General features: G+C 52.2%; 38 protein-coding genes across 38 annotated transcripts in view; 13 read left to right on the top strand and 25 right to left on the bottom strand.

Annotated features, from left to right (window-relative positions):
* The window catches only part of CTAM01_11844 (uncharacterized protein), a gene marked incomplete at both ends in the record, with an annotated part of 867 nt that extends 276 nt beyond the window's left edge, over window positions 1–591 (top strand). The window contains one exon of the mRNA XM_060527853.1: window positions 1–591. This exon is cut by the window's left edge and continues 276 nt beyond it. Within this exon, the coding sequence (XP_060377523.1) occupies window positions 1–591 (591 nt within the window).
* Window positions 592–1,032: 441 nt separating this feature from the next.
* CTAM01_11843 (DNA polymerase phi) lies at window positions 1,033–4,290 on the bottom strand (the record flags this gene model as incomplete). The annotated part of the gene is made up of 3 exons (XM_060527852.1): window positions 1,033–2,629; window positions 2,688–3,087; window positions 3,144–4,290. The coding sequence occupies 3 exons, from the start codon at window positions 4,288–4,290 to the stop codon at window positions 1,033–1,035; spliced, it is 3,144 nt and encodes a 1,047-aa protein (XP_060377522.1).
* A 3,804-nt stretch (window positions 4,291–8,094) lies between these two features.
* Window positions 8,095–9,128, bottom strand: CTAM01_11842 (uncharacterized protein; the record flags this gene model as incomplete). Its single annotated transcript, XM_060527851.1, has 3 exons — window positions 8,095–8,100; window positions 8,473–8,904; window positions 9,003–9,128. 3 exons carry the CDS (start codon window positions 9,126–9,128, stop codon window positions 8,095–8,097), a joined length of 564 nt encoding a protein of 187 aa, XP_060377521.1.
* An 893-nt stretch (window positions 9,129–10,021) lies between these two features.
* CTAM01_11841 (uncharacterized protein) lies at window positions 10,022–10,690 on the bottom strand (the record flags this gene model as incomplete). The annotated part of the gene is made up of 1 exon (XM_060527850.1): window positions 10,022–10,690. One exon carries the CDS (start codon window positions 10,688–10,690, stop codon window positions 10,022–10,024), a length of 669 nt encoding a protein of 222 aa, XP_060377520.1.
* Window positions 10,691–15,686: 4,996 nt separating this feature from the next.
* Window positions 15,687–16,826, bottom strand: CTAM01_11840 (uncharacterized protein; the record flags this gene model as incomplete). Its single annotated transcript, XM_060527849.1, has 4 exons — window positions 15,687–16,129; window positions 16,232–16,267; window positions 16,349–16,393; window positions 16,700–16,826. 4 exons carry the CDS (start codon window positions 16,824–16,826, stop codon window positions 15,687–15,689), a joined length of 651 nt encoding a protein of 216 aa, XP_060377519.1.
* Window positions 16,827–23,488: 6,662 nt separating this feature from the next.
* Window positions 23,489–25,365, top strand: CTAM01_11839 (rhodanese-like domain-containing protein; the record flags this gene model as incomplete). The annotated part of the gene is made up of 4 exons (XM_060527848.1): window positions 23,489–23,727; window positions 23,792–23,859; window positions 23,928–24,147; window positions 24,207–25,365. The coding sequence occupies 4 exons, from the start codon at window positions 23,489–23,491 to the stop codon at window positions 25,363–25,365; spliced, it is 1,686 nt and encodes a 561-aa protein (XP_060377518.1).
* Window positions 25,366–25,789: 424 nt separating this feature from the next.
* Window positions 25,790–26,158, top strand: CTAM01_11838 (uncharacterized protein; the record flags this gene model as incomplete). Its single annotated transcript, XM_060527847.1, has 1 exon — window positions 25,790–26,158. The coding sequence occupies one exon, from the start codon at window positions 25,790–25,792 to the stop codon at window positions 26,156–26,158; it is 369 nt and encodes a 122-aa protein (XP_060377517.1).
* A 59-nt stretch (window positions 26,159–26,217) lies between these two features.
* On the bottom strand, window positions 26,218–26,493 carry CTAM01_11837 (uncharacterized protein; the record flags this gene model as incomplete). The annotated part of the gene is made up of 1 exon (XM_060527846.1): window positions 26,218–26,493. The coding sequence occupies one exon, from the start codon at window positions 26,491–26,493 to the stop codon at window positions 26,218–26,220; it is 276 nt and encodes a 91-aa protein (XP_060377516.1).
* A 3,824-nt stretch (window positions 26,494–30,317) lies between these two features.
* Window positions 30,318–32,023, bottom strand: CTAM01_11836 (uncharacterized protein; the record flags this gene model as incomplete). The annotated part of the gene is made up of 2 exons (XM_060527845.1): window positions 30,318–31,944; window positions 32,007–32,023. The coding sequence occupies 2 exons, from the start codon at window positions 32,021–32,023 to the stop codon at window positions 30,318–30,320; spliced, it is 1,644 nt and encodes a 547-aa protein (XP_060377515.1).
* A 341-nt stretch (window positions 32,024–32,364) lies between these two features.
* Window positions 32,365–40,318, top strand: CTAM01_11835 (down-regulated in metastasis; the record flags this gene model as incomplete). Its single annotated transcript, XM_060527844.1, has 2 exons — window positions 32,365–33,743; window positions 33,796–40,318. 2 exons carry the CDS (start codon window positions 32,365–32,367, stop codon window positions 40,316–40,318), a joined length of 7,902 nt encoding a protein of 2,633 aa, XP_060377514.1.
* A 304-nt stretch (window positions 40,319–40,622) lies between these two features.
* On the bottom strand, window positions 40,623–41,186 carry CTAM01_11834 (DNL zinc finger; the record flags this gene model as incomplete). Its single annotated transcript, XM_060527843.1, has 1 exon — window positions 40,623–41,186. The coding sequence occupies one exon, from the start codon at window positions 41,184–41,186 to the stop codon at window positions 40,623–40,625; it is 564 nt and encodes a 187-aa protein (XP_060377513.1).
* An 816-nt stretch (window positions 41,187–42,002) lies between these two features.
* Window positions 42,003–44,840, top strand: CTAM01_11833 (Cullin family protein; the record flags this gene model as incomplete). Its single annotated transcript, XM_060527842.1, has 3 exons — window positions 42,003–42,077; window positions 42,341–44,610; window positions 44,666–44,840. The coding sequence occupies 3 exons, from the start codon at window positions 42,003–42,005 to the stop codon at window positions 44,838–44,840; spliced, it is 2,520 nt and encodes an 839-aa protein (XP_060377512.1).
* A 3,015-nt stretch (window positions 44,841–47,855) lies between these two features.
* On the bottom strand, window positions 47,856–48,941 carry CTAM01_11832 (uncharacterized protein; the record flags this gene model as incomplete). The annotated part of the gene is made up of 2 exons (XM_060527841.1): window positions 47,856–48,669; window positions 48,859–48,941. The coding sequence occupies 2 exons, from the start codon at window positions 48,939–48,941 to the stop codon at window positions 47,856–47,858; spliced, it is 897 nt and encodes a 298-aa protein (XP_060377511.1).
* A 6,345-nt stretch (window positions 48,942–55,286) lies between these two features.
* CTAM01_11831 (prenylated Rab acceptor 1) lies at window positions 55,287–57,133 on the top strand (the record flags this gene model as incomplete). The annotated part of the gene is made up of 2 exons (XM_060527840.1): window positions 55,287–55,811; window positions 55,889–57,133. The coding sequence occupies 2 exons, from the start codon at window positions 55,287–55,289 to the stop codon at window positions 57,131–57,133; spliced, it is 1,770 nt and encodes a 589-aa protein (XP_060377510.1).
* A 435-nt stretch (window positions 57,134–57,568) lies between these two features.
* CTAM01_11830 (uncharacterized protein) lies at window positions 57,569–58,408 on the bottom strand (the record flags this gene model as incomplete). Its single annotated transcript, XM_060527839.1, has 2 exons — window positions 57,569–58,017; window positions 58,138–58,408. The coding sequence occupies 2 exons, from the start codon at window positions 58,406–58,408 to the stop codon at window positions 57,569–57,571; spliced, it is 720 nt and encodes a 239-aa protein (XP_060377509.1).
* Window positions 58,409–61,530: 3,122 nt separating this feature from the next.
* On the bottom strand, window positions 61,531–64,386 carry CTAM01_11829 (uncharacterized protein; the record flags this gene model as incomplete). The annotated part of the gene is made up of 4 exons (XM_060527838.1): window positions 61,531–62,495; window positions 62,552–62,687; window positions 62,742–64,131; window positions 64,199–64,386. 4 exons carry the CDS (start codon window positions 64,384–64,386, stop codon window positions 61,531–61,533), a joined length of 2,679 nt encoding a protein of 892 aa, XP_060377508.1.
* Window positions 64,387–66,207: 1,821 nt separating this feature from the next.
* On the top strand, window positions 66,208–67,191 carry CTAM01_11828 (TTL domain-containing protein; the record flags this gene model as incomplete). Its single annotated transcript, XM_060527837.1, has 2 exons — window positions 66,208–66,243; window positions 66,304–67,191. The coding sequence occupies 2 exons, from the start codon at window positions 66,208–66,210 to the stop codon at window positions 67,189–67,191; spliced, it is 924 nt and encodes a 307-aa protein (XP_060377507.1).
* Window positions 67,192–67,412: 221 nt separating this feature from the next.
* On the bottom strand, window positions 67,413–68,536 carry CTAM01_11827 (uncharacterized protein; the record flags this gene model as incomplete). The annotated part of the gene is made up of 3 exons (XM_060527836.1): window positions 67,413–67,641; window positions 67,755–67,948; window positions 68,054–68,536. 3 exons carry the CDS (start codon window positions 68,534–68,536, stop codon window positions 67,413–67,415), a joined length of 906 nt encoding a protein of 301 aa, XP_060377506.1.
* A 1,165-nt stretch (window positions 68,537–69,701) lies between these two features.
* Window positions 69,702–74,463, top strand: CTAM01_11826 (uncharacterized protein; the record flags this gene model as incomplete). Its single annotated transcript, XM_060527835.1, has 6 exons — window positions 69,702–69,813; window positions 69,907–70,094; window positions 70,758–70,795; window positions 70,931–71,304; window positions 71,591–74,251; window positions 74,330–74,463. 6 exons carry the CDS (start codon window positions 69,702–69,704, stop codon window positions 74,461–74,463), a joined length of 3,507 nt encoding a protein of 1,168 aa, XP_060377505.1.
* Window positions 74,464–75,204: 741 nt separating this feature from the next.
* CTAM01_11825 (uncharacterized protein) lies at window positions 75,205–80,435 on the bottom strand (the record flags this gene model as incomplete). The annotated part of the gene is made up of 4 exons (XM_060527834.1): window positions 75,205–75,558; window positions 75,611–79,843; window positions 79,909–80,280; window positions 80,349–80,435. The coding sequence occupies 4 exons, from the start codon at window positions 80,433–80,435 to the stop codon at window positions 75,205–75,207; spliced, it is 5,046 nt and encodes a 1,681-aa protein (XP_060377504.1).
* Window positions 80,436–80,443: 8 nt separating this feature from the next.
* Window positions 80,444–80,806, bottom strand: CTAM01_11824 (uncharacterized protein; the record flags this gene model as incomplete). The annotated part of the gene is made up of 2 exons (XM_060527833.1): window positions 80,444–80,624; window positions 80,688–80,806. Coding segments are annotated over 2 exons (300 nt in total), but the record flags the coding sequence as incomplete, so codon positions are not given.
* Window positions 80,807–81,675: 869 nt separating this feature from the next.
* On the bottom strand, window positions 81,676–82,855 carry CTAM01_11823 (uncharacterized protein; the record flags this gene model as incomplete). Its single annotated transcript, XM_060527832.1, has 4 exons — window positions 81,676–81,707; window positions 81,851–82,021; window positions 82,132–82,449; window positions 82,738–82,855. The coding sequence occupies 4 exons, from the start codon at window positions 82,853–82,855 to the stop codon at window positions 81,676–81,678; spliced, it is 639 nt and encodes a 212-aa protein (XP_060377502.1).
* A 580-nt stretch (window positions 82,856–83,435) lies between these two features.
* Window positions 83,436–84,304, bottom strand: CTAM01_11822 (uncharacterized protein; the record flags this gene model as incomplete). The annotated part of the gene is made up of 2 exons (XM_060527831.1): window positions 83,436–83,873; window positions 83,933–84,304. The coding sequence occupies 2 exons, from the start codon at window positions 84,302–84,304 to the stop codon at window positions 83,436–83,438; spliced, it is 810 nt and encodes a 269-aa protein (XP_060377501.1).
* Window positions 84,305–84,376: 72 nt separating this feature from the next.
* Window positions 84,377–84,907, bottom strand: CTAM01_11821 (uncharacterized protein; the record flags this gene model as incomplete). Its single annotated transcript, XM_060527830.1, has 1 exon — window positions 84,377–84,907. The coding sequence occupies one exon, from the start codon at window positions 84,905–84,907 to the stop codon at window positions 84,377–84,379; it is 531 nt and encodes a 176-aa protein (XP_060377500.1).
* A 376-nt stretch (window positions 84,908–85,283) lies between these two features.
* CTAM01_11820 (uncharacterized protein) lies at window positions 85,284–85,628 on the top strand (the record flags this gene model as incomplete). Its single annotated transcript, XM_060527829.1, has 1 exon — window positions 85,284–85,628. A coding segment is annotated over one exon (345 nt), but the record flags the coding sequence as incomplete, so codon positions are not given.
* Window positions 85,629–85,716: 88 nt separating this feature from the next.
* CTAM01_11819 (uncharacterized protein) lies at window positions 85,717–86,232 on the bottom strand (the record flags this gene model as incomplete). The annotated part of the gene is made up of 2 exons (XM_060527828.1): window positions 85,717–85,789; window positions 85,931–86,232. The coding sequence occupies 2 exons, from the start codon at window positions 86,230–86,232 to the stop codon at window positions 85,717–85,719; spliced, it is 375 nt and encodes a 124-aa protein (XP_060377498.1).
* A 3,981-nt stretch (window positions 86,233–90,213) lies between these two features.
* On the top strand, window positions 90,214–92,153 carry CTAM01_11818 (major facilitator superfamily transporter; the record flags this gene model as incomplete). The annotated part of the gene is made up of 3 exons (XM_060527827.1): window positions 90,214–90,274; window positions 90,431–90,790; window positions 90,889–92,153. 3 exons carry the CDS (start codon window positions 90,214–90,216, stop codon window positions 92,151–92,153), a joined length of 1,686 nt encoding a protein of 561 aa, XP_060377497.1.
* Window positions 92,154–94,073: 1,920 nt separating this feature from the next.
* Window positions 94,074–95,713, bottom strand: CTAM01_11817 (uncharacterized protein; the record flags this gene model as incomplete). Its single annotated transcript, XM_060527826.1, has 8 exons — window positions 94,074–94,641; window positions 94,725–94,834; window positions 94,907–95,066; window positions 95,148–95,170; window positions 95,230–95,300; window positions 95,357–95,393; window positions 95,460–95,485; window positions 95,563–95,713. 8 exons carry the CDS (start codon window positions 95,711–95,713, stop codon window positions 94,074–94,076), a joined length of 1,146 nt encoding a protein of 381 aa, XP_060377496.1.
* Window positions 95,714–97,871: 2,158 nt separating this feature from the next.
* CTAM01_11816 (FAD binding domain-containing protein) lies at window positions 97,872–99,804 on the top strand (the record flags this gene model as incomplete). Its single annotated transcript, XM_060527825.1, has 2 exons — window positions 97,872–98,164; window positions 98,355–99,804. 2 exons carry the CDS (start codon window positions 97,872–97,874, stop codon window positions 99,802–99,804), a joined length of 1,743 nt encoding a protein of 580 aa, XP_060377495.1.
* A 2,677-nt stretch (window positions 99,805–102,481) lies between these two features.
* Window positions 102,482–103,615, bottom strand: CTAM01_11815 (uncharacterized protein; the record flags this gene model as incomplete). The annotated part of the gene is made up of 1 exon (XM_060527824.1): window positions 102,482–103,615. One exon carries the CDS (start codon window positions 103,613–103,615, stop codon window positions 102,482–102,484), a length of 1,134 nt encoding a protein of 377 aa, XP_060377494.1.
* A 784-nt stretch (window positions 103,616–104,399) lies between these two features.
* Window positions 104,400–106,846, bottom strand: CTAM01_11814 (uncharacterized protein; the record flags this gene model as incomplete). Its single annotated transcript, XM_060527823.1, has 2 exons — window positions 104,400–105,143; window positions 105,197–106,846. The coding sequence occupies 2 exons, from the start codon at window positions 106,844–106,846 to the stop codon at window positions 104,400–104,402; spliced, it is 2,394 nt and encodes a 797-aa protein (XP_060377493.1).
* A 5,863-nt stretch (window positions 106,847–112,709) lies between these two features.
* On the top strand, window positions 112,710–118,230 carry CTAM01_11813 (WSC domain-containing protein; the record flags this gene model as incomplete). Its single annotated transcript, XM_060527822.1, has 3 exons — window positions 112,710–112,794; window positions 113,106–113,227; window positions 113,356–118,230. The coding sequence occupies 3 exons, from the start codon at window positions 112,710–112,712 to the stop codon at window positions 118,228–118,230; spliced, it is 5,082 nt and encodes a 1,693-aa protein (XP_060377492.1).
* A 301-nt stretch (window positions 118,231–118,531) lies between these two features.
* On the bottom strand, window positions 118,532–120,474 carry CTAM01_11812 (peptidase family M20/M25/M40; the record flags this gene model as incomplete). Its single annotated transcript, XM_060527821.1, has 3 exons — window positions 118,532–118,686; window positions 118,757–119,997; window positions 120,131–120,474. The coding sequence occupies 3 exons, from the start codon at window positions 120,472–120,474 to the stop codon at window positions 118,532–118,534; spliced, it is 1,740 nt and encodes a 579-aa protein (XP_060377491.1).
* Window positions 120,475–123,924: 3,450 nt separating this feature from the next.
* CTAM01_11811 (uncharacterized protein) lies at window positions 123,925–124,823 on the bottom strand (the record flags this gene model as incomplete). Its single annotated transcript, XM_060527820.1, has 2 exons — window positions 123,925–123,972; window positions 124,089–124,823. 2 exons carry the CDS (start codon window positions 124,821–124,823, stop codon window positions 123,925–123,927), a joined length of 783 nt encoding a protein of 260 aa, XP_060377490.1.
* A 606-nt stretch (window positions 124,824–125,429) lies between these two features.
* Window positions 125,430–125,816, bottom strand: CTAM01_11810 (uncharacterized protein; the record flags this gene model as incomplete). Its single annotated transcript, XM_060527819.1, has 1 exon — window positions 125,430–125,816. The coding sequence occupies one exon, from the start codon at window positions 125,814–125,816 to the stop codon at window positions 125,430–125,432; it is 387 nt and encodes a 128-aa protein (XP_060377489.1).
* A 797-nt stretch (window positions 125,817–126,613) lies between these two features.
* On the top strand, window positions 126,614–126,982 carry CTAM01_11809 (uncharacterized protein; the record flags this gene model as incomplete). Its single annotated transcript, XM_060527818.1, has 1 exon — window positions 126,614–126,982. A coding segment is annotated over one exon (369 nt), but the record flags the coding sequence as incomplete, so codon positions are not given.
* Window positions 126,983–128,562: 1,580 nt separating this feature from the next.
* Window positions 128,563–129,519, bottom strand: CTAM01_11808 (dihydrodipicolinate synthase; the record flags this gene model as incomplete). The annotated part of the gene is made up of 2 exons (XM_060527817.1): window positions 128,563–129,107; window positions 129,186–129,519. The coding sequence occupies 2 exons, from the start codon at window positions 129,517–129,519 to the stop codon at window positions 128,563–128,565; spliced, it is 879 nt and encodes a 292-aa protein (XP_060377487.1).
* A 4,218-nt stretch (window positions 129,520–133,737) lies between these two features.
* Window positions 133,738–133,929, bottom strand: CTAM01_11807 (uncharacterized protein; the record flags this gene model as incomplete). Its single annotated transcript, XM_060527816.1, has 1 exon — window positions 133,738–133,929. One exon carries the CDS (start codon window positions 133,927–133,929, stop codon window positions 133,738–133,740), a length of 192 nt encoding a protein of 63 aa, XP_060377486.1.
* Window positions 133,930–133,956: the final 27 nt, after the last annotated feature.

Below are 133,956 nucleotides of genomic sequence, written 5' to 3'. Positions count from 1 at the left end.
AGAGAGGTCGAGGCCGCAACAGGTGCTCTTAGAGCCCGCAACCCGGATCCAGCCTCGGCCTCACCCAGTCAGGGCTTGCCTTCTAGTAGTCATGATGGGAACCAGTCTAGATGGTCTCATTCTACAGACTCCCTTGCCCATGAGGGCCCGCCCAATGACCTTTCTTTCTGGGACCGAGAGACCGAATCCGAAGCAGGCAGCCCGCCACCCGAGCCAACCAGCCAGAGCATCTATTCTAGTGGTGAGTCGACGCATGGAGAAATTTCTGGGAACCTAGGTGGTGATGATACAAGGGAGCCTCCCCAGGTTGACTGGGTCACTTTCGGCTTATTGGTGAGCAGGGACGATGGTACTCTTGCCAGGCTGCGCAGAGATGAGAACCCCGACTTCCACCTGCCTACCCCTGCTACGTTGAGCCGTAGAGCTACCTGGCATGAGGATGAGATTGGAACGGCTCGAGCTGTTGAAGTGTATGAATTTGGCCCAGGTGATGCCACAATTGTCCAAGTTGGTGCAAGCTCAGGGGCTGGTGAAAATCCTATTAGGAACGACCCCAAGCGCCAGGGTGGAGTTTGGGATGTCAAGTTTTGAAGAGTTTCCTTTTGGTATATGGCATGATACTGTCTGCTGGGCTTACTCTGGGTCGAGTTTGTAAGATCAAAAAACAAAAAAATCATTGGTTGGTTGGTGTTCTCCTATTTAAAGGAGCTGGGTGAGTAGGGATCAAATTGACATGTAGAAGATAAGTTGAAAAGGCAAGCCAATTCAAGGTGAGTAGAGAGTATCAAGAAGCGAGAAAATAGAGTACAATGCTCTGTGAAATCTGTGTGAATTGTGGAAGTCGGGCTCTATGTATTAAATATACTCAAGACCGTGAGCCCAGAATCTTCCCTGTGCCTCGTGAGGCCAATGCTTTTTTCGACATGACACAAATCCAGATCTTTGTTCCCATCCCATACCCATGCGCCAGAAACAAAAGCTTTTGTATCAGATAAAAATCTACTAGACCCCATCTGAGTCTTTCTCCCTCATCTATGTACTCTTTCCAGCACCGCCGGCCGCCTTCTTCTTCAGAGCCTCCTGGTTCCTGCACCACTCGTCCCAGGCCTTCTTCATTTCCAGCTGCGTCGCCGTTGCCTCCTCCACATCCCCAACAATGGCATCAACGGCAGCCCGGTCTCCCTTGCCAGCGTGGAACACGCCAGAAGCAGCGATCAGGCAGGCAGGCACAGCGGCCTTTGCGTGAGACTTTGTCTCGCCGGCCTTGAGCTCAGCATAGACGCCCTTCAGGACCTCGACCGCCTCCTCAAGGTCCAACTTGCTGTCCTCCGTCGACTTGCCGCCACCACCGGACCTCGCCTTGCGCGCGCGCTTCTGGTAGTCCTTGACCAGCTCAAAAGCCCGGTCAGAGAGCGTCTTAATGGTCGACGTGCGGACGAGCTGCAGCAGCGGCTGCAAGATCGCCAGCGTCGTCGGGCTACCCGCCTCGTTGCGCACAAAGATCTCGAGCAGGTCCAGCACGCGCCTCTTAAAGTTGACGACGGACTCCTTGGCGGCCTTGCGCTCCTTCTTCTTGCTCGGCGCCGCCTTTTGACGCTGCTTGAAGACCTCGGCCAGCTTGCCGTCCAGCTCCAGCATGTCATCGTCGCCCATGTCCGAGTCGTTGTCCGATGACTCTGCGTCTTCGTCCTTGTCGAGGCGGTGGCTGTTGAGAATTTGGCCGAGAGCGTCGTCGAGGTCTGCGAGGTTCTGTGCTTCCTCGTCGTCTGCCTCTTCGTCCGATCCAGATTCTCCTTCGTCATCGTCGTTCTCCTCATCATCGCCGGCGTCAAGAGCATCGAATTCGACGTTGGAGTCCACCTCAGCGTCAGAACCGGCCTCATCGTCGGACTCGTCTTCCTCGTCCTCTTCCATGTCTTCAAGATCCATATCATCGGCGTCAACGTCAAAGAGCGACTGCTGACCCTTGGCGCTCTCGTCGGCGGAAAGGACGTCCAGCAATAGCTCCAGCGCCTTGGGAGAAACTCTGCTAGTAAAGTAGCCAAACACGCGCTGCGAAATTTCGCGTAGAAGCGACGACTGCTGAGAGACGAGTGAAAGTAAGATCTCGACCAAGAACTCAGCAGCACCCTCCTCGTCCGTCTGCAGGCGAGTCTGGTACTCCTTGAGATCGCTCAAAAGCTGGAACGCATCCGGCTCCTCGTTGTAGAGCTGGAAGATGGCAATGGCGTGAAGCAGCGCCAAGCCCTGTGAAATCTTGACCTCGTCCGTCGAGCTCTCGCTAGCGGAGGCACTCTTTTTCATGAGTTTCTCCAACCGCTTCCGTGCTGCGTGAACCTCCTTCTTCATCTCTCCCTCCATACGAATGTAGTCTGGGTTGATCGACTGCACTGCCGTGCACAGGTAGTTGGCGTCCTCAGCTTTGCGAGAGAGCTTTGCAAAGGCTGACTGAAGTCGGCTCCTGCTCAGCTCCGTTACTAGCGAGTTTGCGTTCTCCGGGATCCATATGGGCTTGGCATAGGCGAGAGATGTCAGCTCCTGAAGCGCAGGTTCCGGTGCCGAGGTAGTCAGGCGGAAGATGTATTCAATGTAAACGCGGAGGTCGAGCTTAACCGAGTTAATATCCTTTCTGTGTGAAAGTCAGCATCAAGCACAAGTCATTCTGCAAGGAAGGGGATTCGACGCACGATGTCGTAGAAGTCTTCATGACAGGTCCGCTAAGAACCTGGATGACATCCTCGCCAGTATCGGCTTTCACATGCTGAAGAATCTTGTCTACCGTCTTGCTCTTGGTCATGACATCGAATCGATACAGTCCGTTGTTGTTAATCAGGTTGTCGAGAATGATGCCAGTGGCCTCAGGATGCGCCGCAGAAGTCTCCTCAACGACCTTCAGAGTCTTCAAAGCTGCCCGGTGAAGGAAGCGATCTTCCTGGGATGCCTGGTTGATGAGGCATGTCATCAGGTTCCTGCTGAAGAGCACGTCGAGGAGGTCGTCGATATCGGCGTAGCTCTGGAGCATCTTCTGGAAAACCAGGAAGCCCCTGAACTTTTGTCCCTCAGTGGCGGTCTTGGCGAAGAAGTTGTCTGCAATGCCTCGATTAGCTCGGCGCGTGGAAAAGCTGCAACCTTTCGATACTCACCATCAACAACTCGCTTCCAGAAAGATCTGAACTCATCGACACCTGCAGGACCCTTGCGCAGGAAGTGCCGCACAATCAGGTCCCATACGAAGTGCAGTTGCGGCGTCCAGTTGGCCTGCTTGTTCTTGACATAGTTGCCCCTCCTCGATTGCTGTTGTTGTTGCTGCTGCTGCTTCTGCTGCTTCTCCACGTCATCCTGCCCGCTCTCCTTCAGGATACCCGCCAGCTCGCCCAGGTTTCTCGAAGAAAGGGGGTGGTGGTGCTTCGCCTTGTCGCCGGTAGTCAGCTCAGGGCACTGTTCAAATGCGACAAGCCAGATGCCGACACCCTCGGGGGTCTTGGCCCAGCCGAGCTCGACCAGCTGCTGCAGCACCATCTCGACGCGGGGACGGTCCAGCTGCGCCAAGGCCTGCGCAACGACCCATCCGCACTGCGGCCGCAGCCAAATCTTCTTGCCGCCCAGCTTGACGAGCAGTCTGAGAATCTCGTTCCACCTGTCGGGGCCTTCCTCTTCGAGAAACAGGATCCTCGCGCGCACGAAGCACTCGAGCCCGAACAGCTGTCCAAAGTACAGGTCTCGCTCCTCCTGCCCTGAGATGTTTCCTCCGAAACGCGTCCTCTCCATCAACATCTCCAGCACTTTATCAAACGTCAGACCAGGATACTTGTCGCGGCACAAGTTCCTGGGCGGGCCGAGGAGCTGGCTGAGGATCTCGGTCAAGACGACGCTGTAGCCCAACCTCGACGCCGCTCTGCCGCTGGCAAGACCACGGAACAGTCGCCAATCGAGATGTCTGGTCAGACACGCCTCCGTTACGCCCTCGTCGTCGAGAAGGCTAGAGATGATGGCGCCAGCGGCCTCGAGGCGGTCCGTCTCGTTCTCGCTGCTGAGGAGGTCGTACAGCTTCGCTTCGCGAACACGGTCCTTGCCGGTCGAGTTCTCGACAAAGAGCTTCTTCTCCAGCAGGATCTTGGGCAGCCTAGTGCCATTGGAGCCTGTGGCGGCGTCGGCGACATCGTTCGAGTCCGGGGAGTTGCTACCGTCGGCCGAGGCGTCGTGGAAGGATTTTGGGCGCTTGTTGGACTCGGCGGCCTTGAGGGCCTCTCTCTCGGCGCGCTTGCGCTTTGCGCTCGCCGTCTTGGTCATTGTGTAGGATGTTTCCGTTCAATCGCAGACCAGTTCGTTGAGAAAGTGATATATTAAATTATCATGGAAATTGGCGATGTTTTCTTTTTTTCTTAGGGCGTTCTCATGTCGCAGAGCGCATTCTGTGATCGCTGCCAGGATCTCATCCAAAAAGTTTGGAGCGTAAAAAGTTCTGCCAGACGTTACCGCCCGGCAAAAAAAAACGGCTTTGACTTCACCTCACCCACGCCCCGCCGATGGTGGGGGTCCCTGCAGGTTTCCACTGTTACCCGCGAGGGGTCCACAACTCAATCCTGTGCCAGAAATTGGATGTCACAGTGAGGCGGTGACATTACCTTAATGTTGAGGTAGCTTTGAGAGAGAATTTCTCTCTTCTCATAATACACCCTCCTTCTGCTACTCTCTTAGTTTCCATCGCTTTGTCTGGCATTATGTTGAACCGTAGTGTGCACATCTTGTACTTCGCGGTTTCGGACGTGAAGCTCGCTCATCGACAGCTTCATCAACCGCTCCAGAGTGTTTGTTTGGCCGGCTATTCATTCACAAACATCTGAAACTCGACTTACCACTACACTTCTAATGAGAATTTCAACTTGTTTCACGGTCTGTTCGTGTGTGTTGTTCAGTTTCTGTTCCAAGATTGGTTGTGTCATACAATGGTCGTCACCAGGTCTCAGGCTGAACCTGGTCCTGAAGGAGGACAGAGGAGTGAAGTGACTTTCAGATGATTGAAAGAAAAATATTATATATCAAATGATATATCATCCATACCTTTGTATTCCGCTAGTGCAACCTGACCGAGTCATCGACGTCGCATCGAGATTCACGGCAGACGTAATAAACGGAGAGCACGTCCAGAAGCATATTTATCCATCGATCGAGATACAGAATAAGTATATGCACCATATTCTTGGAAGAAAGAATCAATGATGAAAACAAGAGCACTGACACGATGATTCGCTATAGGACTTCTGGGCTTAGAATGGCTCACAATGACTGTAGGTGGGCGGGTGTTAGGTGAGCGTATATTCCATTCAAGTATTCTAGGTTGGGACCTGAATCACCGAAGAGAATTGCTCAAAGCCTTCATAGACAATCGAACTGCAAAATTTTCATCTCGGCATTCCAATGAAACACCAATTTGACGACTTGAGAAAGATGCCCGGTAATCAGGCCAGGGGCTCTGGGTTTCCCGTAGTAGAGGCTATCTTCGCGAGGGTGACTGCATTGAGGCCGGCGGGACCATCCCGAGAAGACGGAACATGAGATATCCACACATCATCGCAAGTGAAAACTAGAGTTTTGTTCCCAATTTAAACTGTCTCACATTCAAGGCACTTCAAAGAGGGCCCGAGGCTTGATGACTGATTACGTCAAGGGAGAATAGAAGGTGGTCGTGATGCTCCCGGACATCAACGATGTACATGTTAGCAGCATTTCAAAGGCCAGACTCGCGATTGAGGAGTCATCCTCAGAAATTCCTCACATTATTCCCAAGAACATCGTAAATATATATCTATAAAGCCTGGCAGACTTGTACTTCTCATACCGTCGTGTGACGAAGTCAGAAGAAGCATGTTACAGCTCAACTATCCTGAGGTCTGACTGGACAGCGGGTCGCGCATAAAACACCTTCCTGGATGTTTGAACAGCATGATTCGTCTGTTTGACCCCGGTCTCTTCTACTATCGGCATACTGTCGAATAGACCCAGGAGTTCGTCGCCGGCTACGCCTTTCTCTTCTTCTTCATCCTCAACTTTCATGCTCATTGAAAAGGGACTCTGGGTTTGCTTTCTCATGTCCTGTGTAGTTAGACATTCACGGCATGTTCCCTCAATTCGCCGTCTCCAGAATAGGTTCCATGCTGATGCTCCTGGGGACAAGAATCTTTCGCAGCCATGTTGCCGGCTTCTACAGCGGTCCGAGATGTTCATGCGCCTCGACTACATCATTCCAAGTCTGCATGAATTTCCTCACTCTCCAAACACCCTCCTCGGACCAATGTATGCCTTATCTAGCCTCGGTCTCTCCAAACTATATCCCGATTCTTCCATACATGCTTTTGGTAAGATACTTGATGTACAATGGAGAGCTTTCCCTCCGTATGACTCAGCACAAGCGCACCTGGAATCATAGGGACACTGAACGCGAAGTCACGAAAAGGAGTGGGCAAAGAAACTCGTCCCTATAGGACACCAGCCGAAAGGTCACGCGATACCCATAACGTCTCCCAAGAAACACTGGACTCCTCTTGACGGACTTCTCCTGTACCCCTCAACCGCGTTTCCCACAACTCACTAGGTGACAGGATCGGAAGGAGAAGAGACCCAGGCACACCTTTCACTTCTCCTTGCCGGGACAGGCAACGAGATTTTGCCACACTCACAGCCATTTTGCTCCTGGTGATGAGTGCCAATGGTAACCGGAGTGCCAGCGATGATGCTTGTGTTCTACAGTATTCAACAACAGGCTGATGAGCTAGAGGTCCTGTCGCAAAATCGTCATTTCCTCCAACCTCTCGTGCCGTCGGCCGGTGACCGGAGTTCGGGAGTATTGCTAAATCTGTTCTAGGATTCTTGTGGTCTTTTCGGTTTTCATAAGAACTTGAAAGATATTTAAACCGAACATTTCTAGATCTCTTTTAACAGCGTCCACCAGCTTTTGTGATATATTCCACACGGAATAAACAGCACTTGCAGGGCAGTACTCTCTTACAATGCACTCTCCCTATATTATACAGGCCTTGGCTACCACATAGAGCAAACTCTGGCTACACTTCCACACGTGAGACAGATCTGACATTTTATAGAGGGAACTTCGGCCCATTCGTAACACAGAGTCTCACGGGACGCCAATGATATTACAGGCATTCACAATACCGGAGTCGTCTCGCTCCTCCTCCAAAACCAGTCCGGACAGATACCTTAAACCCGCCCAGTCTACGACAGCTGGATTCAACGGCAGCAGATAGTAATATAGCTATCGACACCGGTACCAAGGCTGTAGAGGTTCAGCCAGGCCCATGTTTGCTACAAGATCCAACCGCAGTTGAAGTAATTCAGATCTCCCACCAACCAACCGCAATCCCAAATCATGCAAGCCAGGCAAAGAACCCCCAACGCTGATCCAAAGTCACCTTCCCTACCTAAGCACTACCGTTTCCCCTAAACCTCTGACCTGTAGTCTCACGATATAGCACCGCACTTGACCACACGAATTCAGGGGCCGGGATGGCAACAGAATCAACGGCTTCAGGGGCAAAGGGCAACGGGAACAATACTGAGAAACAACAACCACCCAATCGTAGTCTAGTTTGAAACTGCTGATCAGCCTCCAGTAACGGGAACTAGGCACCATCTTCTAGAACAATCGATCCCCTATCCAGGACAAGTATACAGACATCACGGCGCCAAAACCAAAGCTTCACCCCTCTACGAACACACCTCACCAACATAGTCTACGTACACCAGGCTGAAGTCGGCCGCCGGGCTCTGTCTCCGTCTTCTCAGACCCTCCTCAGAGTGCGCCAGCCGCCCACGCTGAAGATGCTATTCCTTAGATCGCTTGCTAGATACTTACTGATGCTGATCCAAGATGGTGCTACCAACAAGCCGCCTCAAAACCACGCCGAAAGAGACTCTCGCCCTCCCGTTGCCATCGTGCCATCTTCCACTCGCTCCCGCTTAGTTCAGGGGGGAAGCAACGTTTGGCTAAACCCATCAGGTCGTCGTCCATCCATCGTCCAGCCTGCCGCCATTCCAAAGAGCCGCCCCGTCACGCCGCCACCTTTTTTGTTCTTTGTCTCAACCCTCGTGGGGGGGAATGTTAGGATGTTTTAGCTCGGAGGGCGCCATGCCCGTTTTATATCGACTACCCTTCCCGTCCACAGCAGCATTACCTACTTACCTACTCATATGCCTTACCAAGAGGACTAGTCGGGAGAAAAAAAAGGCCTCCCGACTTGAAGCCAAACGAACACGCCACAAACGCATGTTAGTCGAGCGGCGCCGTCACCGAAGAAAAAGAGTCCGTCCCTGCGGGACCGCAAGCCACCCCAGATCCGACTGTCAGACGTTCGACGGAACTACTCAACAAGTCGAGACGAACAAAGAAAATATGAAAAAAGGGTCTTGTACCACGCTCAGCGTCCCTGAGAAGTAGGGGTCTGCCCACCTACATACCGCATCAACCGCAATGGCAAAACGGCCACCGGGGAGGAATGTTGCGGACATTAGGTCGCCGCCGCCATCAGAAACAACTTTGCACCAACGCGGACTCTGAACGGCGGCTCGGCCGGCCGGTCGGTTCATATCGGCGCGGGCGTGGCGGTCTCGCCCGACCTGTTTCGCTGCTTGTGTAGCCTGACAAACCTGGGCAGTGGGAGGATGGGAGGGGGAAGAAGAGGATGTTTGAGGTCTCGGGGATGTGGGGGAGGGGAAGAAGAAGACAGCCAAGGGCCCAAAGGCTCCAGAGGCGGCGAGAGAGACAAGCGAGCACGCAAAAAAGACCCTGATGTTCCTGTAGCCGTCGCGGGAACCGTGAACAAGCCCATCGGACAATTGTTCGCCTCTGGAGGCGCGACGTGGGTGGCTCGAGGCTAGGGTAGCATTCGCCTAGCAATGCGCGCGGAATCACTGTGACTGGCGAGTTTCGGATGCCTTGTTGGTTTGGGACGTGTGAACATCGTTCAAGGCATTGCGTTGGCTCACACTCTCAGACGCAAGAACGGCGGTGGAGAGCCTATTCCGGAAGCTCGTTCATCCCGACTTGATTCTGTGGTGTTGGCCCAGCTGTTGCCGTTGCTAGCAGACTGCTGCTCCTCCTCCTGCTGCGACATGGGCTGGGGAATGGAAGAGTCAGGTCAGACCCGTCGGTCAGACGGGCAACAGAGCATACGGGCCCGGCTCACCGGGTGATATCGTTCGTTTCAGACATCGGTGCGGGTTGCCCTGCTTCTCCAAGGCATAGGTCGGTTGTGTCGGTAGCTGCTATGGCCGGACAATTAATGAGAAACTATCAATCCCCAGTCCGCATGCATGGCGACTTGTTTCGACCCAACTTTGGATCTTCGTATCGCATTAGCCGAGAGCTGAGGAATCGTTCATCAACCAAGTGGGTGAGGTCTTGGGAGCTTGGGTGCTTGGGAGCTGTTTGCCCGTGGTTGCTGCGCCCCGAAATAGAGCTCCCCTTGATAGCGAAAGCGGGGAACCCAGTCCCAGAATCCCATGCTCTCCAAGCAAGTCCAAAGTCAGTCTCAGCCCAGCAACATCCAGTGGTTCCGGGGTCGACGATTGAGACTGTAAGATAGAGAGGTTCGAAAGAGGGGTGAAGGAAGCATGAAAGAGGAGCTCTATCCATAGAGTAAACCCCCCTGCGCTGACACCAAGATCCTTCGCCAGCCTTGTCATCATCATGGTATCGTCAGCAGTCGCGAAGCGGCGCCTCTCTTGTATTGACCCTCACAACCCGGGGGTCATCTTGACGGATTCCCGGCTTCAATGATGTGATGTTATCCGCAATTCGTAGCCGCAGAAAGAATGAACGAAAATCGGAGTTCGTCCGTACACGACGAGCCATGCCGAGGGATGCCGACTCCACTGAGCCCCCAAACCTGAGCTGAAGCTCCGCTCGGACGTTCCTGGTTCCTGTCCCATCAGCACGTCCCATTCGAGAATCTCTCCCCCCTCGTCGGTTTCTTCCCTCCCTCCCCCACTACCACAGCACCAAACGTCAACCTTGAACCAGGTTCGCCCAACCGGACCGTCCAACCAGCTGCCAAACCGGGATGACGGCGGCTAGAGACGTCACTGCTGGAGACACCATCCTTGTCGACATCACGTGAACCAACACATGACTTCGCGTTGAAGCTAGGATCCAGAAACAGGGTCTGCAGGGGCCCATTGTTGACATGAATCGCGAAACCGCAGTTTGTAAACAAAGTGCCCGCCAACGAGAAGAGAGAGCGAGGAAAATTCCCCTCACTTGAGTATGGAGAGTGGCTTGCTTCCCACCCGCGGTGCAACGCGCCCGCGCCGTCTGCACCCGCTTTCGTGCTTCACCATAGCCGTACCAACGATGACGAGACAAAGAAAGAGCTCCATAACGGCCTAAACGGCACCGTTTGTCCATTGGACTGGGTCCAAGGCTAGAGACGATCCTCAAACGTTCAGCCAGAGACGAAAAACGATGTGAGCAGGATTTGAGCGACGACTCTCTGCTTCTCCACGTTATCCGTGGTGGGCCGCGTAAAAGGTGTTTGATCGTGGTCTTGGAGGGGTCAAGGGGCAAAAGAGGGGAAGTAGTGATGGCTCTCTCTGTGTGCGCAAGTAAAGCTGAGGAACGGGAGAGGGGAAGAGGAGGGGCACGGAGACCCGAGGGAGAGGGAGGGGACAACGCCATCGCGGATTCTGTCACGCGGCACTGACTGATGTGTCTATACCGGGCGTACGACAAGGCTTGCAAACCTTCTATCAATGTCAAATTCAAGCTGAAAGTTTGGCTCTGACAGCTCCCGAGTGCATTGGGACGCCTCATTGGATTGTTTCCGATGCCTGTCTTCCCTATCATGCAGGTAATCTTCAATAGCGCGAGACGGCCTCATCAATCCAAGGCATCACGGCCTGGTAGCGCCGAAGGCCAAGTCTTGTGCGCGCGAATAAACAAACAAGGCGAGCCATCCAATCCTGTTTCTCGGTGGCATCTGTCGCTCTCTCTCGCCTCCGAGTCGAGTCCCCTCTCGTTTCGGTCAAGCTTGACCGACATGTTGTCGTACGTGTGAGCCATCTCTCTAGTGATTGGCACTGTTTCCGGTTGTTGATGGGTACGGGGTCGCTGTCGATGCGGCCCTGGCACTGGATCCAGTATACCCATGGTCGTGATGCTTCGAATTGTGCAAATGCTCCAGAAAAGAACGATGTGACCGCATGAGAATGACGGCCCGGCTAAGCAGGATCTCGATACACGACGGCGAGACGAGCGCTCTGCCTTGGGGGAGGGGCCGCAGGCCGGGGGGTGTTCTTGAATCTTGACGATCACTGCCAGGCTTGACCCCGAGAGGATGACGTCTGTTTTAGAGCCGGACTAGACCGGCCGCAGGTGATCGGGACGGGAGGTGCGTGATCGATGCTTTTTTACATCGAGATGGCCGATGGGGGGGGGGGGGGGTTCTCACATCGCCCTCTACGTCGCCGCCCATATTTGTACGAAGTTCGGATACGCAAGCTTGACTTGTTAGCCTCAAAGTCATGGATGATGGCCAGACCTTGTTTTTCTCGATGTGTAAATGCCGGGTGAGACCATGTCTTGAGGCATGGGAAGATGCCTGAAGACCATGTTTTTGTTGTGCCCATTTCTTCTCGAATTTCCTTCTCGCGTCTGATGAGTCAAATCGCGATCGGGCTATATGCGTATGTATTATCGCAACCCAATCAGTAGTTGTGCGGCGTGCCTCCAACCAGCTTATGTCAGTAATTCTCCGACCGCATTGATGGAGGAGTGGCGTGGTGGTGTTGGGGTTTCGGTCGCTTCTTGGTCCTGGCCCGGGATCGGGCGATGCTGGATACCGAGTATTCGGATGATTCATCCGCATTTTGCTGTTTGAGCATCCTCATCTTACACTCTCAAGGCTTTCAGGAGTTGGTCCCGCTGACCTGTTCGTGTTGAACCCTTGTTGGCGTGAAGCTCGTGCGATTGATAGAGCAACGCGAAAGGAGACTCATCTTGTAGCACCGAGGATGTTCTCCATGGCGCCAGGCATAACGCCGTAGCTCCGACTTTCGTCACAAGGTTTGAGGCGCCCTTCTGAATAGTTCCAAGGCGGCGGCCCGTCATCAGATCAGACAAGCTCGACATGGCAATTTGCGTCAGCCACACTCACTGTCAGTGATCATTTACATTCCTCCACCCGCCTTCACCGACGGCCAAGTGCACTTGCCTGTGCACCCGCTTGGACTTGAAGCTGTCGACTCGCAATCACGATCCCAACGCCAGTCGCTAGTGCGCCAATGGCAGCCGGTGGCTTGGAATCGGGAGGATGAGTGGGCTGTGCGTAGCCTCTCGCTCGTAGTGTACCCGTCCGGTAAAGTGTCGCGGGGTTCCAGGGCTCGGTGAATAGGGATGCGACCCATAGACGATTTTTTTTTCTCTAACCAAGCAACCGTAGATTAGGAGCGGAACAAGACAGGGTAGGCCGGTCAATATCAACAGGGTTGACGATGGCATCGGCCCTTTAAGCGAAGTCAAGAGCTTTATGAACGTTTCGTCCATTCTTGAAATCGTGAGCCTCATCCATTGTTGCGCAACCCCTGGCGGGATGGAATTCTTCAATCCTATTTCGAGACGCCCAGGTGATCAACATGGTCATGCTCACGGTCAAGGTTGGCCCAAGGCCGAAAGCCGGCTTGTCGATCGAGCTGATTTTTTGAAGACGAGCTTTCCAAGAACAGTCCAAAGTAAACAAAAGGTCCCCTACAGAGTAAGACGGCGGGCGTCTCGAGGGAGCCGGGGATGCTGCATGGTGGTCACCAACGAGAGGGGTTCTTCTTTGGCCCAAACCTCTGTGCACACGGAAATATGACAAACATGCCTTTGGCCGGGCCTTGTAAGTGGAGCTCTGGAGCTTCAAACCAGGATCCTGCCGTTGCTGATGTTGTCATGTCGTCCCAGAGGAAAACGAGAGGCACGAGAGCCTGTCTCGCCTGTATCGAGAGCTTCTTCAACCCCACTTCGTGAGTCGTGAGTGCGTAACTCGTCCTGCATGAAGCTGGAGCATCTCACCGTCGACAGCCGCGGTCGCCGGGGGAGCTTCGACCCTGTGGAAGCTAGGGCGGGCCGGCCAACACGGCGGAGCATCAGAAACATGGCTGTAATACTCTGGAAACCTGGACTGCATGCAGTAGCTGCAGCAGCTTGATGCAGCCCGGCCATCTGTCCGCAATGCAAAGTGCAGCTCTGCATCCGAGGTATCCATCTTCATCGACTATCCATCCAAACGTATCCGTGGGTACTGCACAGTTTCTGCATCGAGCTCGCATACGCGCATCAGCTATGCAGCACATCTGCAGCCCGCCGCGCGGTAGTGTGCTCTGTAGGCGGGGGAGCATATGGGACTGGCGCCCGAATCTTTGCTCGTCCCGATTCCCCTGTTGCTTCTGTTGCCCCGTCGAACAAGTCTACGAGACGCAGAAGGATCCAAACTGACTGTGTCCTTGGAGACAAACACCGGCCGCTTCTGCGACCATGTCGCAACTCGGATAACCACCATGCGACCTTCATCTCCCCAGCCGCCGGCTTCGGATCGGCCTGACCACTGAGCGAGATACACGTACCGACGTGCGATAAAACCAATGTCTCTATCGCTGTTCCTCGATGCACGGTGCTCATTGTGGAGATGAAAGACTGAGCGTGCCGCTTCACCGCCAGCCGGTCTTAGACAGACTTTGACTGGCATCTGGCATCTGGCAGCCTTCAACACCCGTGCCCTGAACTCAAGTGTCGCGCCGTCAAATCCGCATCATTCAAATGCTTGACCAGCGCCGCTGATGTTGGCGTCGCCATTGATCGCAGGGCAAGCTGCCATTCGCCCGTCTGTTCGCCAGCCAGTCAAGCCAGGTAAGCCAAGACCCAGGCCTAGACCAGCTGGATGGATCACTATCAGGGAGTCGACATGGACAACCGGGGCAAGACTCGAACTCTGTTGCTCTGTCAGAACGGTCGTTGTCAGTCGTCATCTCGGTGCATCGCCTGGTCCGGGTTTGGTGTCTGCTAATATTCCGAGCTTCAGCCCCAGCCCCAGCCCCAGACCCAGCTCCAGGCCGAGCTTGAAGCTTCAGCAGAGCTCTAACAAAGCTCTCTTTCTGTGTGTCTCTTTTCTTCCCAAGCTCCCGAGCTATTACCACGCACCAAGCTCCATCTGTGCTTACAGTGTATCCACTTGCCTTCCGAAACAAGATGCCCTGTAAGCCAGCTGTGCCAGCGCCGCAAGAATAGTGTCTCAGCGCCCACTAGACCCTGTGTTTCTCCTAGTGACTGATAGCGAGCCAATTGCAACGCCAAATCGGTGTGAACAAGAGGCTCTGGCAGGTCCAAACTGTTTATTCGAGGACCGCGGTCGGTTTGAAGTTTGGGTTGCACGGGACGATGTGGCAGTGATAAGCAATCCTGAGGTTCCCAGGTAGGTAACGAGAGCGGAGTCTAGCCCAGCACGCATACATACGAATCGCACGAGACAGAAGCCGGGGCCAGGACCGGGGTCACGTACTGGGCCGATGGGCGGGGGAAAGCGAGGGACTGCCCTAGGCTTGGCTGAGAGAGTTGAGAACTTGAGGCAGAGCGGCCGAGAGCTCTGGCCAGTCGCGATGGCGGAGATGGAGGTGAAGCCCTGCGAGCTGCCGATGCCCCCTTGTCGGACCCTAGTCAAAGCCCAGCTGATCCCAGCCGATCCCACGTCTTCAGCCCAGGGCCGGCCCCGTTGGTTGCTGTGGGGAGAAGATGACGATGGGGGTTTTACCGGGTCATTAATGTATGGAGCACTTCTTTTTTTTCCTTCGAATTTTCTTCCTGTCTTCGGAACCTCCTTTTGGTCGTTGCCGGATCATTGCTGAGATCCGCTTTGTGGAGGCAGGGTCTTTCGAGCAAGTGCTGAAAAAAAATCTTTGCAGACATGCTCAGCTATGTTGATGGGTTTAGTGTAAAGTCTCACGACGCGACTCCGTACACTAGCCTATGTGCCAGATCTGCCATTTCTCGGCTCTTGTCGTACGGTGCGGTAGAGACCGAATAACTCGGCAGGGCCGGTTTTCCTCAGGCTCGGGCCCCGTTCGCTGGCCGGACAGCTGGGCCGTCTAGATTCGCTCGGAGTGCATCAGGATTTCGAGATGGAGGATACGAGCAAGGTCACCGCAGATGCTCGACACCCAAATCTACGTCATTGCTGGGCTTGTGATTCCTGCAGCCCTGACGTTTTGACCTTCTGTGCATGTCACTGATGCGGGCCATTGGGAGGCCATCTCGAGGTCACCAAGGAATGCTGTTGTCTTGTGTATCTGTAGGAAGAGGAATGTAGACTGGGTCCGAAAAGGGTATCACAGCCAAGGATCTACGTCCCGAATTAGCGAACAATTGTACAGTATCATCCCCATTGATGGCTTGTTTGTCGACGGGATAAGCCTGTGAATAATTAGCGGCCAACAAGCCACTCACGAGTTTTTTCGTACTCCGTACCAGAGAAAGGGGGAAAAAGTCTGACATGGCCCATAGTCACCACGCCATTTTATTCCAACCTTGTCTCAAGCAAGACCCTTCTCGCAGGCTACGACCCGGCAACCGAAGAATGCAGCAAGGAGTCGTTTAGGGCCCTGAAGTCTCACTTCAGATGTTTGCTGACGCCCCGGAAATGTCATCGCCTGTGTCGGCCGCAGCGGATGTGCCCTGCCTGCAGCGGCAACATCAATAGGTCTGGATTCGGGCATACTGTGTATGCCTCCGGGGGCGTGGTTGCTTGGGAGCACCAGGTCCGAGTAGCAAGCTTGGTGTGCCGTGTGGCCTGAACGGTGAACCCAAGCTGAAGGGATGACGAGACGGGCGAGATTCGGGAGATCATGGGCGTGGGAGCCCTGTCCAAAGCCGCCAGGCGTTTCCGTTTCTGCCGCTGCTGTGAGGTAGCCTTGCCAACCCTGTGTCCAACATGAGGATGGAGGTCGTGGTCCGGGGTCTTCTGGCGAATGAGGATGGAAGCATCACGATTAAGGTGCAGGAAGCGGATGACACAATAGGCAAGGCGGCGCCTGATGTAATTGCTGGCTCCAGACCCTGATTGCTGGTAGGCTAAGCAGCCGGTTGCTCAGAGCAGGGGATAAAAGTCAGTGAGTTGGCAGACAGGCGACAGACGGGAGAGACAAGCCGCTACTGTCTTGTCTCTGAATGCTGTGTTTGTAGCCGTACCTATGTGAAAGAGTACATGCTCGCACGTCCAGTGCACTGCCGAAGTATTAGGAGGTGCTCTGTAGCAAGACACACCCTGGACAGGGGACAGCTGAGTAGGGCGATACGCCAACTCACCGCTCATTTCCAGGCTCGCGATGGTCACTGGCGGTGGTGTTGGTGCTGAAGTGCGGCGTTGTCAGCGGTGCTGAACTTGATCTGATGGTTTCCCGCGCCGGGCGATGATGTAAGTCGACGGCCTAGGCCCACTTCTGCCAAGTGAGGTTTGCTAGTGCTAGGCAGAGAGGCATTTTGGAGGTGACAGTGTGCAGCTGGCAGGTCGGCTGGCACCTCAAGCAACCTCGTGGACAGTAGAAGCTGACTCTGTCGATTCGGTTCGAGGTTCGTGTGAAGGGCGCTTAGAAGTTGGCTTCTCGGATAGCCTAGCGCCAGCCTTCAGCCACACGGGGGCCATCGTCAACTAGATACCGTAGTTCACAGCCGGGGCGACGGTGAAATCAGTCTTTAGTTGATGGAAGGGGGGAGGGGTAAAAGGATGACTGCGGCCGTTGGGGGCAAAAAGGGACGAGCGGACGATGGCTTGCAATGGACGCATGTCGTTGCCATATGGATGGATCACGGGAGGCGCGTGTAGGTGGTCCTTTGCACGTAGTGTTTCCCTGTGCGCGTCGTTTGGATCTCGGATTACAGTTCAATGGACCGGTGGTTGACTCGTATCTAGAGAATCCTCAGTGATTTCCGTTGGAGCTGTGCCATATTCGATGTGCTGTTGTCGTCAGGGTACTCGAGTCGGACTGGCATTGGGATTGCGTCTGGCTTGTTGCACTAAGCCAAGAAGATAGTCGAAAGTTGATACCGCTTTTCGCTGGGCCCGGCGCTTCTTCGCAAGTGGTGCTTTCTGCCCGAAGGAAGGGAGAGCCAAATTAATCGCAATTGTCCAACAAGTGGACCAAGTAGTAGACGGAACGCTTGCGGGCAATAAGTCGAAGCAGAGGTGCGGCATAGAGATGCTTTGTTGGAAAGCTGAGCTGAATTGTATGAATGTTTGAGCTTGCACAGCACTAAGAGGAACAGCACAAAGCACAAAGAGCACAAAGGAACAAAAACGTTTAATTCATTCAACGGGGTCGAAACCGCCCTTGCCTTAGGTTGGTTGTTCCTGGCTAATAATTGAATGGAAGTGGAAGGAAAAGACTTCCTTCCATTGGACACTTTGTGCCTTCCAAATTAGAGTCGAGCCTTACACCTCAGGTTTGACCATTGTGAGGCAGGAAGGACTCAAGGAATACCTTAGGTAGGTAGTGTGTAGAGTACCTTAGGTAAGTACACTAGGCAAGGTACTCAGTGCCTGCCAATATCACTTACAGAAGGTGGAGAGGCCTGGAGACTTCCTCCCATGGCTGAGGCGTGGGAGAAGGAAGGGACCTACCGTACGGATACGCATGGAAGGTACCTCACCTCTCGTCACTCCGCACTTTCCTCATAGGCCCCGCAGGTTGTAGCATCTGGGTCGGCGCCGGGTCCGCTGCACGGTTTTTTCTTCTCTTCAATTTTCTCTCTCCCTGCAGACGGATCACCGGGCTACGAGACCCTTCCACTGGGCAACCCGTTCTTTTCCTTCTCTTCCGCCTCACTACCATGGGAAACAGCGGGGATCAGAAAGGGTTTTCTCGACGCTTGGTATCCGTATCATGTAAGACCATCACTACGGTCCGGGTTACGGATACCTTTAGCCTCAAGATGCTGCAGCAACCGCAAGTCCGCAACGGGTCGACGGGTCCAACATCCAACGTGACACTGGTTTGATGGCGAGTTTACTGGATCCCGTTCCGAAAGCTGCCCAGCGACCAGCTCCGGGTGCTCCAGTCCACGGCTGCACCGCACACCACAGACCACCCCGCGGGCCTCTGTTGAGGGACTCGGGGACTCAGGGACGGTATGCTATGTTGCCCACAGACCAAGTTGCGGACAGAACATCAAAATCTCTTCTCGGGGAGTTTCCAATCTAACGCCAGACAGAAACATGGCCGGTCAGGTGGGTGACGACTGAGCACGAGAACCACTTCCAGACTCGAGCTTTCTGGAGACCGCCTCCGATCACTGGAGAACAAGACCAAGACCAGACCACGAAAGGCCTCGCGCTTCTCCGTATCAAACATGTTAACCCTTTTGGCGCCACCGATACTACCGAGTCAACGGGCTACGGCGTACCGAGTAGAGTACGTGCACACTGCGTCGGGCCCTAAAACTTCCTAGCGACCAGACGGGAAGCCCAGCACGCCAGCAAGCACGCCAGTCCCCAGTGAAGGGTTGCTCACGTTTAGGGCGGATGGGAAGATGGAGAGAGCCCCTCATGCCCCTGACGCCTCAACCGATAGAGCATGAACTCGACGCTCCAGGGCAAGCCGCCAGCGGCCATCAGTGGGGTGATGGAACATTCAGGCGAAGCCGCTGTAAATCCGTCAATTGTTGCGGCAACCGCCTGTAAGGGGGGAAAGTTCCCCAGGGGATTGGTGCCAAAGTAGGGGCCCCCTGTACGCCGCAACGGCGTTGTTTGGCGCCTGAGTCGTCGGAGGATGTTCGTGGAGTCGAATCCAGTTCTTCCGCCCCTGAAGGGTCCCTAGCTGGGAGGGTGCGAGACCCAATTACAGCGTTGGTATTCATACGGCGTCACGTACCTCGCGGGAAGACAGGGCGAATGTGGGCGCGGGCGTGGTTCATGTCGGTAATGCTGGGTGGATTTGGGGGTGTGTGACTGCAAGAGACATGTGGACGGGACGGATACCTGTGTGTATTCTTCGCAGATGTGGTAAGGTACGGAGCATCGGTGACCAGTCTTCTCCAATCTCAGCATGGCGGCGAGATGAGGAATTACTCGTACCTGCTTTTGGGGGGCCATGACTTGCTGCTGGATGAAAATGCTTGTGCTGGCTCCAGCTGCTTGTGCTGTGCATCGGATCCAAGGGCACCACACGGGCAAAGCTCGAAGCGCATTGGCTAAGACAAGACGGAATTTGGTGCGATTGGCACGATTCTGCTCGATTTCCTTGGTTTGCTGCACAGCACAGATAACCTTTTTGCTGTTGCGCATTACCTTAGTTATGCCCGCTCGCGGCTTTTCTACCTTGACGCAAGGTAAGGCACCGACGAGCTGGAAGGAATCTTAGGTGAGAAAGTCTTCCTTTTCCTTGCCCTGCCCTGCTTTCCAGGTACGTACCTCGAGCCACGTGCTCTTTGGCTCGGGTCGTTCTCTTGCCTCTGCCTCTGCCTTGGAAGCTTCTGCCGTCCGACCATTTGTTTTTATTCTAGAAGACTGACAATCGATTGATGCTTCAGCCGAAGAAGAGAACCAGGGAACGCAGGGCAACGGGAGAGAAAGCAAGATATTCTCAGCTCAATGACCACACACACACACACACACACACACACACACACACATTGTGCCTTGGCAACGTGTAAAGTGGGGGGGAAAGGGTACGAGGAAAAGACTGGAAAAAAAGGCACGCTAGAATAAGGTGCGGATGTATTACCAGGAATGGCCCTGTGTAAATGGCCAGCAAAGTCCCAGAGAAGGACCGCAGACGAGAGACCTACAGGGTCATGCCATGTTGCTTACGTCCAATGGCAGTGAGTGAAGGCGAGTTAGTGTACGTTGTGCAGCAGCATCGATGCAAGTTGGCTGCAGTATCATTTACTCAGTGACAGTTCAGAGACAAGTCGAGATAGAGCGAGAGACATACACCACACAGACACGAGACACCACCTCGGAGACTGAGAGGGAAAAGGTTCAAGCCCAGATTGCTGCAACTGGTAAACGGTGGAAAGCAAGCAAGAGAGCCACAGAGCCTGGAGGCAAGGCAGAGAGAGACACCCGGGCCCCATCCATCTGCATCTTTTGTCTGCATCTGCATCTCCATCTCCATCTGGTGCATACACACTCCCTGTCGTCGCCGTCCACCCAGAAGCTCTGATGCAGCTGCAAGTCCTGCAGTAGCTGCAGCAGCGACCAAATCTCCCCTGACAACCAAGTTCAAAGTTGACTTTCAAGTCGCGGTTGGGTGGGCATCGCACCAGAAGTTACGCGCAGTGAGAGAGAGGAAGATCACCAAGGAGGCTCCACGACGAAGGGGGGAATGTCCCATCGCGAAGAAGGGTACGTACTGGCTGTCAGATACGTACTCGTTGCAGCAGCACACCTCACAGCCAGGTACGTACAGACAGCCATGTACCGCCCCCTTGGTCGTTTCTCTCTACCTTATCCGCACCTTGGCTTCACTACGCCGTACTACGTAAGGTATCCGTAGTCTGGGCTGGTCCCCCCCGTTTGGCGCTTCCCTGTTCGAGTGTCTGGTTCTGGAGCTGATGGCCCTTGGCTGGGGGTTTGTACCTGGTTCTGGCGCTGGTTGCTCAGAGAGAAAGTCTAGCATCAGACATGGCACCCAATGTCGTAAGGCCAGATGCTCCGTACCTAGAGCAGGGAAAGAAAGGCAAGGCAAGAACCGAGACGAGGCGAGCCATGGAGACAATTCATAGTATAGGCTTGTTGTCTGTATAAAAGTACATTGTACTGAGATTGAGGTTGCGTAGGAGGAGCAGAAAGAGTGGAGGGATATCGTCGGCGGCTGCAGTGTGCTGTGCGTGACTGCTATGCTGTGCGTATGTATGATGTCTCGCCCTCTCTCTGTGTCTCTCTCTTGGTGTACTCCGTACCTAACTTGATATTGTACATTGTCGTTGCTGGTCTGAATGCTTAGTCCCGGCATGTCATCTTGTACCCGTTCCTGTCTCGTTGCTGGTGGTTCCTGTTCCAGCTCGTCCAGCTCCAGTCTTCCCAAGTTCCCATCAATCTTGACCATCCTGGGCTAGCAACAACTGACAGTGACATCCCCCATCCCGGTCAAGTCTCAATTCACCCCGTCGAGTTGCCTTCCTGGACCTGGTTCAGGTTTCCATCCACACACCCTCTCTCTTCGCTCGCTCCCGTTGTCGTCGTCGTCGTCGTTGTCTGGCGGCTGTCTGTCTGGTCGCTACTACACTCTTCCTACCTAGTCGGCTACGCAAAGTAGCAGTGGTAGACTGGTGGTAGTGGTGGTACATAGCACCGTTGCTGTGTGCGGCGTATGCCTTGGTTCCATCCCATCCCATCCTGACTCCCAGAGAGGCCTGGTTCCTGCTTCTGGTCGCTTGGTTGCTGCTTCTTGTCCCATCCTGTCCTTGCCCCATCCCCCATCCCCATCCCCATCCCAGGTATCCCATCCCATCCTGTCCCAATCCCGTCACACACACCTCATGGTTGCTGCACACCACACCTCTCACGCACACCACACACACCACACACCATCCGTACACTACACACCTTGATCCATGGTCCATGGTTCCAGAGAGTGACAGAGAGAGAGAGAGAGAGAGAGAGAGAGACAAGACACACACCCAGTTCCCATCCCATCCCAAATCCATATCCATATCCATATCCATACTTTGCTCACCACGACCAGTCAACCACACACACACACCACACCTTCATTCAAAAACCTCTAGTCTCCTCTTTCTTCCGACCTCTTCCCTCCCTCTCTCTCTTCTTTCCCCCCTTCATCCCCGACCATAACCACCAACGGTCCGACGGTACGGTAGGTTTAGAGAGTTACGGATACCTTTATTCTTAGGTCCATCAGAGAGGTTCAGTTCAGGAATCATCCCTAGGTGCCCAGGTCTCCAGGTCCAGCCATTCTCTACAACTTATCGTACTCAACGTGCACCCAAAATCCTACTACACACCACCAACATCTCACGCCCACGGACTACCACACTATAATCGTCCTCCCATCGTATCGCATAACTGTCGTCGACGACCAATATCGTAACTCGACGCCGCCCTTTCTGTTGGCCAGTCCACACACTCAACCAGCAAAAAACTCAACTCACGACTCTTATTTCTAATTTTCCGTCTTTCTCGTTTGATTGCTCTTTTCTGCGTCTGTTACTGCTTTTCCCCCGTTGGGCATTGTGGGTAATCAGGAAGAACAAGAAGAAGAAGAAGAACCAGACGGACGAGAACGAAGCCGAAAGAGGAAACAAGAGAAGCACAAGCAAAAGAGGAATCCAAGAAAAAGAAGGCTAGACGCTTGGAAGAAACTACTTGACGTTTTTTCTTCCCCGTCCCTGCGCCAGCACTAGATAACCCAAAGGCATTGCACTCGTTTCTCTTGTCATTGCTTGTCCGGTGCTACTGCTGTACACTCGGATCTTTTCTCTCTCTCTGTGTCGCTACTCAGTACCAACCAGCAAAGCCAGTCTCTCTCTCTCTCACTCACTCACTGCAACCTGCGTCCTTGCATCACTGCAGCATCCCTTCCTGCTCGGCCACCGAAAAAGCGTAGCTCGAGCAAAGAACTAAAAAAGGGTCGTAGCCTCCGAAACGCACCTTCAACACCGACGCCGCACTGCAGCTCCCGCACCGCATCCGCATTTGCCTTTGCTCCTGCTCCGGCACTAAGGATTCGGTCAGTCTTTTCGGTGCGCTCTTTCTCTTCTCTTCTGTTCGAGAAAGAAGTTGCATGCAAAAGGCGCCTCCCTCCCACCTACGATTATCCGCCTACCTTTGTTCCCCTTGCAACCACCCAAGGCCCCCATCGTGGACCGCCGGCCTCTCTCGCCTCTCTCTCCCCCCCAGTTAGAGACGCCGCCAACGACCTCGATCTCGACTTCGATATCGACTTCGACCTCGACCGATATTCTCTGGGAGGAAGAAAAATACGTTTCATGAATCAAGGAGAAATAGGACGCAGTTTATTTCATTCCTCGGGTATTCAATGTTGCTTGCACCGACGCAATAACGAACGGCCATTCTTTTTTCTCGATCTCAGCTGCATTGTTGCACGCGCGCTCCCGAAAAACCCCCGCCGCCACGAAATCCCATCAAGCCAACATCGACGCTCGATTCGAGATCGAAGAGGCCTCTCTCTACAGCTTGCATCACCACCGCCCTCCGATTCATACTCGTCGCGACGTCTTGTTCCCTCTCCATTGAGTGGAAACGGCTAAAACAGATATTCATCTTGGGATTTGCTGCAACATTCGCTTATTGCGGCCTCTTCTTAACGATCGTCCCTCTTTTCTTCGTCACGACATATCGAGTATCGTCTTGGACGCAGCACTCACACCAAAGAAACAAAAAGAGACACCACTAACACCCATCACCACCCGCAATAAATACTTTCGCTTCCCACGATCGGGTCCCGACAACCACACACCACAACCATGGAAGCTTCATCACCATTGGCGGCTATGCACCGTCCCATGGCAGTTCCTTCTTGGGGAAATAAGGATCTTTTCCGCCCTCGCCCCAACACCTTCGCTGGTGCCGTACCCATCAGTCTGCGCGAACACCTTCATAGGCCCGACAACTACTTCAATGTCAAGGACATTCACGGTTCCTCGCCCGCTGCTAGTTTGGCCGCCGATCTCTCACAAAACTTCCGTTTGGATACCGAGGCGAGGTACGATGACGTGCATCCAATACATTCAGTCTGGAAAACCGTCAACTAACAACGTTCTGTCTAGTCCCAAGTTCCCCACACCTCGTCGTGCCTTGTTCACGTCAAACATGATGGGTGACGCGGATTCCTACGGTACGTTCTTCTATGGGTTGCAAGCACAAAAGAGAGGAAATGGGACTAGGAAGCTGATGTGAGACCAGAATACGTGACTACGCCGCCTCTGCCCGAATCGTCACCTGCCCACGATTTGATGGATGTCTCGCCGTTGCCGCACAAGCTCCCGTTCATGACCCAGATCGCGATAACGTCACCGACCCCAGGATCAACCCCAACCGGCGAGGACGACGAGATGATGTTGGATTCGCCAGCCCCCATTCCTCGGCAGGCGTCGTTGGAGCCACCCAAGCCACTGGTAGCCGAGTAAGTTTGATTGCCACATTCCTCCTAGCTCAAGGGGTCGCGTCTAACTCAGGGGGCAGACGGAGAAAGCCAGCTTTGCGCCGGCCCTCCTTGACTCGGATGAAAGGCTACTCGACTAGTGGCGTTCCCGGCCGTTCCAACACAGACACCCAGCTCCCCACTTTCCGATTTGGTGAGAATCGCTTGACGCATATGAACAGCGCAATGTCCCTGGGAGAATGCTTCGATGCTACATCACCTCCTCAAGAACGACGACCTCAGACTGCGAATAGCCCTACTCCTGCCGTGCCTGGTGCCGTTCGTCCTCGTCCTCAATTCTCCAGCCTCTCTGGTAACCGCAACAGCCCTTTTGGCAACGGTCACAGCCGTCGCCCTTCAAATCCCTTTATGCGTCCCCGCAAGCAGTTCCGTCGCTCTTTGAGCATGTTTGAGCACCCTGGCGATGTTGCCAAGGCAAAGTCAGAAGGCGGCGACTCCTCGCCTACCACCCCAGAGTCTGTTACCAGCATGGATGCCGATGATGTCCAGGAGCCCATCTTGCCTCACTTCCTCGCCGATGACCCCACGGACACCATTCCCCGGATAACAAAGGCCACCATGATTGATCTCTTGGACGGAAAGTACAGTGACAAGTTCGACCAGAAGATGATCATTGACTGCCGCTTCGAGTACGAGTACGACGGAGGACACATTGACGGAGCTGTCAACTACAACAGCAAGGACCTCCTCGCCTCCCAGCTGATCCAACACCCCATGCAAGGAAGAACAATCCTCATCTTCCACTGCGAATACTCGGCGCACCGCGCCCCCATGATGGCTCGCCATATCCGCTCCGAGGACAGGACTGTCAACGCCGAGCACTACCCGCGACTCACATACCCTGACGTGTATATTCTTGAAGGAGGATACAGCGGCTTCTACGCCGAGCACCCTTGCCGTTGCTATCCCCAAAACTACGTGGAAATGTCGGATGAGGCTCACCAGCGCACCTGCGAACGCGAACTTGGCCGCCTCAAGAACCCTCGCAAGGGCTTCGGCAGAGCGCAAACGTTCGCCTTTGGCTCGCGCGACTCTTGCGTCGACCAATCACCCACAGCTCCAGCGCGCCCCAGTGGCCTCAGACCCAGCATCAGCTTCCGGCAAGATCCCATCGCCATGATTGGCAACTCTCCAATCCTCGGCGAGCGATGCCATGCACGACGCATGGCGTCTTACTAGCACATACATCTTTTTGCGCCCCTCTCACACCCACTGTCTGCTGCACATAGTGGAGGGGTGAGATCTCCTTGCTTGGCAAGGGGGGGAATTCGAGGTCTCCGCAGACTTCGAAGCTGTCCATTGTTTTGTCGACTGTTTGCTCGACATCCCTAATAGGGCGAACCACAGCAGCCTGATTGTCGATGTTTTTCGCGTCTCTTCCTGCACATGTTCAACGAACCCCTATTCGATTCGACTGCCTATATTTCCACCCTTACCAATCCGGACTACACAGCAGCTAACGCAACGCTCACGGCCGCGATGACCTCAATTGTTACGCTAATAGAACTTCGTTATGAGCCTCGTTCTGCAACTTGAACATACAACAAAACCAGCAACCCGGCATTAGACGCATTTGGCATATTTGTCCCCGCATCGCCTTGATATGGTTGTACGGAGTCCACTTTGGATCTGGCATCTTGGGGTGGCTCCCTGTCGGCATTTTACAGCATTGTCCTTGGTTTTTTTTGTTTCTTTTTCCTTTGTCAAAGACTTCTGCATCCCGCCGAGGAGGATGGTCCTCAACCAAACACACATATATCAACAAACAAACGACAACAACAACAACACCACCACCGCTTGTCTGTCTCCACAGATTTCAGACGCGGGAGCATTTCAGTATGACGTCTCGGTCTGTCTGCTCTTCTGTCGGAATCTCCACATATTTTCGGAGTATTATTTCTCGGACCATCCCTCCATCGGCGGACCCTTTTTCCTTTGTGCTCAACTCGGTCCATTGACCATCTTCACCTGATACCACACACCTTTCTATCCAAACGCCGGATACCCGACATCCTTGTCATCGGATGGCACTCACAGACCTCTCGACACCCCATTCCCTTTACATTTTTTCAAAACAGAAGCCCCACGGACCTCTTTTTCTTCCGATGGTTGTGCTTCAGGGAGGACTCCACCTCCTTGTGTATATTGTAGGAGTAGCTGCGAAAGAACGCATGCAAAGAGCGGAGAAGCTAGTACAGTGGATGAAAAGCAGTTGCTTGGGAATGCCTTGTAACATTGGCCAATGGGGGAGATAGCACTGCAAGCTTGGAAGCTGGATTGGTGCAATACCGGCATGGGTGAATCCATTGCCTCTTTCTGTACAGTACTGGCGATGCAAAGACCAAAAATTGCCAACCAAACACCAATGGTCCATGGTCGGATCATTGTGGGCTAGCTCATAACAATTGAATGAAAATACACACAAACAAAAAAACACGCTCATCATTGCTTGGACTCGTGAGACACGTGCTCAAGGCGCGGCTGTGATGGTATGCGCGCGCGCGAGCGCGTGCTTGTCTACATGTTGTGCGCGAGCGCGTTTGTCTGAGCCATTCCCGATGAACACCTCAAGCCGTTGAGATCGCACCGGCTGATGGCTGGATTGTCTGTGCGAAACTTTTGAGGTCCGAGGTTTTGTGGTTGTTCTGGTTCGTCCCGAACTGTGGATTATGGGTGTTTCGAAACTTGGGGGCCCGTCCCCCACGAATGTGTCTTTTTAGACTTCGTATTGAGGCTCTATCCGTTCCCTATAGTCTACTGTGCAGGGAAGCTCCCGTGACCGCGAGACCCGTATGGACTACTTGAGTTTCACGATTCAACGTCAGCTTTGACTGGTGTTCTTTTCTTCGAACCGAAGCGAGGTCTTCTGTGGCATCGTGGTTTTTTTTCCCCTTTAGGCTTCAACCCTTGTCTAGACTGTAGATGGACGGTGAGATTTGGCAGGTGGCAGATGACGGTGGTATCAAACTCGGTCCTATCACCCCCTTCCATTGTTCCCTAAGCAGAGTCCAATGGAATGATGAGTTATGAGTGATTGGGGTTTGTGGGTTGGGTTATGATGCAAGTGAGAGCCTCGCACGCCTTGATCTGTTTGTTGCTCGGTCCCCTCTTCATCTCCCGAAGCTAGGGTCGGAGTTTACTCCTTAGTTCGTACGTAGCCTCCGCGCTAGGATCTTTCTCTCTCTCTTTCTTCCGTGTGTATATGTTATTCTCCCCGTTTTGGCGTTTGGGACCTGAGGGTCTATTGTTAGAGTCTTTGGACTTTGGGGTTGTTTCGGGCTTTGCCTGTCTCGTGTGTGGTGAGGTTAGGTGGGATAGGTAAGAGGGGGCTGAAGGTCAAGATGTTTGGGTTGTTCTGCCGAATGTTCTAGCGTGGAAGGGTGAGAGGGGTGGCTTTGTTCTCTTCCCCCCCCCCCCCCCCCCCCCCCCCCCCCCCCCCCCCCCCCCCCCCCCCCCCCCCCCCCCCCCCCCCCCTCTTTTTTTTTTTTTAAATTTTACAATTGGGGTGTTTTTTTTTGTGGGGGGGGGGGGGGGGGTTTTTTTCTCTCCCCCCCCCCCCCCCCCCCCTTACTTCGTACTCTCCCGCCAGCCTCAATGTCCCATCAGCCTAACGTCTGTTGCTTTATTTGGATAAGAATGTCAAGATGTGGCTTTTCTTTGGGGGTAGTAGGGAAGGGTGGGCGTAAGCACGCGAGCACGCGAGCGAGCGGTGATACAGGCCTAACGGTCCTTTCTTTGACTGCTGAGGAGGTATGCTAAATCCATTCATTGGTACATTTTTTTCCCCCCTCATTGAGGAATGGAGAGATAGAGTCTCCTTGGAGAATCCTTGGACGGATTTCCAATTACAGGAGAGGAGAGGGACTAGTCACTTGACCGAGTCCGGAGCTCAAGGTAATGAACCTTTTGTTTTCCTTCTCTATTGTGATGTTCGCTACATGGGAATTCAAAGAGATGAATAGACTCCATACAAAATAACGAGTATGGTGCGTGCGAAGGTGTCCTTGCCTGGTGAAGTATCCAACTCAAACAACCACGCGGCGTGTTGCCGTTTCCGGCCCAGGGTTTTGTGAACGTGTCGTGTCATGGTCGAGAGCTGGCGCGCACGACTCGGAGTTTGCAGAGGGATAAGTTCTTCCCCCTTGTTCAACACAAATCCCTCACCGGCTTCTTCGTTCTCGATAGACAAAGAGGAGAATAGATGGTGACAGACCATCTTTCAAAGAAGAGTAGCGTCCCCGTCCAACGATGGGCGACGGCAACAGTAGAGTAGCCTAGAGTTAGAGGCGGGCAGACACGTTTCTGGCGCCGGGGTAAGATGAGCGTATGTATTGTGCGTTTGTGCGGGTACTATTGTTTGAAGCCATATGGGGCAAGGTAACTAGGTAGGCTCTAGAGAACTTTACAAGCCAGCCGCTCAACAGCTTTTTGGTGTGGTTTCAGCGTTATTCTCTTTGTCCCTTTTCGTTTGTTCTACGGACTCGGCGTCGGGGGAGAGAATATCTACTTTGCCTTACCAAAGACACGTGCTAGGTGAGAAGTAGCCCCGAAAAGACAAGGCCAGATCATCTCACACCACCGACTGAACCTGAGAGCCGCCAGAGCACCAAAGGTTTTGACTTGTGCTTCCCGAATAGGAAAGCTCACCGAAGGGGTTCAAGAAGGACGGAAAGAAGAAAGACGTTTCGGTCCGGACAAGCTGGGCTGTTTGTTTTTGGTTGTTGGGCTGGGGCTCGGGCTCTTTTGTGGCTTGTTCTTGAGCCGCGCTCTCTCTCTCCCTTGCGTGGTGGTTCGTCAGTGGCTTTTTTTCTCTCTCTTTTAGGATGAACGATGCAAGCGAGTCAAGTGAGCCAAATTTCGTCAGAGAGAGAGAGAGTTCAGCCACTTCCGTTGTGGTCTACATTCTTCCCTGGGCGAGACTTTGTCTCAGAGGTGGGAGATGCCGTAATCACCATTCTTGAGGTGGGCAGTTGAAGTAGGTAGGTAGGTGAGCGTCGGTGGGGGATACGGCGAGAGAATGTCAATAGTTGTGATTCGGCTTTCTGTTGTCATCTCTCAAATTATGGGTAGTCACATCTCAGCTGAGTCCTTTTTTCTTTGTGTGAATCTCTTGAGCCGTATAGCTTGGAGACTAGGTGCTGTTTCCACTATTTTTGCTGTGGATTCTGAAGAGTCTAGTGTGTGAACTTCATGATTTAGTTCCGCGTATAAAGGTGATTTGCCGCTGAGAAGGCCATTCTTTGCGTTTCGGGAAAGCAAGATGGCCTTGGCCATCTCAGTTGCATGTCACTATTGTCTTGAATCTTTTCCCGTCCGAGGTTAGAATCTCGAGAAAGGGGAAAAGTGGCAAACGGTGAGAGGAAATGGGCCCAAGTCAAAAGATCTTGGTCTCAGTCTCCCTTGCGGGTATGTCCCGAAGAGGCTCTGACACCTGCGCGTATGGATAGTTTTGCCTAAGATGGATAGTATGTAGACAGATCAGGGGTCCATTTGTGGCGGCAAGCAAGGGAGAAGCTTATTCGGGCGTCGAGAGCGCCTTTGCCGTGCTTGCGCATGTTTTGTTCTTTTTCATGATGGGAAAAGCTGTTTTTGTGGGGGTTTCTAACGAGGCATTACGGTTGCTATGTTGTTATGTTGCATCGTTGGCTTCATCTCAGATTCGAAAGATGATTTGAATGGAATTGGGATCCGTGATGGGACCCGTGATGGGATCCACGACTCGAACCACATGCCTCGGCGAAATGAGCAGAGATGAAATTTGACCAGAGATCAAGAATGATGAAAACGATTCAGAAAAACTTTTTGAGGCCTAACTCGCCTGTCTATGAAGGTCCAACGTAGCCCCTAAGCGATGAAGCAACGTAGCTTTCCCCAGTATCCCCGGTTCGAAAGAAGCCATGGATAGATCTGCTCCTTGTGATATGCCTCCGCTCGTAAAAAAAAAAAAGTAACCTTCAAAAGCCAAATGATAATCTCTTCCCACTGCTGGCCTGCTTATATAGCAAAGATATGCAGGTTACCTGGGTATCCCCCAAACGCCACCCATGCCAAATGCCATGCCAGGAAAATGATGTAATCATGCTCAAACTTGTCAAACGCCTTCGATATCGCCGCTAAATGTGCCGCGCGCCTCACTGAAGCGCAAAATCCCACTCCTTGAAAGCCTCGCGGAGAGCTGCCACGTCCTTCTCCTCTTCCTCCTTAGTCTGCGTGCAGTCCTGCCAGACAAAACGCTTCTCGAGACCGAGTAGCTTCGCGACAACCTTACGCGGATACTGCAGATCGAAGCGCATGTTGGGATCGAGCTTCATCACGAGACTAGAACCCTTAATTCTGTCTTCGCCGTCGTCTGCCCAGATCCAGATGCGGAAGTAGTCGCCAAAGTCGGCCTGGTCCTCGTACGAGATCTCGCGGCTCTCAAACTCGGGGTACTTGAGGTTCTCGGCCTCAACCCGGAAGCCGGCCTCGGCAAGACCCTTGTAGACAAAGTCCGCGGGAATAGGGTGGAACTGCCAGTGAGCGTGAATGTTGCGACCGCGGCTGATTTCCCAGGTGATGGCACCCAGCTTGCGGTTCGACTTGGCCGATACCATGGCCTGGAGGGCCTCGCGGAAACGGGTCATCTCCTTGTGGGTCTTCTCCGCCTCCTCAGGGGTATAGCTCTCGACGCCAGAGGAGTGAACGGTTGGTGTATGCGCGAGAGGCGTGATGATGACGTGGCCAGGGAAGTTGATACCGTGCTCCTCAAAGGTCTGGGATGTGGCTAGAGGGCCCTTGGCAGTAGCAAGATAGCTGTCTTCGCCAATGGTGCAGACCATGTGGGTATCGAGGTTGGGGTTGCTCAAGCAGAAGAAGCACCGGTCCGGCCCGGGAGGTGGCGACTGACGTCGGCGCTTATTTCCGCGGCGGTGATGGCGGCCATCGTCGTCACCGTTGGCGAAGCGGCTGTAGGAGCCCTCATCCTGCGCCCGCCTCTTTGGCTTTCTCTGGCTGAAGGGCGTGAAAGTAGAGTTGGCGGGTTTCTCGACGTTGGTCTCGTTGAGGGTGATTGTGAATGCATATAGCGCCTTCGCCTTGGCTGCGTTTCCATAGGGGGCCATCGATATGAAGCGAGTGACAGCCGCATCCTCTGCGCCTTCCTCGAGAGGGTGCACGAAAGGCTCTCGCTCGTAGAAGAACTCGGTGGGTGAAGACGAGAAGTGGTATCGCGGCTTCAGGGCCGCACACAGCCCAGCAACCTCAGCCGTGCTTTCAATTGCTGCCTGGTTCTCTGGGGTAAGAGCGACCTTGGACCCTGTCCAGACACTAGATGGCCAGATGGTCGTAAGTAGGATGTCGGCCTTGTTTGCACCCTTCAGCGACTTCGCATCGTCCGCTGTGTGGAACGGGAGGTGCTGCTCCTTGGATTGCCCCCCGACCACATCTTTGTCGAGCCTTCCACCGAGTGCGACAATTCTGACCCCCTCTGACGTCTTCGTGATACTTCGTTTTCCGAGGAAGTGGAGGTTCTCGCAGATTTCCTCGTCGGCTTCGATTTTAGCAACGATCTTTGGGGGAAGGGGCGCTGTGCCGACAGTGAAGTAGACAGGAAGGGGGACCTTCAGTTCACCGTTGAGAAGTAAATCGACAGTGGTATCGTCTTCGCTGCTGAACAGATTGCCTGTGACAATGGCAAAGTTGAAGCTGTTCTTGGCGTGGAGGGTCGCGAGCTTCGTGAAGGCAGGTGTCAGCGAGCCATTGAGGCTTCCCAAAACGATTCTGAAAGCTTTGATTAGTCTCAAACGTTGCGCATTTACACTTGCAACTCGTGTGATACGTACACCTTGGGTGCAGCCATTGCGCCTCTAGACTTTGGGTGCAGAGGTTGAAGTTGTGTGGCTGGAGGTCAGGTTGTTGGTAGAGGAAGCTTGGAGTTGAAGATGCGACCGGAAGATGCGCGCGACGAAAGTACCTAATGTGGGCCCCTTTATATCCAAGCTCAATCATTGGACGAGATTCATTAAAGATACGTCTTATCAGTTATCGTAATCGGCCGACCTTCTGCCGACAGAAAAAAAGTTCAATTTTCTGGCTGAGCTCTGAAGAGTTGGCGGGGAACTTTCTTTTCGCGATCAAGCAGTGAAGCTGGGAGGCGATCACGACGGGTTTTTGCACACCACACCTGTCAAACCGCCCAACATGCCTTCCACTTCATCAGGGCGGATCACAAAGTCCCGAAAGGGCAAGAACTTGACTCCCCATTCAAAGAACCACCGGTGGGAGTCATTCGCAGCCAAAATCGCGAAACTCAACGCACTCGATCCTCTGCGAAAAGTCCGCCGACACGACCTCGAAGCCGAAGACCTCGAATCCACAACCTCCTACTTCCGAACTGGCCTGCAAAAATGGTCAGAACTTAATATCTATAAGGGATTCTACGACGTCAAGACGAAAGCATGGTACATGAGCGAGACGCTGGCCCAGATTCTGCACCATGAAGAGAAGATCTTCAACTTGTTAGCCGAGGCGCTGGCGAAGCAGGATAAGGAGATGTTAGAGCCGCTCCTGGAACTGCTCACAGCATTTGCGCATGATATTGGAACGAGGTTCGAAAAGTACTACGCAAAGTCTCTCGATCTTATTGTTGCCATTGCCGCCAAGCCGCAAGACGCTGACGTTATCGAATGGACCTTCGCAGCGCTGGCTTTCCTGTTCAAATACCTGTCTAGGCTAATTGTGCCTAATCTGCGACCAACATATGATGTTGTAGCACCTCTCTTGGGAAAGGCTCGTCATCCTCCTCACATTGCCCGTTTCTCCGCCGAAGCTTTGAGTTTCTTGATCAAGAAGGCTGCAGCGCCCGGTCACCGAGAGACCGCCCTCACCGCGATTGTCAGCCACGCAAGAGACGATCTCCGGAGCAGTGTCGGCGAACGCTCATTCCAGCTGTACCAGGATGGCCTCATGACCATGTTTGCGGAGTCCATGAAGGGTCCCGGCCAGACCATTCACTCGACCGGACCGGCCCTATTTGTGTCTCTCCTCAAGGCGATACCCGAGACGGAAGCGGATCTCACTCAGACTACGACGTGGACCGACTTGGTATGCGGTGTTTTGACCAGCATTATCCACCACTCGAACGATAAGGATCTCGCCGACGTTCTCGAGGCAATTCAGGAGCAAGTTAAGGCGGCTTTGAACGACTCCAAGCCAAGCAAGACTTGGAAGTTTGTCCCACTGATCAGGGTTCTTGGCACAGCAGCGGGTGTTCGTCACGGAAACCGCATCAGCAACTGGCCCGTTCTCGTTGAAAACTTGACTGCCATGTTGGTCTCTACGACACAACATGCCTCTGAGGTGACAGAAGATAAGCTGGATCTTGTATGGAAACATGTCATCGTCAATGCTGCGATTGTCTGGCATCAAGCGCCGGTTGAAGCACTTATTCCCTGCATGAAGGATTTCATGAATGCACTCCAGAGGGAGAGGCTCATGAGGTGGTACATTCCCTTCTGTGCCCACTTCTCCCAGCTAGACTCGACACGATTCCGAAGTCTATTCCAGACATATTTCCAAAGGTATATATGCCTTCACTCTGCCATTGGGCTCCTTGAAGCTAACCAGACATAGATTCATCGTCAGTCACTGGTCCGATGGTCAAAACGAAGATATGCTGTGTGTTTTCCTTCCTCGCATGGTGCAAAACGGAAGTCTACCTTCGCCGGGAGCAAAAGAGACGTGCAACCTCCCGCGCAGCTGGCAGGACCAGATCGTGTCAAAGTTTGAGCGACTCGAAAGCACGCCCTTCCCCGAGCGCGGCGCGTATGATAAGGACCCTCAAACATGGAGAGACAGATGCTTGCCAAAGTACTCTGCCTTGTTGGATCTCCTGTTTTCGACGACTGTTCACCCCTCAGCCAATGCGAAGATTGCGGAACTTTTACTTCGGAAACTGAGGCTGGCGCTCAAGCCTTCAACTACATTGGCGTCAGACGAGGTTCACTTCAGCATCAGCCAGGGTTTCCACGCGTACCTGCGAATGAGCAAAGCGGCGGGCCCAGTCGATCCAGCCTTGGACCCGCTCCTTCGTGCTGCTCTTCCCAGGTTCAGCCGTTCGGTGGGCTTCTTGGAAGCTTATCTCACCTACACCGAGCTCACACGAAACCAACCGCCTCCCGTCGACCGTCAGAGCAGTGATAGCAGTGAGGGCTCAGAAGAGGATCCGGTTGTTGAGGCCCTTATCGAAAACCTCTCGGCACCTTCGCATGAACTCCGTCTTGCGTCTCTCAAGATCCTCCAGCAATTCGAGTCGCTTCCCGATGAACACCATTGTCTCACTCTTATGCTGGACATCGGAAACACCCCTCTGGAGCCCTCCAGCTTGAGGAATATTGCGATGCATCTTCGCAAACTTGGACAAAATTACTCACAATTGAGCGAGAACTCGTGGCTCTTGAAGGCAATTCCCTCCTTCATGTTCGGCATGCTGACGGTCAAGCTCTCCCCATTATGGGACGATACCATCACAGCTTTGAAGTTGGTTGGCGCTACCAAGACTGGCGAAGAGGCTATTGCGACGACCGCGTTCAGTTGGTTAGAGACACCTTCTCCAAGATGGTCTGGACCACTCAGTCAGCCCACACTACAGGGTCGCCAAGCCATCACCGATTTTGACTGCCAGCACATGCAAGAGCTCTGGAGCACGGCGGAGGAGGTGGAGCAGGTTGTCAACAACGCCATCGATCTCATGCTGCAGTCATTTGACAAGCAGCAGGAGACTGTCGAAGCTCACGCTGGCAATGCTCGAGCACAGGCATTGAAGGTGCTTACTGCCATGCCTCACTTTGCCGAGAAGCGCTCTCGCAAACTCGTACCCTTTTTCCTGTCTTGGGCTGCTGTTGATGAAGACAACTCGTCAGAAAGCCAGGATGATGAGGATGCTGAAGTCAAGAGCGAAGACTGGTCTCTTTACGATCGCAAGGCGTTGGTTGGTGTTTTCGCTCTCTTCATCAACCCGAAAGCGCTCTACCAGCACGAAAGGGTCTACACTGCACTGCTTCACCTCATGGAAAATGGTGATGTGGAGGTGCAAAAGCTGGCGCTGAAAGCTATCCTCTCCTGGAAGCAAGCGGGCGTTAGGCCTTACCAGGAGAACTTGGAGTACCTACTCGATGAAGCCAGATTCAAGAACGAACTCACAGTCTTCCTCCAAGGCGAATCAACGATCCAACCTGAACACCGCGGAGAGCTTATGCCTGTTCTTCTGCGGCTGTTGTACGGACGGACCATTTCCAAAAAGGGTGTTTCCAGTGGTCGACATGGTCTTCAGGCCACTCGTTTGGCCGTCTTAAGAACCCTCAGCGTTGAAGATACAGGCAGCTTCTTGGACATCGCTATTGGGTGTCTGAAAGGAGCTCGTGTCGTTGACGATTCCGGCTTCCGCACCAATTTGTTTGACCGAGAAATTCTTCCCGTTCGCAAGCAGACTGGTTTCATGAACATGATGCTGCCCCTTATCAATGAGCTGGGGCAGCACGTGGGTCCGTACGTTGAAAAACTGCTCAATCCTGTTCTGTACTGTCTCATTTTTGCATGCCGACGGCTCAAGGAGTCAACTACCGTCGAGTCAGATGAAGAGGTGGAGGAAACGAACGAGGAATCTCAGGAGTCTCTGCTCAAGACCATTCGGACTGTCGGTGTCAAGTGTCTCATTGCACTGTTCCGCAATGCCCAAGACTTCAACTGGACACCATATTCTGAACCCATTGTCAACGAGGTCGTTGCTCCCAGGATCGAGAAGCTCCCCGTTGAGACGGCCCAGTCAATTTCTAGCATCATGCAGCTTGTATCGACTTGGTCTCAGCTGCCAAAGGCAGCACTCTTCATCTCGATCAACGACCAGATCCTGCCCAAGGTTGTCGAGTGCGTGTCGATGCCCAAGGCGAAGGAAAACGTCAAGATTTTCGCCCTCAGCATCATCCGCAACCTCATCAAGCTAGCAGCGGCACCAGCTGTGGAATCCGAGTTCAATGAGCTCATTCGTACTGAGCTTCTGGATGCAAACATGGAGCTGATGTTGAAGACCGTCACTACCACGCTGGAGACGCAAACCATGAGCAATGAACTGCTCGAGTCTTGTATTGAGACCATTGTCGAGCTTTCTCCGATTGTTGAGACCTCGGCGAACGTGCGCGAGACACTCAAGATCGCAACTTTCCTCCTCAATCAGCCTCCGAGAAGAGTCAACCCCAGAGCCAAGGGCAAGATTCTCCTCATTCTGGAGCGATTCATCACCATCCTTAGCTCCGAGGAAGCGGAAGAGAAGACTGCTGATATTGCCATCTTTGAGACCCTGTCTTCGCTCTTCAGTTACTTCAAAGACAGGGACAACAGGCAGTCTTTGGCCCGCGTCCTCACAGTGTTGGCCGAGAAGGACACGACCCTTCAGGAGATTGCCGAAATCTGCCGTGACCTCAATGCCTTCGCACCGAACCGCATCGACGAGCCAGATTACGACAAGCGGCTCGCCGCCTTCAACCGAATCACCAACACGGAAACACCTTTTAATGTCAAGCAGTGGCTTCCTCTATTGCACAATTTGATTTACTATATCCGCTCCGACGAGGAATATGGTATCCTGGCATCGAACTCTGCAGACTCCCTGCGCAAGTTTATCAGAGAGGTGGCGGCCTGCTCAGACGAGACATCCAAGAGCGGCTTCGAAGCCCATCTGAAGACTATTCTGTTGCCTTCTATCTACACTGGAGCTCGTGAGGAGTCTGCCATCGTCAGGAGAGAGTACTTGAGAGTCTTTGGCTACATTCTTTCGCAGATGCCAACCTGGGAGCCTGTTGCGGATATGAAGGGGCTCTTGGCCAGTGATATGGAAGAGGAGACGTCTGAGTTGCCCTTCTTTTTCAACATTCTCAGTCCTGCGACGGCGCGCCAGCTGGAAGCCATCAAGATGCTGAACTCTGTCAACGACACCTCGGAGTTTGGCAGCCAGAATCTGAGCCAGTTCTTCATCCCTCTTCTCGAGCACTTCATCTTTGGCCGTGCTGAAGGTAGCGACGACCAGGGCTTGGGTGCTGAGGCGACCAACACGATCGGCAACTTGGCTCAGTCTTTGGACTGGAAGCATTACCGTGTTATTCTGCAGAGGTACATCAGCTACGTCGAGTCCAAGCCCAACAACCAGAAGCAGGTTATTCGACTGCTTGCCAAGTTCTGCGATGCTCTCGTTCTCGCAGTCGAAGAGAAGGGCGTCGAGGCGATGCAGATTGATGATTCAGAAACCTCCACGCCTACCAGCAAGAGACTTGTACTCACGACTCCCACACAAGAAAAGCTCAGCAAGGACATCAATAACCTCTTCCTCCCTCCTCTGGTCAAGCATATCCACGAGAAGGATGAGTCCGAGGTCAGTTACCGTGTACCCGTCGGTGTCATCATCGTCAAGCTTCTCAAGCTTTTGCCGTCCGAAGAAATGGGCCAGAAGCTTGCTGGTGTTCTGACCGATATCTGTCACATCCTGCGCAGTAAATCCTGGGATGCTCGTGAGATGGCCAGAGACACTCTTGTGCAAATCGCATCGGTCCTCGGCCCGACCTACTTTGGCTTCATCCTGAAGGAATTGCGCGGCGCTCTCAAGCGAGGTTACCAACTTCACGTCATGTCCTATACCCTACACTCGATGCTCCTCAAGGTTATTCCTCAGTTCCAGCAGGGTGATATCGACTATACTCTCCGGGCCATTGTTGCGATCATCATTGACGACATCTTTGGCGCTACCGGTCAAGAAAAGGATGCCGAAGGTTACATCAGTGAGATGAAGGAAGTCAAGGCAAGCAAGAGTCAGGATTCCATGGAGTTGATTGCCAAGTCGGCCTCCATCAGCCAGCTTGTCGTGCTCGTCCACCCTCTGCAATCTCTGCTCATGGAGAAGGTGGATCTCAAGTTGGTCCGCAAGATTGACACTCTGCTGGCAAGAATCACCGCCGGTCTCATGCAGAACCCGGCCGCAGAGAGCCGTGACACTCTCGTCTTCTGCTACGAGGTTATTCAAGAAGTTTACAAGAGCAAGAAGCCAGAGGTGCAGCCCAAGATCGACTTCCGCCTGAAGAAGTACCTCTACCAGAAGGGCGTGAAGAAGGACAACTCTGGCACCGCTGGGAAATACACCTTCAAGCTTGTCAAGTTCACCTTTGACATCCTCCGGTCGGTATGGAAGAAGTACGAAAGCCTGCGTACTGGCGCGAACATTGGTGGCTTTGTGCCCATCCTCGGAGACGCCATCATTGGCGAGGAGGATGACGTCAAGGTCGCGGCCTTCAAGCTTCTCACTGTGCTTGTCAAGGTACCTTTCAACAACAACGAGGACATCCAACTCTTCAAAGTCGCAGTCAAGGAGGCGACGAAGAGCATTTCCATGTCAACCTCAACTACAACCGACCTGTCGCAGGCGGCTCTGAAGCTGCTCTCGGTTGTCCTCCGCGAGCGTAAGGACATCCCCGTCAAGGACGCAGCCATCGACATGCTCCTCGGCAAGCTCAAGGACGACCTCACAGAGACTCTCTACCGTCACGTCACCTTCAACTTTGTGCGCTCTGTTCTCGAGCGCAAGATCGAGACCGCAGTCGTCTACGATACCCTCGACTACGTCGGCACCGTCATGATCACGAATGATGACAAGGATACGCGTGATCTGGCGAGAGGCGCTTTCTTCCAGTTCCTCAAGGACTACCCGCAGAGAAAGGCCCGATGGGTGAAGCAGCTCAACTTCGTTGTCGCCAACCTGACGTACGACCGCGAAGGCGGCCGCTTGTCCGTCATGGAGGTGGTTCACCTGCTTCTCATGAAGTCTGCGGACGACTTCGTGCAGGAGGTCATTTCCACCTGCTTCTTGCCCCTCGTCATGGTGCTTGCCAACGACGACAGCGAGAAGTGCTGCCTGGCTGCCGGGGAACTGGTGAAGGAGATGTTCCGCAAGGCTGATAAGGAGAGAACACAAAACTTCATGACGCTGCTCCGATCATGGGTTGAGCAGGAGGATAACCAAGCGGTGACAAAGCTTTCGCTGCAAGCTTTCGGGTTCTTCTTCGAAGCCAAGGAGCCCTCGACTAAGCACAAGAAGGAGCTGGAGTTGGTTCTCGCCAAAATTGGAGAGATTGTTGGTACAGGCGATATCCGCGTTGCCGATGAAGACCTTCTCAACACGGTTCTTCGCGACCTCCAGGTGCTGACGGAGAAGTACCCAGCAAGACTTCTGTCTACCGAGTCCAAGGAACTCTGGAGCGATGTCCGCGGCTGCCTCGTACACCCCGAGAACTCAGTCAAGCTTAGCGCCACCAAGGTACTGAGCACGTTCCTGGCGGACTATGCTGGCAAGCCAAGCAAAGCAGGCGAAGTACTCCAAGGATCTCATGGTCTGAACCTCGAGCTCGAGGACTTGGAGGAGCTCGTGAGGTTGACGCTGTACGCCCTGAGAACACCAGAGATCGACGACGCGCTTGCCGAGGAGATCAAGCAGATCTTGATCTTCCTTGGCCCCCGTCTGCCCGTCAAGGTGCAAACCGTGCCCGAAGCAGACACTCTCGGCGACCGCGACGAAGCCGAGGCGGAAGAGGATAGAATTGAGGAGCACCGCAAGGATCTGCAGTACTTGTTCTGGAAGCTCTCGTCCATCCTGCGTAAGGACGTCCGGCCCAAGTCGACCGCCATCACGCCCAAGACGGTCGCCATGGAGGTGTTGGAGACCATCTGCCGCCGCGTTCCCCAGGACCACCTCGAGCCCTCATTCAAGACAATTCTCTACCCTCTGCAGAACCTCACGGACCCCAACATCCCTGTGCCCTACTCGACGGACGAGCTTTTCAAGACTAGGCTCGAGGCGCTCAAGACGAGGGCGCAGATCCTCATGGACTCGCTCCAGAAGAAGTTTGGCACGGCCGAGTACACCAAACAGCTGTTGTCCATCAGGGAGGAGGTGCGGAACAGGAGACAGCAGAGGTCGAGCAAGCGCAAGATTGAGGCGATTGCGCAGCCGGAGAAGTACGGCCGGGACAAGAGGAAGAAGACGGAGAAGAAGAAGGAGAGAAAGAAGGTCAGGGGCCAGGAGCACAAGCAGCAGAGGCAGGCGTACAAGGGGTGGTAATCATCGTCAAAAAAGTTTGCATGGGCTGGCGTTTCTGGAAGGGGGTTAAAAAGAAAGGGTGCTCAAGAGGGTTTAAAAGGGTTGTATTCATATAGTACAGGGGCTGACCATTGCCCGTTCATATGTGAGATCTATTCTGTTGTTACATTGTGTCCCGCCATTTTAGTGTTCCCATGAGTGTCGATGGGTATCCGAAACGCCTTTATATGCAATCATCCAATCCATTGGCAGAACGAGGCCTCGACCGCCCTCATCGAGTCTGCCATACATATTGTACAGATTTTACAGTCGTTTTCCAAAGCCTTCAAGCAGACCCATCCTTCTTCGACTCCGCAGCTTGCGCATCAGCATCGGCACCATCAGCAGCAGCAGCAGCGCTCTCGTCGGGGTAAAACTCGATATCGCCATCCTCGCCCAGTGTGCCCCTCTTGACGAGCCTGCCCTTCTCGCGCATCAGGTCCTCGACGGTGACCTTGCGATCGCCAAAGATGCCCAGGTGGTCGCTGATGATGTGGCGGTTGCGGCATGAGGGGCAGGTGATGAGGACGGAGCCGTGATGGTATCCCTGCTTGGAGACCTTGTGCCGGGAGCGAGTGTCGCACGGCACGCAGGTGAAGTCGAGCTGGTAGTGCGGCGAGGTCTCCATGCGCATCTGTGCGGGCGTCTTTGCCTCGGCTTCGCGCGCTGCTCTGGGCTTCGGGACTGTGTGGGCGAAGCGCGCGGCGATTGTGGGTTGCAGGGGAGTTGGTGGCCTTTGTTGATTTTGGAGGGCTGAGAGGATTGGGCTGTTGCGTTTGAAGGGCGAGGCGCCTGGGCGAGCTTGTCGCAGCGCAGGCGCGAATTTTGTGAATGCTGAGCGCGAGGCCATGGTGATGTGTCGTCTGCGTTTTCGAAGGGAGGGATAGTGCTGGTGGTGGTGGTGGTGGTGGTGGTGGTGGTGGTGGTGGTGATGGCTTTGCGCTGGTGTGTGGTGGAAGCCTTTGATGTTGAAGTTTGTGGGAGAAGAGCTAGAGCTTGGCTGAGCTGTTCTCAAAGTGGACTGGGAATGCCGTCATTTTTTTCTGGAGTGTCACTGCTGCGCTTTAATTTTTTTTCCCCTGTAAAGAAAACGATGGAAACGACCGCCACTTGTGGCGCAGACGCGCTGTCCAGAGCGTCGATCCAAATGAACCAATTAGAGCGCTGTGAGGCGCAAGGATAGAGGACTTAATTGATTGGACCCAACTGCCTGGTCGCTCCTTCCGCCTCGCGTGTGGGAAGCGCGGACCATTCCGGCCTCGGGGCTCCGCAGCCTTGCCCTGCTGTGGCTTTCGCTGAACTTGCGACTTACATCCCGAGATTGTTTCCTTCCTCGAGATGCTTTGTATTAAATACCCCGACTCCTGCCGCAGAAACCGCAGTTCTTGACGCGGTCAGCTTCTTCTGCAATAGCCAGGCTGTCTTCTTCTTTTTCTGGCTTTCACGGCTTTTCACTTCTATTTCTTACGAAGCGTTGCAGCCTGGCTCCTCTTTTTATTCAGCATCCCTCAGTTGCCCGCCACACTTTCTGACGAGAGCTACCCCGCCGCCACCGACTCAGGTTTCCCACGATAGCTTTCTCGACTTGTAACGATCAGCCAACCACGACCGAATTCCGCAGCGATAGTACGGATACGACTCGAGGACATACACAGATACATACACGATGATTTCTGGTAGAGGTGGAGGGGGTACGGCCATGCGGGCCGGTCGCATTCGGCCCCCGCGCCGCCCCGGACGAGTAAGTCTTCCCAACTCCAGCAGTCAACCCCTGTTGTAGCTGCAATGTGTGTCTTTTGCCTCTTGTGCCTTTTGTGGTGATGGCTTCAGCGCCGACCAGAGTGTTGTGTCTATTATAACTGTGATCCTTGCATGCTTGTCTCCGTTCATCACGCACACGTCATGTGTATACTGTTCAGGAACCGTCGAGTTGCAAGGCGGCCGCTGAGATGCTTTGGATGACCACTAGCAAGACTTTCAGAACATAAACTAACCCGTGAAAAGTTGACATCCGGCATCGACACGAGCGATTTCGAGCAGTGCTGGGATACACTGAAGCAAGCCCTGACCGACATTCACAACCAAAACTGCAGCACACTCTCATTCGAGCAGCTCTACCGAGCATCTTACAAGATAGTCCTGAAGAAAAAGGGTGAGATGCTCTACGATCGCGTCAAGCAATTCGAAGAGCAGTACTTTTCCGAACACGTCATTCCCGATATCGAAAAGCTGGTCACGGCCAACCTCGTTAGCGCTGCAATGGGTGGTGCGGCTACTTCGGTCAACGAACGACGCAAGATGGGCGAGCACTTTCTGAGCGGCGTCAGAAAATCATGGGAGCATCACAACACGTCAATGAACATGACGGCTGATATATTGATGTACCTCGACCGCGGCTACACACAGGATGCTCGTCGGCCGTCCATCTACACCGCCACGATTGGCCTATTCCGCGACCATATTCTGCGAGCGTCACTGAACTCAGGAGGTCAATATACTGTATTCGATATTCTCAACTCGGTCATCCTCGATCACGTCAACATGGAGCGCGATGGTGACACCATCGATCGGCATTTGTTGCGCAACATCATAAGGATGCTCGATTCTCTCTACGAGTCGGACGAGGAGCAAGAGGCAGAGAAGCTGTACTTGACGGTGTTCGAGCCCGCTTACCTTGACTCCGAGCGAACGTACTACAAGCGCGAGTGTGAACGCTTGCTCCGAGAGGCTGATGCCGGCGCCTGGCTGCGGCACACTCAGCGCCGACTACAAGAAGAAAACGACCGATGCGACACTACTATCCATTATGAGACGAGAGAGAGATCCATCAAGGTCGTTGAGGAAGAGTTGATTTCGGCGCATCTGGACGATTTTTTGAACCTTGAAGGAAGTGGGCTCAAGTCCATGGTCAATTATGATCGTGAGGAAGAGCTCACAATTCTTTACCAACTGGTTTCAAGGGTTGATGCCAAAAAGGCATCTCTCAAAAAGATTTTGTCCACACGGGTGGTCGAACTGGGACTCGAGATTGAGCAGATGCTCAAGGAGACGAATTTCTCTGCAGCGTCTGCGCCGGCCGACGGAGAAGATAATGAGGGCGGGGAGAAGGCCAAGGCGCTGAGCTCATCGGCTCAGCAGACGGCCGCGGCGATCAAGTGGGTTGACGACGTGCTCAAGCTCAAGGATAAGTTCGATAATCTGTGGAAAAAGTGCTTCCAAGAGGATTTGATCATCCAAACCTCGCTCACAAAGAGCTTTTCCGATTTCATCAACATGTTTACCAAGAGCTCTGAATACGTATCGCTCTTCATTGACGATAATCTTCGACGCGGCATTCGCGGCAAGACTGAGACCGAAACCGAGGCGGTGTTGGAGAAGGCCATTACTGTGATCCGGTATCTCTCAGATAAGGATCTGTTCGAGCGTTACTACCAGAAGCACCTGGCCAAGCGTCTTCTCAACAACAAATCGGAGAGTCATGATGTTGAAAAGTCAATGATCTCTCGAATGAAGCAGGAGTTGGGCAACCAATTCACGGCCAAGTTCGAGGGCATGTTCAGAGACATGGAGTCATCTGCCGAGCTGACTTCAGGCTATCGCGACCATATTAGGGGACTGGGCGACGTGTCTCGGAAGCAGATCGAGCTGGCTGTCAACATTTTGACTACCAACTCATGGCCTCCCGAGATCATGGGTCGCACCTCACAGTTTTCTGAAAGTGGTGGCTGCATCTTCCCTGACGATATCAAGCGTCTCCAGGAAAGCTTACTCAAGTACTACCTCACCAACCGCAGCGGCCGCAAGCTCACTTGGCTCGGGTCCACCGGCAGCGCGGACGTTCGGTGTACCTTCCCCGCGATTCCAGGAGGCAAGGGACCCCTGGCGCGAGAGCGAAAGTACGAGATCAACGTGCCGACCTATGGCATGGTGGTGCTGTTGCTATTCAACGAACTCGAGGAGGGCGAAGAGCTTTCTCTTGAGGAAATTCAAGCCAAGACCAACATCCCGATGTCAGATCTTGCGAGAACTCTGACTTCTTTGTCCATCGTTCCCAAGGCCAGAGTGCTCGCCAAGGAACCCGCGACCAAGGGCATCAAGGCCGGCGACAAGTTCAAGTTCAACGCCTCTTTCGTCAGCAAGACTGTCCGTATCAAGGCACCCATCATCAATGCTACCAGCAAGGTTGAGGGCGACGACGAACGGAAGGCAACCGAAGAGAAGAACAATCAGACTCGAGCCCACGTTATCGATGCCGCTCTTGTCCGCATCATGAAGTACGTTACCCACCACTTGATGTTCGGTCTCTTGGCTAAACTAACCCCATCATAGGCAACGCAAGGAACTTGGTCATTCGCAGCTCATTACGGAGGTCATTGATCAACTTAGCGGTCGCTTCAAACCCGAGATTAGTCTCATCAAAAAGCGAATCGAGGATTTGATTGTGCGAGAGTATCTCGAGCGCGTAGAGGATGCCTCGACGCCGACGTATCGCTACCTCGCTTAAGAAGAAGAAAGCCCTCCACCGGCCGCCTTTGATGCGGTACAAAACGATGGACACGATTCTCATGATACAAGGATGTTAGAAGGGCATTTATGGCTGCATAGGGAGGGTTCAAGGGATTTCTTAAAAAATCAGGCATGGCGTTTTTCAGGAGGGTTGCTTGAGAAAAATGCACACTATTCGTCTGGAACACGGACACAGGGACGGGAGAGAGGTATCCCCTACGTGGTGGTTCTGGGATACCGGGGATTTCGGCCTTTTGGTTGTCAGACGAACTCGGTTTCGTTGACGCTGCTCTTCATTGAAGGCAATTGAGTTTTCAGGTCACTTGACTCCCCGACGTCTACTCCAAGGGAATTTGATCTGGAATCGAATGTACATACTTTGCTTCTTTTGCATGTATAGAATTCTAGGCCTACTTGACATCACGGTCACAAAGTGTAGTCCTCGCCAGACGTATGCCAATGGACTCTACACACCTGATTATTCTGTGGGCTCTGCAGGGAATCACTATATGAGCAGCTCATAACTAACTGTCCTTCTCTAAGCTGACTGCGCCTTAGCCTCATAGTTGTACACTTTGCCAAATGCCATGTTTTGTTTCCTTTCCTGCGTCCGTCTTCCGTGTTCAGAGACGGATGAGATCAACAGGATCGTCCCCGGGTTGTATGTTATACAGCCTTTCTGAACACGAACACCCGTATCTGGCCCCCCACAAACCTGTCGATCCTGCAGAGCAGATCTCATTGTCTCAATTGCCTACGTGTATACGGAATTATCCCCAAGTTTTCCTCCCCTTCTGCATGTCCAATCTCAAAACTTTCAAGTCCTGTTATTTCTTCTACTCCGTAATGTAAGTTGCGCAACGGGATTGTCACACACGAATGACTTGAAAGGGTGCCCTTTCGATTAGTAAGAGGGGGGATCCGACTCGATCGGCGTCCCGGGGAAGGGTTCGAGTCCACTTAACCCGGGGGGCGGACACCTCGAAATGCGCGGTGTACGGAGCACGGAGTAAAGTTGAATCTCGCGGACGACCAACAATGAGATTTTCGTGCCAGCAGCACCAGCACCGGGGGGGGGACCAAACCACCGAACAGCAGAGAAGCAGGAACACACGGAAAAAGAGGAGGAAGTCCACAAAGGCAACCCCCCCCCCCCCCCTTTGCACTCACATAACCGAGTTCCAAACGCTTTCCAAGTTGAAACCAACTGGGAAAGTTGAAAGGAGAGCAAACCGCAGGACGATGGGGAAAATTCGGAATCCTGATCACGGGTGGGAGAATAGGCGCACTGGGGAAAAAACCTCACATATTCGTAGTAGGGTAATGGGATACAATGTAAAGGGACGCTACCTAATTCAAAAGACCGCAGAAGCAGGGCGCACCTTCCCCCCCCCCCCCCCCCCCCAACCACAACACCAAAAAAAAACAAAAAAAAAAAAAAAAAAAAAAAAAAAAAAAAAAAAAAAAAAAAAAAAAAAAAAAAAAAAGAAAAAAAAAAGAAAAACAAAAACACACAACAAAAAAAAACAAAAAAACACAAAAAAAAAAAAAAAAAAAAAAAAAAAAGAAAAGAAAAGAAAAAAAGGGCTGCATCGGATCTCACACTCTCCTGTATTTCCTCTCCAATCATGGAGAAGCCAAGCAAGCATACGCATCAAGATGGAGACCCAAAGAAAATCCGAGAGACGCAGGCAGGACCACAGCTTGGATTCAACCCAGATTTCGGAGGCCGTATGTAGCTGAGCACCACTCGCACACTCACACATAACCGGGGCGCCCCTACTTCATACACGCAGTAAGGTACCTTTCAAACATCAGGCCACCACACACCCCTTGGCCCCCAATCCTGCAGGCCGTTTTCATGCCCTCCCTTCCTTCCGGTCGGCTTCATCATTCTCCTGCAATCTATTTGGCAATGACAGCTCGCTCGGGAGAGAGAGAGAGAGAACAAGTAGAGTTTTCGTCACACGCGTGGGATTAAGACGAGCGGTCTTCTCCGGGAAACTTTCAGCGCGCATATAGCTCTTGACAAAAAAGCTTTCTACTCCGTAGGTTCAAGGGTGGAGTTTCCTACGGATACGATGCACGGGATCCCGGGGGGTTTGATCGGGAGCGTTGACCAGCTTGCGATCGGCGCCGAACGGGAGGGGGGGGGGGGGGGTGTCCAAGAACTCAAGTGCAGCTTGGTGCTAGGTGGGCTCCTGCTGGATATTCCGTAGAGGTAAACGAGTAACTCTGCGAAAACGAGGCGATGCCGATGGAATGATGAGACGAGACGAGATGAACAGCGGGGTCCCGTCTCGTCGGAAACTTTTTTCGAAAGAGGGAAAGAAAGAAAAAAAAAAAAAATGTTGGAAAAATCATCCGGTTTACTGCCTTTCGCCTACCCTACGAACAAAGTGGAATTCTGCCCGGGTCAATGATCGACAATGGTGGTCCCTTCCCATCTGACAACATCTAGGTTTTTCTCATCATTGGGTTCAGTACCTATCCCAGGAAGAAGGCGGGCAGAAAGAAGGAAAAAACCCCAATCGTGTCATCATTCCTAATAGAGTGCCAGCATGGATGGCATGAAGAAAAGGGAGAAAGGCCACCAGAATTATCTACCCAGACGGAGCAAAATCTGTCCTAGAAGATGGATGGGGAATCAAGTTACTGACAACAAGCCCAGTAGAGGCAATAATGCCAGGAAGGCTGAAAATGAACTCGAAGAAATGAAGAGACTCCCGCGATTCCCAGAATACCGTAACCCAATCTTAGTACTTCCCGCCCACTCTTAATCGAATAGAATAGGACCAGGCCCAAACCGGGCCTTGGAACATGTAAAAAGAAACGCCAGTTCCTCCGTCCCCGGAAGATAACTTTTTAATGCGATGAAAAAAAGAACTCCGATTTTAATAACCTGTGATCCCCCTTGGTGTGGCGACGCGATGCAAATGGCGATGATGGGGGTGGGATGCGATGAACGATCCGGTGAGACACAAAGGACGATGCTGACGCCGCGATGCGTCTTTCACATGTTATGCTGCTTCTCACGAAATTCGCGCCGTATGTCTTCCACCTTGGACCCGTCCCGCGGACATGACCACCCGCTCTCCTCGATCTTGACTCTGTCGAGGCATTTGGAACACCGCCACCACTTGGGATAGATCTTGCGCTCCTGCAGCCACGCGACCGTCATCTCAAACGTCTTTGCGCTCACGTCCTCCTTGTGGACGTCGGTAAGGTGGATGCGCAACCGGTCCTTGCGGTTGAACGGTTCGTTCTTGCGGTTGCATGCCGGATAGTCGCAGAGGAAGACCCCGGCGGTGCCGTCCTTGTTGCTGATGCTGTTGTTGCCCGCGCCGTTTATGCTGTTATTCCTGTTCCCTTGCGCCGCTGTCGCTGTCGCCGTCGCCGTCGCCGTCCCTGTCGCCCCCGCCGCTCCTGCGCCCGCAGCTTTGCCCTTAGCCTTGCTGGTGCCAGCTGGCGGTTTCTTGGTTGTGATTTTGGGACTTGGATTACTGGTGCTTGTCGCGGGCGTGATATCTTTTAGGGAGAGCGCGGGCGAAGGCGCCGTGGTTTGGCTATCGACATGAGCCTGTTTGTAATGCTTGTCGAGGTCGACTTTCCGTTTGAATGGCTTCGAAGGACATGCTGCCGATAGACAGGTCCATTCGATATCTTGGACTTTTTGTATGGGCGATTTGCTCGTTGCGATGCGCGGTACAACGTTGGGGAGCTCTTCCGAGGGCGAATGCTGTTGTTGCAATTGCCAGAACCCGCCGTCGTCGGTCAATATGTAATTGTACTTTGAGCAGTCAAAGTTGGGATACGGTAGCTCGGCCCTTTATGGTTGAGTCGCGAGAAAGGGTCAGCATTGAGAAAAGAGCTGTAGAAGAAAACTCGCGGCATGTCTTCAATTGTCGGGTGAGAAGATGGAGGGGGCTCTCTTGGATGCTCTCTCAATGGATGTAAACGGGGAGAAAAAAAGAGCGGCAGAGGTGCTGTGCTGTTGTCATCAAATTGAGACTTACCATGGTTCGATGGTAGACATGTTTGCGCTACCTTTGCTCACGGCGGCGTGCGGTCTTTTTGCGGCGGTTGGAGGGGCCATCATGAACGTGGTTTCTTTGCCCGGGGATATAAATCAGCGTTGTGTCTCTTGCTCTCTCCGTAATCCTGGCATGGCGAATCTGTCCTCTCCTCTCTCATCCTGCCGCGCCTCGTATGGCCAATTTCCCGTGTTTCGTAGCAGGCCTACAGTCGATCCAGACGTCGGCAATCGAGATAATGCAAACAAAAAGAAGGAAAAATCAAGAGCAATCAATTGAACCCAGGGAACGCAGAAAAAGGGAGTGAGAACAAACCTTCGGGCTTGGCTAGAGACATAATAGGCCGCGGGTGCGCGGCGAAAGAAAGATGAGATACGGGTAATTCGGTACGGCGATAGAGAGAAAGAGCAATCGTCGTCCGTGTCAGGTGAGACTCAGACGGATCGCGGAGCCGTCATGGGAAAGGCAGACAGACGAACGGACGGGAAGGCTGGGATGGGTTGGTTTTGGTTTTGGCGTGCCGTTGTAGTTGGTGATGATGGTGAAGGAGGGAAGAAGTTGGACGTAGGGATCATTTCATACTGGGCCTCCAAACCCCCGACGGGAAAGGATGAAAATAGTGAGTTTGCGAACAGGACGGAAGGTCTTTAATGCTCGGTTGTTTGTTCGTTCCTTCCTTTGGGGACCAGGAGATGAATATTGCTTTTCTCCTCTCCCCTCCTACCTCCCTCCCAGGGCAAGCCGCAACACAACACACCACAGCAAACCAACCAGCTCGAAACTCGAGCGGACCAACCAACCCAAGGGGAAGAACGAACCAACTTAGTACCTACCTACAATGGCCAAAAGGAAAATGAGAGAGAAAAAATGAGCAAGAGAGGCAAAGCAAAGCAGGAGTGGCAGCAGCAACAGCAACAGCAACAACAGCTGTAGCAGCAGGAGCATGAGGATCAATCGGGCCAATTCCAAGGGACCAAAGAGACTAGGTAGGTTGAGCAAGGTCCCAGGTTGGTTCAGGTACGGCGGCCGTTCGTACGGCACAGCTAAAAGTACTTTCGCTTATTGGGGGGCGACTGTGACTGCAAATGCTACTGCGACTGCTACTGCAAGATTGCTTTAAAGGTGCGTTGAGAAAAGGTACCATATCTGCTCTGGGTGATCCGTAAGAGCAGGGTAATACGGGTAGTCAAGCCAAGGTATCCGTAAGGTAAGGTAGGGGGCATCATGTAGCAGCAACATCAACAGCAGTACCCGTAGGAACAACTTGAACAAGTTACAACGGCCAACAGCAACCAGGACAGCAACAGCAGCTCATGCGACAGCGACACAACTGCTACAAAAGGTCACGGTACGTATCCTGTTCGTAGCAACGCATCTGGTGAGAGTGGCGGGGTTTAAAACGCTGTTTGCCCAATCCCCGGGAAGAACGGTTCGCCCATTTCGTTCTCGAGCAGGAGGGGGGGAGTGTCTCTTGAGACTTGTCCTTGAATTCTTGGATTCCTTCGGGGCGCCTTGGGGGAGAGGGAGGGGGTGGTAAAGGGGGGTGTCAGGATGTCTGGGTGTGGCTCCTAGCCTCCCACACCAAGTGACTTGGCGGGAGTGAGGGATGAGATGTGATGGAACTGCGGCGGCGGCAGCAGCAGCAGCAGCAGCAGCAGTAGCAAGAGCAATCACGGCATGTAGCGTGCGTTGGATGAGCGGGCGAGCCTGCATCTGTCTCGTCTCGCTGCTGGACTATAGCCGTAAAGGTTAGGTATGCGTCCCTATGCTAAGGCAGGGTAAGGAGTATGATAGAGGCGCTAGGAGTGTGTGTACATGTGAGTATGAGAGAGTGTGAGTGTGTGCGTGTGTGTGTGTGTGTGTGTGTGCTGCTCCGGGATGAGAATAGATTTGATAAATGGTAATAAATAATAGTTGCCCCGTCACTTATTATCCGAATTCAAAAAAAGGATTGGGATCGGAGGGGCAGAGCCTAGAGGGTGTAAGAGGCGACCAGGATCAAGGACGTGCGTGTCCATCATTCCGATAGACGACATGAACAACGACGACAGACGGGTCTGTTTGAAGCATATGAGACGAGGCGAGATTGACGAGTGCTTGAGCCTTCCATTGAGCCTCGAGCATTCACCGTCCGGTGATAGGAGGAGTCTGGGAATCTGAGTTCGAGAGGGCTGCATTGGTGCAACGACTTGATGAGCGGCAGCGGGAGATGACGTTGGTAGCGCTCTGGTTCGGATGCTGGAAAGGAACTTTCATGAAAAGGATCGTTGGTGCGAACAAAGTGCAAGGTCAGGGGAAGGTGAAGAAGGTAAGGTATTGTCAGCAGTACACGGCTTTACGCAGTACTGTGTAGGTGGCAGCAGCACCCACCTCCACCTCAGAGGTCCACGTATATTTTCGTACGAAGGAAGAGGTGAGGTAGGTGTCTGCGGGGGAGAAGTGTATCCGTCCGAATGGGATGGGCCCCGATGCTGCGAGTGATTGACGGATCCTGCGGACTATACGATGAGCTCAAGCCGAATAAATATCTCAACGGGGTTTCCTGCTGACAGCTATCATCAGCTCTTAACCTGCCACAATTTGCTTACATTTCTGAGCTTCTTCACCTTGCGCCGCGTTGAAGTTGAATCATGGATGGTAGACGATGCGAGACCCTGAGTCAAGGACCTGGCCTCAGGCCCGAGTGGGCTCGACAAGATTTCGTGATGATCACCGAGCATGGGAGCCTAGGAGGTGCGGGCTCCAACAGTTTGTGGGGATGGGGTGGAGACCGCCTCACGGTTCGACGGTCCAGTTGCATCTCGGGATTAATTATATACCCCCCAGCTCATGTTGTTGGTGACGAGCGAATGTGATGACGGTTGAGCGAGCGGGCGAGCGAGGAACCTGACCCTTCGAAGCAAATGATTTGTTCATGTTTTGATCATGATGTGGACGCCGAAGACTTGGGGTTCCAAGTTTGTAACTGTCATTGAGACTCCGGCGGCGGCACGGCGAGACAAGACAGTCTGACGGCGGGCGGGAGAGACGGTAAGGGAAGAAGCAAGTACTGTCTGACTGTGTACCTACTACCAGGTACTGTGCTCTGTACGGATACCTCAGCGAGAGATGGGAATATTGGATGCTTTGCCGCGGGATTTTCTGTGACGAAGAGATGTTGCGATTGGACTCTTTTGCATTCTAAGAAGGAAAGATTGAGGTGCTGTTAGATGATACGTATTGTCTCGGGCTCCGGATTCTTCCAGAGGTGTCTCATTCCCTTCCATTCCAGGATTACCTAGGGCGAGGTAGTTCGCAGCTTCCAAGTTGGTGAAGCGCTTGTGGTGATTACCCTAAGGTAGCAAGCTGCTCAGAGTACGTACCCCAAATAATATCGGAGGAAATGACGGGACCTTAGGCAGAACAAGATGAAGCAAGCAGTTGAGCATAAGGTAGGTAAGGAAGGTGGCTAACAGGCGAACACAGATACCGCGGCAGCGTACGGATACACGATGCCACAAAGCGTTTGAGCATTGCGACTACTTGTATTCCATCCCGAGGCTCTCAATCCAGAGGCCCCAAGCTCATTAAGCGAGCAGGGAGTTACCCACACAAGCTGTGCCGTTTGGGTAGGTAACTGTGACTCTACCTTGGACTCCCAGAATCAGCGCCACGGAATACAACCTGAGGGCTGCAAGGCTTGAAGCTCCGACCCGGATCTTCTTCCTCGAGCTGCCGCATGAATGCATTACTGCGTTGGCGCACGCCATTTGCCTATCTATCGGCTTCCCACGCTACCCTACGCAGGAATATGTTCCTAACTGCCTCGGGAGGTTGATCGTCGCAAGGTAGGTATGGATGGACGTGAGGGTGATGGCGCATTGGCGAGCGAACCGTGGGCCTGGCAATATCTGAGCTTGCCTTGAGACACCAACAAAAGCCGCAGGCATCGAAGGGCGTGGCGCGGTCGGGCTGGAATTGATGGAAGGTAAGGAAAGGTGAAGAGAGAGAGCCACGAGCAAGAAAGAGAAAAAAAAAAGTCTGCTTTGGCTCGGCCGTCATCCCTTCTTTCATTCCAGCTCATTGGCCTCACGTCACGATTTAGCGGGCGATGGCTGCTTCTTCTTCACATTAGTGCCATTCTTGCCATCTGGGGGTTTCCTTGGGGGTCTGCCGCTTGGGTCGCCATCGTTAGGTACCGCTAGTCCGTCATTGGTCCTTGGGGCGATCGTCGACTGAGTGGTGGTTGTCTTTTAGTTTTGGAGGGGGAGTCTAACAGAGCTTCCAGCCTTTGCTTTCTCCCACCGCCTCCAGATTCTTTTCAGTAGAAACTCCCGTCTCGGTCTCAGAGAGACGGGTCCATACCTAGATGCGTGGGTGCTTGGGAGAGAGACAAGATGCTGCTAGAAACCGGAGTCTGGAGACAGACGACCATGCGGTGTGGAAACACACTCCGGCTTGACAGCCTTGAATGCGACTTGGCCGGCTCTGACTTGCCAGAGGCATGCAAGAGGGATCCCCCTCCATGATCCAGCTGCCGCGCTGTCCTATCCCATGGAGCCCAATTGAGGATTGTGTGTCGCCCCAGCTTGAAGCTACCTATGGGCTCTGAGCTATCCTCGGATGTGGTTCTCAAGCTTTCTCGTCTGTCTTGCTCCCCCGTCCGGATGCGTCCGTACTCGCGGGGGGATCAACGACGGGAAATAGAAACCAGGGAAGTAATGGGTAGTAGTAGCGGGCGGTTGTGTCATAAAGCAAGGCGGTGGTTTGGGTACGGAGTGCGGTGTACGGAGTAGTGTTAGTTGCAGCCCAAAGTCAGATACACCATGACGAGAAAGAAAAGTCTTCCTTGGTTAATGGAGGGGCGGTCAGAGCTCTTTGGTAGCTGAGTTGGCTGTCTCTCTCTCTCCGCTTCCTTCATTAAGCTTGCCCATATCCCCTTCGGTGGTCGGATCTTTGTCGGATTCTTCCCTTTCTCTTCCCTATCGTCTTGTCATTTACCTGTTGTGTTTCCTCTTCTTCTGACTGACAAAGTCGGATGGAGGACCAGCGGGAGATGCATCACTACAGCCTTTGAGTGTATTTTGTTTCTTTCCGAGCGTGGAAGGAATACAGAGGTCAACCAACGACCAACGAGAGGGCGAGCCCCGCAGCTCGCCCCCCGCGCGACCGAACGACGGGAATTGTCACGATAGGAAAGAAAGACAAACAGGAAGAAAGAGAAAGAAGCAGAGAAAGGGTTGTTTCCTTGTGAAAACACTGGGAGTTTCGAGGGAAGGAATTGGTCAATTCACAACAAAGTTGGCAAGAGGTAAGCTACGTTCTTTCTCATTTTCATCCCATGTTTCCCTCGTCGCCTTCCTCTTCCAGCTTTCGGGGAGTTAGGCCTCCTTCCATCTCTTACAGCTGCCCTTTGGCCTTTCCTTCCCTTTCGTTCCCCTGCCTTGATCACATGATTCACATACCTACCGGTACCTTCCCTTCCCGCATCATGGTTCGTCTGGCATTCGGCCCAAGGTAGCGAATTCCTCAAGCGTTTGCTCGAGCATGCATCTCCCTCAGCCTCAGCCTCTATGTACAACAATATATCCATTCATCCCTTCTCATTACCCAACTCCCACGAGACGAACCCGAAAATTCAAGATCCAAGACGGGGAACACGGACGACCGGACAGGGGCCCCCTTTCTCCTCTCCCACGCCAACCAAACGTGTGGGAAACCGTGCCGTTTTACGGTTTCTAGTGCCAATCACCAATCCCCACCCCTGAACTGAATTGACGAGATTACGGATCCAGCCCACACTGCCTTGCTCAGCACCCCTACCGAGATTTTCCCTGCCTGGGTACCGAGTACGGAAAAAGAAAAGCTGACGGGAGAAAAAAAAGATCGCCTTCGGTCCCTCAGTACCGAGCCACCGCGACCACGACGAGACAAACGTCAACAATACCATCATCACCAAACGCCTTCATCGACTTTGCTCAGCCTCTGCCTAGTCAGCACCAACTTTCTACCGCATTGGGTACCCAAATTCTGCCTGCAGCATCACGCTTGCCCATCCCCCAAGGCAGCTTTCATTAGCCTTTACCGCCCCTTAGGTACCTCTCATCGCCCCAAGGTGCGTACGTGTTCCGTTCCGCGCGTCAGGAAAGCTAATTCCACGAGGAATGGAGCTGAAAAGACACATGGCCTGAACCTCCCAAAATGTTTCAAATCCACCATTCTTCCTACAATACCAATACCATCCACCCTGTGCATGCATCCCGCTAACCTGCACCCGCTCATATAGAACACGGTCTTTTCCTGTGTGACGATCAACACACCGTACAAAAGTCTCCCCCTGACATTCTGCATCTTCATCTACCCTCCTCTACCGACGCCTTCCACCTTACCGACGCGCATCAATCGCATTTTCCACATCCAACACCGACACCATGGCTCGCATCCAGATCCCCATCGACGCCCTGACGAACCGTCTCGGCCTGCAGGAGCGCTTCAACAGCATGCGTTCCGGCGGTTTGAGCGGCCGCTTCGCCAACCTGCGTCCTGTCGGCGAGTTCTTCGACATGAAGCGCCTCTCCAAGCCCGCCAACTTTGGCGAGGTCCAGTCGCGATGGAACTACAACCTCTCCTACTTCTCCAGCAACTACAGCGTCGTCTTCTTGATGCTCAGCATCTACGCTCTGCTGACCAACTGGCTGTTGCTTTTCGACATCATCTTTGTCATTGCGGGCATGTTCCTGATTGGCAAGCTCGACGGTCGTGATCTCGAGATCGGCTCTTTCAAGGCCACCACATCCCAACTGTGGACCGGTCTTCTCGTCATCTCTGTGCCCTTGGGCCTGTACGCCTCGCCTTTCGCGACGCTGCTCTGGCTCGTTGGTGCTTCTGGCGTGGTCATCCTCGGCCACGCTGCTTTTATGGACAAGCCTATCGATGAGGCTTTTTCCGGGGAGGCGGTCTAGATGGTCGGCCGCGAGCTCCCAAATTTGCGCCCCAGTGGGGAAGACCATCAAGGCGCGGGCGGAGGAAACAGGGAGCTGCGCAACAGGGGTCCTGGGAGGACGGGACGAGAGTTGTCGAGGAGCTAGAGGAGACGGAATTGGACAATTCAGATACACAAGGCGTTGGTTTGGTTTCGCGAGGAAAGCGGTTCGCAAGCGACCCGCTCCGCTTTACGGGTACAGACGTGGGTGACCGGACGACGGCATTGCGTAGAGGATACGACTACCAGCATTCGGACGATGACGAGGACGACAGCCAAGACGACAGCGAGGACTCGGAAGAGTCCTCTTCGGAAGACGACGAAGAAGAGGAAGAAGAGATTGATTGGGATCAGCTTTCTCCGAGAGAGCGGGATGAGGCGCTCGCGCACAGAGCTCTGGCCCGTATCCGACGTGCACAAGAACGGGGCAAGCTCGAGGTCAACCTTAGCAAAGAAGAGATGGCAGCCCTAGAACGACGGAGGAAGCGCATTGAAAAGGAAGCACGCAAGCAGGAGCGTAAGCAGCGGCGCGAAAAGGAGCAGCGGTTCGCCATTCCGCTGTCGCAATTCCAGCCAACCTCCTCTCGCAGAAGGTCGCCTACGTTGGCTCTGGAGGACGATCTGCCCCGCCATCCGTCGCCTGGAACCTTCGCCAATGTCCAAGACGGTGGTGCGATGCCGCCCATGGGATACTTTCCGCCGCCCAACGCTTCGCGCACCCGCCCTAGATCGGCAACTTCCGCTTCGCAGCGACCGACGTCTCGAATCATGGGCGAGAGGGGCTCGTCGCCCTTCAACTATGCCTACGTTCAGGGGCCTCCAGGCCAGCGTTTGCCATCGGATAACATGTCGCCTGCTTCTTCGACCTCGTCTCTGCCAAAATCTCGAAATGGCGTTGACCCATTCCAGTTCCAGACTGAAGGTCCCGCCAGTGCCGCTCGACGCAACGTATCGGGCTCCACCGACGGGCGCCGAACATCCGTTGCGCCTCCGACGGGTCGAGGCGGCCGGGCTCCGCGCGGGCCGCCACCCGAGGAGAGTAGCAGCGAAGAAAGCAGTGAGGCGAGCAGCGAGGAAAGCACCAGCGACGGCATCGGAAACGGTGCTCAGATCGTCGAGCCGCCGCAGCGTCCGCCGTCATCCGGTCCGACTACGCGGAGAGGTCGCAAGGAGGTCGTTGCCGCGGAGGAGGCTGCCGCCCGTGAACCGGCACGTGAGGTTTCGCGGGGCAAGAAGTCTGCCAACCCGTCGCCGTCCAAGAGGAAGCCTACCGGTGGTCGGCGCAAGAAGAAGTAGTCTTTTCGCTGTCAAGGGCTGGGTCAAAAGTTGTCTGCCGTGTCTAGTACCGATAATAGAAACGATACTCCGTATTTCTTAATGAATTCCTTGGTCTCCCATTGCCTGCATCTCTGTGCTTCTAGTCTCCATGCGTACTCCCCTTAACAAGTTTGTTTAAAGGTCATCAATCGTATCTTGATATATCTAGAGGTATATATGTAAATGCGCCATGCACGGTCGTAACGTGGCATACAATTTTTCCAAAGGCCGGTTCCCAGGAAAATGCATGGGACGAACCAGAATAAATAGTCAAAAAAAAAAAAAAAAAAGCCCGTAAACCAGAAAAGAAAACGCTCCTCAGTCATAAGAATGCCGAACAAGAATGTCCACCCATACCAATCATAGTTCTTGCCCGTTTGTTCTTTTTGCTCCCGGTGCCTTGTGAGTCGGGGTTTAGACAAACATCTTGGCAACACCATTCATAAGCCCATCAGCCCAACCACCGCCGCCACCACCACCACCATCCCGCTCAACACTCCTCCTCTCCCACGAATAATCCCCATCGTACCCTCTCTCGACATGCGCGTGGGTGGCAGCACCACCGCCGAACCCGCCGCTCGCCATGCGGACCGCCTCGCCGACGAGGCCCATGGAGTCGCCCGAGGCGGCCTTGGCGCCGATGCCAATCATGCGCTCGATGCCCGGCGGGAGGCGGAGGCCGAAGCGGGCGAGGAGGGCGGTGAGGAAGCCGCCCGTGATTAGGGGCATGATGACGAGGGCGACGACCTTGTAGGGGTGCTTTTTGGCGTAGTAGACTAGGTCGCGCCAGAGGCGTTTTACCTGCTTGAGGGTCTTTTGGACGAAGCCGTTTCGCGGGGAGCGTTTGTAGTACGAGGGGCGGCCTTGATACATCGTGTTAGTTCTAAGGTATTGGGCCTTGGGGAAAGCCAATTGAGTTTCCCGGATTGTAGAATAGCTGGATGAGGGGGAGGCTGGGTTGAGGATTCAATGGACAGACATACCACCGCCGAAGCCGAAGAATGACGAGCGCGAGGCATTGGGAATACCGAAAAAGGAGCCGCGCGACGCATTGTTCTTCTTGTAGTCGTCGCCGCCAAAGATGGAGGCGGCGATGCTGGGCGCGCTGTGTCTCTTGCTGCGGGAGCGCGAGGAGGAGCGGGAGCGGGAGCGGTGCTTGGTGCTGTGCTTTTTGGAGTGGTGGGAAGAGTGCCGGCGGGAGTGGGAGGAGCGGCCGGAGATGACGCTGCCCGTGGACAAATCGAAGAAGCCCATTATGATGTTGCGTGTGTGTTGCGTGTCTCGCGATTGTCTTGCGGTGTAGGTGTTGTAGGTGGTGTGGGAGAGCTCTCTGTAGTGGGAGAGCTTCTTGCTGGGTGGGTGTGGGTGGCTGAGACTATCCGTACGGAGACTAGGTCCGGGATGTGAGGTCGTGGTGGTGGGTGGATGAAGGAGGAGGGACACAGCTGGGATCAAGCTGTGATTGTCGTGGTGAGAGAGGCGAGCTCTTGTGGATGCTCAGGTTGAGAGGTGGAGGAGGGGAGAGGTTTGTGTAAGGAGTGAGAGAGTGGGAGTGAAGAGTGAGAGTGAGAGTGAGAGTCGGAGAGCTATCGAGACGTGGAGGTGGTGAGACGGTGCGGTGGAAACCCACAGACGCCAAACCAGTCCGGGGAGGGAATTAAAAAACCCTTGTGCGAGGCTGGAGAATGCGACACTGTCTGGCTCGGGGAGTACTGTTTGCGGGATGGGATGTGGCGCGTTACACACGGAGACGAGTTTTACTATGCCTGGGGGGTTGTCTTGTCTTGTCTTGTCTTGAGCCTTGATGAGGCGTTCGTACGGATAGAGCTGGCTATGCTGTATTCGTAGCCTTATGACATGGGGTCTAATTGAATTGGATGGACTCGCCAGGGGAGCGATGTTGAAGCTCGCGAACTGGTGGGAAGGTCGGAGGGGGAGGGGGGGAGGGGACACTGGTTCGTGCTTTTGGTAGACGAGAGTCTAGAGAGACCAGGAGGCGAAGAATGGGGATAGATAGACGAGAACGACGAGGGTACACCCTAGGTTTTGAACTCTGGATGGAGTTCGTTTTGCTGGACAACTTCAGCCCAAACGTGGATATCTCCTCGACACCTTGAACCTGATCGCGGATCTTTCAAGTGTTGTTGCCAGCTTGTCAACAGTCAGAAGTCTTTCAAGGGCCCAGGCCAGGTGAATTCGTAGGCTCTCGCAACTCTCTCGCGTGCGCAAGAACCAGGGTTCGTTTTTTTCTTCACTGGATATGCAAGCGATTTCCGACGCAAGCAATTCGTTCGGCAAATGGCAAGCTTTAGTGTGCGGACTGGGGGCTGAAAAGTTGTGAGTGGACGGGGAGCGGCGGAATGTGGGAATTCGCAACCAAACTTTTGGACTCTTCTGCGACTCAATGCGTGGCCCTGCGTGCGAGTGTCCGCTTCCGATGGATATACGTAGTAGAGAACAGGTCTGGCCAGGAGGGGAGCACAGGAAGCAAGTGTTGGACCTGTTGGTTTCTTTGGTTCGGCGAATGAGGGTGACTCTAGTTGTCTGGATGCTGAAGAGAAGTGGACGGTCTCCAGTTGTATGAGTCTTTCAGAGCCTGACTGTGCAAAGTCCCAACGTCTCAATTGCAACGTATCAATTGTCTGTTGTTTTGATTTTTGATTTTGTTCATTCACCGCTGGTTTGTCGTCCTGTGTGTCGCCTTTTTTGAGCTGTATGTGACTCTTGTCGTATTTTCAACATGATCCCAATTGATTGCTTTTGGTCTCACATATTGTTGGTACGTATCCCATGTGAAAGTATGTAATAGACCAAAAAATGGATGGCTGGGAATCGAGAAAACCGTCTGGACAGGGTTTCGCAGGGTCCCCATCCTGTCTCTCCCAAGGCCGAAGCTAAAGGAGCTTTGGTGCTCGATTGTGACCGGGGTGGTCCAAACGCTAAACGGCTTTGGGCATGGCATCTGTGGATGATCAGTTGCGGTCTGGTGGGGAGCATTGCGGATGGGATGGGACGGGATTCTCAACTTTCTCTCTCCTCTAGGAACGAATTTCGAGAAGGGTTGACTTCCTCAAAGACAGAGGCTTCGAGTTTGGACACCGCGTCGTACATCTCATGTGTTTGGGCCAAAGTAATTTCATTTCTTGGTGTTGGACATCGACAAGAAGAAGCCCCCGGGTATGTTGCCTCAGAGGTCCCGACGAAATGTCAGAGACGTGGAAGTGGTACTTGCTTAGCCTTCCGACGGGTCGTGCCTATCTCAGGTCTAAACCTACATCTCAACCGCAGGCAGTGCCGTGTGAGTTGAGGTAGGTCCGGAAAAAACATGACACTCTAACAGAAGGAAGGATTGGTCTCTACTCTCAACTGCGTTGGATGAGGTGATTTCCCTTGGCCCTTCCCTGATATTTATGCGAGTTTGGCTGGACATTTTCCAAAGTACCTACCTCAAAATGCTCAGTTATTTGACTGGGAAGGGGTGCTCTAGGCTGCCCAGATCACGCAGAAGGTCCCATCAACAACCACCTTACCAGGAGCTCCCATCTGCCTTCCTAACGTACGCATGGTAGGGGCGAGAGAAAGTCTGCGTGTGACCAACAGTCTTCTACCTTTTTGAATGTCAAGGGTAGTGTGGTGGTGAATGGCAAGTGCGAATGTGATCAGTGTATCCTCTATGAAGACGGAAACCCGGACAGTCTGGGTTCCTTTGCTCTCGGGGAGCCCTTTTGTCCATCCCGGATCAGCAGTAATAGTAAATTCATTGAATTAGAGCATCATACGCGGGAAGAGCTGTGAAACTGAAAGATATGTAGTAAATCACACTCCAGGAATTGAAAGCCAAGGTAGGCAGTTTAAATGTCCAGATCTGGAGGGCGAAACGCGATTACACCACTCTTATCGAGACATTTCGCAGAATTGGGCAGGCCAGCAGCAGCACCTTGAATGAGTGGTGCTTTGCTCGGTCCGGTTCTGCATCATGTCACAATCAGGGTGGCATACTGCTCTGTTCACAAGAACATTTCCAAGACATGGCATTAAAAAAAAAATGAAAAAACAAAGACTATCGTTTGATTTGTCTAGAAAAGATAGACGCTTGCTATACCTCCCAATTACGCCCGTTTCCTCTATGGTATCTCATATAGTCATAAAACAGAACGCCAAACTGGATTTCAAGTAACATTTTCCAACGAGTGTGCTGTTTCCCCATTTCCCGAATTTGTAGCAGATAACCTCCAAACGCCTACATCGCTGAAAAGATCGTAATCAAGACCATGTAGAACAGAGAACGAAAACTGGTCTCAAAAGAACAAGGAAGAAATGCATACCGCCCAGGAGAGAAGGAAGCAAAAGTCGCACACGCGCTCTCTCCCTCTCTCTCACGCAGTCAACCCCATGGCGCGCAATCGACTCAACACCCCAGCGTCGCGAATAAGCCCCGTGCCTCGCTCCATCCACGCATCAAACCCTTCCAGGCTCTCGTTTCCCGGAAAATCATCCCAAATCTCGGCCTCGGTGTCCGGGTACCGTGAGTGAATGCCCCTCAGCGCATCGACGTTTGTCCACACCGGCAACCTCCTGCGTACGCAGCAGTAGTAAAAGTAGAGAATCCGGCACAGAGACTGTACTCTTGTGTGAACAGCCTGCTTCCTCGCATCATCGTCCGCCTGGTCGTACACGGCGGCGGCGTCACCTGGTACCACAGCCCACCACGACAACCGCCAGCGCAGCGTCAGGAGAATCCGACCGAGCCTCTGTAAGAACGGGAGGACCTTATCGTCGTCCATGTTCCCCGACTCGTGCAGGAGGCGCTGAAGGTTCCCGTAGGCCTTGACCTCGAGCTTGCGACACATGAGCTTCGAAAGCTGCGCGGCGAGGACGAGGTTCTCGGCCTCGAGCGGACTCTCAGGGTTCAGGGCTTGCTCCACGGGTGTGCCCATAGGCGTGAACTGCCTTTTGGAGACGTAGGAGAAGCCCGCGCGGCTGGGCATGTTGTTGACGAGGCAGAGTAAGGCGAGTGGATCGTCTCGCGACGTCGTCAGCTGGGTCATGCAGCGCTCCCAGTCGTCTGTCTTGGGATCGACGCGCAGGATTTCTCGGTCGATGAAGGCCTGGAAGCTGCACTCGCTGCCGTCCATCTGCTGTCGGAGACCGTGGAGGTACTCGTGGCACGCGTCGAGGTCTAGGACATAGATGGGGCGGCCGTCTTGGTGGACGCGAATATCGAAATGGCTTCGCGCGCGGTTTACCCTGTGGATGAGATTTTCGATTTGAATTTGCCTGGGGAGCTCTCTGCGGATGCGGGTCTTGTTGTCATGGGTCGGATGATAGATGGCGTGTTGGGCTGCATGATGGTTAGTCTCCACGTGGAAGATATCGGTGCTCCGAAGATTGACTTACAGATGTAATTACACGTTCCCGCTTGAATGAGGTCCTCAAAATGGGCTCTGACGCAGGGCCCGGGCCACCTTTGAGAGCCGCCGTGTTTGTCACATCCGGTACAAGAGCCCTGAGAGGAATCATCACTTCGATTGCACTGGGCACAGGTTAGTGAAAAGTACCACGGACTGCCTTGGTAACAAGTGCTGACCTTTTGCTTGGAGTGCTTGCAGCGAATGCACACCATCTTCTTGTTCCGCGTCTCCTTGGCCTGTCCACGAGAGACGGGGTCCATCGGGCCGTGGCGGCGCCCGCGAGCCGGGCCTGACCGACCGGGCCGGCCCACGAGGCTTTGTGTATCAGAGGATCTGCTACTGCTGCTGTTGCTCAACCTTCTTGGGCGGGCCACGATGGGCATGGGCTCTGTCACTCCTGACCTCCTCGGTGGCTCGGATGGGCGCAATCTCTGGAAGTGAGAAGCGCCAGATACAGACAGGAACTGAGCCGTGGTACGCTGAACGGGGCTTCTGCGTTGCGATGCAGGAGTGGTGCTGCTCATTGCCGATTGAAGTCTGGGGACCTGTCCTCCGACGACTGCATCCATACGGACCGGGTCTGATCGTCTCCTGAGTCTCCTACCCGGGACCAGAAGGCCACTCGCCGCGGTTACGGCAGGGTTCTGTGCTGCCGATGTATTTGGGACGCTCCGAGGTTGTGTTAGTCTAGGAGGTGCATACATCTCATTAAGGTAGTAGTCGATGGGATGCGTCTGCGAGGGTGAAGGCGGGTCGGGAGTCGCACTATCGCAATAGTCGCCCATGTGAATGTCGGGCATATCAGGTGGAACAATAACCAACGACGGGCCCAACTGGTTCGCGTTATACGGGATGAAGCCTTCGGGGAGCGATGGAGTGCCCCACATCAGACGGTCAAAGTCGTCAACCCTCCCCTCCCCGACATCAGAATCCCAACGATCATAGAAGGGCGAAGTGGGACTCAGACTCAAGCTGGTTGACAACGAAGTCTGATTCGCCAAGCCCGTCGACAGGGCGCTGACATGCGGGCCCGGGACGCTTCTTGGCGTATCGGCGGGAGCAAAGCCAATGTCGGAAAAGGCATCATCGACGCCGAGTACGGATGATTGCGGGGTGTTGGCCGCCGTCGCCGACGAAGCGCCAGAAACGGGACTCTCTACCTGCAAGCTGAGATACGGGCATCTAGTATTCACGATGGGACTACTCTCAAGGGAGTGGTTCGCAGACAGGATGACGTCGGAGAAGGTGGTGCTCGGGCTGTTGATGCTGCCAAACAAGCCTTGTCCAAAGCTGTCATCGAAGCCTACACCGTTACTAAAGTCGCCAGCATGGCTGAAGACGACGGATTCCTCCTCATCGACGCCAGACGAGCTCGCCTGGCTGCTTGTTCGGGCCAGCTCCGACGACACAGGTTTGGCGGCGTCGAGCTCGATGCCATTGTCAATGGCGAGGTCGAAAGGGAGATCGTTCTGGTCTGCCACTGCCGCGTGGGTGGGCGGCCAAGTGGACGATAGAGCGGAGACGCCGGCTTGATGAAGATAATCTGGAAGCTCGGCGTAAAAGTCCCTGAGCTATGTTAGACAATGACTATGACGGTGTCTCGGGCAAAGGAGACAACGAGGCTCCAACTCACTTGATCAAGGACTCATCGTTTCTAGGAGCGTCGGTGCTGAGGAGGCCGGCGGGACCGATGGGCTGAGCAGAAGAGCCATCATGGCCTGCTGCTGCTGCTGGCCATTGTTGTTGGCTGAAGGGGTCGTCGGCCGATTGCCCGGCCCATGTGAATGGGGTATTGTTCCTGATATTATCCCAGTGTGCCATACCAGTGTGAAATTTCAAGATGACTTTGATGATGAATGCCTACTTTATCCCAAGAAGGCTGTGTTGGAGTGAGTTTGCCCAGAAGTGTGGCAAGAAGAGGAAGTGAGTGCCCCAAACAGGCTGGGGAGGGGATGGGAGGCCCTTCATAAGGTATTGTTTGCCTGGGTTGGCAAGACGAGGCTCTGCTGTTGCTTGGCTGGACCTTGATCAGATTGATTGGAGGCGTCTGTCTGTCCGTCTGTCTGTCTTGTTGGCATGTGGTTGACGAAGGGTGTGTGTAAGTGAGTGTGCGCGTGTGGGAACAAGCGGACGAGAGGAAAGCTTCCGTCACTGAGTGTCTCTGCTGTGGCATCTGCGCGGTGCTTTCCTTAGTGTAGCCCAGGGGACTAAATGGACCAACCAGACCCCTAGGCAAGGGGAAACGTGCACGCCTTTCGGTGTGTTACAGCAGAAGTTGGCGCCGGGGAAGGGAGTTCCAGGGCTCCGATATAGGGCGGCAGATGGCGGCTTACACCGGTTCTTGGTTCTCTCGCACGCCTTTCGTCCAATGATTTAGACACTTTCTTTCCTCGTCCCAATGTTTGGTTTCCCTCCATACATGGCAAGGTTGTGATGTCCATGAGGAGGGTACATGAGCAGGGTGCAAGGTAAGTACTTCCTCTCCACTACACCATCTCGTAGTCCATACTCCATCGAGACAGGGCGAGTGTGTGGTGGACCAAGAAGAGAGAGAGAGAGAGCCTGCAGAAGCTCACGTTGGGCAAACCGCAAGGCGCACCACCGACTCGGGACGCCTCGTCCCAAAGTTCAAGTATTTCCCACAAGCCCACAAGCGTGCCAAGTTCTTTGGCTGCTTCCGAGTCGCATTTATGGCATTTATGGCGTGTGTGTGTGTGTGTGTGTGTGTGGACTGTGGCCTTGATCCGAACATTGGAGGCATTATCCCACCCTCATCTACCTCGACTTTCCCTTCTCGTGCACTCGACCTTGGTCCCCTTCGTAGATCCATCCGATGCGGCGTTGCCGTGCTCCGTGGTCGGCGGGGTCAACCGAAAGACAAGAACTGGGCCGGGATGGATGAGGAGGGGAACATCAATTTTCAGCTCTTCTCAGAATCATCGGACAAAGTCAATACCGTGCCACATGACAGGACACGACACAAAACAGACCCTTCTTTACTCCGACTAGAGGGTCAAGGTAAACACAGAATATCAGCCCTGTGGGTTCTCCCATGGACCACGGTAAGAGTCATACCTCACATCGGAGCTTTTCTTGTACCCCCCGGTTTGGTGTTGTCTCTTATAATCCAGCCAAAACAGCCAGCCCTTTTCTCATGTTTCCCTCTTTTGAGTGACCGAAGCGCGCGCGTCATACTTCGCCCAGCTACAGTCTGTCCCGGAAACTCTCCTTTACACCATCTTTTCCTTTCGTCTGCCTCATCCGCGGAACCATAGCCGGGCAGCCTGATCTTGGCCCTCGGTTGCCTTCTTTCCTCCTGATCCCTGTTTCTGCATTCTTCTGTCCGTCACTGCTGCGGCTCGGCGGCAGCCTGCTTTGGATCTACGGCGTACTACCACTACGACAACGGCACTACCCCATCAAAACCCACCAGAGAAGAGAGGCATCAGAAAAGCCGAACGCGTCGGCGCCAGATTTGCCAATATATTGCTGCCCGACCTCGGCATATCTCTTCCTATCTCTTTGTTTTCTTTGGACCTCACTGTCCTTAGGACATCGCCGACGTGCGACAATGCGGCTCTTGGTAAATAAAATGGCCTACTATCTCCCCCCCCCCCTGGCCGGGTTACCTACACACGCACAATGCGTGGGTTATACCCGGCTGACATGGTTACAAACGTACGGGGTGGAACATCAAATAAGCTGATGAGTACGCCTCTCCCTCTTCCGTGTCCGTAGGTAGTCAACGACGACGGTCCCCCGTCCCCCGTCTCGCCCTACCTGGCACCCCTCATCACCGCCCTGAACGAGGCGGGCCACACAACCGTCGTGGTCATACCCGACAAGCCGCTCTCCTGGATCGGAAAAGCCCACGCCGTCGGCAAGACCCTGACCGCAGAGAGCAGATGTCCAGCGTCGTTCTGTTCAGATGACGCCAACAAAACTTGCAGCGTCCCCGGCTGCGGCGAGACTGAAGACCGCACCCACCGCTGGCTCATCGTAAACGGGCCCCCGGCAAGCTGCACCCAACTAGGACTCTTCCACACGCCCGACCTATCGCCGCAAGACTTTGACCTCGTCGTATCGGGCCCCAACCACGGCCGCAACGCGAGCACCGTCTACGCGCTCAGCAGCGGCACCGTCGGCGGCGCCCTGGAAGCCGCGCAGTGCGGGCGCCGCGCCGTGGCCCTCAGCTTCGGGAGTAAAGACCCGCAACCGCCGACGACCATCCGCGCGGCGTGCGTGCGGGCTGCTAAGCTCGTGGAGGAGCTTGCGAGCGAGTGGCACCCGCAAGTGGAGGTGTATAGCGTCAATGTGCCCATGGTCGCCGACGTCGGTGAGGCGCCGGTGAGGTTGACCAAGATCGCGGAGGGGAGATGGGTCACGGGGGGCTTGTTCGTTCCCGTGCTCGAGGACTCTGCCGCCGACCCTGAGAAGAAGTTGGCGATGTCGGCGCCGGCATCGTCGTCGCGTACGTATCAGTTTCGGTGGGCGCCGCAGCTTGGTGATATCAAACGACAAGCTGAGGAGAGTTCCGAGGGTGAGGACCTGTGGGCTTCGCTTAATGGCGTCATTAGCATCGCTCCGTTGAAAGCGAGCTTTACTGCCGTGAATGTGCAAGAATAAGCCTCGCTGGGGGAGGGGGGTCACCCACCCCCTCCCCAATTGCTCGGTGAGAAAGGATAGAATTAGAGTTCTGGCATCCTTAGAGGTCCGTTTACGAACATGCGACATAAAGATGGCGGTTCTAGATTCGGACAAATAGACTTGGAGAAGCAGATTTGAACTTGGAATTATAGAGACGGGCTCACAATAACCCAAGTGACGAAGTAAAGACGAGCAGACTCTTAGATGGACACACAACCATTGGCGCTATCTTCAATAAAGATCCCACCGTAAATCAGACCCTCGTTCAGGTTACTGGATTGATACCCCGAGTTCACCACGTCATCGGTACCCGTGGGCTTCTTCAAGATGCCAATCTGGTACTGCCCGTCGCCGGCGAGATCAACCGGGACGACACCACCCTGCCTCGCGAGCGGGTTGTTGCCTGCAGAGTACCATATCTGGATCGTACTTAGAGGCAGACCGTCAGCCGGAGGTTCTTTTTCGCAAAGCACCAAACGCAGTTTGATCAGTCATTCGAGGATGAACAGAGGGCTAGGAGGAGTAAGAATGGCTTAGCTCACTTGTTCAAAAAGTCCAACGTGAGCGCAAAGTTCTGCCACGACCCGTCCATCGCCATCGGCGTCGACCAGAGCAGCTTATTATCCCGACCCAACAGCTTGTACGTGTCTTTTGGTAACTCCGGCTGGCCGATGATGGTGCCGGTCTGGAAATTGAACTGATTCGCATCATACGCCGCCGTCTCGTGCCAGACATTCTGCATTTACCAAAAGGTTATCAGCTTGAATGCCACCAAAGTATGCATTCGCGACTTGGCCTTCACATCCTCCGTCAATGGAGGCACCGAAAGAAGAAGACTTACAAGATACTCGTGCGTCAGATTCAACGGCCTCTCCAAATCCGACCTCGCACTAAAATGCAACGTCTTCACCCCCTCCCCCGCAGGACTCCCCTCATTCGTATCCTCCGCAAACAACAATCCCGCGCGCCGGAAGCCTCGCTGGTTCATGAAGACACTCGCATCGGAAATCGTGACCTCGAGAGGACGCTTCCTCTCCGCGACATCGAAGCGGGAGGACCGTGACCCGGGCCGAGTGGAGACCGGAGCCGGGCCCGGCAGGAGGATGATATCCGACCAGGACAAGTTCGCGCCCTTCACGTAGTCTGGATTATACGGATTCCACCCACCGCCGAGGGCCGTGTCAAAGTCTTGAGGTGTCGCTTTGGCGGGGACGCGGCCGTCGAAGATGAGTGGACATTGGATCGTTGCGGCGGTACAGGGTGAAGGTGATGCCAGAGCGGAAGGGATAGCGAGGAGGATAGGGATGAGGAAAGGCGAACGCATCGTATGTTTGGACTTTTGCGAAGTGAAAGGGCCGGCTTAATAGGAGGGAAACCTCTGGAGCAAGGTAGCGTTGGACATGTTAGGGTAAGTAAGTAAAGTGATATAGCTTATACAAAGGAGGAGGATGCAACTCAGTTTGTCTGCTTTCCATGTGTTCTTCGAGAAGCTCGGTCGAATTCTCAAGTTGATGGTGTTCTTGATAAGTCGACGGCGGCTACGTTCCGAGACGTTTGAGGCCAAGGGAGGAGTTGTTCCAGGTTCCTAGAGAGGCTACAGCCTCACAGGTGCCGCTTGCTCCTATGGTCCCATATAGCCAATGCTAAAAGTTCTCTGCCCACAGCTGGTACTTCAGTGCAATCGATGATTGCATGAGATATCAAAACGAAAGCCAAACGCTGATGGCGTTTGTGAGATGGCTGGCCCAAAACTAGGACTGGCCAGTCTTGTGTTATCATGCAGTCAACGCGCTATCAAGCTGCAAGACATTCATAGCTTCCGGAAAGAAAGCAACAGTTGAAAGTCCAGAGATCAACCCGTCGCTGAGCTCATCGTCAACCTCAAGTCGATTACACAACATAGCCCCCGTGTAGAGAATATCGTTTGAGCAAACAGGGCTGAGTAGACCTTCATGAAAGATATCGATCAATGTCTCCAATCGCATCAGCTACTTAACCGCAGTTCGTCCGAGTGCAAAGTGGAAGAGACATTGCCAATTCCCGTCACGTGTGTCTCTGCCTAATGTCATCGGTGCAGATACGAAATACGATCCGGGAGACTCAGCCCCGGCTGCGTCCAATAGTGAGCTTCGGTGGGGTGCGCCGGATGGGGCCGTGAATGGCCGCTTGGTCGCTTGGCTGCTTGGATCCATTGCCCGGCGGTGATCGGCCTTGCACGGGATTGGAGTTGCTGGCCTCATAGTTGGTAGTCTTTGGGGAAGAAGACGTAAAGTTTGGGAAGTAAGGGAGCAGGGCAACTGGATGCTTTTGAATTTTGTATAAAGTATGGGCTTACTGTCTTCATTCTCGGCGACCACCCTACCAGATTACAGAGACGAACAGCCTTTTCTCATACTCTCAAGGTATTGCAGCAGTGGGAAGAGAACATTTGAAATCCCAAGATTTTCGTCACCGCAATTGACTTGAAGCCAAAATCACGAACAGTCATAATGAACTTCATGGGCAGAAAAAGCGACGTCAAGCAAGAAGACGTGGCCAACGTCCCGCCGGAGCTATCAGACCTGCACTGCTTCACAGAAACGGGCGGCGTCATCACAACCAGTACGTCCGCATCTTTACCCCATCACTTACCTTACCTTACCTTACCTTGTACACTCCACATACATATCTTACACAGCAGCGATGCTTACACAGGGGCAGCAATGTTCGACATCCCCGGCTACCGCATTACCCGCACCCTAGGCGCAGTCTACGGCCTCTCGGTGCGCTCGCGCAACATCGCCGCGAGCCTGGGCATGGTGATCAAGTCGCTTGCGGGCGGGGAGCTGCGGTGGTTCACGACGATGCTGTACAACTGCCGGAACGATGCGCTGGGGAGAGTGGTGAGCGAGTGTAAGCAGAGGGGGGGCAACGCGATCATTTGTTTAAGGTTTGATGCGTCGGATTTAGGCGGGTTCGCACAGACGTGTGCGTATGGGACTGCGTGTGTTGTTGAGAAGGTTGAGGGAGGAGAAGGGGTTGCGCCGCAGCTTGGGGGGAGTTGAGAGAGTGTGTAGCACTGTAGAATGAGACGGGGCGGGAGTGAAAGGAAAGGGGGAGAAGAAGGATGAGGTGAGGTTGTCGTGGGGGTTGAGCTTGGCAGGGTGAGGTTTTTGTTTCACGGAGGATTGCGGTTGTGTGAGGTATTCTGAAATGGAGGCCTGAGGTAGCTGGGCAGAGGAGTTTTGATACCACTGCGTTGTAGTTGATGTTATTTTGAGAGGCAGCTGAATCGAGGACTTTGACAAGTCAAACATGTTTGGACAGTCAAGTATAGACTGCTCTTATACGGAGATCATTGAAACAGTGATGGTCTGTTGTCGATGATGTACAGTTGATGTCGTGATGTTCGTGCATGGATGAGGACCAGATGGATCGCAGATGAAGTTGAGATGAGAAACAGTGCTTAGCCAATGTCTGAGTGAAGAATATGCCTCTCTCTTACTCAATTGATATGAGAACATGGACCTGATAGACCTGCCTCATATGGAATGTTTGGCTTGCAGATGGAAGAAACGAAGGTGCAGATGCAGCTGGTCTTGAGGTACGGTAAGGTACCTTGAAATGGCAGGGTCCGACTCCCGCGATAAGGCAAGATAAGGACCGCTTAGCTAAGACCTGCTGCATTCGAACAATTAAACGAGACACCCGTAGCACCCTGCTAACTGCCCCCGGCTAGCTCCGAAGAACCATTGAAACGGGCCAAGCCCACTTGCTACCGCGCTCCGCATCCGTCTCCCACAGCAGTGGTACTCGACATCCAGGCCACCTCCGCCAGGGGACCCGCCACTAAACCCAAGCCAATGGATGCACCTGTGGACCACCCGCAAAGCTCCCCAGCCCAGCACCCCGATAGGTGTGCCACCCAAGTGCTCTTTGTTCGTTCATTGACTCGCCTCCACGGCCTCGGCCTCGTCCACGTCCACTTCACGATCCTTCGCACCTACACAACTCTCCGACATTCCCCCTTCTCCTCCTTCACCCACGGGTCCTTCTCGTATCTTCTTGCGTGCTCGTCCTACCCTTCCGACGGCCCTCCTGCGATATCATCAGGTACGAACCCTCCGGTCCATGGGGTGTCGTTGCGTCCTTTGATTTCCAAAAGAGGGCTGAAGCTGCCTCGAGACAGCATGCCGTTTCAAGTCACCGCGCAATCCACCTAGTTTCGATCCCATCTTTCTTTAGCTTTGCCATCTGCTGCCCTGCTGCCCTCTCGCCTTGGCGAAGCTTACCCCCCCGGACGGAAGAACCGAACCTACCGTCAAACCCTCCAGACCGACGAACTAATAACCACCCGACGAGACCTCTCCGTCTCCGTTCTCCGACACCATGGACCCAGCACCAAGCGCTTCCGCTGCACCCACCGCCGAGGACCCCAGGATGTCCCACGAATCATCCCTCTCGAGCGTTTCCACCACCAGCCTCGTCTTCGACCGACTGCACGAGCAAAATGAAAAGTCATACTCGTCTTCATCTTCCCAGAGACGGCGCGCCCCGTCCGCCTCGCGTCCCGCTTACGCCGACCACCCGGACGACGACGATGACAACGATTACAAAGAGTCCGACGCCAATGACCTCGAGACGGGGCCCTTTCTGGCGCCTACGACGGGCATGATGCGCCGTGTAGGCATGGACCGCGGGCTGAAGAAGGGGATATGCATACTCGCCGCCGCATTCCTCCTCGCATGGGGAGGTGCTCTGTTCGTCTTCTTGTCTCGCAAGTCATACCAGCACGGCAGTCAGGTCGACCACGACCCCTCTGCGACATCGCGCGGATCCGGCAAGCCGGTGACCTTGGACCAGATCATGACCGGCTTCTGGTCGCCCTACTCTCACTCAATAAGCTGGATCGAGGGGCCTAATGGAGAGGATGGCCTGCTGCTCGAGCAGGGTGCGCGAGGCAAGGATTATCTCGTGGTCGAGGACGTCAGGGCGGGCAAGCTGGACCGCCAGGTCTCCGCCGAGGTCGTCCAGAGTCGCACGCTCATGAAGAATCCTTGGATCAACGTTGGCGGCCGCCAAATGACGCCGTACGACGGCCGCCCGAGCAAGGACATGAAGAAGGTGCTCGTTTCGACCGATCGCAAGCACAATTGGCGCCACTCTTTTACCGCGCTGTACTGGATCTTCGACGTCGAGACCCAGACTGCTGAGCCTCTTGACCCCGAGCATTCTGACGCGCGTGTACAGCTTGCGACGTGGAGCCCTCAGAGCAATGCTATCGTTTTCACTCGGGACAACAACTTGTTCTTGAGAAAGCTTGACGGTGACAAGAAGGTTACGCAAATCACAAAGGATGGTGGCCCCGAGTACTTTTACGGTATTCCCGACTGGGTGTACGAGGAGGAGGTCTTTGCCAGTAACAGCGCTACATGGTACTCTCAGGATGGCAAGTATGTCGCCTTCTTGCGCACCAACGAAACGGGTGTGCCCGAGTACCCACTGCAGTACTTCATGTCTAGACCCTCGGGCAAGGAAAAACCCGCCGGCGAAGAGACATATCCGGACGAGAAGCGCATCAAGTACCCTCGTGCCGGTAGCCACAACCCCGTCGTAGACCTGCTCTTTTACGATGTCGAGCGTGGCGACGTTTTCGCCGTGGACATTGAGGGTGGTTTTGCCGATGACGACAGACTCATCAACATGGTCCTCTGGGCTAACAACAAGGTCCTCATCAAGGAGACCAACCGCGTGAGCGACATCATGCGCGTGGTTCTCGTTGACGTCGTGGCTCGGACGGGCAAGATTGTGAACACCATTGACGTTGGCAAAATCGACGGCGGCTGGTTTGAGATTTCTCACGAAACCCAGTTCATCCCTGCGGACCCTGCCAATGGAAGACCGGACGATGGATATGTCGATACCGTGATCCACGATGATGGCGACCATATTGCCTATTTCTCGCCCATGGACAACCCCGAGCCTGTCTACCTCACGGGTGGCAACTGGGAAGTCGTGAACGGCCCCTCCGCCGTCGACCTGGCCAACAACTTGGTCTACTTCGTGTCAACTAAAGAGTCCTCTATCCAGCGTCACGTTTACAGCGTCCACCTCAACGGCTCCGACTTGAAGCCGTTCACGGACACCAAATTTGAGAGCTACTACGACATTTCCTTCTCCAGTGGCGCAGGCTTCGGCCTTCTCTCGTACCTGGGCCCCAAGATCCCTTGGCAGAAGGTCATCAGCACTCCCAGCAACCCCACCAGTTACGAGCATGTCGTCGAACAGAATACACAGCTCGCCGAAAATGCAAAGAAGTACGAGCTTCCCATCCTCAAATACGGAACCATCAAAGTCGACGATGTCGAGCTCAACTATGTCGAGCGCCGCCCTCCCCACTTCAGCGAGAAGAAGAAGTACCCGGTTCTCTTCCAGCAGTACTCCGGCCCGGGATCCCAGTCCGTCAGCAAGAGGTTCTCCGTCGACTTCCAGTCCTACATCGCCTCCTCCCTCGGCTACGTCGTCGTCACGGTAGACGGCCGCGGCACCGGCTACATCGGCCGCAAGAACCGCGTCCTCATCCGCGAGAAGCTGGGCCACTGGGAGGCCATTGACCAGATCGCCGCCGCCAAGCACTGGTCCGCCCTCAAGTACGTCGACTCGGCCCGCATCGCCATCTGGGGCTGGAGCTACGGCGGTTTCCAGACCCTCAAGACGCTCGAGATGGACGCCGGCCAGACCTTCAGCTACGGCATGGCCGTCGCGCCCGTCACGGACTGGCGCTTCTACGACTCCATTTACACGGAGCGCTACATGCGCACTCCGCAGCTCAACCCGGACGGCTACGACCAGACGGCCATCTCCAACGTCTCCGCCCTCGCCGGCAACGTGCGCTGGCTGATGATGCACGGCGTCTCGGACGATAACGTGCACTACCAAAGCACCCTCACCCTCCTCGACAAGCTCAACCTCGAAGGCGTCGAGAATTACGACGTCCATGTTTTCCCTGATAGCGACCACGGTATTTACTTTCACAATGCGAACAAGATTGTCTACGATAGTGAGTCCAACCCCCCCGTCACCCCAGAGGACCCAACAGGACACTCGGAAGACCCATGCTAACCGCACCGCCTCCTAGAACTAAACAACTGGCTCATCAACGCCTTCAACGGAGAGTGGCTCAAGGTCGCCGATGCCAAACCAATGATTGAGCCCAAGGTGAAGGAGAAGAGGTCGAGCGTAGCCAAGCTTGACGGTGTACCAAAGTTTTAATTTTATTATCTGGTTTATTTAAAGATGGAGTTTTTGGAGCGAAATCAAATTATGTCAATTTTTTGAAGATGTCGCATTGATAGAATCTACTCGGGCGCATGCTCAACCGCAATTTCGAACCCGACAGACACATTGTATTGAATATGATGCTGAAGCAGGTTAATACCTCCTTGATGTGATGCCATTCTTGGGCTGTGGACTACCTGTTGCCCGTTCAGGGACTGGGGTTGGTAAAATGGGTTGGGACCTTGAGTCTTTGGTCCACGAGATACTTATATCAGGATAAGCGCAGACGAGGCGATTCACATGAAAGCTTTGGCACACCATTCGTCATCAGAAAGAATCAACGTTAAAAGAACTATCATACAGATTTGGGCTCAGGCGACAGGCTCGCGATATCCCTGAATCGGTCCAGCAATGGCAAGAGTCTAGCGTAGTGTGTGCACATAGGAAAGATAAGGCACCACCCCCATAGTTTCCCTTCGCGTAACACACTCCATCCGCCTGCCTAACATGCTCATCCATCCAGAGAGCAAAGAAGATACGATTACAGGAAGCCCTTTGGTTATCTCAACGCCATCGTCCGCGTTCATTGAATTTTAAAGGCGCAGGTGAGTAGACCCCACCAGCCGCCAGATACCTCATGCCGCCGAAAATAATAGACTGGGGATAAAACTGTGTGGCCCTATCATGCAGCCTCGCTAGAGGCACAAAAATCCAACCACGTTCTGGTGTCCTCATCTAGAATCCAAAGCCAGTAGGCTGGGGAGCGAAGCCGTTGGTCTGACCGTAGGGCGCGGGAGGAGCGCCCATACCGCCGGGACCGGCAGTGATCATGAGGCGGTTGCCGCCAAGGATAGGAGTGTTGGTCTCGTCCTTCTCCTGCTCCTTCTCCTTGCTCTTGCGAGCCTCGTTGTCGGCCTTGAGAGCGGCCAAGTCCTTGGTCTGCTGGCACAACATGTTGATCATGTAAGGCATGGCGAAATCGGTAAGGCCGCTGCGCCAAGAGATCTCCAGGACCAAGTCGGGGCGGATGAGCTCGTAGCAAGCGTAGAGCATGCCGACGTAGCACTCACGGCTACCAATGTCGACGAACTGTGACGTGTTAGTATTCAATGCGTAGTCAAGTAGGATGAGAACAACTTACGTAGCGGAGCAAGTCCTCCACAACATCAGTCTTGCCTGAGATGGCAGCCGTCTCGATGGCATCCTTGAAGAGCTTGTCCTGCTTGGAGAGAGCAATGGACTTCTCCCAGCGCTTGTTCTTGCGGTAGATGCTGGCAGCGATCTGGCGGAAGAAGATCAAGTCGTGCTTCTCCAGACGAGAGGCAAGGTCGACGGGGTCGTAGTTGTCGTAGTTCTCCACAGAGTCGCGGAGGGTCTTGTAGTCCTCCTCCTCGATCAACAAGTCGTTGATGGCGTTGTTGACGGTGCGCTTGTTCTGAGTTTGGACATTGACGAGGAAAGGCTTAATGAGCGGCAGGTTATCGCTCTTCTCGAACATCTTGACAACACGGTTGACGTCAATACGGGCAGTAAGAGACTGGAGGAGGTCGGTGAGCAGGGATGGGTGCTGCTCGAGGTAGAAGTTGATGGCGCGGTAGTAAATCTCCAAGTTGGCCACCTTGACGACGATCTCCTTGAACTGCTGGTGCTCCCATGAGTTCTCAGGGCGCTCAATGACCGCCATAGCAGCGTTGTCGAATTCATCGTAGTGGTAGTAGCAGAAGACCAGCTCGGGCCAGAGGGCCGCCTCTTCGCAAGCACGGATGATCTTGGGCAGATTCATTCTGCTCCAGAAGAGCTTGAGATGCTCCATCAAGCGCTCAGGGTGGTACTTGGACAAGGCAATGCCAAGCTCGGTGAACATACCCATGTGGGCACGCTCAAGGCCAAGACCCTGCTCCAAGACTCCAATGAGCTCATCGAAGTAGCCGTTGCGCTCGTACTGCTTGACAAGGGTCTGCAATTGCTCGGCGTCAACAATGAGGTTGAGACCGCAGATCTGGGCAAGACGGAACTCCTTCTTCTCAACGCAGGCCTCGTGAACCTGCTTCCAGACCTTGATGTTGTTGGCCTTGCGAGCGCACTCAACTGCAGCCTGGTACTCCTCAAGGTGGACGAGGGTGGTTGCCAGCTTGGCCCAGTTGGAGATGCTGGTGAAGAAGATCTTGGAGGCCTGGTACAGACCTTGCTCATACGCCTTGTCACCAGACTCCTCGATGTTGGCAACGTTGGTACCGCGAAGGAAGTCCTCGAGCTCGCCGAGCTCATCCAGACGAGCGTAGCAGAAGGCGAGAGCAGTGTCGATGGCAGGCTCGCGCAGCGTCTTTCTGGCCATGCGGAGGTACTTGATAAGATCCTGGTCCTTGCCGGCGCGGGCAGCGGTCTCGATAACCTCCTCGTAGTTCTTGGGGTCATCGGCCTTGATGTAGGACTCGATAGAGTCAGTGACGCGCAGGCCATCAAGCTGAGCCTTGGCGACCTTGCTCCAAACCTCGGGCAAATCGACCTCCTCGGCGTAAGCTTGGGCACGGTCGATGCTAACGACGTTCTCTACCAAGACATCAACAGCGGAAGTCTTGTCACCAGTCTTCTTAAAGATCTCGAAGGCCTCCTCGTGGAGACCAACGTCGATACAGGCTGATGCAATGTCCGGCGCGCTGAAGTTGTCCATACGGTGGATGTAGTCCATAACTTTACCCTTGTCGGCCTTGGCAGCGGTGAACAGAAGCAAGTTCTGAAGGTTGGTGTTATCACTGAAAGGTGACGGCTCGAGAACAATCTTCTCAAGCAGCTCAATGAGCTCAAGAGGAAGATCGCAGGCAAGGAAGGCGGCAACAGCCTCGGAGACCTTGGAGGGATCAGTGGACTCGGGAACCGCGGTGGCGGTCACTTGGTCAATCACGGAACGGCGATGAATGTTGTTCTCGCTGAGGACGAAGGTCCACAGCTCGCGGTCAGCCCGCTCGAGCAGGTATCGAGCTTGGTTGCGGTACATGCCGTTCTCGTTGGTAATGTTGACGAGCTCAAGGTCATTCTGACCCTTGGAGTAGGCGATGAAGGCTAAGTTGGGGTCACGCTTCTCACAGTATTTACCGACGCTGAGGGTGTCATACTGGTCGTTCTCCTTGAGGAACTTCTCAGGGTTGTTGTTCGAGTCAATATAGATCTTGGCAAGAGCATTGAACACGGCCTGCTGCTGGTTGCCGGCAGCAAGAGTAGCCTCGAGGAAGGGGAGAAGAAGCTTGAGACGGTTGCGAGACTCAACCTCGGACACGAGCTCATCGATGGGGATAGAGGCGGGGTTGACGGTCGACAGCAAGTTCTTGATGATGCTCTCATCGCAGTCAACATCCAACAGACCACCGATGACGGCGGGAGTCCGACTGGGGTTGACACGCTGGACGTAAGTCTCGATGGACTGGAACTGCTGCTGCTGGTACAGGTAGAGAACCAAGTCGTGGACGAAGTTGAATCTGTCGCAGACGATGATAAGAGGCAGCTGCTCCTGAAGTCTGGCTTCCTTGAGGAAGTTCTTGACCTTCTCGGCGTTGTAGTAGTTGCTGTCTCTGCAGATACGCTCAACCTCGTTGAACTGGCCCATCTTGGTAGCAGACTCAATGTACTTGAAGTGAACATCGGGGTCCTCTGAAAGGTTGACAATGCTGCCAAGGTAGTAGAAGAGACCCTCAGCAGTCTTGTACTTCTCGAAGAGATCAATCAGGCGCACGGGACCCAGCAAGTCGGAGTACTTAGTGGCGATCTGGACCACCGCTTGCAGGTTCTGGCGGATGTTGTGCTTGATCATGGCATCTAAGCAGTCCAGAGATTGCTCAACGGACAGCTTGCCAAAGAAGCCGGTCAACCAGTCGATGTTGAAGTTGGGGGTGGCGGCAATGTTGATAACGACACGCTTGACGGCAGCGGGGTCCTCGTAGAGCTCCAATGCCTTTTGGGCCAAACCGGCCTGTTCACAAAGTGTCGCGATGCGAGTCTTATCAAAGTGAGAGAACATGTCATTTCCAAGGATAGCATCGGCAACCTGGGGAGCATTCATCAAGTTCATCTCCAAGAGACGAGTCTGAAGGTGACCCTGGTCAGGTCTGTTATCCTTGAGCGCATCAAGCAAGAAAGCCGTAGCTTGCTGGATCATGCCCTGAGACTGGAAGATGTCGACCACTCTCTCGATATCGACTAGGGAACCGCCCTCGTTGTTAGCCAAGGCTGTGGCGAACTCTGCACCCTTCTCCGGGTTGACACGAACGATGTGCTGGAGGAGTTGGACGTAGTCGGGTTGGTAGTTGGCCTGGGTGGCATAGGGCAGGATCTTCTCGAATTGACCCGTCTCGGCAAAGCCAGCAACAACCTTGTGAGGGATGTTGGCCTTGAGATAAAGAGTGAGAGCCATGTTCAGGTCGTGAGGGCGGACAAGGTCACCGAGTCTCTCGGACGCAGTCAACTTGCCCTCCTTTTGCCATTTCTCCAACAGGTTGAGACGGTTTTGAGCGAGAACGGGCTGTGCAAGCTCAATAGACTCGTGCTCGTTCAGGGCTCCCTTGTCGAGCAAGAGGCCAAAGTATTGCAGGACAAAGGACATTTGACCAGGTTGCTGGGGGAGCGACTTGAATCTCTCGATCGTCTCGGCGGTTCGAAGGAATTGTCGGGGAGAGTTGGCCGCGATCTTGGCAGCATCCATGAACTGACCGCTGTTGAAGAGCTGCTCGAATTGACGAGCATACAGATTATCAGCACCGGGGAGGCCAGCTCGTGATGCCATCTTGATAGCCATATCGGTGTTGGCCGGGTTCTGAAGGAGGTAGGGGATAACGTTGGCGTCGTCGATCGAAACGAAGAGCACTTGACCCTTGCGGTTGATGCCCACAATACCGCGAGACTCGTTGTCGGGGCAGGTGGTGAAAATGGTATCGCTGGAAATTCGGTTCATGAAGATGCAGGCGGCCGTCTCGAGGTCGTAGACGTGGATGAATCCGTACTTGGTGACCATGAAAATGACACCGTACTTCTGCGACACCTGCATAGCCACGGGGAAATCGCTGACGGCTTCGGGAGGGAAGAAGATGTCGACGGCCTTCTTCTGGAATACGGGGTTTGACTCGGCGTGGTCGACCTCGACGATGTGAAGCTTCGCGCCAGTAGCGGTTCTCACAGCAAAGGTGAAGAGCTTGGTGTCAGCAGGAGCACCCTCCAGGCGCAGCGAGCCGAAGGCCGCAGCGTGACCCTCAATGGCCTGGCTAATGCCACGGTCCTTGGAGTACAGCTGCATAGCGCCAACGACGCGGCCCTGCTGTTGCGAGATACCAACAACCACCATCCACTTGCCCTCGGCGTTGGTTCGGTAGTTGATGATTTGGCAACCCTGGTTAATAGTATTTAGTAGACAGTTCGGTGACATGCGGAGGATAGAGGAAGCATTGCACTCACGTTGAGGTTAGCATTGCGCTTGAAGACCTCGACAGGCTGAGCCTGACTGGGGTCGTAGACGTCCCAATGGTAGACTGCTGAATCTGTAACCAGGCCCAAAGTGGTCTCGCTGATCCACTTCCAGTACTGGACGTCCTCGTTCATTGTGGTAGACTTGAGTTTCGCCTTCTTCTCAAGATCGAAGATCTGCAGTGTTCTCGATTGCGCCTTGAGGGCGATGACTTGACGAGTCCAGTGCATGATGGCACTGTCGGCCTTGATGGGGCGCCGTGTGACATTGTTGCCGTTCTTGAGATCGACGATGACAACTTCGGGTTGGGCAGCTTCGTTCTTCTTTTCCCGAATACAGACATAAGAGTCTGACTCGAGTGTCTGGAAGAGAACAAGTCAGTCATGATGATGCCATTGAGTAGGGAGATGGTCGGGCGGTGATGGCTCACGCAGGAGTTGAAGCCGATGGAAGCGTCCTCGACACCGGCAGTCTGAAGCTGGATCAGCTCCTGGAACTTGATCGGTAGTGGCGCCATGACTGGCGTTATGTGTGACAAGAAGCTTCCAGAGACCAAGTTGCGCTCCTTAGCTGGGTGGTGTCAGTTCGCGGATTCGTATCGCGCAGCTGATCGGGTGTCGCGGGATTTCGTGGATACGGCGACGTGGATGTCGTGTATTTGGGAGAGAAAGGAGTAGGAGCTGGGGATAGCTTCCTTGCGACCCGACTGAATGCGCACAAGGCAATTAATACAGGGAAACAAAGAGCGGTAAAGAGGAGACGTAAAGACGGGGTAACGATGCACCTCGCAGTGATGACAATCTGCTGGGCAAACGGTGATGGTGGTGTTTTGTTTGGGGCGGCGGTGGTGGTGGTGGTGGGAGGAATGGGAATGGGAAAGATGGGTACGGGATACGTAGTTCGCTTGTGGTGAGGTGGAAGGTTGGAGATTATTTTAGGTGCAGTACCTTACGTTGCCTGTTCGGTTCGTTCCTGCCAGTCCAGTGCCAGGTTGTTGCGCACTGAGCCAGGTGCGCGACGCCTAAAGTCTGTGGTTTGCTGCCAGCTTTCCACCCTCACTGCTTGCCTTGCTGGCCAGGCGTGCCAGGCTTGCTTGCTCCTGCCGGTCTTTGCTGTCTTCAGCCAAGTATCCACCCATCTGGACCGTGCACTTGTCTCTTCAACCTTCACTGGCTGGATGGCTATGGGCCTGTCACGTGGCTATCTTGCTATGGTGTCCGTTTCCAGGTTCCCGACCGGAGGCATGTTTGACCGGATGCGGGATGACATAAGCGACTAATCACCTCCCGTGTCCGGCGACCCGATCAGCCTACCTTAGCCCGGGAGCCTTTTTTGGGTCCCGGATCATGAACACATACGCAGTATGGCAAGGTAATGAGTACTGATGTACTAGGCACACAAGGCAAGGGAGTGTGAGAAGTCTGTAGATGTGGTGTTCAGAGTCATGTCACCTACTTCACTGAAAATTACTTACCCAGATTTCAATCATCTTGCAAGAATTCTGTCACATTCGCAAACTCCACGCAATTCACCATCCGCCCTTTCTTTGCGGAACATCTCGACTCCAAGCTCAATTGATGACTCGTATCTCAAATTGCCATGCCGACTACGATTTTGTCGGCATCTTTATGAATGAACGGTACTTCACAGCAAAATCATGTGCCCGAACCATAGAGCAAACCGAGGTTGGTCAGGACCGTCACTAGACCGGGGTCAGCCACTTCGCGAAAGTTCCGTCGTAGTAAAGCGTTGAGCCTTCACTTTGCTTCCAGCAGGTACGAGGGGATCACTGTAGCGGTAGGTGACAAAGCTCCAAGTGACAGGTGGGAGTGGGCTGCCCGGGATTAGTAGAGTAACAGGGTGGCGGGATGCCTGTAGTCGATGGTGCTATTAGAGCCTGGTAGATTTTTGAGGATAACGAACTCAACTCACCTGCGATAACCGAGCTGAACTTCGTTCTATTTTCAAGTGTCTGGATCATGTACCACCTAACATCGGCTTTGAAACGTTCGCTCTGGCCTATAAGGCCAAGGCAATGTTTGACGATAATCGACCACTCCTCCGGGTCATCACCATCCCATATGGTGTCAAATTTGGCGGAGCCTGGGCAAAGGTCCACGGGCTCGACTGGGCTGATGTCCAAGTGACGCAACCAAGCTTGACCATTGCCTGCGCAAACATCTGTCTGAACCCCCAAAGGGCGCAAAGTTTACGCCGGGCAAGGAGTTTGTACAGGCTTGTAATGTGCCTTTCGAGCAGCGCTGTTCGGTCCTCTAGCAGCAACTGTCGCAAGTGAAGAGATACAGCGCAGCGGAAACGCTTGATACAGCGAAGACCGAGCTTAAATGACAATTCGCCGGCGTAGATGAATTCGGTAGTCATGTCGGACGTCGATCGAACACTGGCATGCGGATGTTTAGGGAAGGTTCCCGTCATGAGGAAGCTCATGATGAGGCCAGAGGCATCAGCATCTTCACTTAGAAACTCGTACTCGCGAGGCAGCGGCTGTTCCTTCTTCCAAGGGTCTCGTCCTAGGCTAAAAATGGGAAAGTTACGAAAATTCTGTGCAACGATGGGTTCCGGAATAGAAAAACGAATTCTTTCCGTAGCTGACATGAAGTAGATTGTGAGGTGCTCGGCATTATGCGGAAACCAAGATCTTGAGAAACATCAGTTGACACGCGACTAAGGTATTCCGTAGATATGATCGACTTGCACTAGCCATGAGAGGTGACCAACGTATGTGTTCTCCATATGACCGGGAGACGTCTACGAAGCGAGTCAGACGCGATTTCTACATGAAAACTAGCGGGAGAGACTTACCTTGACGTCAAAAGAAGCTCCGCTGAGCTTTAAAGCCCCTGTATCCGGGCCAACTCTCTCGTACGCGCCGAAGGCCCAGCCGTAGGTCGTCGGGTCTTCAGGTTCTATATCCATATCGTTGATGGTGTTGCTCGATTCACAGGATTGGGAGGCATGACTGATGTGATCTCTACAGAATCATCGAAAGGCACGAGGGAAAGATGGAAAAACCATAGTGGGATTCATCTTGGGATCTTGGTGATGCTGACATATTCGATGCTCGGGAGATGTGCATGGGTAAACGGGGTAGAGAAAACGGGGGTTTGGAAGAAGCTAGAAGAGAGGTTTCGGCGGAAGCAAAGTGTGATTCGGGAGAAATGTCTTATATGATGGTGAACTCATTTTACTGGAGGGTTTCGTACCCAATCCTCTATCTGGCAAGTGCATATAAGGACTTTCTTACAATATTCGAGACAAGCTGCCTGGTCATGAGACCTGGGATCTGCGTACCACAAGGCAGCGGCCCGTTTGGATAAATGTCGCGCGTATTCAACGCAGGGCAGCTGCGAACAAAGGTAAGATGGGATGAAAGTCCTCTTACGTGGATACTGCATTTTGCATTCTCAAAGTGCATTGGCATATTCCACTTGACTCTGGAAACGCCGCCAGCGATGTGGGACAATGCGCCAACGCCGAGCCCAGGGGTTGGGTCCGTTTACATGAGCAACCTCCAGGCACCAAGAAGCAGAGCGGCGAAACCGGTACACACTCCCATCAGCCACTGCAGCGTCTGGAACTTGACCTGCTCAAGCTTCTCGCGCAGCGCCGCCACCTCCTGCTCAATCTTTGTTTCCGTCTCCTTGATCTTGAGCTCCTGGCCGACAGCCTCCTCGCGGATGCGACCCTTCTCCAGGTTCAGGTCCAGGCGGACACTGGCCTGCGTCCTGCCGATCTCGTCGCGCAGCCGGGAGCTCAGCTTCGCAATGTCGTTGCCGAGCTTCTCGTGGGACGCGCGCGTCGTGCTCGACTCGGTGCTATCGGCGGACAGGAGTTCGGAGCGCAGCTTGGCAAAGTCGACCTTTTGGGTGTAGGTTGCCTTGGCGGCGTCTTCGCGGAGGACCATGGTTCGGGTGAGGTTCTGTATGCTGCTCTGCTGTTAGAAGGGATAAATATGCTAAATAAGGGCGCTGTCGCATGCCTTTCTTGTATTACATCGTTCAGGACCTTCATCGTGGCCTCGGCCTGCACTTCCGTGAAGCCCTCGCTCTTCATCCGCTGGACGAACTTCAAGGTATCAAAGTGGTGGTCTCTTCGCCTTGAAGGAGTCGCATGGAAGGACCTCGTGAGGCCCGGGCTCGCCAGTATCGAGGCGCGCTCGGTCTTGAAGCCATTGCTGCGGCATCTGGATGGTAAATTCGAATCGTGGAAAGCACTGGTTCGGGTGTGCATCCGACGGCGCGAGCTCGGAGGGTGTGCCGAAACAGGCCGTAGGGCTTGGGATGCTGTCGCAGGACCAGTCCAGCTGAGTCTAGGAAGCAGGAACCTCGGAAGGGCGTCTACGGCCATTGCTGTCGGTTTGGCCATCTTGTGTGTATGTGTGATTTTGTTGTGTTGGTGTTTGGAGAAGCAATCTCCAATCCCCAATCCCAGGGGAGATTATCTTGGTGCTAGCAGCACGGGCGGGAGATTGGGAATGACTAGCACCCAGTGACGGCATGTCGTTGCAGCTGACCCACTGGGGAGCGCAGCTTGCCGAAGACCGGCCGCGGGTGTCAAACACTTGGAAGGCAGGGGGGCACCGCGAAGGAAGGACCCTTCTTTCCTTTCATTCCCAGTCTTCCTCGTGCCCGCCCATTTGGGTCGTCCAGTCGGGTTGAGTTGATTGGCTGCCTGAGGCACGGACCCTGCCAAAAAATTCTCGCGGCGCACTACAAAACGCGGCCTGCGCAGCGCATCTTTACTCTTCTTTCCTCCTTTCTTCTTCATTATTGAACAACGCAAAATAAAACATTCATGTTCTCGTGAAAACAAATGTCTGTTGAGAGGTTCGCTCTTCTGCTGGACCCAGGACCATCGGACACGGAGATCGAAATGGAGAAGGAAGCGAACAATCTTGGGTGCGGTGCCCCTCGGCCTACGGGCACGTGAGGGGGACCGCAATGATTGAGCGTACATGCATTCGCCCATCGTAAATACTTGATGGTCTCTCTTGACGAGTAGAATTGCCTGCCTTGTAGCATGGCCCATGTGAAATGCACCGGCTTATCAGGTTTTTCAGATCCTGGAATCTTGTCACATTAAGTGCCGTGACAGCTCAAGCTCTGGCTCTGCTGTCGTCCGTGTGCTCAACGCAAGATATAGCATCCGCTCTTTCTTGACTCGAGTGTTGATCTTGTCGCAGAGGCTGCTCGAACCCATCTCTATGAAACTCGGTATGGGCTCGCAAGACATCATGGAGATGCTGGACAATCCGCACTAGCCAGCCGGCACTTTACGTTGCTAGCAGACAAGATATGATGCCCATTCTCGGGGATCCATTGCTCCTTCACCGAGACGAGCGTCTCAATCATATAGGTATCGACTGTCTACCCCTTGTCATCTCGCGGAGACGGGGAGCGTACAACTTGAGGCCCAACCACTATTAAACATATGCAAAAGGCGTCGAGGGGTCCTTTCCTCCATCGCCTTTACAATTTTGAAACAAAAGACGATATCCCGAGTCTCATCGGCGGCAAGTAGCCTGTTACGAGAAGAGGAAACTATGGTAGTCTATATTTGTTTTCGTGTTCAGGTTATTGTCGTTTTTGTCCACCTCTTGCTTTGTCGACATCGCCTTGGATGCCGGCTCGATGGCAAAGATTTGAAAAACTTGCATGCGAGGGAAGACAGTCGGCTTCGTCAAAGTTGATGTGAAGATTCGGCAGTAGTTGCTGTGGAAATCTGGTCGGTCAGACGTCTCATATCAACGAGATAGCGAATCTCAAGCATACATACCTCTAGGCAACGGCCACGAGCAGGTCGCGAGCAGCAGTCTTCGTGGCCTTCAGACCGCGAGAAGCCTTCAATGCGCTGGATCGGCCGAGCGCGTTCAGCAGGCCTGCTTGTGGCCGATGCAAAATGCCTCGGCCTCAACATCGCCCTCCCAGCACGGCTGCCGATGATCTTCCTATCGCGCCAAACCCCCTCAGCCTCCGTGGCACGGCGCGAAACGGTCTCGGCTGCGACGTGGGCGAGCTCGTTGAGCGCGCGCTCGGCCCGGAACGCGGAGCCGCCCCAGGGCGTAGTGGGCGTGGGAGGCGAGGGCCTATGGTGAGGTTGATAGCGAGGTCGTCCTTTGCGAGGGCGAGGGCGTTGGCGGTGGTGGTCAGCATGGCGAAGAGTGAGAGGTCCTCCATGAAGGGCAGCACGAGGACCTTGTGGGGAGCGCGTCGGCAGATGTTTGAGAGAGGTGGTTCGATGGAGAGGTCGTCGGGCTCTAATCGGTTGAGTTTCAGACTCGTTGCGATTCTCATATCTGTTGATTGTGTGCTCGCTTGGATGTGAACTGCAATGAATGGGAGGAAAGCAATAGAGCTAGATCTGATTATTGTACTTTTAGATGAGCATTCACAACTCGGCTTCATAGTCAGAGTCTTTGGATCCCGGTGTCTTCACCATAATCAAAGGTCTTCATCAAGAGATACTTTCGTGGGTTCACAATCTTTGGTGTTGATGAGTTCTGTTCTGGACTTTGGCAGCAACCTAAACTCGGCAGACGCCCTTACAAGTACCAGTGAGGTTTCTTGGTTCTCTCGAACAGAACACAAGAGACTTGCTAATCTTTTCTCCCTTTTCCATGGGGATACAGACGGTAGTGAAAAGTAGTTCGAGGACACAAACATTGGGAAATCCCTGCACAACATTGGACTGAGTACGATAGAGTTCGGAATCCGAGGTGACAGAGAGTCGAGTGACTCAAATCCCAACCATGCAGCGAAGCCTCAAGTCTTTCTTTGGCGACAAGAGAAGGCTCTGGTCACAGGTAATAGACCATGGAGGATGTTTGGTCGTGGTTTGGAAGCGGCAAGGTTTGTGCTAGGTCGGCCATTGTTATACCGGCTTTTGTGCTCATGAACTCCCTCAACAAGGGCACAGCGGGGAGCAAGGTTTGGGTAAGACGTGTGCATCTAGACATTGCTTCAATAGAGTAGTTGCGTCTTGATTACACCGGCAGGTAAACGCTTTCCGAAAGACAGTGTAACGACGCAGTCGATGTAGGGATTGGGCGTTGGTAAGGTCAAATGTACCAAAGGAGTAAGGGGACCCATCACTTGGTGACGAAGGATAGAGACAGGTAATAAAGCAGGGACCGTAGAGTAGGCGATGGGACTCTCATGTTACACATCTACGTTCGACGAAGAGCCAAGCTTATCATCGAGACGAGTCCATGAAATTGCGACTCTTCATTGCTTGGAACTGAAGGGATTCGAGAATCATTTCAACATCTGTTCCACTAAAACTAGATCCTCTTTATCCTCTCAAGCTTCAAGGTGAAGTCTAGGATAGCACACTCCAATATAGACGAGAATCCTTCCAAGCTCTTGAATGGATTTGCCTGGGGTTTTGAAGAGTCACCGTCAACGTCCCAAACCCTTGCTTCCCCGCGTTATCCATCTGTCCCACCAACACCCTGGGCCCCTGCCTAGCGGCGCGCGTCCGCCGTCGAGGGGTTCACTGGGGACGAACCATTCTAGGTCCAGATAACGGCTCAGAATATCCATCCATCGACGCAAACCTTTAAACCGTTCAAGATCGGGGCAGCACCCTTGTCTAGTCTTTGGCAAAAACCGCAGAAGATATGTAGGAATCAGTGCTTGAACAATAGTTACCAGATACTCGCTGTGTTGACTCAAGGGAATCATGCCTGGAACGATCCGGGCTCCATTCGTATCTTTTGGTACATACTCTTCTTAACGCGATGCGAGGCTATATTCTTCTTGAGGCTCAAGAAGGGGGCCCTAGGGTCTGTTTCCTGATGGCGCCCCAAGTATGTATGGCCTTTGGGCGGGAGCACGCGGGAGGTTGCTTACCTGTTTACCTGCTTCGGTGCTTCGATGTGTTCATCTAATGTCAGGTAATGGGAAAACAGCCACGACGATAAAGGCAGACTTGGGAGAGTAATGAGACCTTGACATATATCTTGATCGCTTACTCATTGAATTCCACACTCCTTGTTCTCGGGTCCGCGTCCAGCCTAGAGTCGTGTCCCAGTCTACGAGTTCCAAAGAACACAGACGATGGAACTTGAAAGCCAATCAAGTCGCGGACATATGAATGAGCCTGAAGGCCCATTCACAGCTAGCAATGACGCTGGCCTTCTCATTTAGGTCGCTTGGAAGGACAGAATGTTGTATACTATGCTGCAACGTGATCAGCGGTGAAACACTGGGCTGGGAAATGAATTCATGTGCGATGAACACAGATACTAATGAGGTGACTCTTGCGTCTCTCAAGAGAGCGCGCATAAATACACTGGCTTTACTTGTTGATGGGTAATCTGAATCGCTATGGAAGGCGAGGCATGAGCTTCCCAGGCCCGGAAAGCCTGTGGCTTTCACATCGTCGGTGGCGAGTATGAAGCATTGTCATTTGGGAAACCGCGTCAACTCGTGAAGGCTGCGTCGTGATGAGCTCAAAAGAACTTGTGGCAGTTTGCTAGAGAACAGGGAAAACGACTCGGTGGTGTCTCAGGCTTAAATCGGCTTCGGGGGTGTAAGCACTTTTGATATGGAAAATATTTGGCTGGAGGGGAGAAAAGGCGCGTCGCGCTTGGCTGAATGAATTCTGAGCACTAAGTACTGGGTAGATGATGGCGTTGATTTCAGGGGAGGGTGTCTAAGAACATGACGATGTCAGACCTAAGCTGTCTAAGGTAAGTTGGATTGAGATTTAGCGCGGTCAATTGCTCGGAAGCTAAATTTGGAGTCAAGGTAGATTGAGATTGCCTGTGGGATGGGGAGTTAGTGAGATTGTGAGCACACCGCCAGTTCTGAGATCTCCAACTCCTCCAAATTGGCAGGTCCAAGAAGGAGGCTCCAAGGTGCGGGCAGTCAACCTAAGCATGTTGGAAGGTAAGGTAGACCCCAAACGGCAGGAGGTTCGGCTCCGGAAATTTACACAGAAGAAAAGTGGCACAATTGCAGACTCGAATTTGAGGCTTGTTTGCTTTACTATCTACCGTGGGTGACCGGCCTGTCGTTGTCCAAGGTAGGCCGGATTCGAGCAGGACAAAAAAAAAAGGACAGTCCCGAGCGTCGCACTACTTTTGTCGTGAGACGAGCCTCATTGCTAGTCCATGTCAGCTAAGGGAAAAGGAGCTTGCGCTAACATCAAGTCGGTCAATTGGTTTTGCTACCTATTGGGGGGGTTGGAGGCGACTGAGGCGAGCTGTGTTATGATGTATGGGTGCTCGAAATGGGGGCGAATTCGAATTGCAGGATGAGATCATCAACTGTGGTGTCGCTACGTACAGGAGCAAAGTAGGTGTAGGTATCACGGTGCATGACCTCACCTCAAGCGGGCGGCGGCAGCGGCAGGTATTTCAATAACCGCCAAGTGCGACGGTTACACTACGGATAAGACTACGGAGTGCACTGACCTGAGTCAAGTTCCCCAGATTAAGTTCCGAATCCGCCATGTCTTGCTCTCTGGTTCGGGGGTCTCAAAGGAAACTCAATGTTTACTTACCCCAAGTTCTGAGGTTTGGACAATAAATACCTATCCACTGAGGACAACTAACTGTACGTGGCCGTGCCGGATGGATCTCCAAGGCTTCACCAACATGACGACACCTCATGCATGGATATCGGGATGATGAACGTGGGGAGGCAAAGAAGGGGATAAGTATTCGTACTGCGTGTGTTAGGATCTTGTTACTGTAAGGATGATGAGATGCTTCTTGCTGCTTGCACGTGTGTGGCCAACGGTCAAGCGCCGATCATGAACCGGTCAGGCGGTGAGGTGCATGCGTTTTGGTGGGGCGGTGTCGCGGGCCGCCAATGCCGTTATTTCTTGCCCGCTGTGCTTGCTGCAGTTGCTGCTGCTAAGGCAAGTCACTACTGCCCTTCACCTGCCTGCGTTACTGCGTATTATGTACCGAGTAGCGGACGGGAATTACTTGCCTTTCCCAAGCCTCCCCTATTGCCTCCATTGCCCCCCATTTATCACTCCCCAGGCCATTACTTCCCCATTGCCCTGCGATTTGCGGCTTGAGCTGCCCCCCGAGCTTGCAAAGGCCAAGGGCCCCCCCCAAGGAAGGCCCCAACCTCTCTCCACGACCCCGCAGTAATTTACATGGTGCCAAAATCGTCATCCCGATCCTCTTTCTTCTTTTCCTCCCATAACCTTACTCTGCGTACCTTACTCTCTCCAACATTCCAACCTCTGAGAAGTGTAGGAGAAACACCAAGACATCTAGACAAAGGAGACTCTCACGATACCTACGATACCACACCATGGCTCCATCAAAACGAAAAGACCCCAAAGCATTTCCTACGCGCCAACTGGCCGTTCTCGGTACGCCCATCCCCATCCTCTCTCTTCCAACTTTCCCCTCCGTCTCATTCTCGACAAACTCAGATAAGGAATCTCTTCTTCTTATCAGCGCTGTCCAGTGCCATTCAATGGAACACACTGCGACTGTGGGCTAACGCGCGCGTCACAAACATATAGCGATATGTCGATTCTCCGAGCCCATCGCCTTCAATTCTATCTTGGCCTACACCTATAAGATGGTCAAGGATCTCGGCATGGAGGAAGACGCCGGTTTCTACGCAGGTCTTTTGATCTCCGCCTACGCCGTCGCCGAGGCCATCACCTCAATGGGATGGGGAACCCTGTCCGATCGCATTGGTCGCAAACCAGTCGTGCTATTTGGTCTCGTCGGTGTCGCCATCTCGAGTCTGATTTTTGGTTTCGCAAAGACGTATTGGGTTGCCCTACTCGCCCGTTTTGTTGGTGGCGCTCTCAACGGCAACGTTTCCGTCATGCAGACCATGGTGGCAGAAATGGTCAAAAATCCCGACCATGAGCGTGAGTCTCCCTATTTCTCTCTCTCTCTATGCCGGTGTAATTATCGGCGCAAATTGCGGCGAACGACAGCGTACTGATTTTTTTTGTTGGGGAAACAGCCAAGGCCTACGCCGTCCAACCGTTCGTATGGACACTGGGCGGCATTATTGGCTCTGCCATGGGCGGTTTCCTCGCCCAACCTGCCGTCTACTACCCTTCGGTCTTCTCTGAGGATGGTATTTTCGGCCGGAATCCCTACTTGCTTCCGAATCTCGTGTCCATGGCAGCAATCTCCCTGGCCGTCTTGCAGGGTGCTTTCTTTTTGGAGGAGACTCTCGAATTCGAGGAGGACGATGACCTCCACAACGGTCGCAATAGCGTCGCCGTGGACGATGATGACGCCGTCGATGAGACCACGCCTCTGCGCCGCGCACCCATCCGGACCTTCAACCCGCGACGTTCCATTTCCACTAGCCATTCGCGACCGCGCTTCGCCGAATCGAGCTTGCCTTTGCCATTCGAGCACGACTTTGACCTCAGGAGATCGTCCTTTGGAACGGTACACTCAATCAAGGTCATCCCCGAAGACCTGCGCCAACACCTCCTGAACTCGCGTGCCCAGGCGACGGGGCAGAAGAAGGTCAAGACGTTCAACAAGACCGTCGTCATGCTTATCATTGCCTTCATCATCTTCTCGTACCACCAGATGGCCGCCGGTACTCTTTTGCCCACGTATCTGCTCGACGATCCTTCCGACCTGAAGCATCCGCGCGGACAACTCGATTTCCGGGGCGGTCTGGGATACTCCCTCCACGATGTCGGTGTGTATCTGGCCATCAACGGTGTCCTTGGACTGCTCATCCAGGGTCTTATTTTCCCCATCTTTGTAGAACGCGTCGGTGTTTGGGGCTCCTTCATTTCCATGATTATCGTATACCCAACTGCGTATTTGCTGCTGCCCTTCTTGTCCGCCCTACCTGAAAGCCTCACCGAGGCTGGTATCTGGTTCTCCCTCATCATGCAGAGTTTCTACGGCATCATCATTGGCCCCGTTACCCTGATCCTGATCAAGAACGCGACGCCCACTTCGCAAGCCCTCGGAAAGGTCAATGGCGTAGCCATGTCCGGTGCCTGTCTGGCGAGAACTGTCTCCCCGCCTCTCGTGGGAATCATTTACAGTTTCGCTGGTTCTGCTGCCGCCTGGTTTAGCTGTGCCCTCTTCGCCGTCATCGGACTAATCCAGGTCATCTGGGTGCCCAAGAAGCACATCGACGTGGACCACGTGGAGATTGACAATGCCATTTCGAGACGTTTCTCGGTTACGTCCATGAGGAGAGACAGCATCGAATCAACCCGTGGCCGCCGCCCGAATGGTATTGTTTAGGTGGATTATGACGAAGCTTCGAAATGTCTGCACCTACCGGGGCGAGGGGGAGTTTCCCAACGACCATCCTGGTTATTTTGGCTTCTTTGACCCTTCCATCTTTCTCACCATACCTTTGTTGCGTTCAATGGCATTGGCATATGTGCGAAGCTGTGCGACAACATTCCTCATTTAATGAGCCTTTTGGTAACGGTCTATCATGGGGTGTTTTGATATTCATTCGATATTTGTTGTTTTTGGTGTTGATATACGCGCTCATGGTCTTATGAAACTATTTTCCAGAATGGAATGCAGGCGTTCTATATATACACGACTCTGCTTATTTTGTTGGACAACATTTACGAATGATTGTTTACTTTGCGGGAGTTAGCCACGCATACGAATTGACTTTATTCCATCCCTCCCGATCCTTGATTTTCTCGAACGTGTGTCTACGGCCTGTGGAGAACAGATGAAGGAACGAACCCTGGCAGCTGTGGAAATCAGATGGTCATCTGGACAAACAACATTGGCATTTCTGACGTACACGGTTGCATTATCCGCGCTAAAGTAAACTCTAAGTAATAACCGCGCAGGTCATAGCTTTGCGATAAGTGTAGCAGCTAGCTAGACTCAGCTCGTGTTAGTGGATTCAGTGTTTGTCCTGCTCGGCTGCAGAAGACACGTGAGAGACTAAGGTAAGATGGTATAAGCTGCGACCTGTCTACCTTACTAAGAGAGACTCTACATCATGACATGTAATCAAGCACTAGGCTTTCAAGAATAGTACCGCATAGGCCCTCATACTCGATGTCGAGATGTTGCTCAGTAGGATATTGACAATTGTGTACCGGAAGACTTCACCCGTATTATCTTCTTCATCAGCCAAGTTTGGTGCAATAATGCGGACATATGGATGTAAGTCTTTACTCATGTATTGCTCATGTCACAGACCGTCCATGGAAGAAGTTTTGCAGCTCTGATGATGTGATTGATTGCAGTGACGGGACATAACGGACTGCAGGTTTTGCAAGAGCACCGAGTAGGCTTGTGGTGACAGAGCATCATGGAGTAGGTGAAAAACAGAGTATGCGATACTATAGTGAACTTTTCAAAGTGATGCTTTGGTAAGTCATTTTTATCTGAATGAGGCGTAGAAGGAGAGAAGACTCTTAATAAATCAACTTTCTGAGTTTCTGCAAATCTTTACTGTGTTACCTAGTTTGAGTCTATCTTAATAAGCTTTGAAGAAGAAAATGTTTCAAGCTTTGGTACTCTGTGGTCGCTCTTGAGAAGTTGTTGTTAAGCATGTTGGTTAATCCCAACTACATTCTTTCCGCGATAGTACCTGTCTATCATAAGCCTCTACAGGCTTTAATCTACCTAAATGATGGAAGTTGAAGACTCCCCAACTTATAGGTGTATCAGATTGACTTTCTTTTCTCGGTGCAATATTTCACAAAGCAAGAACTTGAATCTTTGGGTATACCAAGGTACGGGTGGTCAATGGCATATGCCACCTGCGATACGTGTCTCCGCCTGCGATCGTGGAGGATCGCGATATGGTTGCAACGGAACAGATCAAGGCCTGTTCCCCGTATGCGGATCAAGGGGTCGCCTGTGACCGGGGCATAAGTGGAACTGGCATGCTTTATTCCTTTCTGATGGTATGGTTTGATAGCGTTGCCTGCCATGCCCAAATCATGAGGAATGAGGCAAACGAAACGCGTCGAAACCTGAGAGCTTGCAAAGGACGTCTGGGTCATTGAGAACCATTTTTTTGCAAAAAGTTTTATGTTACCTTTGATTTCTTTATGGTACTTAAATAATGCGAGAAAACACGCTTGCTAGTTCGCTCTGAACACCTTGAAATTCAAAATGGTATCATGTGAAAAAATGCCCTGTGATCTCCCTCCGGTCCTCCTCCCTCACATGTTGTCCTCAAACATCCTGCTTCCTCTCCTTATCCGTCGGATCTGTCCACGACTCGGGCTCACTCGGCGTCGCGGCATGCAGCGTCCTCCCCTTGGACACAATTCCGCCCGGATCGAGTATATTCTCCGTACTATCCTCCGGCTTCGTCGTCAAACTCCCGCCACTCACAGACGTCCCGTCCGCGTCCCGGTTATCGATCCCCGTGCCCAGCGGCTGCATCCCGCTCCTCCTCGTCCCCCACGTCTGCAGCGCATACTTTGAACTCTTTGGTCTCGAGGCGCCGCCGCCGCCGCCGCCGGTGGTGCTGCCCGCGTTGCGGCTCCGCTCGGCAAAGTATTTCACCATGGGCGCCAGCGTCGGGACGCACGAGATGATGATGCCGATGCAGGTCTCGACGACGGACCACTGGATCGATTTCGCCGAGTCGAGGTAGTTTACGAGGTTTTTTATGGTTTGGATTCGGATGGCTTGGATTATTGTGACGAAGATGCCGAGGATGAAGAGTGCGAGGAGGACGATTTTTTTGCGTTTTTGGATTTGGGATTTGAGGATTACGGGGAAGGGGAGGAACATTCTGTGTTTTCACAGTCTGTCATCAGCAACAATGTCTTGGGAGGCACATGTATACAACGCGTGGATGATGAATCTGGGACTTACATGATGACGTCAAATACGATGGTCAAGGATGAGAAAGTTAGGTAGAATGTGATTGCGTCTACGCAGTGACCTTCGTTTACTGGGATCGATGGATCGTACTGCTTCTCAATCTGGTCGCGCGTTGCCCTGTGTTAGTCGACACATGGCCTCGGCAGAAGGGGGGGATGTTGAGAAAGACTAACTGGTGTGCATAGGAAGATGAAGACGCACATGAAGGCAATGTGTCCCATCGTACAAGCTACCGCTACGATGATGGTGCCAATCTTGTAGCCGCCGGCCGGGAAGAATCGCAGATAGGAGAACAGCAGGCTCATCTTGAAGCCCCAGATGCCGAGGACGTAGCTGATGGTGCATTGTCAGCCGAGTCCGTACTTATTTGTAGTTCACATTGTACGCTGCAAGGGTAGTTTGGAAGATACTTACAATGGACCGCCAATGAATTGAAGCTATCGGAATGACAATTAGCAAATGTTGAGTAGATTCCACGGCTTGTACGTCTTCTTACTTTGCCAAAGGGAAGCACATTTTGCGGAGGCATGTCCTCAAGTCTGGTGATTCCCAAGCCCCATTTTGTCTCTACACTTCGGTCAGATTTGAGTCTGTAACTAGCTCAACAAAAGAGGGATTCCTACGTATTACACTGCAGACTGTGTAGCCGCAAGCCCCGAGCTAAAAGCTTTCGTCAGGATTCAAAGAAACTGTCAAAAAGGGATCGAGACTTTGATGTTGACTTACCCAGGAGACGACGATCACCCAGTCATCTAGAGATTCGCTTTGTTAGTCATTGCCCTGCGCGATAGACCCCTGCCTGGCATCCTTCGAGTCCGATCCCACATACCGTAGCCAACAGCCTTGACCAGCGTCGTCCGAACATACCACCGCAAACACACCAACAAGAGCGCAATGATGGTAAAAGTCAGGCAAACTGCCGTTATTCGTGGTCCATCGGTCGGTACATCATCAGGCGTATTGTATGTCCAGCCAGTCATGATTGGATCCGGGAAGTTCGGTTGACGACGGCAAGGAAACAGCCCAGTAGAAAGGAGGACGGGGGACGACGAATTATCAAATCTGGGACCACTGACCTTAAAGACAAGTATAGGACAGCCCACACCAGGTATACTCGCACTAGTAAGAGAAGGTAAAGTCCATTTTTTGCTGCTTGCCCTTCTTCTTTCTCCACGTACTCATAAAAGCCCGTCTCCGAACCCAGTGGTGTGGCAGACCCTTGCTGCATCACATTTCGTTGCGGCTGCGGCACTGCATGTGTGAGGCGTCGAAATTGCGCGAGTGGCTTGCTGAAGAGATTCGGGCTTTCCAAATTCTCCACATATGCCGGGGCGGTAATTGACGAATACCCAGTTTCCCCCCAGCTCCCCTTCTCTTGTCTCTATCTCGTACCTTACTTTGTAAGGATACGCTAGGCTCACCGGCGCGGCGCCTACGAAGATCAAAGGGAACACCCAGCCGGGCGGGAAGGATGCAGCAGCGTCGTTTCGACGGTGCAATCTGCGTGCGCATCTGCCGCATGCGTAGTCACTAGTCGGCGAAGGCAGAAGCTTAAGCTCGTGGCCACCATGCGGGGACGACAAGTCCTGAGTACTGACGTTATGGCAGGGTGTGACATAGTTTAGCGTCGGCGATGGCTTGTTGGACTATGGCTTTGTTCCTGGAGATCAGGCTTCAAATTCCAAAGAGCTCGCCGAACGGCGCGCGTTATGTCTCACTCATAGAGCCAGACAGCACAAATCACACCTTGCCTGGATCTGTGTCTCGACTCTCGAGGGGGCCTGGGGGTGGCCATCTCTCCTCCCTGTTTGTCATCCGCCACCAGAAGTTCAGGCTCCCCCAAGATCTTGTGTCTGTGAGACCCTCGCAATGATGCGAGACTATGCAAAGCACACCATCCAAGACACTGCTCGTATCCCTCACGCTCATCTATTTTCAAACTTTCGCCTCGCTTTTCCTGGCCCGCTCAAGGCCTGGGCAAGTGGACGGAACATCTGATCTATGATCGATCAAATCGGTTCCCCAAGAAAGCCCGTGTGTCCGCCGTCCTATCCATTGCACGTACGACGATACGACCAGAGAGGGAGGGAAGAAAAAATAATCACCCTAGCAAGCTGGGGTTCACAAGCACCGGCAGGGCATAAAAAACGAAATGAACGAAAGGGCCGCCTTTTGTGATATCTGATCTTTACAGAGGGCTTTCAACCTGTAGAAACCCCAGTCCTTCGAGATTAAGGTTTCGCGGATGACCCAGGTCCGTCCCGCCCAGGCGTTCACGAGTCAAGCGCGGGCAGGGGTGCAGAGATGCGGCGAGCCCGGCGAGGCAAATCGGGAGGCCGGACCACCCCCGGATGTGGGTCCCCCGCGCCGCGACCCTTGCCCGTTCACTTCAATACCATAAACCACCCCCCGCGCGCGGTTCCCACCGCCAAGATGAAGAAGTGCGGTTTTACACCGTTGGTTCAAGGGTTCGCAGCGGAAACACGGCTTTTGGGTTTCTCCATTCGACTGGTTTACCGAGGATTAGGCGGACCGAGGGACAGAGATTTCCCACTTCTTACGGAGTACTATATGGTATCCATGGTGCCCGGCTTTACTGCGTATGCCCGCAATTTGTTGTTGGTTCCAACGACTGGCCCGCCTGCATATTGAGTATGCAAGGTACGAATCGTCAGCAAAAATGAGCCGACCAACGGCAGACGGCACCGGCTTGCGGGGGGGCGCAGCGGTTTACCCCGACGAACCCCCGGAGATCATGTCCAGAATTGTGCAAAACCGCGCAGAAAGTGCTGGTCATTGAGTGGGAATATTGCGCCCTCTTGTATCTTTGCCCAGTGGACAAGACGGCAATACAGATTGAGGCAATTTAGTAAAGGGAAGAAAGAGTCCACTTTGGGCAGCGTCGCATATACAATATCAGAGCATCTGCCTCGTGTGAGACTTTTCCAAGGTGGTTTGTGTCTCTTTTGGCCCCCTCTCACCCCTCTCCGCCTTTTCGCTCTCGCGACATCGTCCTTCCTCCGCCTCCTTTTCTGAGTTTTTACTGCTCGGACTGTGCAGCGATCTGCGAGGAAGCTAAGAGCCTAGCCTAGAGAAAGCACGTTCCTCTCTCGAAATAACCTTACCCCCATTGCCAAGATGCGCGTCTCGATCCTCGCTTCCTTGGCCCTGGCCGGCGGAAGCGCTTCCGTCGCCGCCAGGTGCTCGGGCCTGGGCAGCTCCTCGACAAACTCGACGACGACGGCGCCTTCGTGCAAGTATCTGCCCGGAGACGCGGGATGGCCCTCTGCGAACACCTGGGCGCAGCTCAACGAGACCGTTGGGGGACGTCTGGTCGCTACCGTCCCGCTGGGAAGCGCATGTCACGGCGATGCTTACAACGCGACTGAGTGCGCTCGTCTTCAGGAGGCGTGGCTCTATTCGGAAGTCCAGTGAGTTTGCTATTCTCGCTCTGTCTCTTCTACCTCGTAGTCTTTCTCGCTTGCTCTCTTCCTCCCTCCGGCTCAAATTCAGCTTGCAGTCACACCTCCCTCTTTGAGGAGTTGCATGACCCAAACCCGCGTCCTGCGCGTGTGAGAGCTATCATGGACAAGGACTAATGACTCGCGTCCAACTTCGCAGCATGGAGTCCTCCTCCTCGGTTATGGCCCCCCTGTTCGCCAACGCCAGCTGCGACCCTTTCACGGCGCAAGACGTCCCTTGCACCTTGGGTAACTATGTCAGCTACGCAGTGAACGCCTCTGGGCCCGCGGACGTCCAGGCCGCGCTCAAGTTCGCGGATGAAAAGAATGTGCGTTTCATCATCCGCAACACGGGTCACGACTACAACGGCCGGTCGACCGGTGCCGGTGCCCTGGCCATCTGGACCCACTACCTGAAGGGAACCGAGATCGTGGACTGGGATGATGAACATTACGCCGGCAAGGCCCTCAAGGCTGGCGCGGGCGTGCAAGGCTTCGAGGCCATCGCCGCCGCCAACGAAGCTGGGCTTGCCGTCGTTACGGGAGAGTGTCCTACCGTTGGCATTGCTGGAGGCTATGTTCAAGCCGGCGGCCACTCTGCTCTTAGCACCATCTACGGCCTGGCCGCCGACAACACCCTCTCCTTCGAGGTCGTCACCCCGACGGGAGAGCTCCTCACGGCCTCGAGAGCAGAGAATGAAGACCTGTACTGGGCCCTGAGCGGAGGCGGCGGCGGCAACTACGGAGTCGTCACCTCCATCACCACCCGCGCCCACCCCGACGCCCCCGTCAGCGGTGCCAAGTTCGCCGTCACCGTCGCCGACAACGAGACGCTGTACCAAGTCATTGACGCCTTCCACGCCGCTCTCCCGGCCATCGTCGACTCGGGCGTCATGATCATCTACTTCTTCGGCCCGGGCTTCCTCCAGTCCCCGGCCATGACGGCCTACAACAAGACCCAGGCCGAGGTCGAACAGATCCTCCAGCCCTTCACCGACTCCCTCGCCCAGCTCAACATCACCCTCCAGTCAAACCTCACCTCCTTCGACAGCTACCGCGACCACTACAACAACTACTGGGGCCCCCTTCCCTCCGGCAACATCCAAGTCGGCACCCAGCTCTTCGGCGGCCGTCTCCTGCCCCGCGCCGTCCTCCCCGACTTCGGCCCCACCGCGCGGCAGCTGGTCGAGCTGGGCGTCACCTACATCGGCGTCGGCCTCAACGTCTCGCACTTTGGCCACGACGGCGCTGACGAGAGCGCCAAGTTCAACGCCGTCCTGCCCCAGTGGCGCGACTCCATCGTCCAGGTCTCCCTGACCCTCCCCTGGAGCTTCGAGGTGCCCTTCGAGGACATGGTGGCCGAGCAGACGCGCATGACCGAGGTTGTGCAGCCCGTCATCGAGGCGGCTACCCCGGGCGCGGGCGCGTACATTAACGAGGCCGATTTCCAGCAGAAGGATTGGCAGGAGACGTTTTACGGAGTAAACTACGAGGCTCTGCTGGGCATCAAGAACAAGTACGACCCCAAGGGTCTGCTGTATAACGTGGCCGCTGTTGGTAGCGAGGCTTGGACTGTGAATAACAATGGACGCATGTGCAAGAGCAGCTAATTTGGTAAGAATCATGCCTCGCGCAAGGTCAAGGTCGCTCAAGCGCCACTAAAACTCTAAATGTATAATGTGTACCTACTTATAGTAATGTGCTACGAACATGACCTTTTTCTACGCGTAGATGATTTCTCTTTTTTCTGGTTGGATATCAACATAGCCAATTTCATCGACAACACCTGGTGAATTTAACAGTGACCTCTTATAGACGGGCGCGATGGAGTATTATGCTAACCAGCGGCTTTGAGTAAAGCATCGGAAAATTCCTGTTTCACACACCTTGATAAACCATTTGCTTCCCCAGAATGCTGGAAGAGCTTTGTTGCTCGAAATTTCTATTCGACCATACTACAAAAGTGTCTAAATACCGATTTTCAGAGTTGTACCTGTCTATCGGTGGCATTAGTTTTGTCAAAGCAATATCATTTTCCAAGACTATGGTCACAAGGATATCTGGACAAAAAAACATCTTATTTTTGCAGCAAACTCAATGGACCGTCAGCATCTATCAAGCTTGTTGTATTGGCATAAGTCAAAGCACCCACTTTTGGGCACCCCCCCCTTTTGGGCACCCCAAAAAATCCCTCCCAGCTACTATATTAAAACCCTACTTATTATTTTAATTTAACATAATAATTACAAAAATCGTCCAAATATATTCCTTTTTAGTATATATACTAATTAATAAGTAATAGTATTATATATTAAAAATAAGCTTTAATAAGTACTTAATATTATTAAAAACGGTCTTTTTATTAAAAAGGCCTTAATCGAGTTTAGGGTTCCTAAAATAATACTTTAGGGTTAAAAAAGAGGCTATTAAACGAGGGTAAGGGTATTTATAGAGCTTTAAAAGCTTTTTTTATAATAAAAAGACTAGTTAGCTTAGTAAATTCGAGTTTAGTATTACTTAGGTATTATATTAACTTATAAATAAGTTAGGGAATTTACTAAGTAAGTTTTAAAATCTTAGGGGGATACTAAATTATTTAAAAAGAGATAAATTAACGTTTTTATTAAGAGGAATTTATTAATAAGAGTTTAGAAAAGTTATTTAATAAATTCGTACTATATTAATAAAGCTATTATTAATATAATTAAATTATAGTTTAGATTACTTAATATATTAAAAATTAGTAGTATTAAATAAGTTAATAAGTATAATATAGATAAGATTAGTATAATAAAAAGTAAGGGAGCTAATAAGCTAGTTTTAAGTATAGTAGAGGTTATAATAGTATAAAAAAAAGAGCCTAGTTTACGTACTTAGGTAATAATTATTAAGTATATTTTTATTAATAATAAAGCTATTAAACTACTAGTTATTTATAAAGAAAAGTCGGTTTAATAGTAATAGTTCCCTCTTTAACTTATTACTTATAATAGTTAGAAGTTTATAATAATAAATAATAGTTAAATAACTAATAAAACTACCCTTTATTAGTTAAAGGAAGTGTTCTTATTATAAACTAAGATCCCCCCTATTAGGGGGCTTAATAAACTAAACTAGCCTCGATTATTAGTATTAAATAAGTATAAGAGTTATATAACAAAAGAATTTATATAAAAGTACTATAGAAATAATATTTACTTATTATTTTTATTACTATATACTTCTTATATCCTCTAGTTATTAAATATAGTTATTTTTAAGCTTATTAAGTTTTATTATAAAAAGGAGCTTAGTAAGGAGGATATAGTAAATAATTTTATTATTGTTAAAAAGTAGTACTTTTTAAATTATTATTAGTTTGCTTATTTAGCTAGTTTAATATTATTAAATATATAAAGTAAGTAGAAAGTAACTAGATTATAATTACTTAATATAACTAAGCTATTTTTTAATTTAATAATCTTATTTATATAAGTTATACTATTTAAAAAGGGTATAAAAACTAAGTAAACGATTAATAATACTAATAAACTATTTAACTAAATATTAGTAATTTTTATTATTAACTAGTTAACTTTTAAAAAGGCTAGCGAGCTTTACGATTATTTAAAGCTATTTATAAAGCTTAGTTTAAATAATAATACTTAATAACTATTATTTAAAAAAGTAAAAAAGGTTTTTAGGGAGTAGGCTTATTAATTAGCTATATCTTAGTATTAAGTTCGAGTTCTTAAAGCTAGGATTAAGTATATAAAGTTTAAAAAAAAAAAAAGAATATATTAATAAACCTAAATATTAAGTTTATAAATATTTAGGATATATAAAAAGCTTAGGAGGACTTTAGCGACCGTTTAGTTAGTCCTAATTAACTTATAGGGGTCGAATTACTTAGTAGGAATTCTAATTATATTATTATAGTAGTAGAAGGTAGTTAATTAATTAATTATGGTTAGTGTTAATGTTTAGATGCTATGTTTTGTTGGGGTGCCCAAAAGGGGGGGGTGCCCAAAAGTGGGTGCTTTGACTTACCATTTACGACCGGAAATTTGATAACTACTGTAAGTAACTGTTTGGATTGATTCCCAATATGATCATTATGAATTTTAATGATCAAGTAACAAGATCTATCCCCCAAACGGGACATTTGTCATGATCAGACCAAGGTACCAGGGCACATACAATAAGTCAACATTCACACAAGAGCACCAAAGTACACTCGTTCAACAACCGACCACCATCACAATTCGCTCTCTTACATCCCTCCTCAAACCCAAAAACCCAGAGACCTCAGTCAACCCAATCCACCTCAATCTCAACTTCCTCCCCCTCCATGACCCCCTTCCCACTTCCCACAAGCTCCCGATACATAACGCCCTGCAACCTCTCCGCAAACCTCGCCTCCCCATCCACCTCAACCCCCAAATCCCTCCCACAGAAAATCATACTCATGAACCCTTTCTTCGCCAACCTCGCCACATCGGCATCGGTATCGTGACTCAGCTCCTGGAGACGGCGTCGCCAGCGCAGCCAGTGGGACATGCTGAACTCGTCGCGCTGGGTTTCTGCGGTGACTTGGTCCGTTGAAGGACCATCGGCCCGCGAGATCGGATCCATTGCCGCGGTAGTGGTAGGATCAAGCCCAGCTGCCGCGGGAGAAGGACAGCAACGCGCGAGGAGGGCATGTGACGCGTGCTCCAACCATACTTCAACCGCAGGTACTAAGTTCCTCGACACAATCTCACGCCTATCCCCGTCTCCCCCCAAAGCCCTCTCAAAAACCCAAAACGCAGTCCCAGCAACAGACTCTCCACACAACCCCCTCGCCAACACCCTCGCAGAAAACGCCGCAAGATCCCGACTTTTCCGCGTCGCCGCCGCGCTCGGCAAGTCTGCTGCGACGAGCTGCTCCCACGCGAGCTGTAGACTCTGCCCGAACCCATACGACCCCCAACCACCACCACCGGCAATACCCCCAACGATACCATGAAGCCGTCTATAAGCCCCGTCAAACTCCCTCGTCCACGCCAGCAAACCTACGAGACGATCGTGAAACGCGTCGGCTGCGTCGATTACCTGCGCTGTGGACGTGAACATTCCCCAGAGGACATTGAGACCTTGCTGGGCGAGATCGTCTGTCTCTGTTTCTGGATCCATGTTTGCTTCTACCGCATGACCATCTCTCTCCTCTCGCTCCCCTCTTGGACTGTCGTCCGTCTGAGCGACTTCAAGATGGGAGTGGGAGGCGTGAGCGGCGGCTTTGAGAAACTGAAACGCAAAACTCTGGATCGAGGTCAAGAGTTCCTGTCGTTCTTTGGCGGTGGACGGTGGAGAGGCCAAGTCTGCGGTGAAGCCTGCGCGCGCCTCGGCTAGGAAGGATGCTGTATTTGGGGTGGCGGAGATGAGGTGCGTGGAGGACGACATTTCTGTTTGCCGTTGTATGTTCTTGAAGTGTTGGTGACGGCGACCAAAGTTGGTGACGCGAAGAGGGGGGCAAAGGATATTGGGGATGCGTACACAGGGAAGCAAATGTACAAAGCTTTTCTTGTATTTGGCGCTCCTTAGGTCAAGAAAAATAGAGAATAAGTGTTATCAAGTTTCCGTCTTCTTAGTAGTACGGACGCAGGAGAGCTTTAATATAGAAAAGTCGGGATCCCATTTCTGTGGTCTTCAGGCAGCCGTTGTAGTCAGCTCACGTGACATCATAGGCACCAGGCCTCCTTGAATTTTCTCATGATGATGTATTTGACGTGATAATTCTCATGTTAGGAATCTGACCACAGGTAGCTCCCGAAATGTTGTTGATATGTAGCTCAATATCGACTCGATAAAGGGCATGTTGTCGTCGTTTTGGATGAGTTAGTCCTGACCAATCACATGACGCCCCACAGGACCCACTGGATCGAATTAGGCAATTGCCTATCGGTGGGAAATAAAGGGAAGTAAAGATGGGATGAATGCCATGGTCAAGCTTGTGTAAGGGGGTTTAGACTTTCTTCGTACTTTCGATCCCGCGGAAAAGTGTGTCAAAATTTTGAAAAGTTTTGAACAGTTTGATTCAGCCAAGTAGTCAGACAGCCCGAAAACCAATGCACCCCAACGCCGCATTATGCTATTAACTTTTATATTTACAATGATACGAAACAGGTCGCAATATTTAACTGTTGACATTGACGGGAAAATCTTCGTGATCGAGTTGATAATCAAGTCACTGCAACGCACTGGGCGCAGCTCCTGGAGCACCGTTGCTGAGATTACTTGGCCTGTTGGGTCGAACAACTACGAAGCCCTGTTCCGAGGCCGGTCGAGGTCGGACAACCTGAAACCCCTGCTCCCCCGTGCCAGATTGGCCAGTTACCCTTGCCCATAGCCCGGACGAAGACCGGAAGGAGGGTCGCGGAGCCGGTGGCCTGGGCAACTCCTCCGACGCCCGCTCTACTAGTGGCGGGCGAGGTACGTTGTAGTAGAGATCTGCTTCACGGAAGGAATAGTCATTCCAACGTGGCCCGAGAGGCCCATCGCTGGGCCTTGTGGGTGATCTCTGGGATGTCGAACTGGAAACCTCCTCGGTTGACTCTGATAGCCGGCTGGGGGACATGATTGACTCGGATCGCTGAACAGAGTGCTTGTCTATAAATGTGGTAGAAGTCGATGTCGTTCTTGAAGGCGTAGAGGTAGTGTACAAGGAGGAGCCGAGACTGCGTGGGTTCTCGACTGACGAGATAGACGCACTGGACCGCGGTGGCCGGAAGTATCGACTAGAGGTAGTCGAAGAGGCTAGGTGCATAGTGCTGGGACTATCCGACCGATATGTCGGCCGGAGATAGCCCGCGTTGGGTGATTCAACAGCGTTCGGCTCAGGATACGATGTGTCTGGCATGCTGGACGTATACATGGAAGCGAGATTGGTTCTTGACACCTCGCGTCGACGGAGCTGGCGGAGGCCATAAATCTATAGAACATGTGTTAGAAAAGTTATTAAATACATGGAATTCTAAGTTTTACCTCTGGTCGCGGTGCTGTCCACCAGCCCTTGACAAGTTTCGATAGCTCACAGAGAGTAGGAACGAAGAAGCCAAGTAGTAGCATGCCGCCATGAACAGCTAGAAGTAGATATCCGATAGCACTCTTGACGCTGATCGGTGTCGCAAGTCCGGGTAGGAATGCAACCAGGAAAATCAGGCTGCAAAGCCGAATGGTCGCCGCAATGCTGCCGATGGAGAAAGTCGAGTATGCTTGAAACCCGGCGATGCTAGCCAAGAGCACGAGCTCGCAGGCACCGAGGACGGCCAACTGAGCCGGCCCGGAAATCTGCAGGCCACCAACGGCGGCGCCGCGGACAAACGTGAGGGCGAACAAGACAAAAATGAAAGTTCCATCCCGGCGGCGGGCATCGTCCACGGCACGGAGTTGTCGATAACGCTTAGTGCTGTCGAAAACTAGGACGCCTAGGCTGCGCGTAGGAATTTTGCGGATAAGCCAAATAAAAGCGGCCATCATGGCAAGAATTAGTGCGACAGCCATTGATGTATGGTATGCGGGAAGGATCGAGGCGTTATCGAGCTGATAGAAAGACAAAGCTGCAAGTGGAAACATGAAATACGACAAGATACCACGCAAGACACGACTAGCCGTGTATCTCATGCCGCCGGCCGACCGTGAAAACTCGCTGTCAGAGTCATGACTTCGCTTCATAAACCAGACGACCTCAAGGACCAAAGCGACACCAAAGGCGATGATGAACATGAGAACGACCATGTTCAACCAAGTGTCCATGGTCATTGGTGCACCTGCGATCTGGGTCATGAGTTCCAGGCCATACGTGCCGCCGTATGTGCCATTCAATACGTAGATGCCGTCTTCGACCCTGTCATACACCACGCCGTGGGTGACTGGGCCGTTGACGAAGAGGGAAAACAAGTTGAGGTGACTGACTACCGGCTGGTAGAATCCAGGATACCGCAAACTGAGCCCGCCGGTCAAGAAGATGAACTGAAGGTACTGGAGACAATCCCCTACGTTCGGTAGGACAGTCCGTATCGAGCGTTGCTCTTCGCCATCCTCGTCGTCTAGCGCAATCGGTGTGCTGTAGGTAGAGCGTAAAATACCGACAAGGAGCACAAAGAGAAAGATGGCCCATGTCGAGTAAGTGACGATTGCGGTGACGGTTGAACTTAGTGCTGGAGTGATATTTGCTTGACGACAGCTGATCTCCTCCGAGTCATTTCCCTCGAGGTGCAAAGTCGTATGGAATGTTGACAATGGTGGCAGACGGCCGATATCTTCCGAAATAGACAAATGAAGGCTGAAGGGGTTGACCAGTGACGAGCGCCAATTCTTTGAAAAGTTGAGCTTTTCACATGTTGTCTGGGTTGTGGTTTGATACGCAGCAGAACGGCCTAGCATTTCGAATTCCAGTGTTGCATAGGGCATCCTTCGAGCCAGATCCTGGCATTCCGCTTCTTCCATCCATCTCCCGACCTGGAGTGTCAGCTGGTTCTGGCGCCCATCGTCTGACGGCTCCAAAGTGGCTCGCAGACTCTGGGGAACGAAGACATCTGTCTTGCTTGAATGACCACCACAGCCCTGCCATTGCACATAGGCCCCTGAGGCACAGGTGGCCACAAGCCCTATCAGACCAAGGCGTGCGAGCATTCCCGGCCTCAGTCGCGATGAGTGGTCTCAATACACACAGATCGTACGCAGTCCACCAATATCACGACCTAAAGTTGAGGTGGCGGATGTTGATTGGTCGTCTGATTACAGCGATGTCGAAGATGCGGGAGAGGAAATTGAGCGTGGTGAATACCAACCGGCAAACTTCAGACGCCTCAATCTTTTTTCATCTTCATGGTGGAGACTGGTCACGGCGTCGCATTGCCGAGGCCGCTAACGTTCAGCTACTCGTATTCTTAGGTGTTGTCTGCAAGAAGGGTTCGCCCCCGTCGCAGACCATCCCTGACTCGTTAATCCACTGCGGCACTTTCTGTGGGGGCAACAGAATGTAATTCATGCTTAAGTGGTTTGGCACCACCTGAGAACCGTGCTTGACTGGTTGATCGCAGGATGAATAAGAACAAAGTAATGGAGCTGATCGAATAGCGTATCTAGTACTCCGTAATAACCCTTTCAAGTAAGGGTCTCCGTAGCGGTTCAGAGTTGAGTCGTACATAGACTCGTTGCTGTGACGAGCTGAGAAGTCAGGGGCGTTGAGTGGAGCAACAACGTGGTACAGGGAAATCAAGATGAACTAGCATCAAATTCTCGTCCCAACTTGAGATGAAGGAGTGAGGCGTTAAGAGCCGCACGGGAGAGACGGTCGACCCTGAACGATTGGTTCGAGGCTTCTGAGATCCGAGATAGAAGAGAGCTACGACGCCACCGAGTGTGGCGTTATGATCGACGTGGTAAACAATAGGCGCTCGGGGACCGGCTCGCAGAAGATAAAAAAAGACAACAAGAGAAAACACACGGATGTGGTGGCGGCGACGGCATCCTCCTTGGCCACGATTTTTGGCACCTGCAAAGCGTGGCTATGACCAGGAGATGGCTTGGCAGACCGCTCTGTAGATCTGAAACACATCCAGCTGGAATGGCTTTTGAGATGGCTCGAGTAGAAGAACGCCTCACCGCCGGTGCCGTTCCGTACACATTTTGTAAAGGTTTGAAGCCTCGTGAGCCGCAACTTGCCATGTGGGATGCGACGTGCGGCAGTTCTCGACGTGGCCCCATGAGATCAAAGCCAATCCCGAGAATTCGGGACCAGGGTAAATGATCCATCTTGTCACTTGAGAGATGGTCGACAATGTCAAGCGAACTGAAACGCTCGAGGCACTGCCAGGTTACGCGCCGTCATTTTCGCGAATGAAGTCGGAACACCTTGCGACATCTTGGCCTTCTGAAGGCCCTTGGGATAAAGCTGATGAGATTGAGTGCCTCCAATTTGACGGCGACTTGTCGATCTACGAAGCATCAAGAAGGGACCCTCGAAATGAACGGAGACCAGGGCGAGAAGAAAAGGGGCGGACAAAATGTTGATCGGAGTTGCAACATGGCCGTTGCCATGAATTTGCTGGACCTGCGTGAAGTCGCGAAAAAAGTCCTTCATTGATTATGGAAGACACGACAGTGGTCGCTGTGGTCGCTGTATCAGCCTCTCCGCCAGGGTGGTAAAGATGGCGGAAATGGCGCGACTGTCGGCACTTTGGAAGCTTCACCGGACGCTGAATCGGCGTGGCTTCGGAATATTGGCCGAAAAGAGGCAGGCCTCATTCGTAGTCTGCCCAAGCTGGGTAGCCGCATCTTCAATCTGTCAGTGTACCCGAGCGAGCTGCCTAAACAGGGCCACTCGATCATGTTCCGACTAAGATAGCCTCTCAGTTCTTCTCCGAGTCTGAGGGAAACGGCTGATGGTGAGAATAAAGACAAAGATAAAGGTTGATGGGAAGTTTGTTTGTGTCAAGGGGGGAAGAGTGCCGTTGGTACCTTACATTGGCGTCACGCTTGCGCGAATTAGTAAGTACAAACACACATGGTGGAAAAAAGAAACCAAACCTGAGGGCACGTAGAGAAAGTGTGTGATCAATGTGATGGGCCGTGGTTCCCGACATGAGACTACGGGAGACTACTGAAGTGACTGCAGCCAAGCAAAGGGATGGCCATGTGAGATGGGACGACGCAGAAGGGAGTATCCGTACTGTGACGAACAGACCTTGGGATGAAGAAAACATGCGACGAATGATGACTGACTAGTTTGTGTGCAAAATTGCTCTTTATGCGCCCTAGGTTGGTTTGCAGAGTTGCATCCGGGACGCGACGGCTGCAGCCTGCAAGGAAAGCGATGACTCGGAAGTTGAAGTGCCGTGGGATGAAGACAAGAACGACCAAGTGCAGAAATGCAATGAGGGTGTCGGCGTACGGTAGGCAGCGCGTCGTACGAGATGTGAGCCTTTGGGGGCGTCTGTCACGATGCAGCCGAGTGCCAATGTGAAGCCAATGTTTGAGATCTATCAATGCTCCATTTGTGTTTTCGTGGTTTGGTGGAACAAGCTGTGTGAAAAAAGAAAGAAAGGGTTATTTCAGCTGGGCCTGACGTGGTGTGGCTGTTGTTGCTTGCTCATGGTATTTATGTGAGAGACGCATCCGTAATGAGACGGCACCTCACATGGCGACAAACTCGAGGCAAACAGGCGGTGATGATGATTATGGAAAAAAGAAGAGGCACGGGGACACAAGTCGGTGAGAAGCTGAAAATCTAAGGCTGCTTATCCGCCACGAAGACCGGAGCGAAGCCTCGTGGTGATGTTCAATGGCGGGGTAAGTGCACTGGAGGCAAGCAGTTGGAAGGCAGGACCGGCAGTACAGGTGGAAGGCGCGAACAAACAACCGCATCTGCCCCCAAAACGTGTTGGAACCGATGATTTGGGCCGCCTCCCTGCCACCCCCACTCATGGAAGGGCAGCGGAAGGTGCGCACCGCCGTCCGGCCGGCAAGCACGTGTATTCGTAGCAGTGGAGGGTACGGGCTGTCATTCTTTCCTCTTCCTCCGCCTTTGTCAGTGGTCTCCCGCCCAAGGTTGAAAACCAGGGAAAGAGGGACGAGGATGATGGCAGGACGTCACTGGCATTGGAAGGTGTACTATGAGGTGGCTTGCCTCAGGCGTGCCTGCCTCATCGTTCATCATTCTTCCCCTCCCGAATTGTACGATAATTTCGAGGATTAAGATTCAATAGTCGCGGCTTCGTGTCCAAGTGAGTTTGGCGAGGAAGCCAGCGAGGGGCCACCCTGCCTCCCTCCAACTTCCCGAATGGACGTCATCACCTCATGCCCTCACGATGGTGTACTTCGTACGAAGTAACTCAGAAGAAAACGTGCATTTCCATGGGTAAGGGAGAAGGCGTGGACGCTATTTCTCAGGTGTTCCGCGGTAGCTTCTCTCCGGCTGAACCCCAACCGCGTGCTGTCGCCCTTGCAGAGTGCAGCGTGCAGCGGCGTGCATGGCTAGCGCCAGTAACCTTATGCACAATAAGATGATGGAGCCAAGCAGCCAATGCACATTTCTCCGAGCACATCACTCCGTACCTTAGGTAGTATGCCAGAGAAAAATCATCGTGGTGTTTTCCTGAAAAGTGCGACGTGGCTAGGTGCAGCCGCGCCGGTCACTTAGGTTTGGTGTAAGTGCAGGTGAAGTGCAAGTGCAAGTGCAGGTGCGCGACTTGGCAACCCCTGTGCCTTCCAGACTCTTGCCTTACCAAAGGTACGTCCACTCCGTACTTCGTACCTACCTACACTGCTTGAGGCAAGTGCCCTTTCCTCATCCATTGTGTCCAGTGTCGCAGGAGGCAGGTGCGGGATTCGAGGGTTGTCCCCGCCTACGCCGCCCTTCGCTTCAAGACCCCATAACTCCATATCGGGCTTAGACAGAAAAGCCACTTAATTTTCCCCAGGCCACATTCCCTGCTCTCCTCCGTTTGATTCTTTTTTTGGGCTCTTTGGCTGCTTCTCTCACGCCTCATCCGACTAGAATCTTGGCTCTCCCATGCACCAGATGCACCAGATGCACCAAGCAAAGTCAGCGTTCGTGGTCACTGGTCTGTTGCTTGCTTCTTCATGTCTTCAACTTTGGGATGCGCCTGCGAAGATCTCATTCTGCCGATATGCAAAAAAAGGAAACGCAAACCAACACCAAGCCAATCTACTCGTGGCAAGTAATTAGCTGCCGCCCCGCGCCGGTCGTTTTCTTCCCCTTCGAGGTCTAGACACAAATTGAACCACGCCGATTCACTGTTTAACTCCATCGTTTTGTATTACTAGAGGATTGCCGCAGTATATATAGACGCTACCCTACCCTCGAATTCCGCACTATTTAACCTTAACCCTTTTCATAAGTCTCCTATCCTTTCCTCTATTCTACCCTCTCCCTTGTTAAAGGATCGTTAGAATCGTAGTTTTGATAGCTTATTAATAAGCTAGTATTACTATTTAGAGGTAGGTAACCTACTCTTATACGTAGGTACCGGGAGTCTTACTATTGCGGAAATAGTAGTGGATGTGCTAGAGTACTTAAGAGAGCTTTTTAATAGATTTTTAATACTATTTAAGGTAATTATCCTCGAGCTATAGGAGGAAGCCGAGGTATTATATTAACACGGCCCTATCTATCTCGTTAATATTAATAATACCTTTCTTAGCGTAGGATATATTAGTAATACTCTATAGCCGCGTTACTATACTTTATAAATCGTACTTAACGATAGTAAGGATTCTAGCGTTTTTTTTTAAGTTTTTTATTAAAATCGTTATTGTAGGGTTAGTTTAGTTATTAGTATTTTAGTAAGCATTTTAACTTAGTATACTTAGAGGCTCTTATAGCTCTTAATAAGAGGTTTTTAAGGGATTTATAACTAGATTTTTTGCTTATTACGGGCGAAGCTATTATAGTTAAAGCTATAGTAATTAAAGCTATAGCGCTACTTACGGACTTTAATAGTAAGTAGTTAGTAGTATAGTTATTTTTCTTTTATAGTAAGCTTAAAAAAGTATCTTAATTTAAGTGCTAAGTAGGTACTATACTATTTTATTAAAACTATATTCTTATACTTATGACTTAGAAAGAATTAACTTTCTTTGATAACAAGGTACTCAGAACCACGCCGATTGTTTCCCTTAGGCCTCTCGGCCGCTTCAGCTCCAACCCGATGACAATGCAAGAATTTTATAGTGCAGTTACCCAGGCAAACGCCAACCCCGAGACCTAAAGCCACAAAGCTTCGTCCGACCAGCTGGGTGTAAGAGTGAAGAGGCGCCCATACCTACCATTAGGTTGCGGCTGCGGCTGCGGCTGCTGACGTGCTGAACTGATCCCAACCTCACGAGTCACCAGCTTCAGCCTTCAAACCCATAACAGCTCCAGACCAAGTGGATTTCAACCTAGGAAACGGAGAGAGAGAGAGAGAAAGAGAGAGCGCGAAAGATGGAGAGAATCAATGGCCTTGCCTCGCTTCTGGACGAGAGGCCTGCCATCCGAATAATCCTGGACCGTCACATGGCCTTCTCCACGGATCCATCCGACAGTCTGGACACATGGTGGCCCTTCTCCGGGTCCCCATGGGCGGCGCATGGCTTCGACCAACTTGTGCTTGATGCCTTCACAGCCAGTCGAGTACAGTCATCCGTCGCCTTCGCCGTCGCGCCCGGTCCCGTTCCGCTCCCTTGGTTCCCAAGCTCTCTGGCCATGCATCTGTCTTGGCCTCTTCGAGTCCAGTCTTGTCTACGCGTCTTTACGCTCAGAACATGAGCGTGCGTTCGCTTGGTGGTGTTTTAGACGGTCCTTGCCGGATCGACCCCCTCCCAAGACAAGACTTCCCTGCTCACCCAGCTATGCTTTTTCCGCTTGTCCTGAAATGTCTCTGGCGCCTTCAATATCTCGCCCTAATCAAACTAGGCTTGGCTATCCGCACCATCCCTACGGAATCCAACATCGCCAGTCGAAACAACCCAAACCCAGCCCATCCCAAGCATGGGTGCGCCGATTTACCTCACTCATACGGTTATCGTCCAAGTACTCCGTACACCCTACACTAAGGTAGACTCTCGCGCTTGCAGTCACCCTGGGAGGGGGCTTCTGCATCGCCGGCTAACTGCCTTCGACCGGCCCTAGCTCGCGCCATGTGTTCGACTAACAACGGTCTCGAAGCAGACGACAGCTGCCCTGCTCGTCCTGTGTTGTGTCGCCCTCCGACCATCAGACAGTTCACACCTTGAGACCTTGAGCTTGGCCTGCAGACTTGGCAGGCACATACTTTTGTTTATTATCCGCCCTGTGCCCCGGACAAATCCAAGCACGCCATCATCACCAAGTGCTCATCTCCATTCACTTTTCGCGGCACTTCTGGGACTGTTATACTCGAAGCAGGCATTCGATTGTTAACTGCTTTCATTCTTCAACAGCCCAGCATGAGACTCTCATTAGGATTGCTGGCTTCGTTGCCGGCGCTTGTTGCTTCACTTGCCTCTACCGATTCGTACCGCGATGCTGTAAGTTCCGTTCCTCTGTTCCCGCTTACACTGGCTTGCGGCTCGGCAGCCGGCGAGACCTCCGCATGCCAGCTCCATGTGGGTGTAATTCAACGAGTATCCAATACTGACTTCTTCCCTCCCGAAAGGATGCACCGCAATCCGGATACCTTCCCAATCACAACTTGAACCCAAATATCGCAGGCTCTTCAGGGTTCAAGAGTTTATGGACGTTCCAATCTCCCAATGCCAAGGAGAACTGGCTCGCCAAGCCCTTGGTCTACACGCCCAATGGCGGATCTGAGCTTGTTATCACCGCCTCCGAGATGAACATCATCCGTGTCTTTGACGGAAAGACTGGCAAGAGCTTGATGGAGAGAACACTTCAAGCACCCTTCCTCGCCGCCGACAGCAACTGCGGTGATATCCCCGACTTCATTGGCGTTACGGGAACCCCCATCATCGACCCCAACACCGATATCATGTACCTCTTCTCAAAAGGCTACCGGGACGGAACTACCTCCGGTACCGCCAACGGAGTCTACAAGATGTACGCCCTTCGCATTCCTAGCCTCGAAGACGTCTCTGGCTTCCCGACTCTCATTGACGGTATCAATGCCGACAACGACCGTGGCCGGTATCTTGTTGGTGGTGTGGCCCTGCAGCGCCCAGCCCTGACGGAGCTTAACGGCCACATTGTTGCTGCATTTGGATCACACTGTGGTCGCTGGAACTACACCGGCTACATCGTCTCGGTCAGCAAGACTCCAGGCGTCGGCCCCGTGAGCATGTGGGCGACGGAAGCAGCTCCCGGTGCACCTAGCCCCCAGGCTCTGGACCTTGCCAACGAAAGAAGCGGCAAGGCAGGCATCTGGCAGAGTGGTATGGGTCTGCCCACCATCGGCAACAACGTCTACTTCGTGGCTGGTAACGGCCAGGGACACGCCAACGGCAATGTTCCGGCGAGCGGCAGAATTTCCATGTCAACCCTCGATGAGTGTATCGTCAAGATGGAGCTGTCGGCTACTGGTAAATGGTCTCTCATCGACTACTTCCAACCCTACGACTATGTCGCGCTCGATGCTGGTGACCGCGACGTTGGCTCTTCTGGTCTTGCCGTTTTGGACGGTTCTGTCTTCAAGGGCGCTGGTGTTAACCGCATCGGCGTGACTGCGGGTAAGAAGGGCAGAACATACGTGGTCAACGCTGACAACCTTGGTGGATTCCGTCAGGCCGCAGACGGTGGTGATGGTGTCTTGCAGACTATCGAGCTTGGTGGCTCTCTGTATGGCGGTTTCGGCAGTTACCCTGCTGAGGGTGGCTACATCTATGCAACCACTGTCGGCGGTGCCCTTGTTGCTTACAAGCTCGGCTTCGACTCCAAGGGCGTGCCGCAGTTCAGTCTTGCTGGCCAGTCTTCCTGGATCTCGGCCGGCCGTGTTGGTGTTGGCCAAATGACAGTTACCTCCGACAATGGCAAGGCTGGTTCCGGAATCGTTTGGATTACTGATGTCAACACTGGTCTCATGGCTTTCAAGGCTATTCCTCAGGACGGTGTCATGGTTCCCATCACCCTTCCTTCGTCTCAAGGCACAAACAAGTACCAGCGTCCCGTTTTCGGCGACGGCCGAGTCTTCTTCCACGTCAACGCCAACAAGCTCGTCTGTTTTGGTGCGCCGGTCAACTCTGCCGTCAACTGCACCTCTCCTCTTGACTTTGGCTCCTTGGAACTTGGATCTACCGCGAGCGCCACTGTCAGCTGCAAGGCCAATGTCGCCTTGGCTGGTGTTGTTGGATGTTCCGTCGCCGACGCGTCCTGGTCGTGCTCCAACTCGACTCTCCCCCAAGGCGCCGTAGCTGCGGGCACATCCTTCAGCCTGAATGTGACGTGGGATCTCTCAAACACTGCTGCAAAGGTCGTACCCGGCTTCCTTACCAGTGCTATCACACTCGCTGTCAACGCCTCGGCAGACTACGCCGCGAGCACTTTTGTGACAGTCCAGGGCACCGTCGTCAAGCAAGGAGCTTTCCTCAAGGCGACTCCATCAGATATCACATTCGGAAGACTCGTGCTGCGCGATTCACCCGATGGTCTCACCGCCACTGCTCTCCTCCAGAACATCGGCAATGGCACCCTCACCTTTACTGGATTTGCTTGGCAGGACACTGCTGGCACTTACACCAACTTCACCAACGACGGCACTCTGGGTGCTGGATTCACTTCTTCCGGCTTTCCTGCTGTTGGTTCCACTTTGGACTCTGGAAAGAGTCTTTCGGTCCCTCTCCGTTTCTTCCAATCCACTGCGGGCTCCTACTCCTCAAAGGTCGTCATCTGGTCTAACGGTGGTTCCTCTGTCCTCACGTTGAGCGCCTCCGTCAACGATGCTCCCGCTGTAACATTCGAACTCTCCGACGGCGCAGGTAACTGGAACGCACTCACAGACTACAGCGTCGCCTTTGGCAATGTTCTTGCTGGCACTTCGGTCGATAAGCAAATCCGAGTCTGCAACAAGGGTGGCGCGCCCTTGACAATTACCATCTCCAAGCCCCCTGCGACGCCTCAGTTGTTTGCTTTGAACCCTACTGCCGAGCTTACCGAGGGAACACAGGTTGCTGCTGGTACATGTGCCATTGGCAGTGTCGGCATTCACGCTGCGCCAGTCCAGCCCAACCATCCGTCTCAAGCGCTCAAGGCTCTGTGGACCATCAGCTCCGATGGTAACGATCCCACCACTGGCCAAGCGTCTGGACTGCACAACATCGCCTTCTCCGGCACCGTTGTCTCGAAGCAGGTCGGACCCCTCCTTACGAATGGCACCGCGCGTTATCAATGGGTTGGATGCTTCCAAGACACAAGCAGTGCCGGCCGTAACTTGCAGACTTCTGTCAACACGGCTGATCAGCAAAAAACCAACACTCTCCAGCAATGTCAAACTCTTTGCCTTGCCAAGGGTTACATCCTCTCCGGAGTTCAATACCATCAAGAATGCTGGTGTGGTGGAAGTATCAAGACCCCTTCGACGTACCGATCTGAGTCTCTCAACCTTTGCACCTTTGACTGCACAGGTGATGATACCCAGGCATGCGGAGGTGATGGCGGCCACATGAGCTTATACGCCGACATTACTTCGTTCGACATTGCCGGTTTCTACGCTTCTCTCAACGCTCCAAGCTCCAGCTCCAGCTCATCGGTACCAGCTGCTACGAGCTCCAGCTCAAGCATTGTGTCCTCTAGCAGTGCCGTCACTGTTTCGACTAGCTCTGCAAGCGGGTCTTCATCCAGCAGCGCGATCTCGAGCAGTTCCTCCGCGACAGGACTTTCTAGCAGCACGCCGGCCACAAGCACGGTGGCCTCATCCACACTGACCTCTTCATCGAGCACCTCATCTTCCAGCCCTTCGTCTACAATGGTCATGTCGCCCATCAACTCCGCCATGCCAGCTGTCATCAGTGGCCAGTGGCAGTACTCTGGCTGTTATAAGGATCTCATCAACGGCACTCGCCTGCTGGCTGAATCCTTCCTGGCTGCGGATGACATGACCTTGGATAAGTGCGCCGCATTCTGCAGCGCCGGCGCTTACAACGGAGGAGCCTTCAACTACTTTGGTGTCGAATACAGCCGCGAGTGCTTCTGCGGCTGGGATGTGAAGGCGTCCCAAACTTCTGCCTCGGAGTCGGACTGTTCTATGCCATGCGCTGGCTCAAAGACCGGGTTGTGTGGAGGCGGAGCTAGGTTGTCAGTCTACAGCAACACTATCCCGAACAAGGTTCCCTCGGCTCCTCAGCACGCCCCCCAAGCCGGCAACTACAAGTTCTTGGGTTGCCAGACCGAAGGTAGCAACACTCGTGCCTTGACTGGTGCCTTCACTGCTGCGGATACCATGACTGTCGAGGCTTGCGCCACCTTCTGCTCTGCCGGCAACTGGCAGTACATGGGTGTCGAGTATGCTCGGGAATGCTTCTGCGGCAATACCACCAACGCTGGATCCTTGCCGGCTGCCCTGACAGACTGCAACATGGTTTGCAAGGGTAATGCGCTTCAATACTGTGGTTCTGGTGGGCGTCTTGACCTGTACACGTTCTCCCCAGCCAGCTCCAGCTCGTCTTCAAGCACTGTAGTATCGACTTCCTCGACAATCATTAGCTCATCATCTAGTGTGGTGTCAACGTCGTCTATTCAGACAACCTCCTCGATCTTGAGCTCGAGCTCTTCTGCCTCGCCGGTGTCATCCCAATCAACCGGTCTCCCGTCGAGCTCTTCCTCCGTTGTCCAATCAAGCAGCTCGGCATCTTCTTCGTCATCGGCTGCATTCACGGGCCAGACTGCCAGTGATTCTTCCAGCTCGAGTGCATTCACTTCATCCTCTTCGTCGCCTATCGTTACCAGCTCTTCGCAGGTTTCCAGCTCGTCCGTTCTCTCGTCAAGCTCTTCGTCTAGCTCTGTCGTGGCGTTCACAACCATCTCCGTCAGTAGTAGCTCATCTGCAGCGCCGCCAACATCCTCTTCCTCAACCATTCCCGTACCCACCGTCCCCGCATCAACCACGGCAAGCAGCTCTTCCCTCGCAAGCACTACTGCCGGCCCGACTGCCACTCCCACAAACGGATACTACTACATTGGCTGTTTCCAGGACAGCGGTAATGGACATGCACTGCCCGGACTGTTTGCCAACAACAGTGGCACACCTGAGCTTTGCATTGGCTACGCCAACTCGCTCTTCAGCAACTCGCCGACCTCGACGACGAAGTTGCCGTATGTCTTCATGGAATACCACCACGAGTGCTACGGCGGTGGCAATTTCGAATTCAACGGCGCTGCCGTCACGTCACTCGTCGGACGCGGCGCCTGCAAGGATTACTGCTACGGCAGCGTCAGCACATTCTCGACGAACGGTGTGCTTACGACTACCACTGCCACGAACAACTATTGCGGCGGACCGCGCATGTTTGACTTGTACGCCCTGTCGACTGCGGTAGCCTGGCCTACAACTGGCGGGCCTCTAGTCACACAGACAGTAAACTGATGGATGGATACCATCTAATGTTTTTAAATTTTATTGCATAATAGTGGTCTATCTTAGAAGACCTCGGACTTTTTCAGCATGTTATTTCTTACATACCCAGGCATACCCTCAGACTGGATGCCGTACAATCACTTGCATATCTAGACTTCGCTTCAAATTCATACTATCTTGTTCATATCACATCATCGATTCATTGACATTTGCCTCTGAGCTCTACAGTCGTGCCTTTATCGAATTGATCATGGTCAAGCCCTGCTCATCAAACATCTCAGAACAGATCTCACTCATGACCATGATTTGCCTAGGCGTCTGAGGCATCGAAGTTGCGAATGAGGTCGTAGTAGAATCTAAGGATTTCCATGTGTGCGTCAAACCTGATCCTCTCATCGATGGTGTGGGCATTGATGGTGTACCCGTTGCGAATAGGTACAAAACGATAGACGTTGCGAGTAAGGCCTGTCATTTTTTTCTTTAGCTCATCGTTCACTTTGCTGGGATTTGTGCCAGTCACTGATGATAAACATACCCAGGTAGTGCCTCGTGTCAGTGTTTCCGGTCATCAGCTCGCCCACGGGCACAACTTTTCCACCGTCGAACTGGAAGCTGGACTGCAGCGTGCCCGAGAAGAGATCCCAGATAGGCCCTGTGGTAGGCGAGATGGGAGCGGGCAATGTCGCCTGCGTGCGGCTGAGAAAGAGCGTGCCGTTATAATCGACATCGTACAGGGGCTTCACGCCATCCTCAAGCTTCTTCATCAACCCGATATCGTGTGACTTGTGCAGCGCAGCGTACTTCTCGTATTCTTCGTCGCCCTCGAACGCCTTGATTTTGATGCCGTACTTTTCAGCGATGCCGCTAATGTACTTTACGACGTTGTGCTGGATTTCGGGGATGCTGTTCTGCGGCGCAACGCGGTAGTTCACGCCGACCTTGATCTTCTCGGGCATGGCGTTGATCTTTTGGCCGGCCTGGAAGTAGTCTACGCTCTGCGAGGTCTGGAGGCGGTAGTGCGTCGGTCGATCGATGGAAATGAGCTCCGCCGCGAGGGCATCGAGGTCACCTTCCTCCAAGAGCTGGGTGATTTTGGGTTGGGCGTCGGGCGAGTAGCGCGCCTGGCAGACCATGTGTTCGTACAGGGGGCTCGAGGTTGTGAGCTGAGGGGAGTAGGGGTTCGATTCGAGGGCGACGACCATTTCAGAGACGATGCCGATGCCCGTGTGGGGGAAGGGGACGGAGGAATGGCCGCCTGTGACGTGGAGGTTGATCCAGATGTCGACGTGGCCCTTTTCCATGACGGCGGGAAGGGCGTAGAGCGTGCCGTCGTCGAGCTGTTGCAAGCCCATGCCGCCTTCGTCTAGGACGAGGGCCATGCTGTCGTTGCCCCATGTCTGTTGGAGGTGCGTGGCGATGTGGCCCGCCCCGCGGGCGCCGGAGCACTCTTCGTCGAAGCCGGAGGCGAGGATGATTGTGCGGGTCGGAGTCCAGGCGTAGCTGCCGGCACCATCGTCACCGGGAAGGGATAGGAGCGTCTCGAGAGCGGAGAGGAGGGCTGTGAAGGAGTTCTTGTCGTCCGAGACGCCGCGGCCCCACATCCACTCGCCGTCGTAGTGGGCGGAGAAGGGCGGATAGGTCCAGGTCGCGGCGTCGGCTACAGGGACGACGTCTTGGTGGGCTGCGAGGAGGAGGGGTTTGAGGGATGGGTTTGTTCCCTTGAGGGTGTAGACTAGGCCGAAGGTGTTTACTTTTTCGAGGATTGAGCGGGCGTGGCTTTGGGTGTGTAAGTTTATGCGTGCTTCATTTCTGATATCTGAAGAGCGTCACAAGGAGAGGTTGGAGGAGCAGGGTGAGGAGGGAGTGGAGGATGAGGGATTGGTGGAAGGGCTGGGGGACGGAGTCTTACAAGACGGGATACGTCTTCTTCAACACATCATGAAGCTCGTAAAACACGTTCCAGCGCTCGTCTTTATCGAAATCGCCGAGGTCGTCGTAACAGATTGAGGGGACGCGGACGAGGGCCGCGTGCCGCTCGACTTGTTTCTGGACGGCGGCCTTGGAGGTGAAGAGGTCGCGGGCGGAGGGGAGGCCGTCGGAGGGGGTTACGGGGGGCGGGAGGTCGCATTTAAAGGATGAGGAGGCAGAGGCATCTTCGGTCTCGATGATGGGATACTGGGGTTCGGTGTAGAATGGGGAGGAGGAGGTTGCGAGGTTGGCAGAGAGGAGGGTTAGAATGAGGTGGGAACGCATTTTGGGCTTTAGTTTTGTCTCGAGGGGAAGCGAGGGGAGAGGTATGTGTGTTGGCAATAAGCGATATGATGGACCAATTCAGGTCATCGAATTGTTGCTGGTTGAGCAGCCTCAATGTTCCCCGGGTCGAGATAGTAGAGCTTTGGACTAGCAACACCGCCACACTTGACTCCTCCAAACGTCGAGAATTGAGAGAAGGAAAGGAAATCACAGCAAAAGGTTGGCCAGGGACGGGTGAACGTCAATATGTAGGTATGCAATCCCACCGAATCTATACTTGCCGTGCCGGGGCTCATTGCGTGATAGGCACAGCTAAGCTCCTGCTCTCGAGAGCTCTCCATCCTTCTCAGTCGATCCTCCATACTAACGTAGAGCTTTCCCCTGCCGAGATAGGAGCCTAGTGGGGTTTGTTGATAACGGCATTGGACTCCAGTCTTTGCCGAAGCCGGGTTTGGGAGACCCGGGGATGGGGTTGGTCGGTTGGGTGTGAACTGTTTGGCTGAGTGGGTGGATGGAGGTTTTTGGTCGGTGCCGATACGGAGATGTCGGAGGGGGCTCCAATGGGACGGAGAGGTTTTAGAGAGAAGGGGAGCATTTGGCGATGATGTGCTATCGTGCAATTCGTCTCGTCGGAGAGATGCCGCGGGCAACTTTTTTGGGATTGTGGGACCTTCCTAATCGGAGCGTGGAGGGTTAAGAGGGTGGAGCGATTGGTCGGTTGATGGATGGTGCAAGTCAGTTGCGTCGGGTATCGTCCGGTCGGCTATTTTGAAGAGTTGGGAGTTGTGTTTTGGGGATTGATGATGCTCGATTTGTTGGTGAGTGACACAAGGACGACGGGTATTAGACTCGTTAGATGTGATCTACTATTTTTCTAGAAGTTTTCTCCAACCGTAGGCTACAGAGGCTCTATGTTTGATTTCATATCGGTGCGAGAAGCTTACAACGGTACCGGCGCCCGGACGGCCGGTTTCGGCGCGGGGTTCCCGGCCGATGTGCGGGGTTCATCGGGATTCATGCCAAGCACCGTTACGGCTGCTACCGTTGCCCGTGGCTTGGTTCCGCAACTTGCCAATGAATGACAGAGAAGTCTATCTTTTCGGCGTCATTCCGCGACTGGGGCCATCTTAGAACAAGTTCATCGCACGAGTTACCAACCAAAGCCCTTTCAATCAATATCATGTCATCGACACACTTCTCAACATCCTAGACGCCTTTTCAAGGCTGACAGGTAACATCTTCGTAAGGCATTTCAGTGTGAAGCAAAGAGACTTTGTAGCAAAAGACAAGTTCGTGTTCTCTGGGGAATCCACCAGAAAACAATAAAAACAGTAAAGGGGGGCAAAATTAGTACGGCTTTTCCGCCGTATCGGAAGGCTTCGAAAGGCGCGCTTATGGAGGTGCCCTTTATAGAGGCGACATCTATAATTTGAGACCGTGGCTGTTCTGCCAAACTTCCCATCGATGAATTATGTTAACGATATTACCCAGGAACTGGCACTGGTGTTTGAACAGAACTCCAAATTGATGACCAGATGACGGCCCTGATGGCTCGCTATTCACCGTGTCAGTGTCGGAAAGAGCAGTCTCTCGTTAGGTACAGCGAAGATATCTTGTGAACCCTGACGCCATGGTTCAATCAACGCAGCGTCCCAAGTAAGCGGCGTAGTACGTCCGTTCAGGTCTTGGAATTCATATCCTGGCATACCAGCGGCCGTCGTTGGAAGTCAGAGAAGCTGGCGTACTCCGCCGAGTGGGTGGAGCTGGCTTTTTTCCTGGTGAACTCTGTCGCCGGACGGTAAGTCGGAGTCTAACACCTCATTCGCCGAACTCGTCGCTTGAATACTTTCAAAGGGATCGACACCGGGAGGCCTGTACATGTTTCGTTTGTTTGTAGGTCCATCGAACCAGAGTTCCTGGGCTGAAGCGCCATCGCTAGGCATTGGAAGTTTCTTTCGAGAAACCGAACCACTCACCTCGGTGGGTAGGCCTGATGATTATCGTCTACGCTCTGTAAGTTCTTCATACCGGTCGTTTGGTTGGGTCCCACCGCCGTCACGGCCTTTGCAGGATGTCGGTTCCTTGTCATTGCCGAGGCGGGTTCTGGCTGGTCCGGGTTGCCAAGACTCCCCAGCCAGTCCGAAGCTCCAGGCCGGTAGGGCTGCGACAGCTGATGACTCGACGGTTGCGGGCGAGCAGAAAGAAGAGATGAGAATCGACGTCAATCGCCGATGGTGGAGGTGCAGGCTATGTGATGGACGGGATCTGCGGAACAGAGTGACTGCAATTTCGAATTCGTTCCGCCCTCGTCCCGCCCTCGTCTGAATAACTTCCCAGCGTGGGCCTGCCTGTTGCCCGACTTCGACGCGGCTACGTCGGCCGTTGATGGTGTCCGATATGCCGGAGAGTCATGGGATGGCTACCCGTCCCGTCTTGATCAAAGTTTCAACGGCCGCCCCTCTCCGATAGTTTATGTTTCGTTTCGGACGGATGCCGCAGAGAAGGGGTGTATGGATAAGTTGGGGGTTTACCAAATTTCTCTCGAGCTTGGCACTAGAGTTTTTAAACTTCTCCCACCGGGCTTTGCCCACGCGGACTGCCCCGTACATACTATCCGCAGCAAAGTGCCCAGCCGGCCGGATGCAACAAAGCTCTCTCTGGGCGTTTACTAGCAGCGATCAGCAATGCGGGAACTTGTTTTTTGGCAAGGGCGAGCTCTTTCTATCAGTTTTGATTGTTCTCTTTTTAAAGTTTCGACTCCCCCGCGAAGTGACTTGCAGCTGTGGATTCCCGCGATGTTTACTTGCCTTACGCACCCCTGGCTCTTGGCCGATCGTCGTAAGCGGTGATCTTTTTGGTGGGGTTTTTTGAACGACTTGTGATGACTTCACATCAGACCACACTAAACCATTTCAAAAATGTCGCCAGTTCGGACGTTGATTGTGTTGTGCATCTGGTCTGAAAGAGGAAAGTTACACGTGGTGGTTTAGTAGATGGTGGGATGGAAGTTGAGACGTCGGTATAGCTGACTCAATAAACCTACAACAAAATTTAGCTGACAAATTACGCAAGAAGGATAGTATCAGACGAGGGGGGACACAACAGAATTGGAAAACGAGTTACCTTCGCATTCCCCGGATTCGGGTACTGTCGGCAGGCACCGACACGGACATATTGTTTCACGTCACGACGAAGACTGTCACGATTACGTCGCTGCTAGAGGGAGGGTATAATGGGTGAAGAATAAGTATTGAACATTGAAGTGTGAAACTTTGTACAAGAACATGCAAATCCCAGGATTTTGTTGGGGTCAAGCGCCTGGTGTGAAACTTTGGGAGATCCGTTTCCGAGTCATCTCGTCTTTCTCTCGTCCCTTCCATCTCGTCTCAAAAGGCTGACCGGGTATCAGATGCGAGTCCGACTGTCTACTCTAAAACTCTAAATTCCACTTTAGGAGCGCTTGCGAAGAGCCCGCTTGGCGTTGCGCTTGCAAGGGGCCTAAAGAATGGTAAGGTTAGCTGAATGTGAACCACTTGCAACTGTTTCAATCCGAACTCTACTCTGATGACAAAAGAGCCTCAAAGAGATGGGACGTTGGTGTAGGTAAGACTTACGGAAGAAGAGGGGGTAGCGGAGGGAGTGGCGGAGACGGGGTCGGCGGCCTGGTCGGAGCTGCCAGAGGCAGGGGTGGAGGGAGTAGCGGAGGCAACGGCCGAGGTCACGAGGGTGGTGGGAGCGGCAGAGGGGGTAGCAGAGCCAGAGCCAGAGCCAGTGCCAGAGCCGGAACCGGAGGTGAAGTCGACGCAGGACATGTAAGTCTGGCCGGCCTCAGCAGAGTCCCACCACCACTGGAGAACGCAGTTGCCGGCAGTGCCGCAGTTAGAGGGGAGGGAGTCGGGGAGGGTGACGCTGAAGGCGGTGTTGTTGGCAGCGACACCGGTCTTGGTGGAGGCGTAGTTGGTGAAGGAGATCAGGGGAGATCCGATGATGGAGTTGCTGGTAGTGTCGACGACGGAGACGTTGGCGACACCGGTGTGGGGAGCGCGGATCTCGACCTTGAAGTCGACGGTCTGGCCGGGGGTGTAGCTCTGGATGTTGGCAGAGTTGTCGGCGAACTTGTAACCCTTGCAGAGGGCGAGCTCGCACTTGGAGGAGTCGAGGCTGTTGCCGGCCTGCTGGGCGAGGCCCTGGATGTTGCCGTACGGGTCGGACTGCTCGGTGTTCCACATGGTGGTGCCGCAGGCCTCCTTGAAGGCATCACCGGCGGGGCGGGGAGTGGGCGAGGTGACCTTGCCGTGGGCCGAGACGGCGGCGACGAAAGAGAGGACGGTGAGGATGTTGGACTGCATTTTGACTGATTTCTACACGGTAGAGTTTGGGTCGGTTTTTTTTTTTGGTATAAAAAGAGGGTTTTGACGGTTGGGATTTGTCTTGCAATGTTCTGAAAAAAGCTTCAAAAGAATGGCTTGTGTCTAGCACAGCTGTAAAGAGAGTGTTGAAAGAATGAACGTGAATGAAAATTCGGACAAGTTTGGAATGGGACGAGGAGATCAGATCAGAGGAACGAGCAAGAAGAGTTTGAAGGCCATGGAGGATGGTCTTATACAGTTCGACTGGCAAACCCGTCTCTACGACTTGCCGTCAAAGTTGTGGGTGTCATGGGCGACCCAGTCCGGACCCAGCCACGGACCCGGAGCAATCTATGCAAGACGGCTTGTTGCGATCGAAGCTTTCAGGGGAACTGATAGTACCTTGCATGGTCATGGACTCATACGCAAAAGACGAGAAAAAGCTCAGGCCAGCCGTGGGCAGTCAGCCTGCCATGGACAAGACGAGACGTGTTGCGTATACTCTAGAGTACGGATAGACATCAGCGAGTAACCCTCCAACCCTCCAACAGCCTTCCAAGACTGGTTACGGCCACCAAGACGGCCACCAAGACGGCCACCAAGAGCCTAGAGATGTGATCCATCCGTGGTCCTGGAACATGCCAGCCAACGACTCCCAGTCAGCTCCATGTGGAGGGAATGGCAGCGATTGGGCGGATGACGGGCAGGGCTCCCACAACGGGCAGTAGTCGCCCAGTTGTTTAATTTGAGTGAGGCTAGGTGGACACTCTTTCGACCGAGTCTTGCCCGTCTTTGGCTGACGTTCCAGCGCAGACGCCGTGACGGCCACGACAAGTGACGAGGGTTCGAGTTGGACGACTCGACCGTGAGATGGGGAGGGGGGAGCGCGCGCCGCACGAAGCCGTCTGGCATGATCCTTGCCTCACCCTTCTCGCTCCTGAACCGGGATGGCTGAAACGGCGCCATCACGCATCTTTCAGGCGGCTCCGCCATATGACCCCCACCACTTTGCTTTACTCGATTCGATGGAATCTGGACGGTTGACCTCGTTCACGTTGTCGTAGTCAGGCAAAAGCTATGTGAGCGAGGGAGAAGTCACGGTCCCTTTCCTCGTCCCATCTTCGGTTCCTCGGCCTCTCGCATCTTCGATGACCTCAACGGGAGATCATATGAGGATCATTACGACCTGGAACGTCCCTGGAAGCGAGAAATAAAAGGTCGATGCGCTTGTCGGGAAGCTGCCTGTCTTTAAAGGGCCATGACAGATCGTGTTTGTCGCTCTCCACGTTTTCTTCGTCTCCTTCTTGGGAAAAATTTTGAGTTGCTGTGCGGGTAGCTGGCCTGTTTCGAGAAGCTCCCTCCGTGAAGACAATCTCGACTGCTGCCAATCTATTGATGTGAACTGGAGCTGGTCGAGCCTGACCCTTTCAAGTTCACATGCAAGCAAGGGCGATTAGTCGAAACTTGACCGTATCAGTAATCGTCGCCCGGAATTAGCTACCGACTGGTGAACGGTGACAGCAATGCACTGCCGTTCAATCTGGATGCATCTCACATAGAATGAGATCCTTCTCTAGTGCAACTTCAGCTGTCCAGCCCGATCGCGCTGATGGCATCACTCGGTGTGCAGCCGTGTCTCATAGCCTTAACGCTCAGCGCATCTGTTCATCAACTTCAGACCATGAACTTTTGCCCATGTGGACTCCGTCGCACCCGACTTGGCTCCCAGGTCGTGGGCCACTCAACGGCACGCGTCATTCAAAAACGCCAACGCATTCCCAATTCTCTAAAGCGGTTCTGTTCTCTCTTCTGGTCTGCTATTCGTACCCGGCTTGGCTGATTGTCGGTGTGCAGACTGGCTGCCTGCGGCCAGGCCAGGCCAGGTATTGCCAGGCAGGGCGCTCATCGGTCCTGGTTTCTTCTTCTCGCCTTCTTCGTCCGATCATCAACTGAACACATTGAAACTCACCCCCGTGCCCACATCGTGGATCCGAAGCAGGGTCAAGGGCGCTAAACCTTGTCCCATCAGCGGGTACCTGGGCCAGACCAGGCACAGGCACAGGCTCCAGGGCCCCCCTCGGCCCCTCCTCCTAGCCAGACTCCTCCTGAACAGAACTGAGCCCGTTGGATTGGGCCGTTTGAATTTTACCTACAGGTGAGGAGGAGAGGAAGCAGGGAAGGGGAAAAGGGGACGGGCGCGGATATACAAGCGAAGAACATGGCTGCAGCTGTTTATGCGACGGAGAATGTGGGAGATGAAATGCACTTTTTAAATTTATGGGATCATTGGGATGAAAGATGGAGAAACAGGAGCTGAGGCCCCTCCACATTCCCGCTGTGCCTCTCGAGATGGGCCAAAACGTCCATCTGCTTGATTCGGTTACTGACCGATTCTATCGGCCGAGAGGTGATGACATAATCATACTCCGTACACACAGAAGCTCTCCTGAATTCCAATCTCTCTTCATTTTTGGTGTCTGGCGGTCGGACAGTGGATCCTTTGACTTTCGGGATGCAGCAGGATGTCGTCAGTAGCCGCCGTTCGGCATGAAGCCGGGCGGTTGGCCAGATGATGGCTCCTAGATTGACAAGAGCTATCCATTTGGGGTCCCAAATGAGATGCGTAGAAGGGCCCACGAGACTCACGTGAGAAGCCGCCTACATCACCTTCATAAGTTCAACCAGACGAGATAGGCCACCTGCCTAATACGAACCACAGAGGACTCAAGGGGTTTTCTTCTAATATCAAAGAGAAGGGTGCTCAATACTATATCAGATTGACGAGTCTTTCTTATTTCTGTATGAAATCAAAGGAAGAGACTCGGACATGCACACAGTGGAAGTCTGTGACTCAAACGCCAGCCGTCAAAAAAGAGACCTCCTGAGTGGCGTGAGATAAGACGTAGACAATCCGAAGGAGAAGTCGTCCTTCATAATCGGCAAGTCAACTCCTGACGCTTATCTACAACTTACAACACTACATGGCATTTCTGTGTTATGAGTGTTTCGCTGGTCGCACTCCAGCACTCAACTCGGTGATGGTTCGCACCGTCATAAATTAGATGGCTGTTCTTTGGCTGCCGTTGTTCTGCGCAGAGCATCCAAAGAACTGTCTTCATAAATCTTGATTGCCATGCTCACCATCCCTGCAAATTTTAGGCCGTCTTAAGTTGAGTATGCTTGAATCGGTAGTGCACTTCTTCCCCGGCCGCAATCCGCAGCTATGGAGTTCCACTTCCAGATGCCGCGTCATCCGTCTTTCGCGCCCGGCGCTCAATCTGACACGGCCCTTGCAGCTGCGACGCCGCCACTGGACAAGTCTCGCTGTTCCGGCCGGAAGCCCATTTTCCTCGCCGTCACTGCGGCCTCCCTCATCGGCTCGATTGTCAGTGCCTCGTCTTGGTCTCGGACGTGTTTATTGTGATAGCCGGGCGGGTACCGGCTGTGTGACCGTTTTCGACTCGACGCGGCGGTCAATGACTGGTCCTCAAATATGAAGCGATGTTGAACCTAAGGTGACAAACAAAGTATCCAACATCATTCACTTAACAATTCCGAGAGTAAAGCTCATACTTCGCAAATGACAACCATCCAAAAGCTGATCAATTTCAACTCATTCGGTAGCTTGAGCCACAACTATCCGGCCTCTCGTGTGTAACCAGAGCAGGCTGGGGCCACATCATTCATCAACCTCTCGTAACCGGCGTTTCCGCCTCTTCCTCTGCCTGGAATAGCTCACTCAGCTCCTCTGAAACTTTGATGACCTCAATAAGTGGCGGCAGGTAGCAGGGCTTCCGCGGCGCGCCTCCCAAAATTTGACCACAGCCTTCATACCCACGAGCCCTAGGCCAGTGACAACCGAGTTCCCTCTCGCAATGACTGCCTGCAGCTGCTCCGCCTCACGGAGCTCACCTCGATCAGAGAGCTCCCTGACGCGCACGCACGCATACCTTGCGAAGTTGGCGAGGCCCGCGATCGTTCCGTTCGCCCCGAGGACTTGACACTGGCGGATGGAGTTGGTGTTGCCGCTGGCCACAAAGAAAATCTCAGGTAGCGGAGCATACGCCTCCTTCGCGAGATTTTTCATGTTGTCGTACTTGAAGTTGACGCCCATGACGTTGGGGTGCCTCGCGATACGGAGGATGTCGTCTAAGGTGAGTTGCATTCCCGATACCGCTGCGGGGAAGTTGTCGATGACCAGCGGGATGGGCGATCTGTCCGCGACGTCGTAGAAGTGCTGTATGATCATTTCATTGTTGACGACATATGCGTAGTAGCTTAGAACTGTTATGAATGCGTGAGACGCGCCGCTCTCGGCTGCGTCTCGACATAGTTGAAGTGTTCCACGCGTCGACTAAGCACCGCACGCGGCGATCAACGGAGAGCGGGTGTTCTTGAATCTGTCGCAATACTCTCTGTAGATAGTATCGGCTGCGCACCTGATCATGGTGCGGCGTTCTTCCCTCGTCAGGTGCACTGCTCCGCCGATGGAACTGTGAATTACGATGCCTGCTACCCCTGCTTTGATCAGTCTGGTGACATGATGCTCGAGAGTGACTGTGTCGATGTCCTCGGAATGACTAAAGAAGGCGAGAGTGGGAGCGTATACTCCATTGGGGAGACGAAGATGCTTTGCCTTGGGTGCCCCTTGCGAGGCTTCCGCCTGCGAACTATGAGCCACGCTATCATCCGACATCATCCTTAATAACTCACTGTTAATAGGTGTGTGACATAGGGAAGAAGCTCACAGAGGCTAACTACTATTAGGGTCTAAAAGATGAATTATTAAAATCTACCCTTTTTTCGAAGTATATTATTAATACTCTATATATACCTAAGCTACTCCTTTATTACTTAGTCCCCCTTTTTATACTCTTTAAACTATTTTTTAACTAATAGGGTCTAATTAATAAAGCTTAATAAAATACTCCCTCCCCTAAGTTTTATTTTAAAAACTATTTATAGTTTATATACGTTATATTAATCCTTTATTTATAAAATTTTTTAATATATAATATAAGGATAAGTAGAAGTAGCGCTTATTAATTTAAATATAAACTTTTTATTTTAAATAATAAGTTTAGTTAGCCTTATAATTTTATATTTAGGTTATTCTTATTTATAATCCGTTTTTTATAATTATTAATACTTAGGTAGTCGTTATTTTACTTTTATTTATTAATATTAACCTCTTTCTAAGTTATTACGATTTTTAATTTCTTTTTTTTTTTTATAATTATTTTAATTATATATAGTCTCTCGCTTTTATTAACGTCTATATTACTTCTTTATTATATAAATTTTATAATTAATAAATATTTTTTAAATTTCTTAATTTCTTATACTCCCCGTATTTAAGTTAGTTTTTTTTAAAATTATATCGTATTTATTATTAATTCTATTTTAATCTAAGTATAGCTCTTTTTAATAGCGTTATTACGATTAGTAATAAACCGGTTATTAATACTATAAGTACGCTTAGTAATAGTAGTAGTAGCCGTTTATTTAAAAAACCTAATATCCTTTTTACTTACCCTAACTTTATACGTATATTATTATTTATATACTATTTATATTAACTATTATAAATTCTTATTAAAAAAAAAAGAAAATAAATACTAAAAAGATTATAGTTAGTTAAGTATACCTATTCCCCTACCCTACTTACGTTATATATAAGGTACTTAATTTAAAAATCGAGTATTATAATTAACTAAGTTAGTAATTTATAGTCCTTAGTTTACTCTTTTATTTAATACTTTTTTAAAATCTAGTACGTATTATATAAAATATACTGCGCAAAACTATTTTTATAAAAATATAATAAGTACTTAGTATTATTACTACTCTATTACTTTTTTTATATATTAATCAATAATATTTTAGGTCCCTAAGTTTATAGAATTTATAATACGAACCCTCTAGAGTACCGCTCTTATTTTAAATAATAATATTTACGATTTAGAGGTTTATTACTCCGTTATTACCCTATTATTATTACTACTTAGGTTATTAATATTATTTTATAACTTTAGTAAACTTATAAAATCGCTATTAATAATGCGTAAAGGGCGCTTAAGTGCGCTAATAAAGAGGCCCGTTTTACCCCCGTTATTAATAATAATAATAAAATAGTTATAAGCTCTTTTTATACTACGTTTTTATTTTATAATAACGTAATAATTATATTATTATATACTATTTATAACAAAGTACGCTATTTAAATAATATTTTAAAAAGGGTATAGCCGCCCTACTTATACTCTATATTTATAACTAATTATTTATAGATTTATTAATAATAAAGTAACTACTTTTTTTTTAATAATCCTAAGGATAAAAATAAGGGTAATCCCTCTATATATAAAAATAGCCCTCCTGCGGGTTATAAAAAATAAAAAAGCTATTTATAATTAGCGTATTTATATTACTTAATTATAACTATATAGCCCCCTTTTTTATTATTAATAACTAGTTCGCTACGTTATTAAGCTTATTAAGAACTAAGGCGCACTACTTAATTAAAACTCGTTTTTTATATATACTAATTAACGCTACGTTTTTAATATACTTAGCTAGCTCTTATGTATTTTTATTATTATTATATTTTTTTTACTAGATTAGGTATTATTACTTTTTTTTTAGCCCTTTATATTATATAATATCCTTTATTTTATATAGTAGCTCCCTATTTATATTTTTAATAAATAAGGGCTTCTAAAAGGCTTCCTTATAGTATTAATATGGCTTAAGTAAGAATATATAAAATATATTATATATTTTATATTACGTTAGTACGTCTAGTTAATAAGCTACCCCCGCCGTTCTAATTATTAATTTAACTTTAAATAAGCCTAAATACTTATTAACTAACTTCTAATTAGGGCACTACTTCTTAATATTCTTTTTTAATAATAATACCTAGTCGCCCACTTTATATAATATATTTATCTTAATTTTATTAGCTTATTATTTATATATTTTGCGTATTTTTTATATAAGAGGTTATAGAGCTTTTTAGTTAGCTTATAATTAGGCCGTACGCTCCTTAATTAAAATATTTTATATATTATCTTAAGTCCTTATTAAGATTAATATAGGGTAAATAAGTAAAAACCTAAATAGGGCCTTAATAAGCACTTTATAAATTACTAAGTACTAAGTATTATTATATATAAACTTAGCTAGGTAAAGACGCTATATTTAATTTAATTAATCCTAAATATAAAAGTAATAAAAGTATTATTTTAAATATTAATTCTATTATTTTATTTAATTATCTATTTATAAATAAAACGTAGTACTAAAATACCTCTTTATTATTAAAAGATAGTAAAAATAAATTTAAAACTTATTTATAAATAACGAGCCCTTATTAGAAACGATCTTTTTAAGTATTTTAAACTTTATAAAAATCTTTATAAATAGGAGGTTTATAAATTCCTAAGCTATAAGGGTCGTTTTTATAATAATATAAATATTATATTTTATAAATTAGTTTATTATTATAAGTACTATATCGTAGGGGTACTTTTTAATTAGCGTAATTAATATAAATAAGCTTATAATAAAGTCTAGTAATATCTCTTATTATAACCTAATTAAAATAAGTAAGGGGCATAATAAGCTATATAGCTTATAATAACGAGGCTTTATCTACTAATATACTATATAAGTATTAATATAACTTTTTATATCCTTACTTATTTTATTTTAATAATAATAGCGTTTTAATAGTACTATTATCTGCTTTATGTTATAATATTTTATTATAAGTATATTATAATATATTTTAATAACCTCTCTTTTTAGCCCTTTATATAGTAGTATATAAGCGCAGTTATTATAATATAATAGCCCTTTTAAATTATATACTTAGCTCTATTACTACTTCTTCTTAATTAAATAAGGTTATTAGTTCTTTTTAATTTACTACTTATTTTTTATAAAAACGTCCTCTTATTAAGTAGCTCGTAGTTAATTTATTATTAATAACCCCTCTTTATTAAATACTATTTTAAGTATTTTTATTATATTAAAGTCTTATAAAATAAATAGTTTATAATTTATAATTTTAATAATAGGCTTAAGTAGCTCCTTAAGTATTATATTATAATTTTAATATTCTAAGCTCGTAGCCCTATTATATTTCTTAAAATACTCCTTAGAGCTCCCTCGAGCTAGAGCTCTTAACCTCTTTTACTTATTTTTTTATATTATTACTAATTCTATTTTTAAAATACTTACTATTTTTTTTACTTAGGGGCCGCTCTTATAGCTCGTTTTTATATATTTTATTATTATAACTCTTAGAGGCTTTTATATATTTTTAGCGTTATATAAGTTTTTTTTTATTTTTAATAATAGCTCTTTTATTCTATTATTATTATTATTTTTATTATAATTAGGTTTTTATAATAATTTATTTACTAAGTTCTTAATACTTAACTTAAACTTAATTTTAATATTAAATATTATAAGTTTATTTAATTAATATAGCTATTTTTTATTTAGCCTTTTCTTAGTATTTAAGAACTATAAATTAAAATAGTTTATAAATATTATAACTTAATCTTAGCTATAAATAAGGTAGTATTACTAGTTTCTTAGTATGTTTATAATAGCTAATAACTCTATATTTTTTATACTATAATAGCTCTTTATATTTATTAATTTCCTTAATTTATAAATAATTAAGTACTAATTACTTTTAAATAATTACGTAATTACTAAGCTAATAGCTCGAGCTAAAGTATCTATTTATAACTATATAAATCCCCCCGACGGAGCAATCCGCCGGGGCCGTACCGTGTATTACGTATTGGGGAAAACTGGGTATATTGCGCTCCATACCTAACTACTAATCAAAACTCCCAACCTTCCGCCGCGTGAAGTCCTCCCAAGTTCCAGCCGCCTACAGGGCGAGCTTCACCCACTCCAACGCGCACAGGACCTCCTGGTGCCAGCCCGCGTGGGCAGCCAGGTCCAGCATAATCTGTTCTTTTATATGGGTATTATCGTTACCCGGGGGGTCCCGTAGGAGCCGTCTGAGGCGCCGGCTTATCGCCCTGACCCTGTACACCTCCGGCCCGTCCATCGTGGCCATTATGGCCAGGCCGGCGTCGATGTGCCG

Source organism: Colletotrichum tamarilloi (genome assembly GCF_030869305.1).
Source record: "Colletotrichum tamarilloi strain Tom-12 chromosome Unknown Scaffold_68.1, whole genome shotgun sequence".
Classification (NCBI taxonomy): domain Eukaryota; kingdom Fungi; phylum Ascomycota; class Sordariomycetes; order Glomerellales; family Glomerellaceae; genus Colletotrichum; species Colletotrichum tamarilloi.
Note: the sequence above shows the minus strand (reverse complement) of the source record. Positions and strands in the feature narration are given on the sequence as shown.